Raw genomic sequence first — 121,896 nt, 5'->3', positions numbered from 1 at the left:
CACTCTTTGACATAAACCACAGCAAGATCTTTTTTGACCCACCTCCTATAGTAACGGAAATAAAAACAAATATTAAAAAAAGGGACTTAATTAAACTTAAAAGCTTTTGCACAGCAAAGGAAATCATAAACAAGACACAAAGACAACCCTCAGAATGGGAGAAAATATTTGCAAATGAAACAACAGACAAAGGATTAATCTCCAAAATTTACAAACAGCTCGTGGAACTCAATATCAAAAAAACAAACAATGCGGTTAAAAAATGGGCAGAAGACCTCCATAGACATTTCACCAAGGAAGACATACAGATGGCCAAGAGGCACATGAAAAGATGCTCAACATTGTTAATTATTAGAGAAATGCAAGTCAAAATTACAATGAGATGTCACCTCACGCCAGTCAGAATGGCCATTATCAAAAAATCCAGAAAAAATAAATGCTGGAGAGGGTGTGGTGAAAAGGGAACACTCTTGCACTGCTGGTGGGAATGTGAATTGATACAGCCACTATGGAGAACAGTATGGAGGTTTCTTTAAAAACTAAAAATAGAACTACCATATGAACCAGCAATCCCACTACTGGGCATATACCCTGAGAAAACCATAATTAGAAAAGAGTCATGTACCACAATATTCATTGCAGCACTATTTACAATAGCCAGGAGATGGAAGCAACCTAAGTATCCATCATCGGATGAATGGATAAAGAAGATGTGGCACATATATACAATGGAATATTACTCAACCATAAAAAGCAACAAAACTGAGTTATTTGTAGTGAAGTGGATGGACCCAAAGTCTGTCATACAGAGTGAAGTAAGTCAGAAAGAGAAAAACAAATACCTTATGGTAACGCATATATAGGGAATCTAAAAAAAAAATGGTACTGATGGACCTAGTTGCAGGGCAGGAATAAAGAGGTAGACATAGGGAATGGATTTGAGGACACGGGGTGGGAGGGCGAAGCTGGGGCGAAGTGAGAGTAGCATCGACATATATACACTACGGAATGTAAAATAGTTGGCTGGTGGGAAGCAGCAACATAGCACAGGGAGATCGGCTCGGTGTTTTGTGATGACCTAGAGGGGTGGGATAGGGAGGGTGGGAGGGAGGCTCAAGAGGGAGGGGATATGGGGACATGCGTATGCATATGGCTGATTCACTTTGTTGTGCAACAGAAACTAACACGGTATTGTGAGGCAATTACACTCCAATAAAGATCTATTAAAAATAAATAAATAAAAAGCATTTAAAACAAAACAAAACAAAAATAATAGAGGAAACTGTGTGTGTTGTGGGGACAGGAGTAGGAAGTGAAGGGTATATGGGAACTCTTTGTACTCTCTGCTCAATTTTTCTGTTAACCTAAAACTTGTCTAAAAAATAAAGTCTCCTATTAAAAATAATATTACTAGGAGAATGTAATATTACTAGGAGAGATTCTTTTGGTGCAAGTAACAGAAACCAACTCAAAATAAGCCAAAGACAAAAGTACATGCATGAGGGTGTGGGGGCCGGTTGAGTTAAGAGTTAAATCCAAGGTCATAACAAAGCATCTGAAGTTCTTAGCAGGGCTGTGATGGTACAGAAAGGAAACGTGGAAGGTGTGGATAGGACCCCAAACTGAATCCTCACCATGGTGAGGCTCACAGAGGACATGGATGTGATGGCGGTACTCTGAGAAGACGCTGCTGGTGACAGCAGGGAAGCTGTGAGATCTGATGGCAGACCTACAAGGTGGAAATGGCCTGCAAAATCAACTTCTTGAAGACAAAGAATGGGGCAGACTCGTGGCAGGGCTGCTGAGGCCAAGAGCTAGGATGCCCAGTATGAAATCCTCATCTAGTTTGTCTCTCCACCCATTTTCTTTCTCCAACCCCATCTTCTCTTAGCTTTCTCTACAGTAAACTGAATCCCAAATATATATGCAGGCCTGCATATACAGAAGCAATCTCACTAGTCAGCAAAGGAATCATTGCTGGTTTTATGGAATCATTTATCTGGTTTTCTGGGTTTTCCATTATGTGTCTTGATATTGATTTCTTTTCATTTATTCTGCCTGGGCTTTATTGAGCTTCTTGAATCTGTGGTTTGATGATTTTACTCAGTTCTGGAAAATTCTCAGCCATTGTATCTTCCAATATTCTCTACCCCTTTCTTTCTCTCCTCTCCTTTGGGAATTCAATTTTATGTTATTATACCTTATGGTACTCTTTATGTCTCTAACCCTATGTTTTTCTACTTTTCATATTTTTATCTCTCTGTGCTTCAGTCTTCTGATCTAACTTCCAGTTCACTAATTTTCCCTTCTGTTGTATCCAATCCACTGTCAAATATATCCAGTGAGTTCTTAATTTGGGTTACTGAATTTTTCAGTTCTAGAAGTTCCTTTTGACTTTTTCAAATCCATGATGTAGCTTTTTATAGTTTCCTGGTCATGCAAATGTTTTAAAGTTTGAATTTTATCAGTTTAATCATAGTAATCTTAGGTATTTAATGAATGAAAATTCTTAAAGCTTAAGTCTTTGTGAGTCTTTCTGTTTTCTGTTATTACTTATGGCTCTCAATAAATATTGTTTTTGAAAAAATATTTATAGGAATATTAATAGACATAGGATAGCATCACCTTCCTCCAGAGAGGATTTTCATTTGTTTCAGCCAGGCTCCTGGGTCTAGTCAGGACCATTTTTGTCCCCTTTTAAGGATTGAGGTTCCCTGGAAGGGTCACTCAGATTCAGCCTGCAATTCTAGGTGAGAGTTTACTTCTGGTTTGCTTTTACCTTTAAGAAGAGAAACTTCAGTGTCTCATTTAAAGTGTGGGAGGGTATTGGATTTCTCACCTTGGTTGAGTTCTGTGCCGGACTCTTGTTCCCTTCTTCCCACAGGGCTGCTGAAAGTTCAGCTTAATTTTTAAAGCTGTTATTCAGCTGTTCCTACAGGAGCAGCAAAAACAAACAAACACCCTCAGTGCAAAAGCAGGTTTGTATAAATGACTTATCTTTCTGGCTCCTTCCTACAATTTATCTGGTTCATCCTCATTAGCTTTTTTTGTTTTTGTTTTTGTTTTTGTTTTTGGCTGCACTGCGGCATGAGGGATCTTAGTTCCCTGACCAGGGATTGAACCCATGCCCCTGCAGTGGAAGCGTGGAGTCTTAACCACTGGACTGCCAGGGAAGTCCCTCATTAGCTTTTTTTTTGAATTTTATTTTATTTATTTTTTTATACAGCAGGCTCTTATTAGTTAACCATTTTATACACATCAGTGTATATATGTCAATCCCAATCTCCCAGTTCATCCCACCACCACCACCCCCACCACTTTCCCCCCTTGGTGTCCATACATTTGGTCTCTACAGCTGTGTCTCTATCTCTGCCCTGCAAACCAGTTCATCTATAACATTTTTCTAGGTTCTACGTATATGCTTTAATATACGATATTTGTTTTTCTCTTTCTGACTTACTTCACTCTGTATGACAGTCTCTAGAACCATCCACATCTCTACAAATGACCTAATTTCTTTCCTTTTTATGGCTGAGTAATATTCCATTGTATATATGTTACCACATCTTCTTTATCCATTCATCTGTTGATGGGCATTTAGGTTGCTTCCATGACCTGGCTATTGTAAATAGTGCTGCAATGAATATTGGGGTGCATGTGTCTTTTTGAATTATGGTTTTTCTCTGGGTATATGTCCCATAATGGGATTGCTGGGTCATATGGTAATTCTTTTTTTAGTTTTTTAAGGAACCTCCATAGTGGCTGTATCAATTTACATTCCCACCAACAGTGCAAGAGGGTTAGGGAAGTCCCTCATTAGCTATTTTTAAAATTAATTAATTAATTATTTAAATTTTGGGCTGTGTTGGGTCTTCATTGCTGTGCACAGGCTTTCTCTAGTTGCAGTGAGCAGGGGCTACTCTTCGTTGAGGTGTGCGAGCTTCTCATTGTGGTGGCTTCTTTTGTTGCGGAGCATGGACTCTAGGTGCTCAGGCTTCAGTAGTTGTGGCATATGAGCTCAGTAGTTGTGGCTTGCGGGCTCTAGAGCTCAGGCTCAGTAGTTGTGGTGCACGGGCTTAGTTGCTCTGCGGCATGTGGGATCTTCACGGACCGGGGCTCAAACCCGTGTCCCCTGCATTGGCAGGCAGATTCTTAACCACAGCGCCAACAGGGAAGCCCCCTCAGCTTTTTTTTTTAAATTTATTTCTTTAATTTATTTATTTTTGGCTGTGTTGGGTTTTTGTTGCTGCACATGGGCTTTCTCTAGTTTCGGGGAGCAGGGGCTACTCTTTGTTGCGGTGCTCAGGCTTCTCATTGCGGTGGCTTCTCTTGTTGTGGAGCACAGGCTCTAGGTGCATGGGCTTCAGTAGTTGTGGCTTATGGGCTTAGTTGCTCTGCGGCATTTGGGATCTTCCTGGACCAGGGCTCGAACCCGTGTCCCCTGCATTGGCAGGCGGATTCTTAATCACTGCGCCACCAGGGAAGTCCCCCCTCATTAGCTATTAATGCTCTTAAATTTAAACACCTTCATCCAGATTTTTTTTTTTTGTCCTTAGTGGGAGGATCGTTTGAATAACCTGATCTACTATTACTAGAAGCAAAAGACCTTTTGCTTTTATTTTATTCTATTTTTACCATCTTGTTATGGAACATGTAAAACCTACACAAAAGTAAAGAGAGAAGCAGAATGAACTCTCTTGTACTCATCAATCAGCTTCAACAATGATCAACTTTCTTAATTTCTTGTTTTATTTACTCATCTCTGCTGGCTCTTTCTTTCTTTGTTGAATATTTTAAGTCAAAAGACAGAAAAATATAATTTTAATTGAAAATACTTCGGTGTGAGTGTTTATCTGTTAAGGAGTTTATATATATATATATATATATATATATGTACAATAAAAATACATCTACAATATCTTATCATACCCAACAAAATTAACGATAATTTCTTACCATCATATAGTACCAATCTTATGTTCAGTTTTCCTCAGTTGTCTGCAAAATGTTTTTTTACAGATTGTTCAAACTGGGGTCTAAAGAAGGCTCAAACATTGCATTTGATTGATGAATTTAACTACATTTAGATCTATAACATGCCTTCACTCCTTTTTTTCCCCCCATGGCATTTATTTTTGGAAGAAAGTGGATCATTTGTCCTGTAGACTTTCTCACATTTGGGAGCAGGCTGATTGTATCCTCATGGTGTCATTTAACATGTATCTCTAACTCAGTGGTGCTTACCTGGGGGTGATTTTGCCGCCTAGGGAATATTTGGCAATGTCTGGACATTTTTGGTTGTCATGACTGCAGGGGTGCTACTGATATCTAGTAAGTTTGGGCCAGGGATGTTACTAAATATCCTATAATGCACAGAATAGCTCTACCCAACAAAGGATTATGTGGTTCAAAATGTCAATAGTATGGACATTGAGAAAGTGCCTAATCTTTGATTTTCTCTAAAATGGCAGTTAGATCTAGAGGTTTTATCAGATTTAAGTTCAGTTTTAGGGAGAGGATAGAATTCTTCACGGGTGGACTTGTGTTGTATATCCTAGGATATCATGTAAGAAATCAATAATCTCACATTTTCAGTGATGTGCAGATTGATAAACACATGTAGGTATTGTCAGCCTGATCCATCCATTATAAAGTTTCTATTTAACTTTTCATCTAATAGTTTTATCATGCATTGGTGGCTGCTTAAGCCCATTATTTCTTCAAAGGTTGCAAAAGGGTGACTCTTCTAATTCTGTTATTTGTTCTATTATTAGCTGCAATTCTTCTATACAGAAAAGCATTGCCTTATCAACTATTTACCCTGAAATACAGTCCATACTGGAAAGGCAGGATGAATGCATGATTCTTTCCCTTTCTCAATTCTCAGAATGCCATAGTTGCTTATAAATATGCTTAAAATAGTCTTTATAAGTGTTTTTGGAAAACCCAGCTTGCTACCACCCTCTGAGGAGAGAAACAGGAAAAGAGTGTTACTACACAGACACTGTTACACCAGGCACTTGGTTTTAAATGAATCCACAAGGTGGGTTGGGATGAGACAGGGATCTAGGGCGCAGCAGAGACCACCAGCTGCTGGAGTCAGAACACCTTTGCTTTGATAACCTTTAAAAATTCCTTGCCACTGACGGTTGCTGCTTGCAGCTCTAATTTCAGCTAGATAGAATCTCAGCTGATCTGAGAAACCACATCCCCGCCATGGCTGCAGGGAGGAGCTGGGCTCTCTCTGGACCTCCTGGCCCTTGCTACCTGCTGCGTAAAGAGTCTCACTTCCCACTAGCAACGGGAACCTGTCAGTCCCTGTGGGTGGGGTCTGTCTGTGACAAGAAAGCAGCTTCCACCAAGGTCAACTCCAGCGTTCATTCTGCATGTTTCCAAGCGATCATTTATGTGTCTCTTTAAACGGTGTCAATATGCTATCCTGGAGAAGAGCGTGAGCTTTTAGGTAAGACAAACCTGTTGCCAAGTCCTGGTTCTGCTATTTATGAACTGTGTGATGAAACTCAGCTTCCACATCTGTAAAACGTGGTGGATGAGAGTTGCTGCTGCACAGGGTTGTTGCTGCTGAAACAGAGGATGCTGGAAGTAAAGGGCTCAGTCAGGGCCCTGACGTGCAGGGCAGTGCTGTGCAGTGTGCGCGCGCGAGTGCACAGTAACCGCAAAGGAGCGCCCCTCACCTTCCCCTGGCACAGCCTGTCCCAGCTCCAGGGCTGATGGCTGCGTTCAGCTGGCCCAGGAGCCGGTCACCTCCGGACAAGTGTAGCTTGGTTGAGCGCATAGTGGAGCTGTGCTCTGTGCCCCCCCATGTCCCCTGTGTCCGGTGAGCAAAGGAAGACCTGGGAGAAAAGTGACTTCTCCAATTCACCATGAGGATGGGACAGGGCGGAGGATGGAATCCACTACAGACTCTTGGTCTAGGGCTCTTATTGGCTGCATTTATATTACTATTTTGCCTAGATCCCCCTAGCCCTTCCCTAACCCCTTCTTATGTTGTCTTGGTTTAAGTCATACTTGCAAACCTTTTCAGAGAATTACGCATAAAATAAGAGCCCTCAGGATACATGTGTACCGAAATTCCTATAATTTTACCCATCCTGGGCTTAATTATACTCTGTCTTTTGCTAATCCAAGGATGCAAGATACAAAGCCTGAATATAACTTGTATGTTTAGCTAGTTATTCATTCATCAAACATGTATTGAATATTTGATATGTGCTAGGTACTGGGCCAAAGGAAAGGGGTTTGAGATAATGGGGTGGGGGAAGGGTGAGTGGAGACATAGGGATGAAAAATGCAGTCCCCTGCATGCAAGGAATTTTAACTCTAACGGGAGGAGTGGAGGAAATTCAGAACCAAGAAGCAAACCGATGATTACAATTCAGTGTAATGCACAGGATGGCCTTTACCTTGGGAGCCTTTCTGGAAAATTGATACTTGAATGTAATCTAGAAAGACGGGTCATGGCAAAGCAGGGAGAGAACAGAGTGACTGTCATTTCAGTTAGAGGGAGCATGAGGGGTTGTTAAAGGGCATGGTAGCTTTGGGGGAGTTTCCCATAGCTCTGTATGGAGGAAGCATGGGCAGATAGGGTTGCTGTGGTAATGGGGCTGGGGTAGAAGCCAGGTGGTGAGAGCCACGATGCCAAGGCAAGGAGTTGGGACATCATCTTTAAGGCAAGATGAGGGGCATTGAAATACTTAAAGTAACAATCAGACTGGAGATTGGAGAGATTTGAGAAATTTGGAAGACTATCGCCATGATCCAGGCTAGAAGGGATAAAGGATTGTACTTAAGGGGCTTCCCTGGTGGTCCAGTGGTTAAGACTCTGTGCTCCCAATGCAGGGAGCCCCCCCGTGGTTCGATCCCTGGTCGGGGAACTAAGATCCCACATACTGCAACTAAGCCCACGGACCGCAACCACTGAGCCCGCAGACCCTAGAGCCTGCGTCCTGCAACCTAGAGCCTGCGAGCTGCGGCGAAGACCCAGCGCAACAAAAATAAACAAACAAACAAATTAATTAATTAATTTTAAAGAAAGAATTGTACTTAAGCTGTGGCTGTGGGCATGGAGAAGAAGGAAGTAACTCAAGGGACATTTAGGAGAAAGACTGGATAGGACATATGTTCAAATAGTAACCATGGGAAGGATCTACCTCGACGTTTTGGAATCAACCTTGAGAAATTGCTATGATGTGCCCAAGTTCCCACCTGGTTTTTCACAGGTTCAGCTTGGGGCACTCCTCTAAAGTTTGCTGGAAGTTGGAAGTCTGATAAACACCTATGAAGATTTTTTTTTCTTCCTTTGCCTCCCCTTTGAAAAACCCAGTGGAAAATTCAGTGTTTTCTTTGTCCTAGTGATGGGGATGGGGGGAGATGAGAAACGTGGCTATTTCCAGTGCAGCCTATGGCCTGCAAGGGAAAAATGATTGATGGGCTGTGAGTACCTTCCTTCCAACCAATTTCATGCCAAGCTCTGCTGTGGCACCAGGGTTATAAGATTTGAGGCTCCTTGCACAAAATTCCCAGCCCATAAATATCTCCCCTTCTGCCTGCCATGGGAACATTTTTTCTGTTAATGTCCAAAATTAGATTAATTATAATCCTTGATTTAGGACACAAGCTCATCATTAGTCCATGCATGGTTTTCTTTCATTTCTTGTTCATAGTATAATGAACTCCTTTGTAGCCACCACCCACCTGAGAATGAAAACATTACCTGAAATGTATACCTCTCTTCTGCTCCTCTCCCACCCCATCTCCCTCCTCTTCAAGATGGAAGGAAAAACCCTTCTGATCTTTGTGTTTATCTTTCCTTTTTGGGTGTGTTTTATTTTGTATATTTTTATGTATGGGTTTTTCTCCCCCACATTCAAAAATTGACCCACTAAAATGAGGACATTTGAACTTGGAGAAGAGCAAATACAAAATCCTTCGGAAGAGTCTGACATCTTCGTAAATATATTTCTTTTTTAAAAATAGATTTAGTTATTTATTTATTTTTATTTTTGGCTGCGTTGGGTCTTTGTTGCTGCCCGCGGGCTTTCTCTAGTTGTGGCGAGAGGGGGCTACTCTTCGTTGCGGTGCGTGGGCTTCTCATTGCGGTGGCTTCTCTTGTTGTGGAACACATTCTCTAGGTGCGCGGGCTTCAGTAGTTGTGGCACACGGGCTTAGTTGCTCCGCAGCATGTAGGATCTTTCCGGACCAGGGCTCAAACCTGCATCCCCTGCATTGGCAGATGGATTCCTAACCACTGCGCCACCAGGGAAGCCCTTAAATATGTTTCTTATTAAAAACCTAATTTGCGGGCTTCCCTGGTGGCGCAGTGGTTGAGAGTCCACCTGCTGATGCAGGGGACACGGGTTCGTGCCCCGGTCCGGGAAGATCCCACATGCTGCGAAGCGGCTGGACCCATGAGCCATGGCCGCTGAGCCTGCGCGTCCGGAGCCCGTGCTCCGCGATGGGAGAGGCCACAACAGTGAGAGACCCGCGTACCGCAAAAAAAAAAAACCCAACCCCCCCACCCCCCCCAAAAAACCCCCCTAATTTGCCTTACAAAAAAAAAAATCTTTGAGTGAAATTGAGAGTCCAAAAAAAAGATATGTTTGTGCTCTAGTATGTCACCAAGCACGCTGGAGGGCAGACGGCCCTGGTTAGAGAGGCACTTCTGGCTTCCGTGACTGCTGGCAAAGTGGGCTCTGACAGCCTGAGATCAGTGCCTCTTTCCAACAGAGGGACACAGGGAGGGGCTGCCAGCAGGTGACGCTCATCAGAGCCCAGGTGCACAGAATGGTGACGGGCTCCAAGCGGTATGGACAGAGCGTGGACTTCATGAGTGCAGCAGCTTATCCCTTCAACTGGTCAGTGACATAGGACTCAAGTGGCCTGGCTCCAAAAGGGGAGCTGGGCCAGTTAGATTCTCTCTTGGGAAACTGGACTGAGAAACACAGAAGGAATGATTTGCTAGTTAGTGGTGGGAGTTTCACTTACTTGACAAGTCAAGAGAGAGAGCTGGAGCTGGAGAGGACACGATGGGCCGTGGGAAACTCAGAGTTGTACTGGAGCAAAAATGATGAGCAGTCCAAGGAGGCCAGCTGATAGCCAGACAGAATTAGATGGTTGACCAGAACAGAGGCTTGCTAACAGGAGGGCAGTGGTGGAAGGAGCCACAAGTCCTGATACTGAGGCTGGGGGAGCTACGAGTATCCAACATTCAGCAGAATTCAACTTCTGATTTCAGAAAGCCTGGTACCATCAAGACTCTGGTTCTTAGATTTCCTGTTCTCAGGTGTCCATAACCCTGTTTAATCCAACTTTCCACCTATTCTATGCCTGTACCTGCACCTGTACCTGCACAGCTGAACATGACTGGAATAAAGAATACAATCAAACTGTCGTGGTTTAAAAATATGCCCACAAATTCTTTGATACTCCTCCCTTGAAGAGGTGGAGGCTAATTCCCTCCTTTTACGAGTGGGCTGGACTGAGCTTCCCTGGTGGCGCAGTGGTTAAGAATCCACCTGCCAATGCAAGGGACACGGGTTCGAGCCCTGGTCCAGGAAGATCCCACATGCTGCGGAGCAACTCAGCCCACGTGCCGCACAACTACTGCAGCCCGTGCGCCTAGAGCCCATGCTCCGCAACAAGAGAAGTCACCACAATGAGAAGGCCGCACACCGTGATGAAGGATAGCCCCCGCTCGCCGCAACCAGAGAAAAGCCTGCGTGTAGCAACGAAGACCTGAAGCAGCCAAAAATAAATAAATAAAATAAAATAAATTTATTAAGAAAAAAAGTGGGCTGGACTTAGTAGCCTTGCACCTAATGAGTAGAATAAATCAGGAGCGACAGTGTGCGATTTCAGAAACTAGGTTGTAGAAGGTGCTGCGATTTCCTCTTTGGTCTCTTGGATTGCTCGCTCTGGAGGAAGTCAGCTGCCATGTCATGAGGACACTCAAGCAGCCTATGGAGAGCCCCACAGAGTGAGAAACTGAGGCCTCCTGCCAACGGCCATGTGAGTGCACCATCTTGGAAGTGGATCCCCCCACCCCAGTCAAGCCTTCAGTTGACTGCAGCTCCAGTCAACATCTTAACTGCAGCCTCAAGAAAGACTCTGAGGCCAGAACCACTCAGCTAAGCTATTCTTGACTTCCTTCCCCCCAGAAATGGTAAGATAATAAGTATTTGTTGTTCTAGGCCACTAAGTTTGGGATAATCTGTTAGCAGCAATAGGTAACTAATATACAGGCTGATTTGTCTCACACTCAGTTGATGATCACTGACTCCACTGTGCTGTTAGTGTTGCCTGGCAACCATACTGTTATGTCTCCATCCTTTCATTCTCCCATTCTCTTTCATCCCTTCCCTCTTTCAAATCTCCAACACCTCCACCCCATTCTCACTCTCAGCTAATGTCCTTAATTCCTATTTCCATGAGTAAACATTAAAGCAGTCAGAAGAGAACTTTCCAGGGTCCCACTGTCATATCTACGTTCACATCTGTTCTGCCTTCTCTCCTGTGACTAGGGGTGGACTCTCTGTACTACTAGCTAAGGCCAATGTCTTCCCTTGGGTTCTAGATCTGATCCTTTCTTGTCCACTCAAGGACATCCCTCGTGAAATTCTTCCCCCCTCTCTGTTTCTGGAAGGAAAGAGCATTGATCTGTGACTAATTGCTACTCAGAGGTCAAGTAAGATGAGGACAGAGAAATAACCATTGGTTTTAGCAACATCATGGTCATGAGGTTCATTGCCACAGTGGTTTATCCTGAAAATCTGACTGGAGGGATAGTAAAAGAGCCTGGGAGGGGAGAATTAGGCACAGTGACTGTATATACCACTTTGATGAAATTCTGTTGTAAAAAGAAAGGGAGAAATGGATCAGGGATATGGGTTCAAGAAAGGTTAGAAAGAGGAGAAGTTAAAGGAAGGTTGTATGCGGAAGGAAATGACCTCATAGAGAAGGAGAAAACTGACGATGCAGGTACATCCATGGCTCCCTGGCGGCAGGGCCAGAGGGCAAGGGAGTGTGTGACATAGTGACGTGCCCAAAAGAACGACCTCAAAAACAGTTACTAAGCTCCAGCAATTACCCATGGCACTCTGAAGGCTTGCACGATAAATTTTAGATGTGCACAGTTCCAGCCTTCCATGGCCTTGTTTTCTACAACAGGCTGGGCCAGGACAGTTCTCACCTTTTTTCCAAGCTTTTTTTTTTTTTTCTAGGAAGTAGTTTCCTTTTTGGAGGAAATCACGTTGCCCCTATTTGCTCAAAACATGAGTCCTGAACCATTAGAGCTCTAGGGGTGGGGTGGGAGAGGGTCTCCGTGAGGCCAATGGTATCCTGGCCATGTCCCCTGTCCCACCCAGCCTTCCCGGCCACTCCTGTACATGCAGAGGAGGGATCCTTGACAATTCATCTCGCCACCTGCCCAGACCCACGGCCACTACCTTATTTAGGCCGTCATCCATTCTTGTCTGGTTTAGAGTGACTGCCTCTTAACTGCAGAGAAAAATTCCATGTTCAAAGCCCCTACAAACTGTATCATCTAGTCCATCACCTCATCCCTCACTCCAGCCGCTCTGAAGGATATTAACTGTCCTTCCTGCCTTTACTCTTGCTGCTTCTCTAGTCTCCAATGCCCTTTTCTCACTGCCCTCTTTCAAATCCTAATCATCCTTCAGGTCCCTTAAATCTTCAGGATCCAGCTGGAATGCTACCTCGTCCATGAAGCCTTCCTTATCCTCTGTCACCTCAGAACTGGCCGCTCCTTTCTTTGAGTGTTGTTCTGTCTCTCCTATAGCATTGAAGTTCCTTGTGGGCAGGGGTGGTGTTTACTTGTCTCTTGATCCTTCTACTTGGTGGCTGCCCCCGCCCAGCAGTGTCGTGCAGAGAAGGCTTGTGGGTTGGAGAGCCGAATGGTCAATGGGCTTCTTTCTCTCAGGTATCCTGCCTCATGGCCTATTGCATAGGCCAGGGCTTCCCACTGGTAGGCAGTGTAGGTCCTGTGCCCTGGAAAGAACATGGAATTTAAAACCAGGAGACTTGGGCTTCCCTGGTGGTGCAGTGGTTAAGAATCTGCCTGCCAATGCAGGGGACACGGGTTTGAGCCCTGGTCCGGGAAGATCCCACATGCCGCGGAGCAACTAAGCCTGTGTGCCACAACTACTGAGCCTGCGCTCTAGAGCCCGCGAGCCACAACTACTGAAGCCTGCATGCCTAGAGCCTGTGCTCCGCAAGAGAAGCCACTGCAGTGAGAAGCCCGCGCACTGCAACGAAGAGTAGCCCCTGCTCGCCGCAACTAGAGAAAGCCCATTCACAGCAACGAAGACCCAAGGCAGACAAAAATAAAAATAAATAAATGAATTAATTTAAAAAAATACTGTAAAACAACAACAACAACAAAATAAATAAATAAAATCAGAAGACTTAGGGTCAAGTTTGCCAGGTGAGTAACTTTGGGTTAGTCTGACAGTACAATCTACCCATAGACTTGCTGTGACTCTCTAATGGATCATGGACTTGAAAGTGCTACCTCTATTCAAACGTAAGTTTTTACATTAGTCACACTGGGTCCGCAGGGTCTGGGTTGGCCACTGGGGGGCAGTCTCAGCTAGCCTCCTAGCTGGGCTTGAGTGGATCCACCCTTTCCTGCCAGGGATGAGAGACTGGGGTGGTGTGCGATCCCACAGACCTGGAGAGCGATGAGCCCACACATCTGGCCTTCCCAGCCTTCTGTTTTCTCAGGGCTGGTTAGACACGGATCAGTCTTACAGCTCTGGCACTCTTTGGAGTGATGGGATACTTCCTGTCCCGGGCAGACGGGGAACCCATCTTTTACTTAGAGACGACTCATGAACGCGTGGATCACAGCAGGCCATCTTCTCTGTAATACTATTTTCTTTTATTTAAAAATTTTAATTGAGATATAATTCACATAATCAAAACTCACCATTTTAAAATATACAATTCTGTGATTTTTTTCATTATATTCACTATGTTGTGCAACCATCACTGCTTATCTAATTCCAGAAAATTTCCATCACCCCCGATAAGAAACCTCACCCCTATTTGTAGTCAGTCCCCGTTCCCCTCTCTGCTCAGTTTCCGGCAACCAATAATCTACTCTGTTTCTGTGGACTTGCCGATTCCGAATATTTCATATAACTAGAAGCACACAATTTGTGGCCTTTTGTGACTGGCTTCTTTCACTTAGCATAATATTTTCAAGGGTCATCCATGTTGTAGCCTATGTCAGTACTTCATTCCTTTTTATGGCTGCATAATATTCAGTTGCATGGCTGTACTACATTTTGTTGGTCTATTCACGCGTTGACGGACATTGGGCTGTTTCCACTTTTTGGCTACTGTGAATAATGTCTTACGAGCGTTGGAGTAGAAGTTTTTTTGTGGACTTAAGTTTTCAAGTCTGTTTCAATTCCCTGGAGTGGAATGTTGCTAGAAGTTACTCTGTCACTCTGAGGAACTGCCAAACTCTTTTCCAAAGTGCCTGTATATTTTCCATTCCCACCAGCGATGTACGAGAACTCTGTAATCCTCTTGCCACTGGACTCACCCCATGCTTGCCTTAGAATTCTGAAATGGGAAGGCCCAGGAGAGACACTGAAGTTAAGGTTCTGCATGACAAAGAGCTTTGCAGACTTTGTCTGAAAAGCACACTGGGGCTTTGGGGTGATTTGTCTTCCTTGCTGAGGACACAATGCAGCCTTGTCCTTCTGGCCGAGAGGAGCTGCTGTGGATAAGCTGAGTGCTCTGTCTGAGCTGCATTCACCAACACTGTTTGCCTAGAAGAGTTCTTACTGGTCGGTGCTGGCAGGTGTGTTTCTGCCCGGCCTCATCGGCCTCTGTTGTGGATCCTGGGCTTCCTGGGTGGAGCTGGCAGTGGCTCTTGTGGGGTGTCTGAGGTGTGAGGCTGGGGAGATGTCTGTTCAGGTTGACAGGGCCAGCGGGAGCCCGGCTGGGTAACAGGGAGACATTGGCTGTCAGCTCAGGTGGGGCTGGTGAGCAGAGACGGCTCCTGGCTCGGAAAATGAGGGTTCTCTTCCCAGCAGCTCAGACCTGTCTCCCTAGATGAGGATGAATTTGTTCATGCAGCATCTGGACGTGACAAGGGAGGTGATTTAGGCAGGTGGGTGGGAAAGAGATTGCTAACCCCAAAGGAGACCCTTATGGAGAAGGGAAATCACCAGCTGTGCTTACTCAGTGATTAGATGGAGAAGGGCTTGTTCATTTCAGTCAGTCTAAAGGGAGTGTTCCCGGGAGGCTCGGGGAGAAACCGAAGCAGGGAAAACAATCTCATGAGCTCCCTGCCTGAGGATGCTGGGTCCACTTTACCTGGTATGTATCTATCCAACCACTGGGCATCTTATACCTGTGGGTGTTTATTCATTCACTGCCTTCTCCTTTCTTGTCTGTTGTCAAGTCTCCCTCTGCCTCTGTCTCATGAGGACCCTTGTGATTGCATTTAGGGCTACAATAATCTCCCCATTTCAAGATCGTTAATCACCACTGCCAAGATCGTTTTTCCAAATACGGTATGTACTATTCACAGGTTCCAGAGTTTGGGACTCAGGATCTTTGGAGGACCATTTTTCAGCCACTCCCCCTCCCAGTTTCAAAAATCACTGACGTTCCAGATCCTTAGGGTAAACCAGGCCTCGGAAATTGGAACCCTGAGAAAAGCGATTAATGCAAGGTCCCAGAGCCCATTTCCCTTCTGAGATTAGAACCCACAACTCTTATTCCCCAGGCCTTCTCTTTCTGGTCCTGGTTCCTAGGAATAACAATGACTGGTACTTCCTGAGTGTTTCTTATGTACTATTCTAAGCAAATTCCATGTACTATCTCATCACCCTTCCAAACAACCCTATAAGGTAGAGCCTACGATTACCTTTCCCTTTACAGGTGAGAAAATTAAGGGGGTGAGAGGTTAACTAACTTGCCCAAGGTGACAGAGCTAATTACTGGTGCTGTTGGGCTAGATACCCAGGCAAAGGCCAAAGCCTTCACTTGTAGGAGGGACACCTTTGCTTGGGTTTACTCTGATCCACTCCATGAATCACCCTTCTCTGATATTTTTGTCCTTCTAGCGAATATGGAACTAAACTTTTCTGGAAGGAAAGGAGACCCCTCTAACCCCTTGCCCTCCTGCTGAGAACCAGTTCCTTGGAAAATACTGGCCTCAAGCTGCCCAATAAGCCTTCTCATCTCAGCTGATGGGACCAATGGGAAGTAAGCAGGGTCTTGCAATGAGATGGGGATGGATGGCTGTGATCCTAATGGATTTCTTAGGCTAATGGCCTGGGAGGGGCCCTGGAAGTTTCCCAGCCTCCAAATTGTCTGCTGAAAGCAGAAGGGGAGGGTGGGGCAGATTCATTTGCACCCTGGGTACATATCTGTTCCTGGCTGTGACTCACTTCCCTCTGGAGCAGGGCCTCGGGTGAGATGTTTACCTGTTCCACCTCCCCTTCACACTGCCTTACAGCTCCCCTCCCCATGGGGCGGATCTCTGACAGCACAGAGCAGCTCTGCCCTTCTGTCTACCCCACGGAGCCCTCGACCATGGCAGCGCTGGTGGCTAGACTATCCAAGCAGCAGGCGGCAGCTGAAGGTCTTGGCTCCAACCAGAAAGCCGTGAAGTACTTGGGCCAGGACTTTGAGACCCTGAGGCAGAAGTGCTTGGACTCATGGGTCCTAGTTAAGGATCCAGAGTTCCCAGCATCCCCACCAGCCTTGGACTACGAGGATCTTGGACCATGCTCCCCCCAAACTCAAGGCATTGTTTGGAAGCAGCCCGTGGTAAGGAGATGGGTTTGCTGTTGAGTGGCAGGATGGAGGGCCCTCGCTTCTGGTCAAAAGTAGCTGAGGGAGAAGTTATGGTTCTTGGCCCTCTGTTCCTGTAACCCGTATTTCAGCCTACCCCCACCCCTCCACTTTAAAAAACATCTTTTCAGAGGTGATCATGTATAGAGGGAAGGCATGCACTGGCTTTGGAACCAGACAAGTTAGATTTGAATCCTGCCTCTGCCTGTGTGGTCTTGGACAGATAATTGCTGTGATCCTCAGTTTTTTCATCTGTAAAATGGTGCTACTGGCATCTTATTTTTCAGTGTTGGTACAAGGACTGGAGATAAAGGTCAGAGCACAGTGCTTGGCATATAACAGGCACAGAAGGCATGGTAGCTATTGCCTAGGACCCCTGGGCCAGTGCAAGATGGAAAAAACCAATGCTAGAAGTAATCAGTCCTGGGGTACATTGTGATGTCGTGGCTGAAGTGTGCAGGGTTGTGAATTGTCATTGTTCTATTGAGGCTAGGGAGTGGAGAGGTGGGGCTGGGGGTCTGTGAATACAGATGGGAGTCAGGGACTCTGGGATGCTGTCACTGATTACCCCCGCCCCCAGATCTCAAGGGCAAGGGATGTAGAACCATCCCCCCAAAACCTGGGCCCATGACCTACTGCTCTGTGACCCTTGTCAGTGATTTAACCTCAAGGATAGGAGCCCCCCACACACAGAGTGGTTGTGAGAATTGAGATAATCCTTTGAAGTGCTCTGCTCAGTGCCTGGTCCACAAGTCTCATAAGAGAACACGCTTTGCGACCCTTGGCCAGGGGGCCGTTTGTCTTCTAGACCACGATGGGAAAATCAAGCCATGGTCCTTATTTTCTTGGCAATGGTTGAAGAGGGAAGTTAAGGAGAGAATGACTCCTTGGATGTGGTCAAAATCACCCTTTAACTCCAACTATCTCTACCCCTTCTGTTTTCATCCTATCAATTTTACACAACAGTTACCACCTCTGAGCATAACTCCTTTGCCCTTCTTCCCTCCAGCCCCCCATAGCCATCTTCCACGCCCCTCTGGAACCTATGTGGGTGCTCTGGGACGTTGGCAAAATCAAGGTTGGGAACCATGGTTTTATATTCTAGTGTCAAGAATTGGCAGCCACATTTCATTTCAACAGACAGTTTTTTTAGGCCTCTGTTTTGGGCCAGGCATTGGCTATGCCCTGTTTAGAAAGGTGGTCGGGGAGAAACTGAGCTGGGATCTCGGCTCTGAGGGAGACTGTGAGGAGGCAGACACATGAATAAAGGACCGACATCCTGGGCAGAATGAAGGAAGTGCTAACAGAGGCATCAATCACGGGCATGGCAATGTGGGATGTTAGGACTGAATGATGGAAAGACTTAGGGGAGGAGAATACATTCGAGTGGAACTGAAGGACCCCAAGGAGCTTGGGGGAGGGGAGATGGATATGGGGGGAGGGGAGAAGATTTCACTCTGTGACCAAAATCAGGTATCTTTAACCTTTGCCTAGTTTTTCTCTTTCATTTGAAATTCTTAAAGCCCTCACCTCCTCAACCACATTTCACATTCTCCCCTAAACTGTGTCTTTACCTGGTCTCACTGTCCACGTAAATATGATAAATTCAGACTGGAATGCTGATTTGTGCCTGTCAACAAAATGCTATAAAAGCCAGACCATGAGGTAGTAGAACCTGATTAATGTGGAACTGAAGTACTCCCATTATTGGGAGTTTTCAGATGAATAAATAAAAGCTTGTCGGAATGTACCCTCTCCATCCCCAGTCATCAGTGAAGGATTCTCACTCAGCTGCTTTGACCAGGCTGTGCTCACATATCACAGGATATATTACAGGACCCAGTTTTATCCTCTAAGATCTTACAGATTATTGAATAGACTCTTGAGTTTGTAATGACCCTGATTCTATCTCTATTGGGAAGGTGCCTTGGAATCTGGGAAAACAGCCTGTTCCTAAATACTTCATTTCTTTCTTCCCTTGAAGTCTCTCAGGGGCCTGCAGGAAGGTTGGGTGTCCAGAAATGAGGTGCACCAATGAGTTCATTTGCTCTTCTTTCCTCCCCTTCCCTCCCCTCCCCCTCCCTTCCCACTTCCTCCCTCCCTCCCCCTTCCCCCCTCCCTCCCTCCCTTCCTTCCATCCTCCCTCCCTCCCTCCCTTCCTTCCTTCCTCCCTCTCTTTCTTCCTTAAATTGTGGTAAAATACACACAACATATAATTTACCATCTTAACCTTTTTTTTTTTTTTTTTTGCAGTACGCGGGCCTCTCACCGTTGTGGCCTCTCCCGTTGCGGAGCACAGGCTCCAGACGTGCAGGCTCAGCAGCCATGGCTCACGGGCCCAGCCGCTCCGCAGCATGTGGGATCTTCCCGGACCGGGACACGAACCCGTGTCCCCTGCATCGGCAGGTGGACTCTTAACCACTGTGCCACCAGGGAAGCCCTGTTAGATTTTTTTTTACCCATATGCACATATTTTTTTTAATAGAAAACAAGTTAATGATTTTTTTTAATATTTGGAAGAAAAAAAAAAAGCCAGTCCAAAGGCACTGTCTTGGCCCATTTAGGTAGGAGCTAGCAGCTTTATACAAGGCTGTAGGGCTGCCACTTTGAGGTAGGTGAGCAGGGAAAGCGTAGGTCAGATGTGGGAATGGAGCTGAGTTCTCCTCTCTGTATAGGACACTTCCTGACGCCTCAGTGTTTCCATCAGCACACGGGGTCATCATTGAGTCAAGTATTTAATGAGCGTCTACAGGGTGCAGGGCATTTTGTTACAGTGTTACACATTAGCCTCATCCTCTCCCTGTAAATAGGGGTGTTGTCTGAATGGGTGAGATCATAGTTCCTCATGTCATTATCTCAGCCTTTGCCTTTCTCCTACCCTCCCCCCTACCCGCTTTCACACCCACACACCCACACAGTATGTATAGCGATACAGAGCTGGCCGTGGGCACCAGCTCCTGCTCTGCCACCCCTGGCTGTGTGACTGTGGGTAGCTCTCCTGCCTTCTCTGGGCTTCAGCATCCTCAGCAATAAAAGGCGGTATGTGCAGGAGATGTTCTCCTAGGTTTCTTCCATGAATTTTTATCAAGTTCTTTCACTCTTGCTGTCACCATCACTGGGCATCTGGTGACTTGTGTTTTGCAATTGCTTTCCCAATTGGTTTCAGGAATTGTGTCCCAGCCCTCAGTTTATCGTTGGTGGAGCCACGCGTACAGACGTTTGCCAGGGTGTGCTAGGTGAGTAACTGGGGAGAGTCCTATTTGATTTGGGAGACGGCAGGTGTGTACGTGTAGTGAGTAACGTCAGATTACGCTGTTAGAGTTGACCGACTACATTATGTCTGTGACTTATCCGTATGCGTTTGTGTTTTGAGACCGTACTCTCCATTCTGTGTCTGGAATGCTGGAACTACATTTGGTTCCTCCTAACAAGAGATTTTCCATAGGCTCATTTAACCCCTTTTAGTGCTAGAGTCACGAGCCAGAATTATAGGCATGCAGTAGATAACCACGCTGTGCTGTGTTTTGATAGTAGTGACCTTTAAGTGGATGTAATTTGCCCTGTGGAATGGCCATGTCTATATAATTATGGGCTGTCATAATAGATGCTCTTAGCATGAGTAAGAAAAGAAGAATCCCAGCTTTCCAGCCAAGCTTCTTTCCAGCCCGGAATCCTGGGATTAAGAACCTTCACTTCCCAACCTTTCATATTCCCTCCAAATCAGGCTCAGTTAAGTTGAGGAAATAATTTATTTTGTACGTTCTAGCCTTAAGTGTTGGAAACCGAGGTTCTCCTTGATAGCAGATCAGCACTGTTGATCTCATAAGCCCTCCTGATCCCGCGGAGCGGCTGGGCCCGTGAGCCATGGCTGCTGAGCCTGCGTGTCTGGAGCCTGTGCTCCGCAATGGGAGAGGCCACAATGGTGAGAGGCCCGCGTACCGCAAAAAAAAAAAAAAAGGTTAAGATGGTGCACAGTTTCTTCATTGAGTGGGACAACACTGACGTTTCAGGGACAACACGGCTCTGAATTGAATTCGCTGGGCTTCCAAACGGCCAGCCAGTGACAGCTTCAGGAAATAGACCTGGAAACGAAGGCAGGAGGAGACAAATCCTATTTGCTGAAAATTAGCCAAACAAACAAAATCTCAGCATCCACGTGGCCCCGATCACCCTTTATCCTTCAGGAGATTTCCCCTCCATCCTTTTTCTCCTTGTTCCTCCTGTTCTCTTGAGCCTGTGGGAAACTTTTATGATTTTGAATCACCGGCATTTATTTTAAATGCTTCCAATGTTCTCTCCTTTGACGAGTATAGCCGATATCCCCTTAGCCAGAGCTCATGGTGCGTGAGCACAAAGCAGTGAGAGCGATTCGGGTACCACACAGACGCGAGCCCTGTGCCCTGAAAGCCACAGTCTCCTAAGCCTTTGTGTGAGGGCTCACACAGGGGTAGCGTTCTGACCTTTTATTGCTCTGGATGACTGTGCTGTGCCTTTTTACTTCCAGCTAAATATTTAACCTAATTTAGCACGTGTCTCAGGGAAACACAGCTTCTAATCTATGCTTTTAACAGCTTCTTGTTGTAGATGTTTTGACTTTGGCAAAGGTATTTAATAAGTGTCTTTTAATTGATCAACTTGGATAGATCTTCCTTTGAATAGTTTTAAGCTCAGAGAAAAGAAGCGTTCCCAAAAGAGCCGAGCGTTACCATGGTGAGCGTGCGCTGCTGATGGAGCCTGCAGCTAGAGGAGCAGTAAATGAACCTGATTCTCCGAATCCGACTCACGTCAAAGTGAGGGGGCCACGCCGTGGAGGCTGCTCCGGGTTAGCCCTGCTGCAGTGGTGGTTTTTAATGAGCAGAGCGGAAAGTGGGTGTTGAGTCCAATTTCCTGAAGGATGCTGGGTACGGGGCTGGAGGGCCTGTGGACCAGATGGAGCCTCAACGTGTATCGAAGTGGGTGCCTGCACGCCAGGCCTGCAACTCAGCACCAGGGTGGTTGCCAGGAGCTGAGTGACAACAACCTGTGTGGCCTGTGAGACTTGAGCTCGGTGGCGTTAACGATGGGGTGGATCCTGGCGAGATTAAGAAGAAAACTTCCTGATCAGAGAACCAGGGCGTGTCAAGCTGCATCTGTTGAATCAGGGTGTGACAGGGATTCATGTTTGTTCAGTGCCTTTCAGGCTTGACACAGTCCAGCACAGTGCAGTGGGGTCTGTTCCAGGTTTAAAACATCTTTGTTATTATTTTTTATTTATTATTATCTTAAAAATTTATTTATTTATTTTTGGCTGCGTTGGGTCTTCATTGCTGCACGCGGGCTTTCGCTAGTTGCGGTGAGCGGGGGCTACTCTTCATTGCGGTGCGCGGGCTTCTCATTGCTGTGGCCTCTCGTTGCGGAGCACAGGCTCTAGGCGCGCGGGCTTCAGTAGTTGCAGCACATGGGCTCAGTAGTTGTGGCTCACGGACTCTAGAGCGCAGGTTCAGTAGTTGTGGCACATGGGCTTAGTTGCTCCGCGGCATGTGGGATCTTCCCGGACCAGGGCTCGAACCCGTGTCCCCTGCATTGGCAGGCGGATTCTTAACCAGTGCGCCACCAGGGAAGTCCTGTTATTATTTTTTAGCAGTTGATCTATATAATGAAAATGATGTCCTTTATACAGTTTTGTGTTACCGTGATTTTATTATTATTTTGAATACACACTGTTCAAAAATGAAAACAACTGAAAGGTCCACCGTGAAGATTCAGCTTCCTGTCTGTCTCCATCTATTCCACTGCTTGCTGTCCTGGAACTTTTTTTTTTCCTTATCCTTTCACTGTTTCTTTATGCAAATTCAAGCAAGTCTAAATACGTATTCTAATTTGTATCCCCTTCTTGCCTTGAAAGCAGCATACTGTAAACACTGTTTAGCACCTTTCCATTATTTGTTATTATTTTACTAAATAAAATGTCTTGGAGCTCTTTCCATGTCAGCGTATGAAGGGCTTCATTCCTTTGTAACCACTCAGAATATTGCAGTCCATTGTGCGAAGTACCAGTTGATTTAGCCTGTCTCCTACTGATGGACACGAGTTATTTTCTCTCTTCAGCTATTATACAAAATGGTGCAGTGAATGTCCTTCTCCGCGGTAGTGTGTGTGTGAGGGTTTTTGTCAGCAGGTTTGAAGTGTGGCTGCTTCAGTCACCATGGAATATCTTTCCCTTCTATTTGATTCCCAGTGCTTAGTGACCTCATATTCAGTCCCACTATCACCACTGTCTTATCTACTCTGAGGAAAGGGCCCAGGACAATCATTTACACTTTAGTGTGAATTTGAGTCAGTGGGCTACCAGAGGATTTGTATATTGAACATTATCTCCAGAGCATGAAAGAATTGTACCGTTACATCTTTAGTTACACCAACTCTCACTAACTTATTTCTTTTTGGTATGAATGCAGACAATGAAGCACAGTAATAGAAATCATGGCTTATATTCATATTACATTACAATTGTTGCAAATAATTCAAAATACCACATATTCATCATTACCTCAGAATTATGGTGCTTATTAGTCGCCACTCCAAAACTTTTATATAGAATGTTAATAAAGAAGTACGAACCTTACCATATTCTAATGTTAAAAACATATTTTGATAACTATTTCAATGTAATTATATTATATATATACAATGTATTTCTCGCCAAGCCAGGCTTCATCCTCGCCATGTGAGCCCCTTGCCTCCCACCAGAGTCTGTGCTCATGTAAAGTCCAGGAGCTAACTTTCTTTGGAGACATTATTATAGGAAGAAAGACTGGGAAGTCTGCAATGCTAAAGATTCAATTGCTCCAGGTAATTCTTACTGTGTAATATGACTTTCTGTTGGGTGACTCAGTCTCTGCCTGAGGGCGGTGTGGTTTGCCTCCACACCAGTAATCAAATGCGTATCTGTTGATGAAATAGCCCCCAGACAAAATCCCTCCCTGGATCCCCAGGCCTGGAGTTCTTCACCCGGACACACACCGAGGAGGGCTTCCCTGCAGCTGCAGCCTTACCACGCTTGGTCTTCCTGGCAGAGCCCCCGCTCACCAGATCTAGCAAGGGCCACACACACAGCATCCCTCCAGTGTGAGGAGATCTCAGGGCCACACCATAGTGAGAGGGAATAAGTTGTTAAGTGTGGGATTATGCCCTGTCGGGCGCGTCTGCGGTGCCCACTTCCAGCGAAGGCTCATGGTTGGCGCATCACACAGGGAACTGCGGGCACCTCGTTTGTCCCTCTGCTGCCTGTCCCAGCACCGTCTGTCTCTCCTTTGCATGTTGGACCATGAATGTCCCTCTGAGGCCTCTGTGTCCACAGAAATAGATTCTGTCCCACCACGAAGTACATGCTTCTGGCTTCTTTCACCCGACGCGGTAAGTCATGACTCTGGACTGGCCAGGACTCCTTTAGTCATTGGCTTCAGAAGTTCAACCCAACCAGCTTAAAGAAAAAGGAGAAGTTATTGGCTCATCCAACTAGACCGTGGAAAGGGAAGGGCAGTGCTGGCCTCGAGAAGCCTGGATCTAGGGATCTAGGTGTTCCTGGAGCTCTCTCTGTCTGTCCTGTCTCCACTCCACCCTCTTCCATGCCAGGCAGGCTTCACGCAGAAGGAGAGATGACCACTAGGGTTCCAGACTTCAACTTGGTAGTATCGCAAACCACCTTTGATTTTACAGATCTCAGAAAAAGTCTCTGATCTGGTGGTTGGGATCTTTGCCCACTCCTTGGGTTCAGCCAGAGGGGTGAGGTGCTGTTTGACTGGCTCAGCTTGGGTCATGGGCTTTGCTCTTCTGACTGCCAGGCTCCCCCCAAACCACAGGGGGTTCTCCAAAAGAAGGGGGTGGTGTGCAGTGGGCTGACAGAACGGAGAAAGTGTATCTCAATATGCCAGTGGGGTGGCGGGGACCAGGTCTGGCCAGACTGTGCTCTCCCCGCCCCAGGTCACCTTGGTCCTGCCATCTTCTCCCTGCCCCTGAATCCACCACCCTGCAGTGCTCCGGGACATGTCCCTCCCTGAAGGCTGCTCTCTTTCTCTGGATCTGTGCTACCAGCAGTGCCTAATTCAGCACCCCGGGTGCAAAGAGCCCCCCAGGGAGACCTGGGTCTTCATGGTCTGCCTGTGGCTTCACCACCTCAGTTTGCACAGCTGTACAGTGGGCTTGTAATCAAACCCAGCCTGCCGGGTGGTTTTGATGAGTAGAGAATTGACACGGCTCCTCGTCCGCCCGGAAGTGGGCACTGCGATGGGCAGAAGGGGTTGTAATAACCCTGGGAGCCCTGCCTGTGTGTTCCATGGGACTGACTCTCTTCTGCATCTCTGTAATCCACCGTGCCTGGGGTGTAGCAGGGCTCCGTGAATGTTTACTGGACTTCTGATCTGTTACCTAAGCCCTTTGCCTTGTATCACTATTAAATCATGAAGACAGGGGTATCTTACGTCAGAGGCTACTTGTGTTTTTTCTTCCTTCTTTGCCAATATCACTCTTGGCCATCAGGCTGGATCAGGTATTTCGAATAAAGAAATCCCAACCTGGGGACTCCCCTGGTGGTCCAGTGGTTAGGACTCGGCACTTTCACTGCAGGGGGCCTGGGTTCGATCCCCAGTTGGGGAACTACGATCCCGCAAGCTGGGAGGCACCGCCAAAGGAAAAAAAAGAAAAAATAAAATCCCCATCCTGAAGGTGACTACATGTCTTTATTATTATTTATTTATTTATTTATTTATTTATTTATTTATTTATTTATTTTTGCGGCACGCGGGCCTCTCACTGTCGTGGCCTCTCCTGTTGTGGAGCACAGGCTCCGGACGCGCAGGCTCAGCAGCCATGGCTCATGGGCCCAGCCGCTCCGCGGCATGTGGGATCTTCCCGGACCGGGGCACGAACCCGTGTCCCCTGCATCGGCAGGTGGACTCTCAACCACTGCGCTACCAGGGAAACCCTCCCCTGTATTTTTGATTGTTTTGTGTTGGGTGGTAATTGCTAATAATAGGAGCCTTATTGAAGGCTTTTCTCTGCAGCCGGCACCAAGCTAAGCACTTTCATAGATTATCTCCTTTTTATCTTTATAACAACTCCAAGAAGTAGCAACTGTATCATGCCATTGCCCTGTAAGTAGCTGCTACTAGATGAGGTAGGTCAGAAGGTGAACCAAATGTTAATGAGGGGTGGGGGAGGAGTAGTGAAGGCAGATGCAAAGCAGGGATTTGAGGAGAGGCTAAGGAGAAGCTGTGTGTGGTCTCAGGGGAGGAGAGAAGGCTCCTGAAACTTCATGATCGTCTTGCCCAGGAGTCTAGGGCGCAGTATTTCATATAGGGGGATAATCCCATTTGCTTCGGCTTCCGAGGGCTCTGCAGGGTGTGGAAAGGCAGGAAGCTAGTCATCCTGCTGCACTAGACCTGGCTCGGACACTGACTGACCTTGAGACGTCCCGTAGCTGCTCCGGGCCTCAGCTGTACAGATCTGGAAAGTGGGGATTAAATGCCCCCTTCACCCGGTGCAGAGCCTGAGAGGTTCAAATGTAGGAAGGCACTCTCCTTTTTGGGGGGATGCTGACGAAGGGGGGGCCTTATGTGATTTCAGGGGAATTCTTGGAGAGTGAAGGGCTGAGCTTCGGGTGCCTTTTTGTTCTCATCTCCATTTTGAAAGAACGCACCCGGCCCAGAAACCGTTGGATTAACCTACTTCAGGATTTGGCAGGATTTTTCAGGGGCCAGGCACGCATGGTCCATTAGCCCAGAGTACATCTGCAGCTCCAAGAAGGTGCAGACAACAGGCACTTTACACGTAACTCAGAGCGGGAGGTGGTAGTGCTGAATGGACGTGAGCAGAGCAGGGTCCATTGTGACCTGTGAGTGTGACTGGTTCCCAGACGCATTGAGGGAAAGAGACCACTGCAGACAGAGCCCGAGAGCCACCACCTACTAGCCCAGGAGACACTGAGGCCCCTGTTTAGCCCTGGATACGGGAAGGCCACTGGAGTTGTCCCTTCTGAGCAGAAGTGTCGCTTATCGTGGGAGGCTTTCTGAAAGCTCATCTCAGACAGCGCCTCTGGAGTCCCTGTGATCTAAAACCGCTTTCACCTTCCCCAGGAGCCCTGCCTAGGGAAGTGGGGAACTAACTAAATTTAGTCCAGCTCAACTTAAAACTTTGTCCAAACCAGTAGTTGAAACAGTCTTTTCTGGCGTAACTCGGTCCCTTTTGGGAAGGGAAGACTCTTTAGTCCTCCAGATTCTTCTCCTCTGTCCTCTCCTCCCCAAGATGGCCAGATGGGGCCTCCTGTGCACTGGCCATGTCTGCTGGAGGGGTGGTTGGTCTGCTTCCTGCCCTGCCTTCTGGTGGCATCACACTGGTGGCCTCTGTCCCTTATTTGCTGAGGCCACAGGGGAGCTCAGGGGGTTTCCTGAGTGTCAGGCAGGCACCTCTGTCCATCACGGCTCACCACGCTCTTCATTCTGTGGGGGCTGCCCATGCCTTCTCTGGTGCAGAACTTCTCCCCACAATGGTTTTCTCTCTGAGTCCCACCTGGGGAGGGAGTCCTCTGGGCTCACCTCACCCCCTTTGGGCCCCTCCTCCTTGCTCTGGACTTTTGAAGCCCACCTCTTCCTGCCCATCTCTCTCTGCCGTCCCTGAAGCTGTATTGGCAAGTGGGGTCAGGGTAGAGGGAAGCTGGCTTACCCACTGGGGACCATTAATCAAGATACTCAAGAGGCCCCCTAAAGATATGTCTGCTGTTACATGTACATCCATGTGCATCTTTTATATTTTTTATGTCCTGATGTCCTCTCTTCCAACTGGAGGTTGATATTTATGTGTATTCTTAAACATCTCTCTTGTTGCAAGTAAGTCCTTTGTGCTTAAATGATCCTATACAATAAACTGTGAGGTACAATCCCATTTTACAGATTAGAAAACAGGATCGTAAGAGTTAAGGGTTGGCTACAGGTCACTCAGCAGACAAGTCAGGGCCTGAGGATTTAAACCCGGGCTTTCTGAGGGCAAAGGCCATGTTATTTTGACTTTTCTAAGCTTGTGGTTCCCCAAGGGCAGGGACCACGCCTTTTACATCTCTCTTGTCCCAGTGTCCTACATGAGCAATGATTGCTAAATGCTGGTGAGTGATGATGACATAGAAGAACTACTTCCAAATCCTGAAAGAAGGGAACCTCTCAAACATATGTTTTCCAAGGAGGGTTGGAGGCTGGTACGAGATAGGGGAGATTTACAAATGATTCAAAGAGGACACGAATGTGAATGGAGTGTTCTGCTAGGCTGTAGGGGGTGTGAACATGGCTGATTCACTCACTCCCCTCGCCCTGTGCACAGCCCGGCCAGCCTGGGTAGGCACTGCTCCAGGGAGTGATGTGGCTTGGGGGAGCAGGTAACAATAATCTCAGAGTAAACAGGGGCCCTGAGGATTTCAAAAGGCCACTGCAGAGCTGGAGCCCGATGTCTATCTGTGCTCCAGGGCTAAGCCTGGGGAGAGGGCAGAGGGGTGTCTGGGATGGAGGCTGGCTGCAGGAAGGGGGCTGGGGGGTTCCAGTGGAAATGATGTCGTCCAGTTTCAGAAATGTCTAGCTTTGCCTCTGCTTGCGGAGGTGAGGGCTGGCATCTCTATGATTTGCAGGGAAAGAGGAATGGCGGAATGATATAGCTCAGAGGGGTGCGCAGGGGGTCAAATGGTCACTCTTCCAAATCCAGGTGGGTGGGCCTGAGTCTTATCATGCTACACCCGAGGTCTTGAGACGAGCACATGTTGGAAGCTGGGTAAGATGACACCCTACTCTGGCTTGGGTGCCTGCCGACCTTGATGAGCGAGTCAGAGCCTTCCTCTGGCTGTTATAATTTTCTTTAACCAGGGCAGACAGGAGCGAGAGAGGGAAGGGGGAAACAGAAAGTGGTTCCCAGAAGACTCTAGGAGTAATAGACTAAAGAAACATCATTATCATTCTCATCACTGACGTTTCCATACTGCGCAGTTGTTGAAAACCGGAGACTTATGCAAAGCCGTTTTGTCCAACCTCCCTCCCGTGCAGACTTTCCTCAACCCCTGATTTTACTGTGGTCGTTCTGGCTCATGAGGTCTCGATGCGGGGGAAATGATCCTCCATCCCCCAACCCAGAGGATGTTTGGCAGTGTCTGCCATCATTTTAGGCTGTCACACTGGGAGGCAGGTGCTACTGGCATCTAGTGGGTAGAGGCCAGGGATGCTTTTGAACATCTGTAGTGCACAGGAGAGCCCACAGCACAGAATTATCCAGACCAAAGTGTCAGCAGTGCTCAGTTAGAGAAACCTGCTCCGGCTGGATACACTATGTTATAGGAGCTTTGTAATTTAATTTCTTGTTCAGTTTTAATATTTTTTCCTCTTTTAATTGAAGTATAGTTGATTTACAATGTTGTGTTGTTTTCGGCTGTCCAGCAAAGTGAGTCAGTTTTATATATATATATACTCTTTTTCAGATTCTTTTCCGTTATGGGTTATTACAAGATATTGAATAGAGTTCCCTGTGCTATACGGTAGGTCCTTGTTGTCTAACTATTTTATAAATAGTAGTGTGTATCTGCTAATCCCAAACTTACGGGAACTTTATTAACTAAGATAGTCTCTAAATTCTCAGTCTGGTTCTAGTCTTTAAAAAATTTTTAATGTCACATTTCTTTTTTAAAAAATTAATTAATTAATTAATTTTTGGCTGCTTTGGGTTTTCGTTGCTGTGCGAGGGCTTTCTCGAGCGGGGGCTACTCTTCGCTGTGGTGCGCAGGCTTCTCATTGTGGTGGCTTCTCTTGTTGTGGAGCACGGGCTCTAGGTGCACAGGCTTCAGTAGCTGTAGCACGCAGGCTCAGTAGTTGTGGCTCGCAGGCTCTAGAGCGCAGGCTCAGTAGTTGTGGCGCACGGGCTTAGTTGCTCTGCGGCATGTGGGATCTTCCCGGACCAGGGCTCGAACCCGTGTCCCCTGCATTGGCAGGTGGATTCTTAACCACTGTACCACCAGGGAAGCCCCTGGTTCTAACCTTATACAGTATTCATGTATGCTGTTTTATCTCTCCCTGCTCGAGATATCAACCGCAAAATGGGCTAAGCCATGAGACTTTCTTGCTGGTAATTAGGATATGAATTGTCAGATCCCATCCGACACTTTGCTACCTACATGACTTCGTTCAAGGAAGCGTTTTGTGCCGGGGCCTTCAGTCAGCTCTCGATCTAGCCTGAGAGATGGGCATTGTCAACAAAGCCAGCACGGCCGCAAGGGTGTGTGTATGTGTTTTAATGTCGCCAAAAAGGCAGGAACTGAATGCCGAGGACTGGAAAAGGCAGGTTCACCCACGGGAGGGAGGGGAGGAGGGAGGCTCTGGTGATTGCTTTGCTTGGCACTAATGTGCAGAGCGAAGACAGCAGCCTGAGTGTGAAACACTGCAGCCGCCTTACCGCGAAGAGGGGACATGGAGGCCTCAGCTGGGGCAGAACATTAAAGATGGATTTTTGGAGAACAAGCGCACATTAGCAGGTCAGAATCTCTGCGTTACATTCAGATGTGCAATCATCATGGCATTCTTTACCTTCCTCGACTGCTCTCAAGGAAGCCCTAGTTTGCACTGACCATGAGTTGGGGGGAAACGTCAACTAGCCAATAAAAGGTATTTTCTGCCTCTGCCTGTTTCGGGCTCTTGTCTCTTTCGGATAAATATTCCTCCTTCAGCCACTCTGTTTGGGGGCTTTCTTGCTTCTTCAAGGCTGGCCCCTCTCTGGCCTCCCCGGGACAGTGCCTGCATGGAAGGAAAGGCTGAACGTCCCCCAGCCTATGGGAGAAGAGTGGCTGGCCCTTGGGTGCCCGCTGCTGTCCTCTGGGTCCCACTGGTCTCCTGGGACTAGCGTGTGGTGTGGTCTGTTCTGCTGGTGCTGTCGGGGTCCAGTGGACCTTCCCTGGCTGACCGAGGCCCGACTCGGTGCGCTGTCACGCCTCGGGCCTGGCCCTGAGCCACGCGGTCGCCATGGCCTCTGTGGTGGGATTGACGTGCCTTCTCCCTGCGCTCAGCTCAGTCACTATCTGACGGCAGAGGGAGACTTGGGGGTGCCCTTTACCACCTTCTCTCACCTCCTCTCCACCTGAGCACTCCGTGTTACCATTTTTATTCTGCTCCCACGTGCCCCGTGGGAAGCAGGGCGTAAATGCTCTCTGCTTCAGCTTCTCTTTAATCTCTCTGTGGTTTTTCTATTGTACCTGCTCCGGCCATTGTTCAACCTCAAGGTGGAAGAGGGGCGATGCAAGCAGTTCCAATGTCTGACCTTTTCTCCTTTTTCCCGTCTTCTCTCCTGCTTGTAGTCCAGAAGCATCTCCACTTCCCCCCTGATGTCTGGAAAATTCTCTTAAGTCATAGCCCAAGTTCTTGCTACCTAGGGTTTGTCATAACACTAGGTGTTTAGATCATCAAGCTTTGATAACATGTAAATGGAATTTTTGAATTTAGAGTTGTTTTTTTTTTAAGAAAACCTGACTCAGGATTATTATTTCTTTATTTTTATTTTTATTTTTTTTGCGGTACGCGGGCCTCTCACTGTTGTGGCCTCTCCCGTTGCGGAGCACAGGCTCCAGACGCGCAGGCTCAGCGGCCATGGCTCATGGGCCCAGCCGCTCCGCGGCATGTGGCATCTTCCCGGACCGGGGCACGAACCCGTGTCCCCTGCATCGGCAGGCGGACTCTCAACCACTGCGCCACCAGGGAAGCCCCAGGATTATTATTTCTTGATTGGCTTAAAATGCGTTTTTGACAGAGCAGAGCAAAGACTTCATTGTAGGGGCTGGGGTCTGCCTGCTGTTTACTAGAAGGCCTGAAGCCTGCTGATGCAGTGGGTGGGGAGATCGAGGGGAGCATTATTTCAGTGGAGTAAAAAAATAAATCAGTTTATTACTTTAATAAATATTAAACCCATTACGTATATAACCTGAAGAAGGAGTAGGAAGAAGAAAGCTCAGCTGGTCGCAGACCCCCGGTAAGGTCAGTGACGCAAAACCCTGCCCCTCCAGCTCCCTGGTCAGCCAACACTCTAACCAGGACCCGCCCTTGCTGGAAAGTGGCTGGAGAGGCAGGCGTTGTCCATCAAGACTCTTTCCCAGCTTTTTCTGTCCACCCTATTCACCACCAACCTTAGATCCAAAAGCCTCTCAGTTGCCTTTGGAAATTAAACTTATGCTCAGGGTCCAAGCCGTGTGTCCATGGAGGAGAACGTGATGAATGTGTACAAGCATCCAGGCAGATCCCCAAACACGTTTCTGAAATGTTTTGAGCGACGGCATAAATGTCTGTCTTCCCGAGAGAGCTCTCAGAAGAGGAACACGCTCACTGGATCTGTGCCTGAGAGAAAGCATCTTTGTGATGACAGCGCGTGCACACCTTACGGAGTCCCTGGCAGGCATCCCAAAGCCCGTGTACGCACTGCATCTCCTTGCAGCTCTGTGTTGGCCCTGAGAGCCAGGTGGACCCCGGGAAATGGCAACAGTGAGGCAGATGAAGAGAAAGTTAAACTCTCTTCCAGCTGGGCAGCCCCTTTTGATGTCAGCAACTGAGGGGCACTTTGTGTCCGTGCTGTGAATTGTAATGACTACGGGATGTTCCAGGTGGGCTGTTGGAAGCAGCTGTATGGGAGCAAGAATGTCAGTATCAGAAGAGAGCCAGGATTGCACCTCATCATGAGGGCAGGTGCTGCTCTGACCTCTGTGAGAGGCCACCTGGCACAGGGAGGGCTGCAGCCCAGTCATCTGCCCCTCCCCAGAGGCCTGCGCCTCCGCCATGGTCTTCCCTTATCTCCCTCTACCCCCGAGCTCTAGAGGCAGGGGCCCCTGATGCTGGCTTAGGTGGCCCCTGTCAGATTCAACGCATGTCCTCATTGGGCTCCACCTCTCCAGACACCAGGGAGATTCAGGTGCAAACATGTAGGTGCTGTTGGGGATTTGCACAGGAACAAAATATGAGTCATTGATTCATTTGGTCACATATTTACTTAAAAAACAATTTTAAGGGACTTCCCTGGTGGCTCAGTGGTTACGAATCCACCTGCCAATTCAGGGAACACAGGTTCAAGCCCTGGTCCGGGAAGATCCCACATGCTGCGGAGCAACTAAGCCTGCGATCCACAACTACTGAGCCTGTGCTCTAGAGCCCGCAAGCCACGACTACTGAAGCCTGTGCACCTAGAGCCCGTGCTCCGCAACAAGAGAAGCCACCGCAATGAGAAGCCCGCGCACCGCAGTGAAGAGTAGCCCCCACTTGACACGACTAGAGGAAGCCTGTGCGCAGCAATGAAGACCCAACGCAGCCAAAAATAAATAAATAAATGAATAATTTTTTTAAAAGATGATGAAAAAATAAATAAATAATTTTTTAAAGTCTTTTTCATTTTTCATTAAAGTATAGTTGATTTACAATATTTGTGTACAGCAAAGTGATTCAGTTTTATATATATATATATATTTTTTTCTCATATTCTTTTCTATCATGGTTTATTACAAGATATCGAATATCTTGTCCTACCTGTGCTATATGGTAGGACCTTATTGTTTATCTGTTTGATACAGAGTAGTTTGTATCTGCTAACCCCAAACTCCTAATTTATCCCTCCCCCCTTTCCCCTTTGGTGACCATAAATTTGTTTTCTGTGTCTGTGAGTCTGTTTCTGTTTGGTAAATAAGTTCATTTGTATGCTATTTTAGATTCCACATATAAGTGATATAGATCATATGATATTTGTCTTTCTCTGCACATCTTTATTTTTATTCATCAGACGGTCATTGAGCCCCTACTCTGTGTCAGCCACCCGCTGGGGATGCCAGGATGGGGAATCCACATTCCTGTCCTGCAGGAAGAGATTGCAGAGACAGTCTTGTTCAAGTCACCCAAGAAGGTGCTGGGGGCTCTGAGGAGGGAGCACACGGGACGCCAAAGTGGGTCAGGGATTGGATTGGGAAGCAGCTTGGGCACAGGGAAGTATAAACAAGGTCTTTAGGAAACACAAAGAAAAAGAGGTGACCTGCGGCTGGAGAATGAGAAGCATCAGGGAAGGCTTCGTGGAGGCGGGGAAAGGGGGTGGTGCTGCCTGCAGCAAGGACTCTACAAGCCGAGGGGATGGATGAGTGAAAGCGTGTGCCGGAAAAGACCAGGGCATGGTGTGTGCAGATCCGAGTTCGACTGGAGAGCAGACTCATGGTGGGAGGACAGTGGGAAGCAGGCTGGGGAAGTAGGGTGGAGGCGTATTGTGAAGGGTCTTGAGGCCCTGTTAGTTTTTATCTTGTTCTTAAGCAATGGAGGAAGTTGAAGATTTCTGAGCAGAGGAAAGAGGTGGTCACAGGTGTTGACAGGAAGAAGGCTGGAGTGAGAGGAGAAAACCTGTTATTTTATCCGCTCTTTGGAAGTTGCCTTTGAATGAGGTACTGCCCCCCTTGGGTCTTCTTTAGTGAGAAGCCACAGTCCCACAATTCTTATCTCCTCCAGCTACCGGCTCTGGTCCCACCTGGGGGCCCACTGCCATCGGGGGGAGGGCGTTTGTCAGGAGCAGGGCTGGCTTCTGGGTCAGAAAAGCTCTTCAAAAAGTAACTGTGTGTGAGAGACGGAGAGAGAGAGAGACTATATGAGGCTGGTCGGGGAAAGGAAGAGGGAAAGGAATTCATTTGGGACTAAATCATGAGCCTCTCTGTTGAGAGAGATGAGGGCAGATAGAGCAAAGGGTTTTCTAGGATAACCTGGTGACGGAGCCGTACTGAGCAGATGACGGGTCCTCAGAGGTGGGTTCCTGTGTCACAGTTTCCTGACTACTTACTTGCTCAGGCAGCCCACGTCTGAGAGAACTGTGGTGTGTTCATCCTGGACTATGTGTGCAGCGTGGGTCACAGCGTGGGCCACAGCGTGGAAAGAACACAGAGAGTTAGACGAGGTCCTCAGAGGGTCTCTGGATGGTTGAAGGGACTTTTATCTGAAGGTATGGTGAAGAGCTTCAGATTTTTTTTGTGGGCAAAGTGAAGGCTGAGACACACAGGCTAGATTTTGGAGCCATTTGATGGGGATAGGAATGGGAGAAACTTGTCTCCAAGCCCTAAACTCCTAGAGGTAGGGCCCTGGAGTGAAACTGGGAAGAGGCAGCTGTCGGGCCAGTAAGATGAAATATTCCTTCACACGATGAGCAGCATACGTAAGAACACTGAGACCTCAGAGACTGTTGTAGAAGAAGCCTATAAATGAGATGGGAGACAAATTTACATCAGTTCCAGGATGATAGATCCACCACAGGATGTTAAGGTCAGTAAAGGGTGTCTGGGGCTGTGCTTAATCTTTTGAAGTCGACACCACAGGGGATAATGGTGCCTTCCGTGGAGGTACTGCTCAGGGGCACGGGTCTGGAGGGTCCCGACTTGTACAGAAAGCAGTTTTCTGTTTTCTTCTGCACTTACTTGGATCTCCAAAGTGACCAACACTGAGCCCTAACATTTTTAACCTCTCTTGATTTTTATTTCTTCTGACTAAAAGTATGATCTTTTCATGCTAATCAATATCTCAGAAGTCTTATCAGCTGCCATGGTGAGCTCTGAAACATAAAAGGGCAGTCCTCCAACAGAAACGACGAGACAACTCTCCGTTATCCAAGGTCAAGCGGAGCAAGGAACACACACACACACACACACACACACACACACACATCCTGAGCTGGCCAAATAGCTTCAGTGTTTCCTCCAACCAAATGTTTTCTTAAAGTTGTTATTAAGCAATCAAAGAGGATGATTTTTTTTAAACATCTTTATTGGGGTATAATTGCTTTACAATGGTGTGTTAGTTTCTGCTTTATAACAAAGTGAATCAGTTATACATACACATATGTTCCCATGTCTCTTCCCTCTTGCGTCTCCCTCCCTACCACCCTCCCTATCCCACCCCTCTAGGTGGTCACAAAGCACCGAGCTGATCTCCCTGTGCTATGTGGCTGCTTCCCACTAGCTATCTACCTTACGTTTGGTAGTGTATATATGTCCATGCCACCCTCTCACTTTGTCACAGCCCACCCTTGCCCCTCCCCATATCAAAGAGGATGATTTTTGCTTCTTCCTTTCTTTCTTTGCACTTTCTACTCCACTGATTGAGAGCTTAGGACATGTGGAATGGTCAGCCTGTGGCAGGTGGGGGGAAGGGAGAAGCTCAGAACTTCCAAGGAGGCAGCAGGACCTTCAGACACTGGAGGCAAAGAGTCCCAGACTATCTGACCCAGAAGGGAGTCGTGTGACTCTGGATTGAATGGACCAGTGAGGGTCAGAGAAAGCAGGGACCCTGCATGCCTGGCCTGACTAGTGCGTGTCCCCCATGACATGGTGCAGGTGACTGCTGGCTTCTGGCGGCCGTTGCCTCCCTCACCTTGAATGAAGAGCTGCTTTACCGCGTGGACCCCAGGGACCAGAACTTCCAGGAGAACTACGGGGGAATCTTTCATTTTCAGGTATCCTGGCTTGCTCACAGCCCTTGACACTACTTTCCATAGTCTTGGGACCCATGCCGAGAATCAGAAATCTGGGTTTGGGGCCCAGTAGCCTAGGTTTTAATAATCCCTCCAGGGGATTCTGATGCGTGTTTCAGTTTGAGAAACTTTGCTTTAACATGTCCATCCAAGCATCCACACATCCATCCCCTCCTGTCTCCCCCAGGCCATGTGACCTTGAGGAAGGCGCCTTGTTTTTGTTTTTGTTTTTGCGGTACGCGGGCCTCTCACTGTTGTGGCCTCTCCCGTTGCAGAGCACAGGCTCCGGATGCGCAGGCTCAGCAGCCATGGCTCACGGGCCCAGTCGCTCCACGGCACGTGGGATCTTCCCGGACCGGGGCACGAACCCGTGTGCCCTGCATCGGCAGGCGGACTCTCAACCACTGCGCCACCAGGGAAGCCCGAGGAAGGCACCTTGGAGTGAGGGTCAGGAGATGTGAGCCCGAGTGGCATCACGCGGCATCACTGTTGCCACTGCGTGATGCAAGTTTTCTTATCCACAAACTCAGCCACTGGACTCGTTGTTTCCTGCTTTTGCTGGCGTCTCCTATGGGCACGGATAAGTAAGACACAGATCCTGCTCTTAAGGAGTTCATTAAATGTCCAAGGCTGGAACCTTGATCAGCACAGACGCTCCTCCTGAGGTCCACTGAGAACACTGACTCTACCTCTCAGCTCATTCCTGTGAACGGGCGCTGTGTTTCCTCCCACGGTTCTGGCAGGGAGGGTGGGTGGAGGTGGTGGTGGATGACAGGCTGCCCACCAAGCACGGGGAGCTGCTCTTCCTGCGCTCCGAGGAAGGCAGTGAGCTCTGGAGTGCACTGCTGGAGAAGGCCTACACCAAGTAAGTGGGTCAGGGAGGAGCTAGGAGGCTCTGCCGTCTCCTTGGAGGATTTTACCTGCCCCTCCCCAGACTCTGGGTGCCATGCCCATCGTTCCCAGCCCCTGCACCCCATGTAAAGTACCCCTCCGTAACTAAGAGAAACAGAAATTTGGGCTATGAGTTAAAAGCTCAGCTCTGTCCCACATGAATGAGTGAACTGGGACCACCACTTAGCTTCTTGGTGTCTCAGCTTTGTCCTCTTTCAAACCCCCGGGTCAGTTCTTAGGTCAATGTGAATTTTTATTTTATTTATTTATTATTATTATTTTTTGCGGTACGCGGGCCTCTCGCTGTTGTGGCCTCTCCCGCTGTGGAGCACAGACTCCGGATGCACAGGCTCAGCGGCCATGGCTCACGGGCCCAGCCGCTCTGCGGCATGTGGGATCTTCCCAGACCGGGGCACGAACCCGTGTCCCCTGCATCAGCAGGCGGACTCTCAACCACTGCGCCACCAGGGAAGCCCCAATGTGAATTTTTAAAAGAATGACAAAGAAGAATAAAGCAAATGTACTTAGATCCCAAACTCATCAAAGTCTCTACCCTTTGCTTGGGAGTCATGCTCCTTCTCACTGGCATTCAATGTTCAAAGTCTTCTCTGGGGTTCTTTGAATTAGTTTCATTGACTGGTACCCTTTTGTGCAACCCCTGTTCCTTCCCAGCCCTATTCCCAAAGCAAACCCCAAGGGATGCCTCTCAGCTTTGAGGGAGGGTCCCCATCATCCCTACCCATGCCCCCAACCCCCAGAAACCCAAGAAGCCAGGGTCAGCTCTGGAAAGGTTGCACTTTGGTTTTTAATAGAGCACATGGCTTGGTGAGAGGTGATCTGAGATTTGCTCCTGGAAAAGTGCTGAATTGGCCACGTGAAAGTGTGCCTAAGCCCCTCCCTGGCCCACAGACAAAATTGGCAAAGGCCCTCCTGTCCCTTCCAGACCACACCATGTCCTGCCTACCCCATCCCATGTGGTCCCCTCGCTGGGGTTGCTAATGGCTCTGAATGATGCACGTGTTCTTTTTTTTTTCCAACAGGCTCAACAGTTCTTATGAGGCTCTCGCTGGAGGGTTTTGAGGATTTCACAGGTGGCATCTCTGAGTTTTATGAGCTGAAGAAGCCACCAGCCAGTCTGTTTCAGATCATCCGGAAGGCCCTTCGAGCAGGGTCTCTGCTGGCCTGCTCCATTGATGTGAGCCGGGACGGTTTCTCTTTGCTGCCCCTCCCCATGTGTGGTAGGGAAGGAACAGGACAGGGGCTAGAGGCTGGGAAGGCTTTGGGCCAGAGTAGAGTCTAGGACTTACAGAGTAAGTCCTGTGACATATTTGTTCCTAGCACGTGGGAGCCGGTGGGAAGACCTAATTAATGCGTAGGAACTGGAGTTGGTCTCATAAACTCAGAAACCATAGGAGCTCTAAGTGTTAAGCCCCGTTAGTACTGCAGGAATTGCCCTAAGAATGCAGCCTTGATCTCTGGATCCTGGGCCCTACCTTTGCTACCCCCTCTTGCTAAGTAATCTTGGGATTTTGGAAAACAAATATGGTGATTGACAATACATGATGGGCTTTGAGAACACTGAAGAAAAGGGAAGAGGTTCTGAACCAGGCGTGGTGCCCTGTCTGGGGGCTGGCTGTATGCGGTTCCAAGGTAGTGTGTAGACCAGAGCCTGGAGGCCACCAGCCACGTGGTCTTCTGTCACCTGCCCCTCCACCTGCTCTTTCTCCTTCTCTCGACCCTTACCTTTTGACTTCACACACGTGAATGACAAAGCAAGAGCAGTCCCCCTTTCTCCTCTCTATAAAAACCCCAGCAGGATATGTGTATTTTTGGTGGAGAAGTGACGTGGGGTCTGGGGAGAGGGAGGGGCTGTTGAGGAGGGACCCTGAGGACACCCACCGCCACTGGTGAACCAGGGCCAGTCCAGACAACTGTCATGGATAATTAGTCTTCTGCAGGCAGCGCGGGGTCCTTCCTGGAGAATAAATGGCTTCCCACTTCCTGTGTCATTTCAAAGGCTGGTAAGTCATACTCCAGGACTGGCAGGCAGGCCTGATCAAAGAGGGTTTGGATGGAGAGAGCTCTATTTACCTGAGGTTAATTGCTGCACCTTCCCCCGCCCCCCCTCCCCAGCCCTGCACCGGGGCCCTGTGGCTGTGTAGCAGGTCCTTGGAAAGCATTGTAGGACTGGCCCCAACAAGGTCAGGGGCAGCCACTCTGAGTGGACTTTACTCTCAACTCAGGTCTCCAGTGCAGCTGCAGCAGAAGCCATCACCAGACTGAAGCTGGTTAAGAGTCACGCGTCCTCTGTCACTGGAGTGGAAGAGGTAAACTTGGGCATGGGGAGACGGAAGGGCAATGCGTAATGATACTACCATAAATCCCTGGCATCCTTGAGAGAAAGAGAGGGAATCACCACCTAGCCCTTCCCTGCCCTGCTGAGGTGCAGCATCTCTGGTGGCAGAGCCCCTGGCACCGGCCCACACTCAGCTCTTGCTTATTACAAGGGCCCTCCTACCTCTTACCCACTCAGAGATGGATAATGTAACCTCTTTGAGCTTCAACTCTATGGGTTCTAACTAAATGCAGGCTATCCTCTGAGATGTGGCCAGGAAGAGGGACGAAGTTTTGGAGGAAAGTGGTAGAAATTATCAGTTAGATCTACACTCATTCTAAGAAGGGTGTTTGGGCTTCCCCAGTGGTGCAGTGGTTAAGAATCCACCTGCCAATGCAGGGGACACGGGTTCGAGTCCTAGTCCGGGAAGATCCCACATGCCGCGGAGCAACTAAGCCCATGCGCTACAACTACTGAGCCTGAGCTCTAGAGCCCGTGCTCTGCAAAAAGAGAAGCCACCGCAATGAGAAGCCCGCACACCGCAACGAAGAGTAGCCCCTGCTCTCCGCAACTAGAGAAAGCCCGCGCACAGCTTCCAAGACCCAGTGCAGCCAAAAATAAATAAATAAAATGAAAAAAAAGAAAAGCATTTAAAAAGTATATCTTACTGTATGTCATATGGCAAAAAAAAAAAAAAAAAAAGTATGTTTGTACAGGTAAAGCAGTGGAAACCCATAGGATCTCCAAAGAGAAAAAGGCAGTAAAACCTGCCCCAACTTTCAAGGTGGGGTGCGCTGGTGGGAAGGAAAGCAAGTATTCCTTACGTTCCAACCCAAGGAGAAAGCATGGGCTGAACTTTTCATTATTTCTATTTACCATAGTCTGCCTACCTCCAAAAAGGATGTGCAGTGGTTTACAATGAAAAACATAGACACAATAAAACCATACAACAAAGATAAAATACACCAGACACTCTAGGCTAAAGACAGCACTCCAGTTGAGAAATTAACTTTGTTTTGGGTTTCCTGATGGCCAAGGCAAAAAAGGAAACGTAGTGGTTGTCTCAGTTTTTGTTATTTATTAAAAAGGCATGAATGTTCATTACGTGTGTTTGTGTTTCACAAATACGCTCTTTAATGAAGTCAATTCCCAAATATGAATTGAGCATGTATATGTAAACACTGGGTGAGAGCATGACGGAGGATACAAAGGAAGGTCAGACACTGAAGACAGAACGGTCCATCATGTTTGCACCTGTATGCAAAGGCACACGTGGGGGCTCCTGGTGAGTGTTCCGTAGACAATAGGAGAAGGTGGATGTATGGATTTCCCACTATGGGCTTTGAGAGAGACTGCCTGGGTGCCTGTCCTCCATCTACTACTTACTAACTAGGTAATCTTGCATAACTCAACCCCTCTGGCTGGGTCTCAGAGGTTTTTTTGTTTGCTTGTTTGTTTTTTAAAACTTTTATTGGAGTACAGTTGATTTACGATGTTGTGTTAGTTTCAGGTGTACACCAAAGTGAATCAGTTATACATATACATATATCTACTCTCTCTGGGTCTCAGAGTTATGAGAGAGATGAAAATGAAGATAAAACAGCACCCAGTTTATAGGATTGTGGTGAGGTTTAAATGAGGTGCTAATGCATCCGAGCTGCCCAGCTCCATGCCTAGCTCATACTACCCGCTCAGAAAATGCTAATGGCTCTGTTCTTAGTATCTGTTGGAGGGCATTGATTGGCAATAGGTCTCATATATTAAGAACTGAGTCAGTCAACTATCAAATTTTAATCCAAGTTACAGCAGATAGACACTTGTTTTTATGCTGGACTTACTATTTATTCAACCAGATTGTGGAAAATAGAGTAGTCAGCTAAGGCTTGAAAACATGTGTTAAAAGCAAATATAAGTGGTTGTTTAGGGGCATTTGAGGAATTGAATGCAGGTCCGCTCAGGCGAGGACATGAACGCAGGGCAGCAGGGGTATGCGCGGCGATTCAGTTGCCTTTGTCTGTGGCCCTTGCAGGTGGATTTCCGGGGCCATCCAGAGAAGCTGATGAGACTGCGGAACCCGTGGGGCGAAGTGGAATGGATGGGGGCCTGGAGCGATGAGTAGGTTCTTTCCTCCCTCCGGCCGTGCTCACCTCCCTCTGTGGGCAGGCATCACGCAAAACACGCAGTGATCGTGAGACCCACAGTGGAGTACGCTCGGCAGTGCTTTCCGTCCACAAAGCACACAGCCTGTTCGGAAAGGAGTGTTAGGTGGTTCCAGGTGGGGAAAAGCCAAACAAAAACCACTCAGCTGTAGTCTTCGATTCCTTGCTCTGCTTTGGCATTTGCAAGTTTGGCAGCTCAGTGGAATTTTGCTGAGCGCCGGAGGGTTGGCTTGTTTTCTACCTACCACCGCGGTCATCCAAAGGTGAGACCCGTCACTCTCCGTCGGATTCTTTCCACTCCACAAAGCCTGGTCACTCGGACAAAGGCCAAACCCCTCAGCATCAAGAAGAAACGTGCCTAGAAATAGGAACTGGATCCCAGGAGCCACTGGCCGCCAGAGGCAGTGAGGATGAGTGGGAGTGGCGCCGGCTCCCCCAGAGCTCATTACGGGCGGGCGTAATGATCTCTCCCAACAAAGCCATTAATGAACGGAGGGGCCCAGACCTCTCACAGTGGAGAGTGGCAGCCAGTCAGAGGTGGTGCCTGGACACAGAGGCCTCCTGCGGTGTCCTGGGACAGCTGTGCCCTGGAATCGATGCCACCGTGGTACCGGAGGATGGAGAGAGCATGGCCCAGTTTCCGTCCTAGTTAGCACCGCTGGCATGGCGGAAGCAGGCTGGCGCTGGGGAAGGATGGGGAATTGGCCAGTGTCACTGATGAAGAGCCACCACAAGTGGGAATGGTCATAATAACAACTCACCCCCCCCAGCACATCCTTAAGCCTCGTATGTACCTCATACGTGCTGTCCACACTGCATGATGCCACCAGGGCTTTGGAAGGGAACTTTATTACATTTATGAACTAATCACACATCATTAGTGCTCGTAGCTGGTACTTCCCTTGAGGTTTGCGTCATGAAGAAACACATCCCCAGGGCCACGGATCACCTCTCATATTAAAGATTTTTCATTCTCCTGCCTATGATGGAGCAAAACCCAAAACCTTAGTTCTGCCAACTGCCCCAAAAGGATGTCATGGCTGAATGAAACTGAAACCCCAGTTTCGGCCATTTTAAGCAGCAGCTGCTTCCCAAGCTGCTTACGGGGCTTATAGGACTTTATCTCCTTTCCCCAAAGATGCTCGGTCCCTAACAGGCGGGGATAGGTCCAAGGGTGTGAGGTGATGACAGGCAAGCCCGCAGGCTCCATGTGGAGACGCAGCCAGGGGTATTTATACATGGCTGCTGGGGGAGGAGGGTGCTGCATCTCTGAGGTAACATCCCTAGTCTCAGCCCAATGTCTTTAAATTAGAACTTTTTTTTTTTAAGTTTCAGAAAATTAACTGGGAGAGTTAGGTCAGATCTCATATTCTCCAGCTAGTCCCCTAATCTTTGTTTATAACAAGCACATTCTGAGGTTTGGCTCTTTTTTAAAAAAATGCATTTATTTATTTTATTTATTTATTTTCAGCTGTGTTGGGTCTTCGGTGCTGCGCGCGGGCTTTCTCTAGTTGTGGCGAGCGGGGGCTACTCTTCATTGCATGTGCGGGCTTCTCATTGCCGTGGCTTCTCTCGTTGTGGAGCATGGGCTCTAGGTGCGCGGGCTTCAGTAGTTGTGGCACGTGCGCTCAGTAGTTGTGGCTTGCAGACTCTAGAGCACAGGCTCAGTAGTTGTGGCGCACGGGCTTAGTTGCTCTGCAGCATGTGGGATCTTCCTGGACCAGGGATCGAACCCATGTCCCCTGCATTGGCAGGTGGATTCTCAACCACTGCACCACCAGGGAAGCCCAGGGAAGCCCCTCAGGTTTGGTCTGATCCAATGACTATTTCCATGAACTAAATAGGCCCTGGGTGCTCCCATCTCTGATGCCTAGGGGTCCTGAGAGCCCCCCTGGAGGAAGAGGCTGGGCTTGGGTATGCCCCAGCTTTTATGCAGCGACGGGGAGGTCTTCACGTTTTGCTGAAAGCAATCAGGGAGGGGATTTTTTAAAGATGGATCTGGATACTGCTCAGTTATTTAGCGTTGCATACATATTTAAGGAAAACCTAACTCCTTAAAGGTCAGGTAGCTGGAAATGGCATTTCAGCAAATTATGTGGGTATTGCTATGGAAAGGCCGCCAGCAGGAGGCCTCACAGGGTGACATTACTTCACGGAAATTGGCACAAAACTGGGCCTGATGGTCATTTTGCAGGCTCAGGAAGGGGACCATGTTCATGTGCCCAGAGATGCTCAGACCCTCTCACAGTATCTTCACTTCAGACTGATAGATAAGCCAGAAGGACGTCTCACCAATTGAGAAGCAGTGGAGTGGCCTGTGGCGGCCATTCTCGCAGCTCCTGCCTTGGACTTGCCCAGGCCTGTGATCAGGGCCTGGGGGGCTGAATCAGACATGAATGTAAAACTTGCCTGGAGAGTGAACTTAGAGCAAAGCCATGGCGCAGTGTTCCTGCTGCATGCCTGGGGTCACCCTGTTAGGGCCCGTGGAGCCCCGTCCCTTCCCCAGGCTACACCCCCCTCCCACCCCTGGCTATCATTTCGGTATTCCCCATTTCTCAGGGGGAAGTTGGGCTGCAGTAAATAGCTTGCACTGCAGCAAACCCTTCAGGAATGATCACCTCTGCTTCCTTTTAAAAAAACTTTAAATGTTATTCTTTCTTTCCCAGTGCACTAGAGTGGAATTACATAGATCCCAGGCAGAAAGAAAAGCTGGACAAGAAAGCTGAGGATGGAGAGTTCTGGTGAGAGTCACCTGCGGGAGTGCTGTCCCCTTAGTTGTGGGTCCATTCCTGGTTCACAGGTGGGCAGCTGTCTCTAGGTGTTCCAGGAATTCCACATGGTTCCCAGCCAGGAGGGCTTGTTTCTCCTCCCGCTTTTACCCCAGAGTAGTTCTACCTCCGTACCAGTACGTCTGAAGCATTGAAACCAAGATATCTGGGCTTCAACACGGATTAGCTATCAGCTTGTCTTCCTCCGTTTCCATAACTTTCCAGTGAAATAGGAGCACTGTTCCTATCTCTTTAAGTCCAAGATTTAGCATAGCAGCAAAATAAGATAACTTGGGCTTCCCTGGTGGCGCAGTGGTTGAGAGTCCGCCTGCCGATGCAGGGGACACGGGTTCGTGCCCCGGTCCGGGAAGATCCCACATGCCACGGAGTGGCTGGGTCCGTGAGCCATGGCCGCTGAGCCTGCATGTCCGGAGCCTGTGCTCCGCAACGGGAGAGGCCGCGACTGTGAGAGGCCCGTGTACTGCAAAAAAAAAAAAAAAAGATAACTTCCTTCACTCATGGGCTAAGGAAGATAATAGGGACACCGCTAAGAATATGACGTGGTTTAGGGGCCATCTCTAGGCTCCGACTTGAACACCAGTTAGATGTAAACAGGAGGGAACTTGGAGATGGTGGTTTGGTTCAATTTACCTGCCAGGGTCTCTCCAGTTGATGGTTTCGTCTCTTTGCGGGGTTGGTTAGATATGAGTGGGGGTTCTCTAAGAAAAATGGAGATGCTAACAGTAGTGAGGAATGTGGTCAATGACCCCTGCATATTTGTACAGTGGGCTGCAGAAAAGACTCGAGCTAGCCCACGGCCTTTGGTCCATCCTGTGCCCAGGGGGCACGCGTTCCATCACTTTTCCAGCCCAGCTCTCTCGACTGAGAGCCCAACTGTCCCTCTGCCCCCAGGATGTCTTTTTCGGATTTCTTGAGGCAGTTCTCTCGGCTAGAGATCTGCAACCTGTCCCTGGACTCCCTGAGCAGCGAGGAGGTGCACAAGTGGAACCTGATTCTATTCAATGGGTACTGGATACGGGGCTCCACTGCCGGCGGCTGCCAGCACTCCGCAGGTGAGGCGGGAGCTGCCGTGCTCACCTTCTTCTGGCTTGTCCTCCCAGGGCTGGGCATCCTTATATGTTAATCTTGGGACAGTGCCTTTGCACTCTGTTCTCTGGCTCCTGGCACCCCTTAGTGGCCCAGCTTCTTTCTGGGGCTTGGAGGCCAGGGCAGCAGTGGTGGGTGGCGGCTCTGCAGCCATTCACCCGGGGCCTGATCTCAGGTAACATCATTCTTCAGCGTCTGTGTGTTCAGACTATCTCTGCTTCACCCACCTGCCCCCTGCCCGCCAAGGCCGTTCTTCTTCGTACTAACCATGCTCTTGTCACCCTGCACCAAGGCCTCTTGTTTTTCTCTGAGGCTTCCTCCATCCCCATGTGGCCCGGCTGGCTGGCAACCGGCCCACTGCGCCCTGGGACAGAGGCTAACGGTGCGCTAGAGGGACGCGGGTTGGGCATCACTGTATCAGCAGACCGCATCTATCCGAGCGGCCATTCTGCTTTGTTTGCACCCGAGTCAGACCGCCTGGGTCAGGGGTGGTCACACACAGGGTGTGCTAATGGCCACTGTCCACTCCCCTGGTCGTCATCAGAACTCCCTCCCTGGTGGGGATAGCCTGGCGCAAACCGCTGCCTCTGCACTAACCCGGGCCCTCATCTTATTAAAGGTGGGAAGGCTTCCCTGTTCGCGGGAGACCACTAGTATCTACACATAGAGGCTCCTCCTAGGTTGAATCAGCTGAGGCAACACCAGAGGAAGAAACTCCGAAAAACAACCCCACATCTCTAAGGAGAAATGAAAGAAAGCAAAACCCACGCTCTCCACTGCCCACCTCCCCAGGCCCGGTCCTGGTCTGACGTTGACATTGTTAACCGACTTCGACTTGTAAGCATTGGGCCTTGTTCTCACAGCAGAGCTCATTGCAGGCCTGTGCTCAGGGCGTGGAAGCAGCATTAGAATAAAATCCCATGTGGGTGCAGTCCTGGGTCCTGACCGGGTCTCTTGTTCATTATCCCCATCCAACCCGAGCTCCCATTTCTGACGGCAGAGATGGAAGGAGGGTGGTCCTTTCCTGCCACTGTCGCTCGGATGCCCGGTGCAACAGCTCTGGGACCCTGGGAGGGTCGTCTCCCTGGTCTGAGCTTCAATTTCCCAATCGTCAAAGTGGAGGGATAATACCCACCTTCGGAAGCGCTTTGTAAATGGTGTAGCGTTATACAAATGGGATGTGTTATCTTTATGGCCCATTTTCTTCTTCCAGCTCTGTTAAGGAGTCAACAAAAAATGTAGGGATTGCAGTGATGTTGCATTTGGGAGAAATTAAAATATGCTCACCATTAGCAAGCTCTTAGAAAAAGTGTAGGAAATTTGCATGGATCATTTTGGGAGCTCGGAATTGTAGGGGTGCCTAAGGTATCTGTCTGCACGAAATCGCTACCCCATCTGTGCCGCCAGCTAGCTGTCGGGACAGATGGACTGTTCCTGCCCTTTGGTAATGATGTAAGTTTAGAAGATTACAGAATTGTCTCTGGCTCCTCTGGAATCGACAGATATTTGTTTTAAAATCTACACACTTGTAGGGGTATCCCTGGTGGCGCAGTGGTTGAGAGTCTGCCTGCCGATGCAGGGGACACGGCTTTGTGCCCTGGTCCGGGAAGATCCCACATGCCGCGGAGCGGCTGGGTCCGTGAGCCATGGCCGCTGAGCCTGCGCGTCCGGAGCCTGTGCTCCGCAATGGGAGAGGCCACAACAGTGAGAGGCCCGCGTACCGCAAAAAAAAAAAAAAAAAAAATCTACACACTTGTGCCTTAGATAAAAGAAAAAAATCTGGAAGTTCTGGGAAGGTGGAATTGAATAAGTAATTTTATTGTTAAGAAAATATAATAACCAGTGGCTCTTGGTCACCTGTGAATGCCCTGTTATTGTATCATGTTGGACCCTTACCTAGAAGATCTAAGCACTCTCTCCATCCCCCACCCCTTTCTTCCCCCAGGGCACATCGTTATTGAAATTACTGAGGCCCTGGCATGGAGATGGCTGCCAAGCCTATCTTCCTCAATCATACTCTGCCACTTGAGTCAGTCATAGAATTGCTGTGTGTCCCTGGATGACCCATTTGCCCTCTCTGTGCCTTGGCTTGTACAGTCACTATTTGGAGAGATTTTTTTGTTTTAAGGTCATATTTGAAATGAAGCAGTGTTTTAAAATATCCATAGGTGGTACAGCAGGCGTGCTTCTTAATTGCCAATTATTATTCCTTGGGCATTATTAAATGACGTACTCTTGAGGGAGCGTCCTTCATCTCTGGCTGCCACGCTGAGCCATCTAGTGGGGCCCCTGGATCAATGGACAGAGGATCAGCAATCATGGCTGTTTTGGGCTGTGATCTGAAGCGGGGGCCCGTCAGACAGGCTTCCCAGGGGGCAAGAGTGGTTGGTCATCTTCTTATAGTCTGTCAGGAGAGGCCTCCTTGGTAGCTAGATTTTGCTAGAATTGTCCTCATCTGTTTCAGGGACCTGCTTTTCCCCCCAGAGACCTCCTTCCTCCAGGAGATGGGTTCATCTTCACAGGTCAGTTCTTCACAGGCTGAGAACAAGGAGATGTTAATCATTTCCCCAGAAGACTTGGAGTTTCCTTCCCAGGGGGACCCAGTGTAGCCCTGGGACCACGGGACCTTGAATATCCCGTCAAGTATATCTGGGCCCTGGTTGATCAAATGGACAAGTGTAAAGTTTCCACGTGCTGTGGGGTGTGTGTGCTGGTATGTGGGTGGGGTAGGGAGATAGGAGGAAATACTGACCACCTTGTAAAGCAAACTTGCTAAGCCCTGCTTACCCGGCACAGTTTGGCCAGAGTTATGTTTCCTTGAGATGATCAAAATTCCTCCCTTTCGTTCTATTTTTCCCGATCTCCTCACACCCCCTGGGGGGAACCACCATCTCCTGGGTGACTTCTAGCCGCTTACTGGACCAATCCCCAGTTCAAAATCTCTTTGGACGAGGTGGGCGACCACCAGGAGGAGAGCATTGGTGAACCCGGCTGCACGGTGCTGCTGGGGCCGCTGCAGAAGAATCGCAGGCGACAGAAGAGGATGGGACAGGGCATGCTCAGCATAGCCGATGCTGTCTACAAGGTACTCTGGAGCTGGGGTCAGCCGTCACGGCACGCCTGATGTCCTTGGTCAGAATATTTTGCCCAGCAATTGAAGCGAATCTTTCTTATTGTTTGGATGTCCCTAATCAAGCATTTTCCTTGCTCCCCAAAATGCCTCCCCCAGTGGCCTTACTGAGGCCTGAATTCCACAATTAGAGATTCATTCCTCTGGCTTAAATCTCTACTGTTAACACTGAGACGTGTAATCCATTAAGCTTTGTCTGTCATTGAGGGTTCAGTGTAACTACACTTATTAGACTCTCTCCGGGTATAGGCTTCTCAGGGGACAGGAGCCAAGAAGGTGACACAAGGAGTATGAGGACATCACAGAGTGGGAGAAGGGAGCCAAAGACAAATCCTCTTTCTCCCTGGGCAACCTTGAAACACTTGTTGGGACACACAAGGCGTGGGCTGGGGTGAAAGGAGCCCCAGGTCATTTTCAGTTCTAGTGTCTCTGGATGGAAGGTCACAGCTGGCTCTGGGCTCAGGCTGCAGTGCGTGTCTCAATACCCCAGTTTGCCCTGTAACCACCCCTCTATAGATTTCACAGCCTAACAGGTAGGTTAAAGCAAGACCTCTGGGTCTTGACAAGTCTAGCCAGGATCGAATTGGAATCCACTTATTTTACGTAGGCAAAGACTTTTTATAACGAATTCCGGAGGGATTCGTGGTGGTTGTTTTTATAGAATTTTGTTAAAAGTGAATTTCTTGGGAAAAATATAATTCTAATCAGAAACACCAAGAGCTGGCTGGAAGCCCAACATCTCAGTATACATAAATGCATGGGAAAGAAGTACTGTAATAAGAAACCAGTAAGGAAAAGTGCAATTGTCAAGCTCACGTGACCTCCAGCCCCTTTCTTTCACTTATTTTGGAACTTAGAGCTTTAGAGTTTTGTGTGTGTGTGTGTGTGTGTGTGTGTGTGTGTGTGTGTGTGTGTGTGTGTGTATGTATGAGTATTTTGTGTTGGAGGAATGGGAGTTGGACAATAATTGCTGCTTGATGGCTGGAGAAAAGTATTTCAAATAAATAAGCTCCAATTCTACTCCAGCGTATCCCTTCCATCCCCACCTAGAATGTAAGTAGGACCAAAACAGATGTTTTGCTTATAGGGATAAAAAACCAAGAAAGCACTTACCCTATGCATATCAATTCAACACTTCTTTAGTGCGTATCTGCCGCGTGCCAGGTGCCGTGCTGAAAGCTGAGATCCAGAGGAAGAGCAGAAGGTTATCGACCTCAGGGTGCTCACAGTCTAGAGGGAGAACCACACACACACTCCACTAGCTACAGGGCAGGGCAGATCTGCTATGACGGGGACCAGCACGGTGAGCTGAGGTCTCCTCAGAGAGGGATAGCTTCGTGGAGGAGAAGAATTTGATCAGGGTGTCAAAAAATGCAGGTAGGGCTTCCCTGGTGGCGCAGTGGTTGACAGTCCGCCTGCCGATGCAGGGGACGCGGGTTTGTGCTCCGGTCCAGGAAGATCCCACATGCCGCGGAGCGGCTGGGCCCGTGAGCCATGGCCGCTGAGCCTGCGTGTCCGGAGCCTGTGCTTCGCAACGGGAGAGGCCACAACAGTGAGAGGCCAGTGTATTGGGAAAAAAAAAAAAAAGAGCTGGATTTCAAAGGTGGACAAGGGAGAACATTCCAGCCATAGGGGACATCATGTGCTTCTTGACAGCTGGAGAGGAAGTGACAGTTTGGGAGAGCAGGCAGGAGGTGGGCGTGGCCAAAGGGTGGGCTGAATGGGGACTGTGGCCACCAGCTCTTCATCCACCAGCTCTACCTTCTATAACCGGATCAACAAAGCGTTCTTTCATAGGTACGTGAGCTAACACACGGAAATAGCTTTGTGGGCATGGCATTTGCTCTCGTAAATAATATATACGGCATGTCAATTTTTCAGACATTAGTTTACAGCTGCTTATAAAATAACCCCATGTATGTGATCCGTGGACCTTCCTCTTAGAGCCAGAGGCATATAAATTAGAGCATGACGTCTGTGAACACAGCCCCTTTAACGTCAGGGTGAGGAAGGTGTACAGCCCTGTAGGGAGTGTCTGTGCCTGGGCTTGTAGAAAGTACCTGGTGTTGGAGAGAGGCCATGTAGGGATTGCAGGGGGTACCATTCTCTGACCCCTGGAACTGCTTCTTCTGGCTTTAACTGTCTGCAAACTGGAGTCTGGTTTGAGGTGGGAAACTGACAGTGACTGAGGAACAGCCAGAAACCCCCAAAGGCTAAAAAGCCCTGCTGTGACAACAGGCTCCTGCCACACAGGCCTGTCATTTGCATCCAGGATATCTTGCATTTCAAAGGTGACTGTCCCTTGCCATCCATCAGTGGGCAAGGCTGGCCTGCGCTCCTGTCTGGACGCTGTGGCTGGGGACTTGTGCCACCTGAGGCCTGGCTGGCTGGCTCAGTTCCTGCCTGGGGCCTCTTGGCAGTGGAATCAGAGCATATCGCCTGCGGCGGTGGGCGGGGTGAATGCAAAGACAGCCGAAGTGGTTGAGAGTCCCTGCCCAGGGGGTGAAGGCTGTTGGGAGGCAGATCCCCCGAGGACCTCTGCTCTCCCAGACAGCCGGGACCTCTGCATGCGGGATTTTAGCTTTAGATGCAAACTTAGAGGAGTGACTGCAGACTTTTCTACCTCTGCTGCCAATCATAAACAGGGGCTTCGGAGTGAGGATGTCAGCTGACCCAAATTTTCCCTAATTTTTTTCCCTCAGAGTTGGCAGCTGCCCACAGACCTAAGCCACAAACAATGCCCTTGCTACTCTTCTGGTCAAAAGAGCCTGCTTGGGAGGGGCAAAGGTGGGAAAAGGACCAGGGGGGATTGAACCCTCTTCAGAGCCTTCTCTGGCATGGGAGGACTCCCACTCTGCATCTGAGATCTCCTGTGGGCATCACCATTTCCATTTGCAAATAATTGGACTTAACTCTACCTAGACTAGTGAAAAAGGAATTTACCAGCTCCTGTCACCAAACCCAGGGAAGGACAGGGATGCTTAGGACTGGGGACGTGCCTGCTCTCAGGACCCTTTCTCTTCACATCTCCCCTCTGGTGTCAATGCCATCTTCCTGGTCCGGCTTTCTGCACAGTCTCTCTAATATCACCCACATAAAACAAGGGGGCCCCTTCCCTTAGTTCCAATGTGAAAATCCTAGAGGAGTCTGTGATGGACTCAGCCTGGGTCACGTGCCTATTCCTGGACCAATCCCTGTAGCCAGTGGTGATTAAATTATGTCTCGAGTTGAGTGAGACCCCTTTCTGGCCAAGCCCTTGATCTGGAGGCCAGGTCTCTAGGTCTGTAAGATGGTAGTTCTCCTTTAACCCCCAAGGTTAGTCCTCCTCAAACATTTGGGGTCCTGGTAGATTATACAATATGAAAATAAAGGAGAACTTTTTTCTCCTTTCGGTTTTCTAGGGTTCAGTAGTCCACAGATGGCCTTGAAAATTCACCAATGACTTTCCAGTTTCAGAAATGCTAATGTCTCTCACTTTAGCACAGAATTCCTACCAGTGGCCCAGGACTGCACAGTCTGTGGGCCAGATGTGGGGAGGGACACAAAGGCACAAAGGGAGGCCCACGGCACCCTCAGGTGACATGCTCTTGTCTCCTGCCCTGTAGGTCCCCAAAAAGGTATGTGAACACTGACGGAGATGTCCTCCTTGGTAAGGAACAGCTGGGCTGCCTTCGTGATGGGCACCCAGTGGCATGTGCTTCCTCTGATGGAAGCCGGTTCTCCCACAAACCGACCCCCACAGGATCCGGTGAGCTGCTAACCCTGAGAGAGCTGGTAAAGACACTTGCGTCCCACCCGCCAGGAAGGGGACAGTGGTGACCTGTGCCCCTTGTGTGCCTGGTGGTCTGATACAAACAAGATGACTGTAGCTCACTTAGGCTCCTGTTTATCTAGCCGACAGAAATAAAGGCCCAGAGAAGGAAGCACCACCTTGATCTTTTTGGCTCCCAGCTTTTCCTGCATCTCCCCAGTGATTTACAGCTGGGTTAGAGAGGCATGTCATCAGGGTCGTACTTACATCTGGGGTTTCCTGCTACGGTCCCAGGCCTCGCCCAGCTATCCCAGTGGCCTCGTGGGCAGGGGCTGGTGGGGTGCTGTGAGACTGCCTCATCCATGCAGCTGGTACACAGTCAGGCCCCAGCTCGGCCCAGCCCAGCGAGCCTCTTCTCGGCTGCCGCCAGGGACACCTGGGAGCTCTTAGACGTCTCCACGCCCAGACCAATTATGGCAGAATCTCTGGGATGATTCCAACGTGCGGCCAAGGTTAGGAACCACTTGTTCTGTCTGGGGCTACCCCAGCCGGAGTCTATTACTCGAATGATGTAGGGGTACATTTGCCCTGCTGTGCTAATCCCTGCTCCCCCGGGGTTCTCAGCCTTGGCCACCTGGTAGCATGTGCCAATGAGGTCCACGTTCACAGGTTCCAGCCTATGCCTTCTTCCAAGGCTGCCGATCGCTGGTCTACCCTGCCTGATGGCTCCCAGATGCATATTATTGGTTATGGAGGCAACAGACAAGAGTGAATGGATGATTTAGGGCATGCCCCTCTTCACTACTCAAAAGTCATTAAATTCAAACGTGCACTAAGTCTGATGGGTGGTGGCCCCCATCAGAAGCGGCCCGTCTATGAGAGCGAGGTCCTCTGCACACACAGTGGGGCCTCCAGGAGCATCTCCCGGTGCTCTCCGTGCGTCGCTGTGGAGCCTGTGCTCTGCAGGTGCCGGTGGCTCTTTGGTCAGCGGTTTCAAGGCCTGCGGGGCTTGTGAAAGCACAGGCTGCTGGGCCCCAGCCCCAGAGTCTCTGATTCCGCAGGTCTGGCTTGGGGCCCGAGGACCTGCACTTTCAACAAGCCCCCCAGGGGTGCTCACGCTGACCCTGGGCCCACACACTCATGGCTGGGCCAGGCCACGGGGAGGTGCGAGGGCCAGGGCCCTGGTGGCACATGCCTGTGTGGAGTCCCCAGTAGGACAGAGGGGCCCCAGCTCCTGCCTCCGTGCTCTCCACCTCTCACTCTGGCCTCCCAGGTGAGGCGTCTGCAATCTGTCCCGCCCCTGGGTTCCTGCTAGAACTCAGTTTGCCCCGTTCCCTTCCCACCTCCCATCCCACACTTCTCCTTCTCCCCTGCTGGTTTCCTGTTTCCTCCCCTCGCAGTCATCAGGGAGGGCAAGAATGACATTTAGCCCCTTAACACTTGCACTCGGCCAAGGCCTTGCTGGCCATGCCCCAGCATTCTGCCCAGAGTAGAAAACTTCTGGTGGGTGGGGGGGGGATCCCAAGGCTGTGGCTGCTCTGGTGCCCAGGTCAGCAGGGGCAGGCTGGGGGGTCCCGCTGTGCCAAAGAGGGTCGGGTGACCACGAATAGGCACTGTCTACCCTGGGGTGGGCAGTCCAGCTCTGGGTCACACAGAAGTCACAGCCCTTGCAGTTCACCAGCACCTGCGCTGTCACAGGCATCTTGATGAAGACTGGGCATGAAGATACAGTGCCATGGGGAGGCTTCATCACAGCAGCAATAACACCGGCAACAGCGTTTTCAAAGCACTCTATAGCCACTAATTAGCCCGTGGCCTACGACCACAACCTCCCTCTCCCTCCAGCAAACAGATGGGTCTTGGGGAGCATCTTCTGCCTCCCAGGAGGGCCAGGCCTCCCTCGGGGTGGCCAGCCCCTCTGTCTGCCTCCCTGCCCCGCCCCTCCCCCAAATCTGATCACTCTGGTTACCTCACAGAGCAATTTTCCAAGCCAGGCCAAGGTGAGCAGGCCCTCCTGGCTGCTGTTGCTTGGGAACCAGTATTTAAGCCACAGGCCTGTATTGGGGAGCTCAGCGCCACACCCCCAGGTACAGCTGCAGAGTGAGAGTCTGTTGGATTCAATGAGGGATGATTCATGAGGACAGATATCCAGAGAGAAGCTGAGCACACACACTGAGCACACTTGCTGTCCAATCCTTCATTTACGCAGGAAGAGGGAAAGGGGTCTGGCCAAGGTCAGTGCCTCAACCTGGGCCGGGCACCCAGAGGTGCTCTGAACACATTTGATGATGGACACACGGTGAGCTCACGACAGAATCCAAGGCTTCCTGATTCTCAGCCCAGGGTTAAAAATCAACCGTCCCTAAATTAGTGCGATAAAACCCAACTCTGGGGCCTTCATCTTCCAGGATTTCACAAGACATTGACCCTGACTGTTGCTTTGCACAGCTGGAGAGCCACAGGGATGAGCACCTGGGCCGGGTCTCCTTCCTGGGCCGCAAGCCTTCCGCCCGCTCCAGCACCTACGTCAACCTGCACCAGGTCTCGGCACGTGTGCAGCTGTCCCCCAGGGAGTACGTGGTGGTGCCGTCCACCTTTGGGCCCTTCAAGGACGGCGACGTCTGCCTGAGGGTGTTCTTGGAGAAGAAGGCCAAGGCCCTGGGCGTGTCCTTTCCCTCCGGGGTGGCGGGGGTGACAGGGGGACCTGGCTCCGCGCAGGTGCAGGCCCTGTCGCTGTGCGGGACCTACCCCCGGCTCCCAGAAGAAATTTGTAGAACACCATAGATCTCAAGGGTCCTTCACTAGGTGTCCCGCTACTGCCCCTACACGTTGGTCTGTAGGACATGGGGGAGTTTTCCTTAAAAAAGGTCAAGGCTAGAGAGAAAGGGCACCAGTAACAGCCTGATTAGAGCGTTTTCCTTGCAGTGGGGATGGGCACCTCATAGAGGAGGATCTAGATGAGAGCACCGCCTCTTCCCTTACACACACCACACACACACACACACCACAGACATACACACACACAACACAGACGTATACCATACACATCCACAACACATACATACACACACAGACACACACCACATATACCACACACACACACACACCACACTGCACCACGTAAACCATGTGCGTGTGTGCATGGACACGTGGGCTGTGGGCTTGGTGGCTTACTCCTCAGACACCATTTCAACAGGGATTCACATAGCTGGGTTACTAGGGGAAGATGAGAATAGTAACTGGGGCAAGGTGGGGAGAGAATTCCCCAGAAGAGTGATCCACCAGGGGGAACATTCTAGATTCCATGGGGTGCCCACTGAACTTGGCAGTTCTTGTCTCTGGTGAAAAACTCAGGGTGGGGGGGCGGTTGGGGAGGTGAAGGAAGGGGTCCTGGTTCAGTTTATGCAGTTTGGTGCTAGTAGGAACTGAAGGTCTTGCGTAGGAATCCAATCCCTCAGCAGAGCTAAAAACTTCCTAAAAGAACCTAGCCATTAGCTGTATGTTTGACTTACTCATATTTGTTTTTTTCTTTCTTTGTGTTTTAGGGAAATTGGGGATGTAGTAGCTGGAAGCCCACATGAGGTATGCCGCATTTTAGTATGCCAAGCTCTGACACTGATGCATAGCAGTCATTTGGGATTTCTTATTGATTCATAACTGCTCTTTATATACTGAGGACGATAACTTTATTCATCAGGGCCACAACATTTTCTAGGTCCTGACTCTTCCTGATGAAGATGAGATAGACGCAGCACCCGGAACCCAGGCTTTGTAACACATTCCTACCCCGTAGGGGGAGTCTGAGTGTCCCCCACATTCAGGCAGGTGGATCCTCAGAGCACTTGCTGTGAGCTTGAGCACTTCTGGGTGGGATGGAGAAGGCGATGGGAGAAAGAGATCTAGTCCCTGCTCTTAGACAGACCTCCATCCAGTCTTTTAGACAAATGACAGAAGCATAAGGAAAAAGATGAAGGGCAGCTCACGTCAGCAATGGAACTAAGCCTGTGTGAATGTAGTCTGAGGGTGCTGGAGTGAGCACCTCCTTTGGGAGACTCCGTGGGGGAGGTCATTTCAGAGCAGACTTTGGAGGAAGAAATGCACAGAGTTTGTGGGTTCACCTGCTTCACTCCCTCGACCCCTCCCTCCCTGCCCTGTTTCTCAGATGCGGTGCACAGGGGCAGCACGTTGAGTGTGGCTGTTTTGTGAGGGGTAGTGGTATTATCTGGCATATATCAAATCTTTAAGCTCTTATTTCTGCAGATGCATGAGGAGATGCCAAAGATGGACCTATCTTGCCCTGGGGGCGGGGCAGTTATGCTGTGAGTCTATTAGATAGAAAACATGTGCCCCATTGTCTGTTCCTTCTCATTCCCATTAGTCTCTGAACTGGACTTCGTGCCCAGTAGTTAAGCTAATGGTCAGTAGCGGCCCCTGCCTTGAGTCAGCTGCAGTCCTGGCACCAGAGGCCCTTTCTGTGCTTCTGCCTCTGGGTGGTCCCAGCTGGTCAGAGCTCTCCCTCCTGCCCCCTTCCCCTTCCGCACTGCAGGTAGATGCCAGCTCAGCCTCTTCCCTGCCCCCCAGGCCTTGTCTCTCACAGTAGCTGCTCCTCCTAGTGGTCCCAAGTGTGTTAGAAAGGCCAGTGTGCCAATTGTGGATCTGAGTCCACAATTCAGGTGGGAAGAACTATCCTTCCCCCACTCCCCCTTTTTTTTCCCTGCTAAATCAACTTAAAACTGACTCTACCATCATCAAAAATTCTACAAATAATAAATGCTGGAGAGGGCGTGGAGAAAAGAGAACCCTCCTACACTGTTGGTGGGAATGTAAATTGGTACAGCTACTATGGAGAAGAGTATGGAGGTTCCTTAAAAAAACTAGAAATAGAGCTATCACATGACCCAGCAATCCCACTCCCGGCCACATATCCAGAGAAAACCTTAATTCGAAAAGACACGTGCAACCACAATGTTCATAGCAGCACTATTTACAATAGCCCCGACATGGAAGCAACTCAAGTCTCCATCAACAGATGAGTAGATAAAGAAGATGTGGTATATATGATGATGAAATATTACTCAACCATAAAAAAGAATGAAATAATGCCATTTGCAGAAACATGGATGGACCTAGAGAATATCACACTAAGTGAAGTAAGTCAGACAAAGACAAATATAATATGACATCACTTATATGTAGAATCTAAAAAAATGATACAAATGAACTTATTTACAAAATAGAAACAGACTCACAGACATAGAAAACAAATATATGGTTACCAAAGGAGAAAAGAGGGGGAAGGATAAATTAGGAGTTTGGGATTAACAGATACACACTACAATATATAAAATAGGTAAACAGCAAAGACCTAGTATAACTATACTCAATATCTTGTAATAAACCATAATGGAAAGAATATGAGAAAGAAAATATATACATATATTCTTTCTCATACTCTGAAAGTATATATTTGAATCACTTTTCTGTACACCGGAAACTAACACAATATTGTAAATCAACTACACTTTAATAAAAAAAACTTACTGGGCTTCCCTGGTGGCACAGTGGTTGAGAGTCCGCCTGCCGATGCAGGGGACACGGGTTCGTGCCCCGGTCCGGGAAGATCCCACATGTCGCAGAGCGGCTGGGCCCGTGAGCCATGGCTGCTGAGCCTGTGCTCCGCAACGGGAGAGGCCACAACAGTGAGAGGCCCGCGTACCGCAAAAACAACAACAACAACAACAAAAAGCCCCCAAAACTTACTAAAGCCCCATTTCAGGAGTTCAATATCAGTCATTGTCGGGGTGCACCGTCTCCACCTCCCATGGTCTTGGGGTTTTCTGAAACACCAGGAAGTCTGTACCAGTCACGGGTCCTCACTGTTCTCCCTTGAGATGCCCACTGTCTCAGCTCAGCTCCTTCATGTCTGGCAGCTCTTGGGCTTCTGTACTAGGTCTGCGGCTTAGAATCTTTGGTAAACTAGGAGTCGCCAGGCCTAGGGGACAACCGTCCCTTGAGGTCCCCAGAGCATATGTATGGAGCCATACAAGGGTTCCCATATTTCAGGGCCCTGGGAACGGCCAACATCTTCTTGGTCTCAGGGAAACTTGGCCTTTTCTCTTTAAGGTACCCCTCCCCCTGACACACACACACACACACACACACACACACACACACACACACACACACACACGCCACAGGGATAATATATTCAGGGGACTTAAGACTTTACAGGAGACAGGAAGAGCCATTGCCCTTGCCTTCAAGAACTTCTGTTTTCCTCCCTCCAGAAATCTCCAAGACTTGGACAGCTGGACATTTAAAGGGCCTGCTTGGAATGGGGGAGGGAAAAAAGAAAGCAATTGAACAAACACACTAGAGAAGGGTTGCAAAGATGCTGTCAACATGTAATATGACAACAGTAAAATAATACCTGTTTTTGCCAGGTTGCCTTACCATTTCCAAAGCGTTTTCATGTATATTTTCTCAGAGCAACAGATAATTCCACTACGTTAAGGTCCTTGAGAGCAAGGACCATGTCTTGTTCACCACTACATCTCAGACACAGATACAGAACAGTTCCCAACATGTGCCGGGTGTCCAGTAAATATTTTTTTGAAGGAGTGAACGAACTGAAGTACCGTTTGCCAGACCATGTATGCCATCATTTAAAAGCATCTTTCTCCCTGGTATCCAGAAACTCCCATGTGCAATGACATCCCCTAGTGGTGAAGTACCTGCTATGCACCCGTTTGTGCCTGTGTCCATTTTTTCTTTCACTTTTTTAAAATAAATTTTTATTGGAGTATAGCTGCTTTACAATGTTGTGTTAGTTTCTGCTGCACAGCAAAGAGAATCAACAATACATATACATATAACCCCTCTTTTTTGTATTTCCTTCCATTTAGGTCACCACAGAGCACTGAGTAAAGTTCCCTGTGCTATGCAGTAGGTTCTCATTCATTACCTATTTTATACATAGTAGTGTACAAATGTCAATAGCGATCTCCCAATTCATCCCGCCGCCCCCCCTTCCAAGGGGGACTTGAACTTTTAATATGCTTTGATATTGCACGTTTTCATGTATAACTTGTGTAATTTTTATAAGTACAGTATTTGAATGTCTGCATGATTCCTAGGTAAGAAGGCCATACAGTTGCTTTAATAGAATCCTCCCTATTACTGCAGTTGACTTCTATAGCCAGGACCTTCCCAGTCCCTGAGGGAGAACAGTAGAACTGGAAGGCAGGAATAGTAAGGCCGGTGCTGTAGAGCTGGAGAAGGTGGGTCTGAGCAGCCAGCCCAACCGCAGCGCTGAGATTTATCCTTATTGAAATGTATAGCTCTAGTCTATTTCTTCCTTTTTTTAGAGGTTTTTTTTTTTGATGTGGACCATTTTTAAAGTCTTTATTGAATTTGTTACAATACTGCTTCTGTTTTATGTTTTGGTTTTTTGGTCACGAGGCATGTGGGATCTTAGCTCCCTGACCAGGGATCAAACCTCCACCCCCTGCATTGGAAGGTGAAGCCTTAATCACTGGACCGCCAGGGAAGTCCCTCTCTCTCTCTCTTTCTTGCCCCCTCCCCCCCTCCTTCCCTTCCTTCCTTCCTTTCTTTCCAGTTCATACTCATTTTCCCCCAGAATAATAGAATATTACTGTATGTTCAGAATCTGTAGACTTCACACTAGATTCAGGTTATCGTATATTTTATTACATGGACGATATAAAGCTTTTATTCTACAAGACCACTTTAAAATCATACATGTGTGATGAGAAGTATTTATCATTTCTTCTAAAAACTTTAGATGTATTTTTGGATTTACTCCTCATAAATGTAAACAGTATGATAGGCATTAAATCCCCTGTGTTATCGACGAGGAAGCAGAGCCCTGGCGAGGTTGAGTTGCAGTAGGATGCTGAGAGCAGCTGCTCTGGGGATCAGACTGGTGGCTGGTGAAACAGTGCACAAGCTTGACTTTGAATCCTGCCTCCACCATGTACCAGCTGTGTAATCTTGGCCTGCTACTTAACACTTTTAAACCTCAGTTTCTCCATCTGTGAAATGTGGATAGCAATGAGACCAATCTCATAGAGTACTCATGAGTATTAAATGAACCAATCTATGTATAGTACCTGACAGGTAGTAAGTGCTCAACAAAGGTAAGTACTATTACTACCGCTGCTACTCTTTTTTTTTTTTTTTGTGGTACGCGGGCCTCTCACTGTTTTGGCCTCTCCGTATGCGGAGCACAGGCTCCAGACGCGCAGGCTCCGCGGCATGTGGGATCTTCCCGGACCGGGGCACGAACCCGCGTCCCCTGCATCGGCAGGCGGACTCTCAACCACTGCGCCACCAGGGAAGCCCCGCTGCTACTCTTAATAGTACAGTATCATTGGGCCAGATCAGGCCTTTTGTACTTTCCTGAGGGATGGTTTTGGAAGAAATTGACTTGGTTTTCTGAAACTCTTCAAGACATCTGGGAAACTTGTGACTTTTCTGTCTGGTGATGACAGTTGAGGAGTTTCATTCCATTTTGCAAAGAGCCCATGGTCATATCAGAAAGTCTCTGGACAGTCATTCATATAATGATTAGCAATTTTCGAAGGACTTTGACACACATTAGTTCTCATTTGATTCTCAAATGACCCCATGTAACAAGCCTAGTTAATTTAATACTGGACTTGAGGAAATGGATGTCAGAGCCCTGAGATGGAGTTTCGTAATTGGTCAGTGCGGTGTTTGAACTCCTGTCTTCTGGCTTCCAGTTCTGCTGTTTCCACTAGGCTGTGATTTTAACTCCTTTTTAATCATGTTGCTATTTCAGAATCTGGTGAAAGCTAAGAAAACACATGTTAACGTTACTCCCAATTTTCATGCAATACCTGAAGTTCACAGACCCCTTGAAGGTCATCAGTGAATCTCTTTTAGGAGCCCACAGACCCAGACCGAGATTCTCTGCTGTCAGTGTTGCCACCGATCTCTGAAAGCGATTCAGGGTTGAAATCAGAAATTCAGGGTTGGTGGGGATCACTTCCTCACATCGCTGATAGAGGAAGCCCCTAGACCCCTGGACCTTGCTGGATGGAGAGCTCCTGGGGCCAGGACCTTGGACCGCTCCTGTTTACTGTCATGTACCCCCATCCACCCAGTGTCTGACACACGACAGATATGCGACAGATGTAGTGAGTGACGAGCGAATGAATTTTAAATCTTTGTCTTTCATTCTCCTCAACGAGTCCCATCTTAACTTTGCAATTGCCCTGCCTTTTAGCCACACCCCAATGAGGTGGACAAGAAGACGGCCAGCTCTGGAGCCTGTTTGAGAAGCTTGCAGGGAAGGTGAGTACAGGGCATAGACAGGCTCCCAGATAGGCAGGAGAGTGTTCTGGAAAGCTCAGCTCACCTGAGTCTTTCCCCTCGCATCTCCGTGAGTATAAACGATGAGGCCGCAGGTCTCCGGTCCCCCAACTCTGTCTGTTGCCACTTTCCTGTCTTAAACCTGAGAGGCCTTTCCTGCACTGCTGGGGAGAGGAATCTTGGGACCAAGGCCATTTTTCTTGCTGTGTTGACTGCTTTTTGAGAAAACAGAAAATCCGAATCTCTAGATCCTACCAAAAGCCTTTCTGTGTGTAAACTGGCCCTGTTGGATCAGAGCCCTGACTTTATAAAAAGCGGGGAGGCAAAACTTCCCTATATCAATATCCTTCAGAGATGAGAGGAATCGCTCAGCCCAGGTGGCAGGCGGCTCAGTTAACCTGGCCTGGGATTAGTGTTCACCGGCCCGCCGCCCTGCCTGCCCTCAGGGACACCAGCGGAGCTTGGGCTGCGGAATTCAAGTTGGCCCAGGTGCCGGCACCGCTCAGGGGCACATGGAGCCAGGGGAAGACGCTGGTGTGCCCCCTGCTTCTTCCCTCCCTGTCCTGCTGACTTAGCTTATTGTGATTCCAGTCCTGTGAGGCCATAAGTCAGAGCAGACTCAGGACTGCAAGTGTCACAACTGGCCCCATAGATACAGTGAATGCACTGCTCTTTGAAGGATAATAAGGTTTGCCAAAGGACCTTGGAAGGCATCCGTCATCTTGGGCGGCCATAACAATGTACTGCAGACTGGGAAGCGTATGAAACAGAATAAACAGAAATTTATTTCTCACAGTTCTGGAGGCTGGAAGTCTGAGATCAGGCATGGTTGGATTCTGGGGAGGGCCTTCCTCTAGCTTGCAGACTGTTGAAGTCTCACTGTGTCCTCACAAGGTGGAAAGAGGGTGAGGGATCTGTCTGGGGTTCCTTTTATAAGGGCATTAATCCCACTCAAAAGGGCTTCACCCTTGAGCTTCCCTGGTGGTACAGTGGTTGAGAGTCGGCCTGCTGATGCAGGGGACACGGGTTCGTGCCCCAGTCTGGGAAGATCCCACATGCCGCGGAGCGGCTGGGCCCGTGGGCCATGGCCACAACGGGAGAGGCCACAACAGTGAGAGGCCCGCATACCACAAAAAAAAAAGAAAGAAAAAAAAAAGGGCTTCACCCTCATGACCTAGTCACCTCCCAAAAGTCTCTCCTCCTAATACTATGACATTGGGGATTGGATTTCAACATATGAATTTTTGGGGACGCAAACATTCAGTCCATAACAGAAGGTAAAAACAATGCTCTCCACCCTGCAGGGAAGCTCAGAGCCACTTTCTAGATTTAAGGATAGCGTAGAAGAAAATACATCAGAATCCTTGCAGAAGATAAAACCTGGGAACAAAATTCCTTTATATAGCCATTAAAAAAGCTTTTCAAAAATGAGTCAATCTGTGTTTTAGATGGGCGCTCAGACCAGTGTTTTTGCTAACAAAACCTTGTTGCCTTAGCTGCCAAGGGACCATATTTTATTTAGAACATCAAGACTGATAACAAAGTAGAAGTTCCTATTTGTATAGTTCTTCACGTACCTTATCTTTTCTGTCCGGCCTGGTGGGACAGTATCGGTCACTGTCCCTGCTCTGCGGGTGAAGGGTCAGGCACAGAGAGTTAAGGAGCTTGCTGGGGCACAAGGCCCGGTGAGGGACAGGCCAAGATCTCAACATCCCATTCTTGGCCTGGAGGCTTTTCAGAGGGTCCCCAGGTCTTGTTATTGGGACTGACCGTGCCGTGCTTGAATGAGGCCAGCTGTGCTCACAGGCAAGGCTGCCCTGTGCAGCTCCAACCTCCCTGGTTTCTAGTAGAATAGCCTGGGCCTGGCTGGTGGAGGCGGGGAGAAGTGGGGCCCCATGGGGACAAGTGATAAGACCACACCTCACCAGAGGAAGTGACTTGGCTAAGGTCGCATGGAGAGTAAGGGACGGAGTCACGACTGGAACCCAGATCTCAGTCCAGCATCCCTTCTCTGAGCCTCATTCATCGTCCTGCCCGAGGTCTGCCCTCCAGCTCAGAGTTAAGGGACGAACCGTCCTACGGGCTCAGTGTTTATCCCAAATGCACGTGGGAAATCCTACTCCCCTAAATCTCTACTTCCAGTTTGAGATGGGCTATGCGTGAAATAGCAACTCCCATAGGTGCAGTGGGGAAAGCGGGCACTTTGGGGTGAGACAGTCTTAGGTTTCTGCCACTGGTGGCTGTGAACCCCCAGCAGTTACCTCACATGGAAATGACAATTACATGGTGAATGTATATGGTGTTTAGCAATCACAGTTTCCTTAACTCTCACATGGGTGCAGAGCTGTTGGGAGGGTTTGCGGATGTCCCACATCCGGCGTGTGGCCCGTCAGCACTGCCTCCTGTTATTGCTTCTTGCCATGTCTTGGTCTTGGGTTAGGCAAGCCCGGAGAAAGGTAGCAGGCACCGTGTGCAGCCTTCTGCAGAAGGTGCACCCCGCTCACGCCATTAATATACACTTGCCACCCGGCTATGGGGGCCCCAGAAAAACTGTGAATTGGAGTTTTTTAAAGATGTCGCAGCCTTTTAAAATCATAGAGTCAGTGGACCTGGTGTCTGACTCTACATGAATTTAATGTCTTGAAACGCTTGTCAGGGCCTGACGTGATTTGCATTTGGGTTCCTCTTTCTAGGATTCTGAGATCAGTGTCAATGAACTCAAGACGGCTCTGAATGAGGTGTTTTCCAAACGTAAGTTCTTCCTTGGGGCTTTTCAGGAAGTCTGGGAGCCTAAGACAGATGCTGGGGTGGGGGTGGGGTAAGGATGGGTGCAGGCACTGGGCCAGGGGCACTGCAGATGGGGACAAGGGGCCTTTGGCCTCTGGCCCGGGGCCCTGTTTCCCTCTGGGCTGATAGAGCGTCCAGCAGGTGGGAGAGGCTGGAGCGGGAGGGGTGCTGGGCCGGATGAAGGCGGGGCTTGTGCTGGGGCCAACCGGCCCCGCAGGAAGGAGTCCTGAGTCTTGGGAGGAAAGAAGTTGGGCTGAGAGTAAGTGAAATTTTCCCGCCGAATTTATAACTTTGATACAGTGGGAAACTGCGCAGATCGAAGATCTTGTTCTGTAGCGCATCCCTGGGGAAAGCGTGTGGAGGGGAGGATTCTGACTGTCCTAGGTCGTGACAGTTCTCCGTCTTTAGACTTTAGCAAGCCGCGGGGGCTGTCAGAGGATCACGCTGCACCCAGGTTGAGGAAAGCCTTGCTCCTTCCCTCTGAACCGCAGGCCCATGTAAGCTGGCACGGAACCGGCTTCTTGTTGGGCCCAGGGCTGGGCCAGGGTCAGGCTTCCGCCTGGTCGAGGGATGGGCATGTTCACCCATGGCAACAGGACAGGGGGTGAGCATGCAGGATGCAGGGGCAAGGCCGGGTGTGAGCCCACCTGGGGCCGAGCAGCTCCCCAGGGCTCAGAGCCCAGGCGCAGGCTCAGAGACACCCCGCCCTGCTCCAGCTCTCCCTCCTGCCTTGCAGAGAAAGAGCCCAGGGAGGAAGAGAGGATTTGCAGCGCCTTTGGTTCCTTCCTGCCTTGGGTCTCAGGTGTGGGCAAGGTGAGTATGGAGCCAGGGATGGCTGTAGCTCCCAGGAGATACCTGCAATTTAGCAGTAAGGATAACAGGTGCCGTGTGAGAGGCTGTGTGTCATGGTTGAAAGCTTGGGCTATGGAGACGGGTGGCCTGCGTTTAAATCCCAGCTCTGCCTGGGTCGTGTGATCTTGAGCAAATTATTTAACCTCTCTGGGCCTCAGTTTCCTTATCTATAAAATAGGGATGAAAGTATCTACCACATGGGGTTATTTGGAGGAGTAGAAGTACAGTGCTTAGAACGATACCTAGCCAATAAAAAGTTAGCTGGTTTGTTAAGAACTTGCTATATACCAAGCACTGTGCTAAGAAGTTCACTTCCATTATCTCATTTTAGCCCCAATTAGCTTTGGGGGCAAGTACTGTTCTTATTGATGGAGAAAGAAACCAAAGCTCAGAGATATGAGTTTGCTGAAGTCCCGGTGGCTTGTGAGTAGCAGAGCTGAGGTTCAGACACTGGACCCCGATGCCAGTGCCCACCTGTGCCACCCCCAGGGGGCCCCGCCCAGGAGCCCGCCGCCATGCTCTCTCCTTTCTGTGGCGCTCACATCTGGCTCCGTACTCTGGCTGGCGTCCTCAGTGGCTTCCTACCAGGGAGATTATTTCCCCTGCCTTCAAATGATCCTGATTCCCTCCCTTCTTTTCTATTTAAATATTTAGGAACAGACATCAAATTCGATGGATTCAACATCAACACTTGCAGGGAGATGATCAGCCTGATGGATGCATCCTTTAAATGTCACATTATTTTTACTCTGATCCTGATTTTCAGGACTCCTCCACCTCTCCCAGTGAGATGGAGGCAAGGGAAAGAGGGAGAAGGGAACCAGCATTTTCTGAGCATATGGCAGGTACTTGCTTGAGCTGTAAAGGAAAATGTCATCTCATTTTTGCTCCTCAGTAAGCGCGAGATGATCCATTTTACAGGTGAAGAAACTGAGGTGTGCCCTGTTGAAGTGACTTGTTTAAAATCCTTTAATTCAAAGACAGCAACTATGTGGCATTTGTGACCCTCCTCCTGTTCATCACAGTATTCCTCCCACGAGGCTCCTCCCACGAGGCCCCTCCCTCCTCCTTCTCCCCGGCTGTTTCTATCCCCGTCTGTCTTTGTCTCTCAGTATTGACACGGCCACCACCAGTAGTTGAGAAACATCACACAGGATAAAACCTGTTTGTCACTCTGACCCAGTTTAACCCTCGCTGTGTATTGAAGAATGAGTAAGAGACTTGGGGAGGAATGGGGAAGGTGAGGGCATCCTAGGTGGAAGGAACGGCTTAAATGAAGCGCAGAGTGGGGAAGTGTGGAACATCACGTACTTGAAACTTGGCCTCAGGTGGGTCCAGGTTACCGTTCTCCATGGTGCTGCTGGTGAAGGTGATTTCTTGGAAAACTGGAGCCTAGGAGGGTGCCCCTCAGTTCTGAGGGCTTCATCCGTGATAAGATCTGATGACCTTTGGGGCGGTGGGAATGAACTGTACTTACACGGTAGTCATGCAGAGGAGTCCTGGTTAGGCAGCACGCGTGTGCTGCCCTCTGGTGGGGGTGTCAACCACGGAGAGCGGGTGCTATCCTTGTGGTCCCAGAGCTTCAGACGCTGGGACTCTCCAGCCCTGTGTCCTTCTGTGAGGTCGGCATGGTCCACAGTTTAATTCGTGAGCCACAAAGAACTGTTAAGCGTCGATTCATTTTTCTACAAATATTTCTTTGATTTCTGAATCATTCTTCTCAAACTTGCCTATCGACTTTAACTTAGATTTGAGGGTGACCTTGTAGTCACTCACTCATTGTTCCCAGGGGTATTTGCATTTTCATGGCTCCAGGAGGACCGTGACTCAGTCATTCTTCAAGAGGGTCTGTTCCACGATTTGGATGCTTTGGGGCAGAGGTTCTGAACCCGGATATGCAGCAGAGCTGCCCATGGAGCCTTGTGTAAATATAACAGCTTTATTTAGATATAATTCACATACCACCCAATGTACCCATTTACAGGGTACAGTTCAATGGTTTTTAGTATATTCACAGAGTTGTATAAACATCAACCACCCATTTTAGAGCATTTTTATCACCCCCAAAAGAGACCCTGCACCCATATTAGCAGTCACTCACCTTTTCCTCTCAACAACCTGAAACCCTCTGCCCTACAACAACTTTGTCTATAGATTTGCCTGTTCCGGATATTTTCATGTAAATGGAATCATATAACATGTGGTCCACTATAGCATGTATCAGCACTTAAAAACCATGAGGTTTTAACAATCCAGTTGCCTGAGTCTCACTCCTGGAGATGCTGATTCATTAAGTCTGGGATGGGGCCCGGGAGTCTGTAGGCAATTCCATCTGGGATTGAGGATACATTGGTGCTCTGGGACAAGGGCTTTGGAACAGACAGGAGTCCAAGTTCTGGCTCCACCACAGTTATTGAATGCTCTGAACCTCAGTTTCTTCTCCCGGAAAATGGAATAACAATATGTAGCTTGTGAGGATGAAATGAGATACAAGTATGCATGGGACGAGCTAGACCAGAGCGTTAGCCCTCCTTGTAGACCACTCTTCTCAGGTATGTTGGTTGAAGTATTAGGACTTGAAGGCTGTGGTGCATCCAACACTCAGCGTGGATCGTGGAAATAAGGACACAGACTTTCTTAAAGGGTGAGGTTTATACTCTTGGATGTAAATGTGACTTTTTGTTTAGCTAGTTGAAGGAGGTGGGAATGATGTTCTGTTTCAGAATTTTAACATCTGAGCTGTAACACACTGGTGTCTAGCGATTAGTTGGGATGGCTGAGAAAAGGGTAGAGTTTCAAAGAGACTGAACTTCATGAGGGTAGGGACAGTTCAAAACCAGCCCCCCAGGTCGAGCCCAGTGCTTATCAATATTGCTGGACACAGAGAATTGCACACAACCCCTGGCCTGTTTGGGTTGAACAGTGGCCTATGAGCCAGCTGTGCTCCTGGGACCATGTCCCAGGGTCCCAGGAATCAGTGTTGAGAAGCTCAGAGCTCCTGCAGGACACCAGACAAACATCTGTAGACCGTGTGGCAGAGAATCCCAATCCCGTGCTCCTGAGGACTCTTCTGATAACATTTTTTTAAAAAAAATATTTATTTATTTGGCTGCGCTGGGTCTTAGTTGTGGCATGCACGATCTTCGTTGCCGTGTGTGGGATCTTTATTGCGGCATGCAGGATCTTTAGTTGCGGCATGCGGGATCTTTAGTTGCGGCATGTGAACTCTTAGTTGTGGCATGTGGGATCTAGTTCCCTGACCAGGGATCGAACCCAGGCTCCCTGCATTAGGAGCACAGAGTCTTAGCCACTGGACCACGAGGAAAGTCCCTCTGATAACATTTTGACATCAACTATCAATGACATCAATATCAACCAGACATTTAAATCTGGAAGGGAATTTACAACAGACCATAGAGCTCAACCCCTCAATGACCCAGGATGACGAGGGTGCTGGATGCTAATGAACGGAGGGCGTTAGGCTCCTGACTTGCCCTTTGCTCCTATCTCTGTACCTGACCTCAAAGGAGGGCCTTGGTGAGTGTTTGACTCTTTAATCTTTATTTGAATTTGTCTCCCACCAACATTTCCCAACGTGACCCCAGGGCCCTGCTTACTACAGACACGGATGTTCACTGAGGTCTTCAGACACTCACTGTGCAAGGTCACAAGAGAACGAAATCCATAGAGCATGTGGAATCTGGGCTTGATCATGTTGGCCTTTAACCTGCTTAGAGCAATGGGACGGGCACCTTGGGGCTGGTGGAATTCAAGATGCTCTGGTTGAAGATTCAGAAGTAGCTGGTAACCCCTCTCCCTGTTGTGCATACTCTGGGCTCTTGTCACCGTCCTCTGTTCTGTTTCTAGACCCTCGCCTTCCATGACACCCATTCCTGATTCTATTTGCTGCCCTGGTCTGACCAGATCCTTCATCATGGTCAAAGGCAACACCAAACCTGGACATACTGTTCAGGAAGGACTAAGGAGTCAATGAGAGATTGCCAGTTCTGTCAACGGAAGTGCTGTCAATGTGCCTGTGCTGTCACAGGAAGTTCCCCTGTTCACAGGGCAAAAGGACTAGCACCGGCCCTCAGCCCAAGCGCTTAATTTTGTTCTGGAAACTTCTTGGGACGAATCAGTGAAGCCTTCTCTGAGGGTGTCCCTGTTCTGAGGAAGTGGTGGGGTGGAGGGAGATGGTTCTGCAGGGGCCACAGAAAGCTGTTTTCTACGTGGAAATTTTCTTCTACTTTACGAGATCTATCGGGAAACCGATTACAACCACTCGGGGACCATGGATGCCCACGAGATGAGGACAGCCCTGAAGAAGGCAGGTGAGGACACATCCTGTAGACAAGGTCTTGAGACCCAGATGTGCTCACTTTATTTTAATTTAATTTTTAAAAACTTTTATTTATTTATATATTTTTAACATTTTTATTGAAGTATAATGGCTTTACAATGGTGGGTTAGCTTCTGTTTTATAACAAAGTGAATCAGTTATACATATACATATATCACCATATCTCCTCCCTCTTGCGTCTCCCTCCCAGACTCCCTATCCCACCCCTCTAGGTGGTCACAAAGCACTGAGCTGATCTCCCTGTGCTATGCAGCTGCTTCCCACTAGCTGTCTGTTTTACATTTGGTAGTGTATATATGTCCATATATACACTACCACGCTCTCACTTTGTCCCAACTTACCCTTCCCCATCTCCGTGTCCTCAAGTCCATTCTCTAGTAGGTCTGCATCTTTATTACCGTCTTACCCCTTGGTTCTTCATGCCTTTTTTTTTTTTTTTTTACTTTCCATATATATGTGTTAGCATACAGTATTTGTTTTTCTCTTTCTGACATACTTCACTCTGTATGACAGACTCTATGTCAATCCACCTCACTACGAATAACTCAATTTCATTTCTTTTTATGGCTGAGTAATATTCCATTGTATACATGTGCCACATCTTCTTTATCCATTCACCTGTCAGTGGACACTTAGCTTGCTTCCATGTCCTGGCTATTGTAAATAGAGCTGTGATGAGCATTGTGGTACATGACTCTTCTTGAATTATGGTTTTCTCAGGGTATATGCCCAGTAGTGGGATTAGTGGGTCGTATGGTAGTTCTGTTTGTAGTTTTTTAAGGAACCTCCATACTGTTCTCCATAGTGGCTGTACCAATTCACATTCCCACCAACAGAGCAAGAGGGTTCCCTTTTCTCCACACCCTCTCCAGCATTTATTGTTTGTAGAGTTTTGATGATGGCCATTTGGACCGGTGTGAGATGATATCGCATTGCAGTTTTGATTTGCATTTCTCTAATGATTAATGAAGTTGAGCATTCTTTCATGTGTATGTTGGAAATCTGTATATCTTCTTTGGAGAAATGACTATTTAGGTCTTCTGCCCATGTTTGGATTGGGTTGTTTGTTTTTTTGATATTGAGCTGCATGAGCTGCTTGTAAATTTTGGAGTTGCTTCATCTGCTTCATTTGCAAATATTTTCTCCCATTCTGAGGGTTGTCTTTTCATCTTTTTTATGGTTTCCTTTGCTGTGCAAAAGCCTTTAAGTTTGATTAGGTTCCATTTGTTGATTTTTGTTTTTATTTCCCTTTCTCTAGGAGGTGGGTCAGAAAGGATCTTGCTGTGACTTATGTCATAGAGTGTTCTGCCTATGTTTTCCTCTAAGAGTTTTATAGTGCCTGGTGTTACAGTTAGGTCTTTAATCCATTGTGAGTTTATCTTTGTATATGGTGTTAGGGAGTGTTCTAATTTCATTCTTTTACATACAGCTGTCCAGTTTTCCCAGCACCACTTATTGAAGAGGCTGTCTTTTCTCTATTGTACATTCCTGCCTCCTTTATCAAAGATAAGGTGACCGTATGTGCGTGGGTATATCTCTGGGCTTTCTATCCTGTTCCATTGATCTATATTCCTGTTTCTGTGCCAGTACCATACTGTCTTGATTACTGTAGCTTTGTAGTATAGTCTGAAGTCATGGAGCCTATTCCTCCAGCTCCGTTTTTCGTTCTCAAGATTGCTTTGTCTATTCAGGGTCTTTTGTGTTTCCATACAAATTGTGAAATGTTTTGTTCTAGTTCTGTGAAAAATGCCAGTGGTAGTTTGATAGGGATTGCATTGAATCTGTAGATTGCTTTGGGTAGTAGAGTCATTTTCACAATGTTGATTCTTCCAATCCAAGAACATGGTATATCTCTCCATCTATTTTTATCACCTTTAATTTCTTTCATCAGTGTCTTATAATTTTCTGCATACAGGTCTTTTGTCTCCTTAGGTAGGTTTATTCCTAGATATTTTATTCTTTTTGTTGCAGTGGTAAATGGGAGTGTTTTCTTGATTTCACTTTCAGATTTTTCATCATTAGAGTATAGGAATGCCAGAGATTTCTGTGCATTAATTTTGTATCCTGCTACTTTACCAAATTCATTGATTAGCTCTACTACTTTTCTGGTAGCATCTTTAAGATTCTCTATGTATAGTATCATGTCATCTGCAAACAGTGACAGCTTTACTTCCTCTTTTCCGATTTGGATTCCTTTTATTTCCTTTTCTTCTTTGATTGCTGTGGCTAAAGCTCCCAAAACTATGTTGAAGAAGAGTGGTGTGAGTGGGCAACCTTGTCTTGTTCCTGATCTTAGTGGAAATGGTTTCAGTTTTTCACCATTGAGGATGATATTGGCTGTGGGTTTGTCATATATGGCCTTTATTATGTTGAAGAAAGTTCCCTCTATGCCTACTTTCTAGAGGGTTTTTATCATAAATGGGTGTTGAATTTTGTCGAAAGCTTTCTCTGCATCTATTGAGATGACCATATGGTTTTTCTCCTTCAATTTGTTAATATGGTGTATCACATTGACTGATTCGCGTATATTGAAGAATCCTTGCATTCCTGGAATAAACCCCACTTGATCGTGGTGTATGATCCTTTTAATATGCTGTTGGATTCTGTTTGGTAGTATTTTGTTGAGGATTTTTGCATCTATGTTCATCAGTGATATTGGCCTGTAGTTTTCTTTCTTTGTGACATCCTTGTCTGGTTTTGGTATCAGGGTGATGGTGGCCTTGTAGAATGAGTTTGGGAGTGTTCCTCCCTCTGCTGTATTTTGGAAGAGTTTGAGAAGGATAGGTGTTAGCTCTTCTCTAAATGTTTGATAGAATTCACCTGTGAATCCATCTGGTCCTGGGCTTTTGTTTGTTGGAAGATTTTTTTTTTTTTTTTTATGCAGGCCTCTCACTGTTGTGGCCTCTCCCGTTGCGGAGCACAGGCTCTGGACACGCAGGCTCAGTGGCCGTTGCTCACGGGCCCAGCCGCTCCGCGGCATGTGGGATCTTCCCGGACCAGGGCACGAACCTGTGTCCCCTGCATCAGCAGGCGGACTCTCAACCACTGCGCCACCAGGGAAGCCCTGTTGGAAGATTTTTAATCACAGTTTCAATTTCCGTGCTTGTGATTGGTCTGTTCATATTTTCTATTTCTTCCTGATTCAGTCTTGGCAGATTGTGCATTTCTAAGAATTTGTCCATTTCTTCCAGGTTGTCCATTTTATTGGCATAGAGCTGCTTGTAGTAATCTCTCATGATCTTTTGTATTTCTGCAGTGTCATTTGTTACTTCTCCTTTTTCATTTCGAATTCTATTGATGTGAGTCTTCTCCCTTTTTTTCTTGATGAGTCTGGCTAATGGTTTATCAATTTTGTTTATCTTCTCAAAGAACCAGCTTTTAGTTTTATTGATCTTTGCTATTGTTTTCTTTGTTTCTATTTCATTTATTTCTGTTCTGTTCTTTATGATTTCTTTCCTTCTGCTAACGTTGGGGTTTTTTTGTTCTTCTTTCTCTAATTGATTTAAGTGTAAGGTTAGGTTGTTTATTTGAGATTTTTCTTGTTTCCTGAGGTAGGATTGTATTGCTATAAACTTCCCTCTTAGAACTGTTTTTGCTGCATCCCATAGATTTTGGGTCGTCGTGTCTCCATTGTCATTTGTTTCTAGGTAGATTTTGATTTCCTCTTTGATTTCTTCAGTCATCACTTCATTATTAAGTAGTGTATTGTTTAGCCTCCATGTGTTTGTATTTTTTACAGATAATTTCCTGTAATTGATATCTAGTCTCACAGCGTTGCGGTCGGAAAAGATACTTGATACAATTTCAATTTTCTTAAATTTACCAAGGCTTGATTTGTGACCCAAGATATGATCTATCCTGGAGAATATTCCATGAGCACTTGAGAAAAATGTGTATTCTATTGTTTTTGGATGGAATATCCTATAAATATCAATTAAGTCCATCTTGTTTAATGTATCATTTAAAGCTTGTTTCCTTATTTATTTTCATTTTGGATGATCTGTCCATTGGTGAAAGTGGGGTGTTAAAGTCCCCTACTATGATTGTGTTACTGTCGATTTCCCCTTTTATGGCTGTTAGTATTTGCCTTACATATTGAGGTGCTCCTATGTTGGGTGCATAAATATTTACAATTGTTATATCTTCTTCTTGGATCGATCCCTTGATCATTATGTAGTGTCCTTCTTTGTCTCTTCTAATAGGCTTTGTTTTAAAGTCTATTTTGTCTGATATGAGAATTGCTACTCCAGCTTTCTTTTGGTTCCCATTTGCATGGAATATCTTTTTCCATCCTCTTATTTCAGTCTGTATGTGTCTCTAGGTCTGAAGTGGGTCTCTTGTAGACAGCATATATATGGGTCTTGTTTTTGTATCCATTCAGCGAATCTGTGTCTTTTGGTGGGAGCATTTAGTCCATTTACATTTAAGGTAATTATTGATATGTATGTTCCTATTCCCATTTTCTAAATTGTTTTGGGTTCGTTATTATAGCTCTTTTCCTTCTCTTGTGTTTCTTGCCTAGAGAAGTTCCTTTAGCATTTGTTGTAGAGCTGGTTTGGTGGTGCTGAACTCTCTCAGCTTTTGCTTGTCTGTAAAGGTTTTAATTTCTCCATCAAATCTGAATGAGATCCTTGCTGGGTAGAGTAATCTTGGTTGCAGGTTTTTCTCCTTCATCACTTTCAGTATGTCCTGCCACTCCCTTCTGGCTTGCAGAGTTTCTGCTGAGAGATCAGTTAACCTTATGGGAATTCCCTTGTGTGTTATTTGTTGTTTTTCCCTTGCTGCTTTTAATATGCTTTCTTTGTATTTAATTTTTGACAGTTTGATTAACATGTGTCTTGGCGTATTTCTCCTTGGATTTATCCTGTATGGGACAAAAACAAAACAAAACAAAACAAAAACCTACTACCAGTTTGTGACTGAGCTATTCCAATTTTATGAATTAATCTTTAAAAAAATCCATCAATCAAATCAACACCAGATTATAAAGAATTTTTACTGAAATTAGTTTTTTAACACCTCCAAAAGAAAAACAATCCAAATGTCTAAGAAAATGTTAATAATAACATATTTTCACATATTCAGCTATGTAATACAATTAGGAATAAAAATGATGCTTTCAAAAAAAAAAAACCTGGACAGACAGAACCCTGGGATAAATGGTAAAAGCAAAACTATACAGACAAGATCACACACAGAAGCATATGCATACACACTCACAAAAAGAAAAAAAAGGGGAAAAAAATCGTTGCTCCCAAAGTCCACCTCCTCAATTTGGGATGATTCATTGTTTATTCAGGTATTCCACAGATGCAGGATACATCAAGTTGATTGTGGAGATTTAATCTGCTGCTCCTGAGGCTGCTGGGAGAGATTTCCCTTTCTCTTCTTTGTTCTCACAGCTCCCAGGGCCTCAGTTTTGGATTTGGCCCCGCCTCTGCGTGTAGGTCGCCGGAGGGCGTCTGTTCTTCGCTCAGACAGGACGGGGTTAAAGGAGCCGCTGATTGGAGGACTCTGGCTCACTCAGGCAGGCGGAGGGAGGGGCACGCAATGTGGGGCGGGCCTGCGGCGGCAGACGCCGGCGTGACGTTGCACCAGCCTGAGGCGCGCCGTGCGTTCTCCCGGGGAAGTTGTCCCTGGATCCCGGGACCCAGGCGATGGCGGGCTGCAGTCTCCCGGGACGGGACGGTGGATAGTGACCTGTGCTCGCACACAGGCTTCTTGGTGGCGGAAGCAGCAGCCTTAGCGTCTCATGCCCGTCTCTGGGGTCCGCGCTTTTACCCGCGGCTCGCGCCCATCTGTGGAGCTCCTTTAAGCAGCGCTCTTAATCCCCTCCCCTCGCGCACCAGGAAACAAAGAGGCAAGAAAAAGTCTCTTGTCTGTTCGGCAGCTCCAGACTTTTTCCGGACTCCCTCCCGGCTAGCCGTGGCGCACTAACCCCCTGCAGGCTGTGTTCACGCCGCCAACCCCAGTCCTCTCCCTGAGCTCCGACCGAAGCCCGAGCCTCAGCTCCCAGCCCTGCCGGCTCCGGCGGGTGAGCAGACAAGCCTCTCGGGCTGGTGAGTGCCGGTCGGCCCTGATCCTCTGTGCGGGAATCTCTCCGCTTTGCCCTCCGCACCCCTGTCTGGGGCTGTGCTCTCCTCCGCGTTTCCGCAGCTTCCCCTTCTCCCACCCTAAGTCTCCGCCCGCGAAGGGGCTTCTAGTGTGTGGAAACCTTTCCTCCTTCACAGCTCCCTCCCACTGGTGCAGGTCCCGTCCCTATCCTTTTGTCTGTGTTTATTCTTTTTTCTTTGGCCCTACCCAGGTACGTGGGGCGTTCCTGGCCTTTTGGGAGGTCTGAGGTCTTCTGCCAGCGTTTAGTAGGTGTTCTGTAGGAGTTGTTCCACATGTAGATGTGTATCTGATGTATTTGTGGGGAGGAAGGTGATCTCTGAGTCTTACTCTTCCGCCATCTTGAAGTTGACCGTGTCGGGTCTTGGTTGCGGCTTGCGGGATCTTTTGTTGTGGTGTGTGGGCTGTGTAGTTGCAGCATGCGGGCTCTGTAGTTGTGGTGTGAGAGCTTAGCAGTTGCAGCACATGGGCTTAGTTGCCCCATGGCATGTGGGATCTTAGTTCCCCAACCAGGGATCAAACCTGCGTCCTCTGCATTGGAAGGCGGATTCTTAACCAATGGACCACCAGGGAAGTCCCCTAGATGTGCTCATTTTATTTAGTTTTAATTATTTTAAAAATATTTCTTTCTTTATTTGGCCGGACCGGGTCTTAGTTGCAGCATGAAGGATCCTTAGTTGCAGCATGGGGAATCTAGTTCCCCGACCACGGATTGTATCCGGGCCCCCTGCTTTGGGAGCAACCACTGGACCACCAGGGGAGTCCCAAGATGTGCTCATTTTAAACTCTTAATATGATGGTTGCTAATGACCATCAGTGGCAGTTACCTTACGTTGGATGTCAGTGTGACAACAAATATTTGTTGAGCACCTTCCTTATCTGGGGAGGAGGGAATGTTGCTGGATTCTTTAGACTTTTTCTAAGGACTTTGCCTGTTACTGGGAAGGTGACAGCAATCACAGGGACGGGGCTGTGAAGGGCATGGTCAGGAGAGACCATCCCCTCACCTTCCCTGTTTTTTTTTGCTGTAGCCAATGTGATGCACAGCTGAGTTAGTACTGGAGCTACAGGCCTTATTCTTGGATCAGGGAGGAGGCTTATCCTGTTGAGGATTATCTAAAAGGAGACTGATTGGATGACTAGACCCTTCTGGTATCTTCTGAAGGGGGCAGCGTCAGGCCTGAGTCAGCCCTGATTTCTGCTGTAGACAGGGCCGAGCCCCCCACTCCACCTATAACCTTGGCCCCCTTCTGCCCGTAGGTTTCACCCTTAGCAACCAGGTACAGCAGACCATTTCCATGCGGTATGCATGCAGCAAACTTGGCATCGACTTTGACAGCTTCCTTGCCTGTATGATCTGCCTGGAGACCCTCTTCAGTGAGTCACTCTCTCCTTTAACCCTATCTCATTTCTCCTGAGGTGCGGAGAGGGGCAGGGGGCAGGGCCAGCAAGCAGAACCAGACAGGCTTCAGAAACTGTGGCATCCTTGGGGGAGGGGAAGCAGAAACTAAAGCGGCCGAGGAAGCCCAATCTGGCCACGCCCAAAGTGCTGCCTTCTCTGGGAGATTTAAAAAGATTGTTGTGGGCTTCCCTGGTGGCGCAGTGGTTGAGAGTCCGCCTGCCGATGCAGGGGACACGGGTTCGTGCCCCGGTCTGGGAAGATCCCACATGCCACGGAGCGGCTGGGCCTGTGAGCCATGGCTGCTGAGCCTGCGCGTCCGGAGCCTGTGCTCTGCAACGGGAAAGATGTTGTGCACCTACTACATGCAGTCATTGGGCCAAATGAATGAGTCCCAGCAACGGTCCTTAAATGGCTTTTAACATCTGTGCCTCCATGGGGATCATACTGAGAGTGTGTGTCACTTCCCAGGGAGGGAATAGGGGTCTCCTTCTGGAAGCCTTTAGATGGTCTAGTGCCCCCTTGGGCTCATGCTAAGGTATCATATTAAGGGAGGGAATTTTCCTTCCAGTGAGGGCTGGGAAGTGGTAAATTCTAATGGGGAAAGGTCAGTGACTGGATTACCCACAAATGGGGAAACCACCTCTGTTCCACGACCCCATCGCCAACCCCTGTTGAAAGAATTGCAAGTTTCTAGAGCTTCTGCGGGTGGAGATGGCAAAAGGACCTTCTCTGCTCACATCTGGAGGTTTGTCTAATTGGGCAAGGGGACATCTGCTGTCTAAAACCCTCACCCTGGGCACTGGATCCAGATCTAGCTTTTTAGGGTCCCTGAAGCTGAGTGGGAGCTGGGAAGGGTGCAGGGGCCGGGGGAAGGTACCAGGTGGGGTGGACAGAGACAGCTCTCTTTGGCTGTTCCAAAGTCCAGGAACATCCCCATCTGATTTCATTCGTTCTCTGTCATTCTAGAACTGTTCAGCCTTCCGAACAAGGACCAGAATGGCATTGTCCGACTCTCTCTGGCAGAGGTAAGTGGTTTTGATAAACTGCTTGGTGATGATACTTAAACATTCTTGGATGGTATTGCTGCCGAGCGCTGTTAATTCACACTGACTTGTCTTATTTCCACGTGGATACAGCACATGTTCTATGGCAGGCATTGCCGGGGGAGTGTGATTGTCATCAATCTTTCAAATATTATTTATTATTATTATTATTGTTGTTGTTTTAAAGATAAAGCTACAGTTACATATCAGATCATTTCAAGGATGCAAGCTCTTGTTAATTTGGATGGAATGGTGGTTGGTAGGTATAATTTAAAGTGCCTAACTTTTAGGACCAGGCATCTTTGATTGACGTATAGAAGGATGTCAGAAACAAAGAATTAAATTGCAACAAGGTAGAGTGCAGATGCAAAATAGATGGGTGTAAATTACTGTGTACAAAGCCCATAATGTCTTACGCTGACAACGTCGTGCCCTTCCCCTGTGGAGGGCTGCAGCCTATGCAGCAGGGCCTTTATTGGCCTGTGGGGATGCAGGTGTGGGTATGTGCTGAGGGGCCAGGCCAGGAGGCATTGCCCTAGATCTGTTTCTCAGGCAGAGGAACTAGAGCACCAGGTTATTCCTGGCCCTGCCTAGTTGTCTGGGTACAACCACTTCTTTTCTTCTCTAGAATGGGAATGTCATTGACCCCTTTCAGTGATCTAGGGAAGGCCTTCCTGGAAGCATGTCTGTGGATGTCTACAAACACCCGCTCAATGGTGTTGGACCTGAAACTTTTGGAAGTCCCTTTGGGGCTAAGCTTTTCCTAAGTCACTTTTCCATGGGGCTCTGGCTCAGGGGGTAGTGACCTAGTTAAGGGCTTCCTTGCTTCCTCCTGTTGAGCAAGGCACTTACTGGAGGACACAGCTAGAACAAGTCATACCACGTGAGGCAGGAGAGCGCCTCTGGCGCAGTCACACCAGCTCCTGAGGACCCCTGAGCTCACCCCGATCTCCTTATTTTGCAGTGGCTGTGCTGTATGTTGGTCTGACCCAGGGTTGTGGACATTGGTGATGCTCCCTGCCAGCCTGCCTGCCTGCCTCTTTTCTCCCTTTCTTTACAGTTTTGTGAACATTTATCCTCAAGGGGGCATTCACTGGTTATTCATCTCTTCCTTGCCGTTTCTTGTTCCCTGAGATCCTGGCCTGTCCCACTGGAGCAGTCTGGGGAGCCCGAGATCTCTTTCAGCAGCATTTAAGCTGATCCCAGAGCACAATGGAGAGACAGAAATTAATTAAAGTTGTGGGTCAAAATGGTTTCTGCCTTCGTCTAGCGATATGTAATCTGGGGGGTGCCCTGGGGTGTTCCTGCTTTAGAAAAGACGTTCTTGAGCAATGACGCAGCCCAAAGCTGCTGAAAGATGTGAAATGTGGGTGAATTTCTTGGAGGAAAGGCCTGCTATAGATTAAACTGCCTCTGGGGACTGCCTTCAGGAAAGGAGCTGCCCCCACCCTTCCGAGGAGGGTGCAGGGAGGGGCTGCTAGGGGGAGAGGCCTTTCTTCCTCACTTGCAGATGGGAGAAATTGCTATACTGCAGGTCAGCATGGGCTAAAGGAAAGGAAAGGATAGGAAAATTCTTGCTGAGGGGAATTCTTACCTGACAAATAGCTTGAGGGGAAATGCAGTTCAGGTTAGTTTTGCTCATGGTGGAACACAACGATCTTTGTTGTTGGTAAGAAAATAGGTACCATAGCCTAGGGTCCTAATGGGTAGCTGGGGCAGAGCTGACTCTCATACGTGGATGTTGGAAATGAAGTGTACAGGAAGATGAGTGTCTTAGTCAGTTTGGGCTGTCTGAGCAAATACCAGAGACCAGGTGGCTTATAAAAAAACAGACACATTTTCTCACAGTTGTGGAGGCTAGAAGTCCGAGATAGGAGCAGCATAGTTGGGTTCTGGAGATCTCTCTCAGACTGTAGACTTTTCATTGTGTCCTCACAGGGTGGAGAGCAGAGGGGAAGCAAGCTCTGTCATGATTCTTGGAAGAACACTAATCCCATTCATGAGGGCCCCACCCTCATGACCTTATCCAACCCTAATTAGCCCTCCAGGTCCCACCTCCTGATACCACCACATTGGGGGGTGTAGTTTCAACGTATGAATTTGAAGGGGATACAACCATTCAGCCCATAGCTGTGACCTACTGGAGAGAAAACACACATTTATGCCTTGGCCTCTGTATTAGTCTGATTAAAGATTAATTTTTAACCTCCAGAAGTAGAGCTGGATGAACGTTCCTTATAGGAACATGATTTATAAGTATGGTATAACACCCGTCAGCTTGTTTTTTTTTTTTTTTTGAAGTATAGTTGATTTACAATATTGTGTTAGTTTCATGTGTAGAGCAAAGTGATTTAGTTATATATATATATTTTTCAGATTATTTTCCATTATAGGTTATTACAAGATATTGAATATAGTTCCCTGTGCTAAACAGTAGGACCTTGTTCTTTATCCATTCTATATATAACAGTTTGCATCTGCTAACTTCAATCTCCCAATCCATCCCTCCCCCTCCTCCCCCTTAGCAACCTCAAGTCTGTTCTCTATGTCTGGGAGTCTGTATCTGTTTTGTAAATAGGTTCATTTGGGTCATATTTTAGATTCCAAATGTAAGTGATACCATATGGTATTTGTCTTTCTCTTTCTGACTTACTTCACTCAGTTTGATAATCTCTGATTGCATCCATGTGGCTGCAAATGGCATTATTTCGTTCTTTTTATGGCTGAGTAGTATTCCATTGTGTGTGTGTGTGTGTGTGTGTGTGTGTGTGTGTGTGTGTGTGTGTGTATACATATAAACCACATCTTCTTTATCCATTCCTCTGTTCATGGACACTTAGTTTGTTTCCATGTCTTGGCTATTGTAAATAGTGCTGCTATGAACATTGGGGTGCATGTATCTTTTTGAATTAGGGTTTTCTTTTTTTTCCTGGATATATATCCAGGAGTGGGGTTGCTGGATCGTATGGTAGCTCTGTTTTTAGTTTTTAAAGGCTCTTTCCATAGTGGCTGCACCAATTTACATTCCCAGTGTAAGAAGATTCCCTTTTCTCCACACTCTCTCTAGCATTTATTATTTGTAGACTTTTTGTTGATGACCATTCTGACTGAACACCAGTCCACTTTAATGCTGTCTTCAACTCTCCCAAGGCCCAGCGGGGAGAAGGGGTAGGCCCTTAACTGAAGGGGGCTGTGGGAGCTCTGGGATCCCACACCTCAGGGAGAGGCTCTGGGACGGCGCCCCTGCAGGGAAGGCTCACTCACCGGAGGGTGGAGAAGGAGCTGTATTTGTTTGGCAGTCTGTGGGTCGCAGAAGAAAAGAGGTCCTTCCACGTGTAGTCAGAAGTATGAGGGAGCATTCATCACTTGGGTCATCTGCAGGACCCAGCAGGTGTATGTCCAGCTGCCCTCAGGCTGCCTGGGGATACCACCCAGCCTGCCCCTGTCGGCCCAGGTGGTGTTAGCTACAAGTCCCTAACCCACCCCGTTGTTTAAAAATAAAGTACTACAAAGCAGTTCTCCTTTACATTTCGAATATAGCATGGCTGCCTAAGTTGAAAGGACTGTGTTATAATTGGCGGGCAGCAGGTAGGTTTATTTTTCAGGCCTACAAGCTACTTCAGGGAATAGTCTGGTAAGCAAAAAACCCAAACCAAACAGAAAAACCCAAAAAACAGTTTAGTTACAAAATAGATTTGCTTTGGGGGTCCCAGTCCCAGGGAAGTGTTGTGCTGGGGACTTCTTACCAGTACAGCCTGTGAGGCAAGCTAAGGATCTTCACACTGCATAGCTTTCCTCTTAAACACCCGAGAGTTTGCTGTCTGCTCCTCTCTGCCCCCTGAATTAAGGCAGCAGAGGTGCTGCTTTTTGGTGTGGCCTCTTCGTCGCCCCTCTGTGTGGCTGCATCTCAGGAAAGATCAGCCCCTGCTGGATGGTGGCTCCTCAGCGTGGATTCCCCAGGGAGGCTCCTGTGCTTCCCCGGCCGAGGCCTCCCCCACGTTATTGCGTTCACGTGTTTCACGTCTTCTCTGTTCCTGTGGACAGTCTGTGAATGCAGAGTGTTCCTAATTCCTCCAGAGCCTAGAACAGTGCCTGGCACAGAGTAGGCGCTCGGTGAATGAAACCCGTGTCCTTTCCTTTGCACATGAGGAAGTTCTGCAGCACTTGGGCCCCACTTTGTTTTCCCAGTAGAGAGGATGGGTTTGCACTGGTCCCTCACAGCAATTTCCTGCAGCCCCAGAGGGGAACTGCTGATGTTTGGATGCGTTACAGCCAGCCTCCGTGGGCGGGTGAAGGGCTGGAGGGGGGGATGGCGAGAAGAAGAAGATGTGTCCCCTGCAGGGTCCCCAGGCTCCTTCCCACCCCATGCCAGCAGCCGAGGCAGCCATTGCCTCCCACGTCGGCGGGTCTTTGATTTGTGCAGAGAACCCTTGGAGGCTCTCGGCTTCCCCGCTTTCTGGAAGGAGAGGGAAGCAGCTCGGCAGGAGGCTTGAGGCAGCTATGGGGGTCAGGGTGAGCCTCCTTCTCTTCCTCTCCATCCTCCCTCGCCTGCAGAGCCCCGTCACTTCTCTTAAAGGCCGAGCTTGTTTCCTCATTAGTAAACGTGAGGACACACATGCTACCATGCCACCCCCAGACGCAACTGAGGCCTCCGGGGGCGTGGAACCTGACACTGGCGGGAGGCGGTCAGGGTGTATGGACTATGCCGGGTAATTCCACACCAGCAAGGCCACCTCTAGCCAGTCCCCTTTCCCGTGAGAGCTTCGAGTCACGCAGTATTAGCTTTCTGCTCACGTCGCCGGCCCCAGCAGGGCTTTCGGTAATTATGCACAGTCGCAGAAGCCTCGTTGATCAGGGCTGGGAGAAGCCGGTGGCCCTGCCACACGCAGCAGGGGGCTCTTCCCGCCAAGGTCCCGACGGCATCCTGTGCGTCCTGCCCGGGGCACAGCTGGTGGAGGCCCCCGCCCTGCTCGGGGCTCCCCTCCGTTCCTCACCGTCTCCCTAAAGCCAGCTGCTCCTCCGGGCTGGGGCAGCGGGGCACACAGCAAATTCCTGCATCAGCTGTTCTCGCTCTGCCACCTAGGCTGACTTCTTGCCTCTCACTCCAAGCCTCACGCTGCGCAGCCTCTCAGATGCCCAGCATCTTTTTTTTTTTTTTTATGCGGTACGCAGGCCTCTCACTGCTGTGGCCTCTCCTGTTGCGGAGCACAGGCTCCGGACACGCAGGCTCAGCGGCCATGGCTCACGGGCCCAGCCGCTCCGCGGGATCTTCCCGAACCGGGGCACGAACCCGCGTCCCCTGCATCGGCAGGCGGACTCTCAACCACTGCGCCACCAGGGAAGCCCCAGATGCCCAGCATCTTTTCACCTTTAGATGTTCCAGTTTCCCACAAGCCCTGATCCTGTCATTGCTTCCGCCGTGGCTCCAGGACACGGCCAAACCCCATCTCCCCAGCCCACGCTTCTGTGCTCTCCTTCCACGGGGGATCCCATCCCCCCGGTCGACATCTCCCTTCATACATGAACCCTTCCTTTTTTTTTTTGGACCCTTCCCTTTGATTGATGGGCTGGGTTGACCTCGAGAGTTCACGTAATTGGACAGTGGACAACCAAGACACCCCCCCCACCCCCAACCTCTCTCTGCACTTCAGAACGGTGTCAGGAAGGACCTAGTGCGGGGACACCTACCTGCCACCTTTGCTCTGCTCCGCGGCTCCATGTTATAGATAGGGTGACTGTGGAGCCCATCTGTGTGATACAGACAAGGATAGAGAGAAGCACCCTGAATCCCATCTGCCTTCAATCCTATCTGATGCGTACCTGTCATACCTGAGCTGCAGTCTTTGGGAAGGATAGCAGTGGTCACTTACTAGTGGCAGCTCGTGGGGGAAAGGGTGACGATTTGGAGTTTGCAAGCTGTAAATACACACGTTGACTCCTTACAGTTTTGGGAGGCCTGTGTTTGCTTCACCCGTTGATTAACATAGGGCTTTATGGGGGATGGAGATGAGGCAGGGGATATGGTCCCAGCCACTGAGTTATGAAGGTCTTGTGAAGGCTGATGGTGCCTCTCCCAGCTCCCTGCTGTGGAGCAGAGCCAGGAGTGCAGGCGTGTGGAGACCCAGCAATCTACTGCCATCTGCTGAAACTTGCTTTTTCTTTTGTAATATTTGCTATATTTACATTCTTATACTTTATAAATTTATTTCTGTTAAAATGATTGTATATATTTATTGTTATAAATTTATATGTTCATGTACATATTTACATATTTATACATAATCGATATATAAATATCAAGATATATAATAATAGTATATAAAATCAGTATATATATCAATAAATATCAACAACATATAAATCAAAGGACTGTATACTGAAGTCCCATGTATTATCCATTACAGTGAATGATTTTAAATATTTTACCGTATCTGTTTTATCATTTTTGCTGATGAATTTTACTGAAGAAGTTTTTGTGAAAGTAAATTGCAGATATCATGACATTTCACCCTATATTGTGCATCTCCAGCAAAGGGCATTTTATTACACAGCCAGAAAACTATTATCCAACTTAACAAAATTAGCAATAATTCTTTAATCACATCTAATAACCAGTCTATATTCAAATCTCCTTGATGGACTTAAAAATATACTTTTACAGTTGGTTTATTTGACTGAGGATTCAACTGGGGTCCTCATTTTTCTGGTTTTAATCTACAGCAGTCTTCCATTTTTGGGGGATATTGAATGACTGATGCATAATTGCAGCTTTAAGAAAGAATATTGGTGATATGAATCTGCTCTATCTGCTTCTCAGTCTAATTAAATCTCACGCAGAGCGCCCGTCCCCTCCGGCTTCCTCCTTCTCACCACGACCAGGCAGGATGGTCTGTAGGGACTGGAATCTGGGAAAAGGGCATCTAGGTTTCCCTCCACTGTGGTTTCCATCCAAGCCCGCCTGTCCTTGCCGGTGGCATCTCCTGCTGGTGGCCTGTTGGCTCCAGAGCCATCTGAGCTGGAGCCTCCCCTTCTGGGCCACACCTGGTTTTTGTTCAGGTCACCTTGTTCTCTGACCCTGAGGTTCATGGCTCCTTTCAGCCAGTGGGGCGGGGCAGTACTCATCCTAACCCTGAGGACGCCAGGCCCCCGGGGAGGCCTGCAGACCAGCGATCTGCCTCTGAGTATTCGCTGAGGGGAACGGCCCAGTTAGTAAAAACAGAGGAAAGCACATGGGAATTCTCTGGGATTTAGAAGGTATTGTGGTTCTGTGCATAGTGTAAGCCTTCAATTTCGGCTTGTTGCATTGGATTGAACTCAGCAAGGAAGAGAAGATTAGGAGATGAGAGACATTATCTGGTGATGAAATTCAAGCCCAAATGTTCCTGTAGTCACAGTTATTCTACTTATGCTCTGGGAGGGATTGGCAGGGAGCCCGTTCCAGAACCTCACAGACACTCATGTGTGGATTTGCACACTGGGCTTACCCAGTGGGCATGAGGGGCTTCTGTCTGGCCCCTAGGCTACTCCTGGAGACCTGGAGTGGAATCCCCTCAGCCTCCTGACGGCAGTGGGGTGGGTTCTCAGGGCGTGGAGCCACGCTCTTCAATTCTACTCAGTAATTTGATCAGTAAACGTCTTAAGCACCAACTACAAGCCAGGCTCAGTGCTCACCCTGGGAGTTGTAGGGGGGGTGAGGTGGGATGGTGGGATGGTGGGTGGCGCAAGGATGAATAACTGAGGTCTCTGCCTCCCAGAACCTTCCAGGCGAATGGGGGAGACAGACTCCTACACAAGTAACACGATTTGAAACAGTGTAACATCAGTGCTGGAAGAGGTGCAGAAAAGACAGGCCACAAGAAGAGAGAGAGGTTAATGCTGTCTCAGGAAAGGGAGCAGGTTTCCTGCAAGATGGGTAGGAATTGGGCAGCTGGGACTTCATTCAGTCATTTGGTAAATATTAATTATGCATCAGCTATATTCTAGGTATTGTGCGGGCACCAGTAAATGAGAGGGAAAGGTGTTCCAGATGGAGGGAACAGCATGAGAGGAGGGAAGAGCATAGGAAAAGACAGAGCCTGTTTGGAAAAGCCTGGGCTGTGACTTTGAGGCCGTTGCTGCATCCCCCAGGACCTGCTGGACCAGGAAGCAGCCACCTTCCTTCCTTGCTTCTTCCTGTCTGCTGTGCCATGATCCTGCCTGGGGTGCTTTGCCTTTCTATATCAGAGGGAAAGAATTTCAGGCTATTCCCCAGAGAGGGCAGTATCCTTGGCCTCCTGAGGTTCAGGTTGCTGGGTAACATCCACTTCCTCCACTCCCTGGGCTGGAAGCACCCCCAGAGCTCTTTGGGCAGCTGAGAGCCACCTTCTGGGGCTGTTGCCCAGCACTGGGTCAAAGCACCTTGATGTGCAGCCAGCTGTAGCTTCTGCAGCTGTGTCCTCACCACCCAGGGTGAAGAAGAAAAGGCCAACTCTCAGAAAGCCCCTGGGAGAGGCCAGAAACATTCCCCTGGAGCTGAAAGCAATCCAGATGATTGGCGGAGGAAGTGCAGCTGGCCTCCCCCTTCCACCTGCATTCTTGAAACCTTTACTACTAATTAATTTCTGAATTACACAACAATGCACTTTCTAGTTACACAGGCGAAACACTAGCAGCTATAAAGGGGGCCTTACGTATTTCACAAGTGATTCTTTTTTTTTTTTTTTTTTTTTTTGCGGTACGGACGCTCAGGCTCAGCGGCCATGGCTCACGGGCACAGCCGCTCCGCGGCATGTGGGATCTTCCCGGACCGGGGCACGAACCCGTATCCCCTGCATTGGCAGGCGGACTCTCTACCACTGCGCCACCAGGGAAGCCCACACAAGTGATTTTAATAGCTGCTCTCCCAGAAATGAGAGGGACGGAGGGGCGGGGGGAGGAGGAAGGAGAGAGAGAGGGAGAGAGAGAGGGAGATTTTGGATCGATTGAGACAGAAGATAAGCCTGTCTGGCACGTCCTCCTGGTCTCAGAGGCTGGTGTCGTCTGGAGGAGCTCAGATGTTTGGGGACCTCAGCAACCCTTCCAGGAGATATGCAGCCGTCTCTGGCCTCAGAAGGAAAGCTTCCTCGGGAACCCTGCCAACTGTACAAACACCAGCCAACACGGAAATGTAAATAATAACACGCAGACACGATGCAAACATAATTATAGCCGAACATTATGAGGAGAGAGACTCACTGGAGACTGGCCACGTTTTCCTGTCTGTAGGTCCCATTTTGCATTGCGGTGATTAAAGCAGACTGATTTTTTTTCTCTCTCTCTTTTCTGTTTTGTTTTTACTGCCACATAGAATTTTTTTTTTGTGTGTGTATTTATAGTAGATTGGATAGCACATGAAAACAAGGAAGTGGCTTCCACATCATGTTGGAGTATCGGATTATCAAATGTTTATTAGGCTCATCAGACTTACTGAGCTCCTACTGTGTGCAGGGAGGTATGCTGGTCAGTGGGCTACATGAATAAGGTAGGATCCCTCCTGTGGGTGTGTCTCTGAGGAGAGAGACGTGTGTAAAAATAAGTGGCTTCAGCATGTGGTGGAGACAGGCACAGGGAGCCATGAGGGCAGTAGCTGCATCTTGGAGTTCAGGCAAATCTGTGGAACAGAAGAGAGTGTGAACAAGGACTTTCCTCCGCTCTTACCTAGGTCATGAGGGCTGGAGCCCTTCCCAACTCTCAGCACTTGATTTACAGGTCGAAGGCCAGGTATGAAGGCTGTAGGCTACGGGTGGTTCTCCTGAGGGGTGAGTTGTATCTGCCACAGTCCCCCGGGGGACAGAAACCATAACAGTTATTTGAACAGAAAGAATTAAACGCAGCAAATTGTTATCTAGGTAAAAAGTTATAACTAGTAATTGAATGGATAAAAAGAGTACTTGAAGGTACCGTGGAGGTAGCAGCTGTGGGAAGCAACTGCGTCGGGCTGAGTGAACAAAGCGAAGAGGTTGGAATTATTAAAACACAGAAGTTTAGAGAGACCCCATCAAGCTGAAACTCAGACCTCTGAGAAGCTGGTGTCTCTGGAAGGGGAGGCTGTACCACAAGGGGGCAGGTTTTATGATTGTAGGAGTGATTGCGGAGCGGGTTCACCTGCTGGGGGCGCCCCCTGTTGGCAGAGCTGAATATAGAGACAGTGGACAGAGATTCAGAAGGTGGGGTGGGTGGCCCCGTAAGCTGGAGATTCATTCATTCCGCCTAGATTTTTGAGTACCTGCAAAATATCAGGCATTTTGTGGCTTGGACCAGCCTTGCAGCCGTGGAGGTGGTGAGGAGAGCTTATAGGATCTGCTGTCGGGTTAGGTATGGGGTATGACTGGGAGGGAAGAGTCGAGAATGATTACAGTATTTTTGGCTGGAGCCTCTGAAGGATGGAGCTGACGGTAACTGCGGGTTTTAAAAAATATTTACGCCATCGATGATTATAAAGTTATGAAAAGATTGCATTTGAATTCACTGAGTGAATTAATCTGAAGAATGCAGTCTTAATAACCTGAGATGTATAAACCATTTTGAATAATCCAGGATATTTGCATGTTTCCTGTTCACTACTCTTTATGAAATTATTATTTTCCCAGACAGGCCCTGGGAGTGGGAGTGGCCTTGTACACTCTGGGCCTTTACTTTCTCACAAAAAATCTTCTAGAGTTCTTTTGTTTTTGCCTTTTTGACTCCTGCTACCTACCCATAGGTCCCCCCCACTCCTCCCCATTGCTAGCTACTGAGGATGTGTCTGTCCTCACCTTTACCTGCTCAGAATTCTTCAGGGTTTCCTTCTCAATTTCTCCTGTTTTCCTTCTCAGTCTCCTTCTCTGGCTCCTTTATTGAGGTCAACCTCCAGATCTCCATCCTTTCTCCAGCCCAACTACCTCTACTTTGGTCTTGAGTTTCCAACTGCCTTCTGGGGATCTCCACAAGGTTTTCCTGAAGACACCTGAGGTTCTCCACGTTGCCAAATGAACTCATTCTTCTCCCTTTATACCTAATTCGCACCCGCTCCTCCCAAATCCTTGATGTCACTTAATGTCATCGCCTAGCCATGCTGGCTTCAAGCCCAGTCATCTTTGGCGCCTTCCTCTCACTCATCCTCATAGCTGATCCATCACTGATTCCTGTCAGTTCTCTTTTCACTCCCTCCTTGTTTCCCACTTTCCTTCCCACTGCCTGAATTCAGCCTGTTCTCTTGTCTTGCCGGGCCTGTCCCGGTGCAGAGGCCTCCTAATTAATTCTTCTCCTTTCAAGCTCTTACCTCTCTGTCCCCTGCATCGGGAATTGCTTCCTAAAGCATCAGTGCACCACTCTGTCTCCTTCTCAAAGCTCTCAGTGGTGTCCTGTTGCCAGCCAGACTTCACCCCAGTTTCATCACTCTCTTTTTTTTTTTAAATGTTGAGCCTTCTTTTAATTTATTTTTATTTTTATTTTTGGCTGTGTTGGGTCTTCGTTTCTATGCAAGGGCTTTCTCTAGTTGTGGCAAGCAGAGGCCACTCTGCATTGCGGTGCGCGGGCCTCTCACCGTCGCGGCCTCTCTTGTTGCGGAGCACAGGCTCCAGACGTGCAGGCTCAGCAGTTGTGGCTCATGGGCCTAGTTGCTCCGTGGCATGTGGGATCTTCCCAGACCAGGGCTCGAACCCGTGTCCCCTGCACCAGCAGGCAGATTCTCAACCACTGCACCACCAGGGAAGCCCCATCACTGTGTTTTAATCATGCAGGATGGCTTGATATTAACTACAGTCACCAAGCATGCTACCTTTGCTGGGGCTCTTCCTTCCACCTGTGCTTTCCTTTTGTCCCTCCCCGGCCTACAAATGCCCCACCGACCCTGCCCACTTCCTTCCACCCCCCCATGAAGGTGAAGTAGAGGACAGTTTCTTTACTTTTTTCCAACATGCCTAAACTCAAATTAGAGCCCATTCAGTTCTAGCCTCCCAGCCAGGCAGAGAGAGAAGTCCAGAGCCATGGACCAGAGAGGAAGGGTCTGCAGAAACCTGAACTTGAGCCCCTGAAGGCCCATCTGCTCACCCCAGGCACAATTTCAGTTCAGTCCAGAAGATGGTTTTCCACGATGTCTCTCACCGTCTCTGGAGAAGAAGGTGCTTCCCTGCAGTCTGTGATGGGCAGGGCCTTGCATGAATTAATCAGCAAATTCCCTGTATTTAGCCAAGTGTCTGCAAGGAAAACCACTGCAGACTGAAGGGGTGTCTTCCCGGCTGTCTCTGGGCTTTTACTCTCACTGAGTTCCTGGCGCCCCAGGGTCCTCAGACCAGTCTCTCTTTAACTGGATCTCTCAGAACTCCCTTCCTGAGACCCATCCAGCATCTGGAGCTGTCCTCCACCCAGCCTCATGCTAATCTCTCACCCCTGGGCTCTAGAGGAGAGAGCTGGGCATTCCTGGGTCAGTCCTGCTTGTTCTTTTCCAGCAGGGTGGTGACTGCTTCCTTGGCTTCTCTTTTTTCCCACGTGGGCTCCGGTGGGTGCTTTTATTTCTCTCCCTCCCTTGGCCTACCTCCCGACCACACCCTCAGGCCAAGCAGACCAGCATTGGGGCCCGCCTGTTCCAGGGATGTGCCCCTGGGGACGACCCAGGGTGTGTCCATACAGCCCAGCACTTACCTGTCCTTGGGCTCATCTGCTCGTGGCCTCTGGATTTTTCCAAGGGGACAGTTCCTTGGGGGGACAGCTCTGAGCCAACAGGGGATTAGAGGCTCCCCGTCGTCAGCCAGAGAAGGAAGAGATTGCACTTCAGAAAGGCCTCCTGGCAGCTTCACCCGGAAGGTGGCCGTCATTATGGGGCTTGGAGTCCTTGTCTTAGCTCTGTCATAAGCTGTCCATTGATCTTAGGGAAGTCGCTTCGCCTCTTGGGGCCCCATGAAGGCTGTATGGAGAGACTTGTGTCCTGCATCTGTGTCCCAGTTGTGGTGGGCTGTCCTGGAGATGTCTCATGGCTCCTTGGAGCAGCTCCTGGGTTGTCCTGGGCACTAGGTGACGCTCTCTGTTCTGCATTTCAAGTATGTCGAGTTGATTATTACGTTTGAATTCAGTATCCATAAATTCTTTTATTTTGTTTCACATGCTGAATCTCTGGAGCCCAATATGCAAATTTATGGAAAACAATATGCAAATAAGAGCATAGGACATCAAGTCTGCCGGTAGAGGAACTGTCAGGGGAGCCAGGCCCCTGCCGCCTCCACTCTGTGACTTTTCCAGGCCTCAGTTTCCTCATCTGTAATGTGGGGGAGCTGGGCTGGAGGGTCACTCAGTTCCTTCCCAGCTCCCCAAACCCAACATTCTGTGTTCGGAAAAATTACTACAGTGTCTACGGAGGGAACAGCTTCTGAAATGGGCTCCTGTCTGCTGGGAGGTGGGCTACAGTGGCAAGCTAGGAACCCAGGGTCATAGGGTCCCTTCCAGTGGAATTTCCCGTTTGGCCTTTCCTCTCCATCCCACTAAATGTGCAAAATTAACAGCAATAACAGCTAACAGTAGTTGAGTTTTTCTGTATGCCAGAATTTCTATGAAATGTTTTATGCTTTATCTCATTTAATTGACGAGGCATAGTGGCTAAGAGCAAGGGGCGTGGAGGTGACCATCTAGCTCCAGAGCCCAGCTCTGCCACTCGCTGGCTGTGTGGCCTTGGGCCACCTGGTTATTATTTACCTTTCTGATCCTAATTTTCTCATCTGACAGTGAGAATAATTATGGTACCTACCTCATAAGGTTGTGATCATGGTTAAATGAATTTGTCTATGTGTTCAGAACAGTATCCAGCATGTGGTAAATACTGCATTAAAATCTAGCTATTAACACTACAAATGACAGCCTTCCCAACACTCCTACCAGAGGGTACTGTTATTCCCACTGACTGCTGAGGAAATTGAGGCTTAGAGAGGCTAAGGGTAGGTGGCAGCCTTGGTCCATTTGAGCTGCTGTAACAAAGTACCATAGACTGGGTGAAACAACAAACATTTACATCTTACAGTTTTGGAGGCTGGGAGTCTGAGACCAGAGTGTCAGCGTGGGTGGTGCTGGGGAGGTCCCTCTTGCAGGTTGCAGACTGCCATCTTCTTGTTGTGTCTTCACGTGATGGAAAGAGGGTGAGGGAGCTCTCTGGGGGGTCCCTTCTATAAGGGCACTAATCCCATTCATGAGGGCTGCACCCTCATGACCTAATTATCTCCAGAGGCCCCACCTCTGAACACCATCACATTGAGGATGAGGTTTCACATAAATGTTGGGGGGACATGAACATCCATCCATTGCAGTGGCCAAGGAGGAACTCCAGCCCGTGACTGTCCACATGCATCCACTGCACAGCACCCGGTGCTCCTGGACTGGTCCTCCCTAGCTTGCTCCTCAGCACAGGGTCCAGGCTCCCCTTCCCTCAGGGCACTGTCTCCAGCTGCTCTTTGAGAACTCTCAAATTGAGAGGAAAGTGGTTAAGTCAATTCACAGATTTTCTCCTGGAACCAAAAGGAGAGGCAAAGGGCAAAGCAACCAGTGAGGAGGCGTTTCCCATCCTGATGCAGCTCTCAGGGCTAATGGCTGTGGCCCAGGAGCGGTCACAGGCAGACCCAAAGCCATGTTGCCAGCCACAGACTTGAGCTTTCCTAATGCACCCAGGCTCCTGGCACCAGCCCATGTGAGCTTGTCTCTACCCAGTGCACCCACAAACACTCTGGTTTATCTACAGGACTAATGAATTCTGCCAATGCCATAATCAGCAGGAATGGAAGAGTCAACTAGAGCTAATTTTTTTTTTTTTTTTGCGGTGTGTGGGCCTCTCACTGTTGTGGCCTCTCCCATTGCAGAGCACAGGCTCTGGACGCGCAGGCTCAGCGGCCATGGCTCACGGGCCCAGCCGCTCCGCGGCATGTGGGATCTTCCCGGACCGGGGCACGAAGCCATGTCCCCTGCATCAGCAGGCGGACTCTCAACCACTGCGCCACCAGGGAAGCCCTAGAGCTAATTCTTTCTAGGGTTCAATGTAATTACTTTAAAATGACTTATTTAGTGAAATGGTAATGACGAGGCTAATGTTATCTCCCCAGATGACGAGGCTATTCGTTGTATGCTGCTTCGGGGGGGAAGCAGGGAAGCAGGGCTGTCACCCAGAAGTGGAGGCCGTCCGTCAGGGCTGCAGCTTGATTGCTTCTGCTTCTCCTACAGAGCAGTGGTAGGAGGCCACTTCCCTCAGTGCCGTGGCCCCTGGGGACAAGCCCACTGCAGCCAGGTGGCCTTTTCTCTAATCGTCCAGGTGTTACCACTGTGGCTGAGAGAGGCTGATGGACGCTTCCTGTTCGAGAGGAAGTCCGGGGGTCTTATAGACTTAGGAAGCGTCTTCTGTTTGGGCAGGCCTGGATTTAAATCTCATCGCCACCTTTCGACCAGCCGGCCATGTGACCTTGGCTGACTCACTTAACCTGTTGGTCAGTTTCCTCACCTGTCAATGGGAAATGGCAATACCTGCCTTAGCTACCGCTCATGTCCTCTTATTGGCTGCAGGGGATATTGGAGGCGAAGCTATGGCCCACGCCGAGCGCAGACTTTATGGACACACTTGGCTCTTCAATCTTGGTTTATGTGCCCTGTTACTACTCTTTCTTCTTTTGCGTCTGCTGTTAATCCATGCTAGTTGGCCTTTTATGTAGTCTCATAAGGCTTCTTACCCCATTTCTGGAGCAAAGTGGAGGATAAATTACAAGTAGCGGGCAAAGGCATGAGCATTAAGTGACAATTACAAAGTGTCTAGCACTTTACGTCTTTCCCTCCCTCTCCCCCTAATGGGATTCTGTCGTCTGCTTCTCACTGGGGCAGGGTAGGGGTGGGGGGACATGGACCCTGAGCGGGGGGTGGGGTGTGGGCAGGGACAGGCAAGGAGCCAACACTGGAAGCAGAGTCTCAGGGGGCCGAGGTCTGAGCTGAATGGATGGTCCAGAACTAGGTCACCACAGAGTCAGATACAAAAGGCCGAGCCAGGGAATGAAGTGAGGTGCCAGTGAGTTTAGGGGTTGCTGCTGATGAGGAGGGTCCAGGTGGGTGGTGTGGGTTCTTGAGCTGAGGTAGTTACAATGGCGGCAGGTGTTTATGGGGTGGGTAGGGTACTTTCAAGGAGTCAGAGTAGGGGAGCCAGTTGGGAGCCCATTTGGTAACTATGGGGCACAGATAATCTGGGAGGGTTCTGTGTGTCCAGGAGGGATGAGAGAGGGGTATTCTGGGGGTGGGGGAGGGGGGACTGATTGACCCCGCAGGGACAGTGCAAGTGCTGTAGGCCAGTGGGCAAAGTCTAGGGGACCAGCCTAATTGAGGTGCAGCGAGCTCTTCTCAACAGCCCCAATGGCCAAACAAAACTGTTGGAGTAGGCATCTCAGGGGAGCATACCTGGAGGACTGGGTGCTACCAGGCCTTCAATCTCAAACGGTCCAGCAGCATCAGCATGCCGGGCTCTGACTCACCTTGGTAGAGAAACTGTCTTCTGGAATTTGCCCTCTGCACCAAGAAATAAGTGAGCATCTAAATGGATAGAACATAGAAGTTTAGTTTTCTTAAAGCCTGACAAAAATTAAGTATTAGAAGCAGTAGAAATAGAGAAGGTTTAGACAAGATTGCAGAAAAAAGTCAGGATATGTTTGACTCAAAACTCAGGCTCTGAGTCAGATTAACTCGGAATCCCCATTTCCTAGCCGTGTGACCCTGGATGAGTTACTGTCGTCTGAAAAAAAAAATGCGTAACCTAGAAGTTGAGAGTATGTTTTATTCGATGGACATTTTTAGGACTTCAAGCCCAGGAGCCAGCATCTCAAATAACTCTGAGAGACTGCTGTGAGGAGATGAGGTGGGTAGCCGGGGTATATAGGAGTTTTTGCAACAAAGAGCAGGTAGTCGGAATGTGAAAAGATTATTGTTAATTAAAGAAAACCAGATATCACAAGTTAAGGAGTTTAGTGCTTTTCTATGTATGGGAAGATGCAACAGTCTGGGCTCACTGAATTCATTCCTTTGATATGCACCTCAGCTCTCTGGGGCCGGGATCCTGTGTTTTCTCATCCTGAGTTCCCTCAGGGCTCACCGTCTGGGCAACTGTAATGTGATGGCTTGATGGCTGCAACATCCTTTGTTTACTTGATATGGCAGGCAGTATTTTAGTCCTCATTACTTAACCTCACCGAGCCTCAGTTTCTTCATCTGTAAAATGGGGCCATAGTGTCTCCGACTGGCCTGGGTTGCTCTTAGGGTTAGACGGGTTAATGTATGTTCAGCTCTGGGTTCAGGAGTGGGCCCCGATCAGACACTCCATCAATGTTACCACTTCTCATTAGTAAAAGCAAAAATCCCATTAAGAAAATTTGGAAATGTTTTTCTCCTTTAAAAATACATTTATTTATTTATTTATTTTGCGGTACACGGGCCTCTCACTGTTGTGGCCTCTCCCGTTGTGGAGCACAGGCTCTGGACGCGCAGGCTCCGGACGCGCAGGCTCAGCGGCCATGGCTCACGGGCCCAGCCACTCCGCGGCGTGTGGGATCTTCCCGGACCGGGACACAAACCTGAGTCCCCTGCAGCGGCAGGCGGACTCTCAACCACTGCGCCACCAGGGAAGCCCCAGGATGGGACTCTTTTTGTTTGTTTCAAGCTCAGAGCTAGGACACCAAAGTTGTCCCACTAAAGGATTGTGTGCTGACTTTTACGCAGTTGTGTTCTATTTCTGAGAATATTTTCACACTGAGAATGAAGCTGACTCAACACTGTCCAGTTAACCATGGAGGGAATATGTGGGGCTGGGGAAGTTTGGCCTTGAGCTGTACTTGTACGTGACATCTAACTAATGCTAAACACCATGCTACTGGGGGAAAGAAAACTCCCCTTCACAGGCTCCATGGCGCTCAGAGAATAAAGAATTAGCGACCACAGATAGGATGTCCAAATAATGGTTATGTTTGATCATCTCGCTCTTTGCAGAGAATTAAAAGCAATCATAGGTAGAATCAATGCCACTCTAAGTTTCCCAGATCAGGGCTGGTTTAATATTTTAAGTGGATTTTACTGCTGGTGATTTTTAAAACACATACACGCGTCTCCTGCTGACTGCTGTGGCAACCGGGAAATGAAGACGAGGGACAGGGTCCCTGCTGACATTTAATTCTCAGGGCACTGCAGGTGCCTTACTCCCAGAGACCTGCTTTCCTGACACGAATGTGTGTGTCTCTGCCTCTGGTGATAATCTTTTCCCCACCGTCTCTAGCATTTTATATATATGACAGTCACTTACAGGGCGAGTTATTTACGTGACACCTTGCAAAGGGCTTTAAGAATACAACTGCTGTTCAGTTATTCCTTACAACTCCCTTGTGATGGAGATCATGTCTACACATCAAGCTTCAAAGGATCCGGAGGCTTAATGCTTCTTGCTTGAGTCCTATAAGAAGTCACAAGCAGGGACCCTGGCTGCCACCCCAGGGTTGCCCGGGGGCTCTGGGTATCTCTGTTTGTGCTGGAAGTTTCCTCTGAAGGAGATAGTTCCAATTCAAATGGGAGACTTGTGGGGATCAGAGGATGGTGAAAGCAGGGTAGCTGGTGTTTGGCCAGGGCATGGTGCTCGGGATAGCCAAGGACACTCATCCAGGAGCCCAGGAGCTTTGGAGCAGAAGAGCTCATCTCTATAGACAGTGACTTCCCTGAGGACACTCTTCCGGATTGGTCCACGTGGGCTCTTGTTCTCACTTAGATCAGCACTGACTCTGCAGCATAACTGGGACATGGGCGGGTCCTGTCCAGGTACTCCCAGGGCAAGGTGGGAGGGAGGCGGGGCTGGTGTCCTTAGTCTCTGAAGGCCAAAGCTGCTCCCACCAGGTGGTTGAAGCTGGGGGTCGGGACAGCAGCCCCCATGAGGGCAGGCCCGGGGAGGGTGGTTTGGAAAGAAGGGGCAGGAGGAAGGAGCCGGGACCTCACAGCAGCAGCTGTGCCTCTTTGTGGGGGTAAAGAAGAGATGGCTCCCAGCCATTGGGGTGAGCAGGGCTGCATCTGTGATTCCTCCAAGGAACCGTCCAGACTTTGGCTAATGCTCCGAGTGGGGGGACTCATGGGTGGGGTCCCCTGCCTGCCTCATCCCCCCTCAACTGGCAGGCTCAGAGCTGTGTTGGGGAGAGAAGAACATCTGTGCTGTGATGATGTATAGCCTCCGGCTGCCCCCAAGAGCCCCAAGGCGGAGTAGGGAGAGGGGTAGGAAGGGGGACGGTCACGGAGATGTCATGGTCCAGGAAGATCTGCCCCCGACCCGGCTCATCTCATTTGGTCCTCATGGCAGCTCTTTGCAGTCGACATAATTAACTTCATTTTACAGATGAAGAAACCAATATTCAAAGTAGTTATGCGGCTTGTCCAATATTGTACAACTAATTAGGAGCGGAGAGTGGGCTCATTAGCCTCTCCAGTGAGCCAAAGTACCTGTGTGTCTCTCTCCAGGGCTTCTGTTCCCTTAGGTATAAGATGCATGCCTTTCCCTCCTTCTGCCTCGATGGTCTGCACCCTCTGCACTGCTCCAGCTCTCGCCCCAGGGTCAGCTTCTGCCTCAATGGTCTGCGCCCTCTGCGCTGCTCCAGCTCTCGCCACAGGGTCAGCTTCTGCCTCGATGGTCTGCGCCCTCTGTGCTGCTCCAGCTCTCGCCACAGGGTCAGCTGGGGCTAAATCCATGTCCAAGCTCCTCACTTGCCACGATCTTTGGTGAAGTCTCACTTTCCTCTGGTTTCCTGGAGGAAGCTGAGTGGACACAGAGAGAATGCCGGTAAGAGGCCACAGAGCTACTGAGATCAATGCAATTTTGTCACCATGGCAAGTGGAAGAGGCTGCGACATTTCAGTTCGCCCCCATCTGCATCTTGAGGAAAGAGAGAGCGTCCACAGGTCCCCGCTAGGGATGGGGACCTCTGCAGTCTGACACCTTTTGCCTCTGAACTACGGTTCTCTTCTCTTGAAAGCCATTTGGTTTTAGCTCCTCTAAGGGGCCCTGCGTGACGCATTTATTTTAACTCAAGAGTGCTGTCCTCAATTTCCCTGGGAATGTGAACAAGGCCCTTCTATTTCCTGATCTGAAGGCAGGCCTCCCTGAGGTCAAGCCTGGGACTGGCTCTCTCATCTTCACGGGGACAATCGTGCTCCTGTCAGCAGCTCTTCTCCTGCGGGGTCTCTGGGCTTCCACTGCCTGGGCGCATAGTCTCTTGCAGGAGATGGGAGAGCACGATAGTGGCCAAACACAGAATGGGTTCTTTTACTTGTTTCCTTACCAGCCGCTTCCAGGACAGGAGGAAGGAAAATGGGGTGCTTGGTGCCTGTGAGGGAGGCTACTGAGCCTGGACATTGAGATTGAGTGAGTGAGCACCGGTCCCAGCTGGCTCTTGGATATTTGATTTCTTAGCTTGTGTCTACTGAGCACCTACTATGTGCAGAGCCTTGAGCTATGGCTTCAGGAAAGAGCAGAGTTGGCTATTGGTTGCTGAACCAATAACATTTCCCAACCTCCTCCTTCCTTTCTGGTCAAGCATACCACACATGAGACACAGACTTGATTACGGAGCCAGCAGGAAAGTCTTCTAGGGAAAGATTGTCTCTCTGACAAAAAGAGAAATGGAAAGAGAGGTTGTCCTCCTTTCTGATGTGATTGCATTAGGATGGGTGGCTGGCAGCCATCTTGCCACCTTGAGGGGACCGAGCAAACACTGAGGATGGCAGAGTGGAAACGCGGAAGTCAATAAGTCATTGATGACTTCATTACACTGAATTAACCAACCCTAGACCTGGGAATATTCCCAGACTTCCTGATGTGTGAAATAATCAATGTCCTTATTGTTTCAGTTATTTTGACTGGGATATTCTGTTTCTTGCAGCTGAAAGCATTCTAACCGATAAACACAGACAACAGAATCTTTCCCTTTAGGAGATTAGCATCCAAGGGAGATGGGAAATGCACCCATGAGGCCTCTGGAAAGCACTTACCAGCCCATGCCATACGCATAATGCATAGTTGGGTCTTTTTTTATAAAGAAGATGCGTTCATAAAAACAATGTGTTACACAAATTCTCCAGTGATTTCATAACTGCTTCTGAGATACTTCACCTAATTAATAATTGGTATTTAACTCACAATAGCTCTTAATACTGTAGAGTTTCTTTCCTCTGTTTTGACAAGTAGTAAATATCTGGAAATCCCTATTATTCAGGTGAAGTGTTTTATAAACAAGTTATCCTTTACCAAATGAGTATTAATTCTTTAATTTATCTCCTTTAATTGCAGATATTGGAAATAAGGGTCCTAAAGAGAAGGGTCTCACCTGAATATCAGGCTGTATGATCACATCTCTTATTCCCAAACAGAAGACTGGGGTAAAACATGGAATGATGTTCATACCTTCATTATTCCAAGTGTTTATTGTATCCTAATTGATACATGTGTAATGAGATGTTAAAAGGGTGCTTGTGGCTGAAGCTCGTGGACCATACATGCATCATTCAAAGGAGTGGTGAGGGCTTCCCTGGTGGCGCAGTGGTTGAGAGTCCGCCTGCCGATGCAGGGGACGCGGGTTCGTGCCCCGGTCCGGGAAGATCCCACATGCTGCGGAGCGGCTGGGCCCGTGAGCCATGGCCGCTGAGCCTGCGCGTCCGGAGCCTGTGCTCCGCAACGGGAGAGGCCACAACAGTGAGAGGCCCGCGTACCGCAAAAAAAAAAAAAGAGTGGTGAGACTGTTTGCAGGATTTGCCGTGGAGCTCTCCAAAATTCAGTCACATGAGTCTCAAACCCCTCATTCTTAGTGAGGGCATCAAAGATTGGTGATGGAAAATTAGGAAGTGGATTCCAAGTGAGAACTCCTGCTGAGCCCAAGGCGGGGAGTCATTCACCCGGCTCTAGCTCTCTTCTCTTTAGGAGTCTAGAGGCCGGTTCCCAAACTTGCTTGTTTGCAGAGTGGTTTAATTCTACCAATGAGATGCCCTGTAGCTAGATTTGGAAGCCAGAGTAGCAGGCAGAGCCGTTCTTTCTCCTCCAGCATGGCGGCAGGTGCGTGTGCTCTGGCCAACACGAGTTTTCCCAGTGGATTCTCTGTTTGCCAGCCAGTCTCCTGCCTCAGGGCTATTGAGAAGATGTGAACAACAGCAGTGGTTTCCATAATTTTCAGACTCCAGGTAGCACAACAACTTCCTGATCTTTGGGATCACTGCCATGGTGATAAATCTGAAATTCTGTGGTGGGCTAGAGAGGCACTCCTGAATCTCTCTCCTCTGGCCCTTCCAAGAATTTGACCCGCACCTGATTTCTGCAAAAGTTAGCCAACTGGGAAGTTAGAGAGGACAGTCTATCAGACTGCTCCCACTTCTGACACCAATTATAAGTTCAGGAGGTTCCAAAACCACCCTCAATTTTGATAATTGACTAGAAGTACTCACAGAAACTCACATTCTTTTATTCACAAATGTGGTTTATTACAGGAAAAGGATATAGATTAAAATCATTCAAGGGAAGAGATGCATGCAGCAGAGCCCAGGAAATTTCCAAGTGTGGACTCTTCATTTTCTTCTCCCCATGGAGTCAGGATGCATTACCCTCCTGGCATGTGTGATAACACACACAGAGTATTGCCAACAAGGGAAGTTTCACTCTTTCACCCTTTTTTCACTAAAATAACAAGTGGTTTCTATTTTCTTATCTGAAAACCATGACCAATAGAGGGCATGGAAACTATATCCTCCTTCACCTCAAGTCAAGATGGAAGAGTTTTAAATACGTCACCCAGAAAGGTCAATATGGATCTCCTTTAGTTTGGGGGACAGAGCGGTCCATGGTCTGAGTCCCCCTGAAAAATCTAGAAGGCGAGAGACAGGCTCACCAGCAGCTTTGTGAGGGGAGGCGCAAGGCAGAAGTTTCTGCCACACCGGGATTGGCCTGTTCTCCTGACATCTGTCAGGTCAGAGGGTGCAGGGTGATGCCCATGGACCACTTTGGACCATGTGTGAGAGAGGGCTAGTGTGGGCCATCTTAGGACCTTTCCTAGAGGGTCACCTGGAGGGCCAGACAGACACAGCTGAAAGGAGCTGGAGGGATCACTGATAGCTTAGAGACTGAGGAAAGAGTAAGGAACCACCATGAATAGAGGTACTTTGACACAGGTCAAGGGAACTGATGGCAAGAGAGCCCCAGTTTTGAGGGTGTCTCCAGATGTGCCCTCATAAATGCACATGAGACAAGACTCTTCCCTCACTTAAGAGGAAGTTGGTGCTAGATCACCCAGCAGTGCCCGTCAAGGGAGAACTTTCTGCTCTCCACTCCTTGTTTCTCTTTCCCCCACCTCAGTCCAGTTCCAGTGGGCCTAAAGCTGGACGGGAGGAGTAGAAGCCCATGGTAGGGGGGCTAGAGAGGACCGTGACCACATCCACCCAGCCAGCCTCGCTGCCTCCAAGGCGTGAGATCTGGGAGTGGAGGGAGGGGTCTCCAGCTTGGATCAAGAGCGGAGTCTTGACTATTCCTCTGGGCTGGAATTTTAATTATTAAACCAAGACTTGTGATTGTGAGGACTGGAGAACTCTTGTATTATGCAGGAGTGACCAGGAGAGCCATGGGGCCTGCCATGGGAAAATGGGCTTCCAGGAATACGTTTGCATAAAACTGGGAGATAAAAATAGAATTGCTCACTCCATGTAATGGTTATACAGATTTGCTCTCTCCTCTAAATGGTTACTTGACTGTGGGTGGAGGGTGTGTGTGTGTGTGTGTGTGTGTGTGTGTGTGTGTGTGTGTGTGTGTGTGTGTGTGTGTGTGTGTGTGTGTGTGTGTGTGTGTGTGTGTGTGTGTGTGTGTGTGTGTGTGTGTGTGTGTGTGTGTGTGTGTGTTTCATTTCCAAACCCCCAGAAGTTGTGCCTGGTACATTATAGCCATTCAATAAGTGTCTGGGGGGTGAGTGACAGTTTCTCTGGGTTGCGAGGTACTATATCAACCAGCTATTGCCACAGTGACTCTGCTTAACAAAATACCCCAAGCTTACTGGCCCCAAACAAGGAGTATTTATTTCTCGCTTATGGGTCTACAGGTTGGATGCGTTCAGCTGATCTCGGGTGCGTTTAGCTGGGCGTGACTACAGACAGTGAGGTGGGTCCAGGTCTGCTTTATGTGTCTCTCCTCTTCCTTGAGACAGGGGCCACGCAGGCCGTGTTCTTCCCGTGGTGACAGGCAGGTGTGCCAGAGGGCAAGCCCAGCTGTTCCCATCGACCAAAGCAAGTAACATGGACGTGCCGCAAGTCAAGGGGCAGTGAGGTGCACCCAGCTTACTGCGGAGGTCAATACGGCGGCGGGGGCGGGGGTGGTGGCAGGGAGTGCGGGCAGGGGCGGTGAGAGATTAGGGCCAGTAATTCAATCGGCTGCAGGTACCATCTACATTTTTTTGTCCACACTTAATCAAAGATAAGGGATGGCCTTGAGTCATTCACTTCTTGCGCTGCAGGAGGGAGCGCTCGGGGCCCCTACCGGGAACTGACGGTCATTGAGGACAGTTGGCCTGGCCTTGGGAGCTCTGAGCTCTCGGCCTCGCCCTGCTGAGTGATCCAGAAGAGGAGCGACATGAGGCCCCCGAATTCTCTGGGCAGAGACTCTTGATTACAAAATAAGAGGGCCTTGGTCCCTTCGGCTGAAACTAGTCCCGGTCAGGTCCCACGGGCATGACTCCTGTGCCCTAAGGAAGGTCCATAATTGGTGCAACCCTCTGCTGTCGCCATCTTGAAATACTGAATCATTTTTGGACAAGGGGCCCTACCTTTTCATTTTGCACTGGACCCCGCAATTTATATAGCTGGACCCGCCCATGGGGATGCAGGTTTCCTGAAGATTTACTGATGTAATTCCATCCTTGGAGGGACTGCAGCTCACTCTGTGCTCATTTATTCAGCAATAATGACAAAGAGTACGGCCACCAATTCATCCAGTGTCCTGAAGCACCAGGCGCTATGCTAATAAGGGTTTTACGAACATCGTTCCAAACCTCATAGCAGACTTTCAAGCTTTTCACGAAAATGAATGTCATTGTAACGTATAACTCATCCAAGATCATACGGCTGGGACTTGAGTCTAACTTCGTTTCTCTCCCATGCCTTTCGGCCAGATGATTTTGCTGTTATGTTCCACAAACTGGATGGAGATCTGGGGATGCAGAGTACACTCCCTACCCTCAAGGGGTTAAACATCTTATTAACGATAATTGCAAACACCTACTTGGAACTTGCTGTGTGCAGGCAATGTTCTGAGCAATTTATACATATCAAGTCATTTAATCTGTACAAAAGCAATCCATGGTTTTTAGCCCCATTTTATAGAGGGGAACACTGAGGTATAGAGGAGGTGAGTACCTCACCCATGGTCACATGGCTGGAAGGTGGCAGGGCCAGGTTTCAGGCTTAACCCCTTGCTATACCTCCTCTCAACGTGGTGCAGCCAGGCTCCTCTCTGCTTTGGTGACGAGGGGAAAAACATAGATGAACTCTTCCTACCCTGGGTCAGATTCTGTGGATACAGTTGAGAACGTTGTGGGAGTGGAAGGGAGACAGGCCCTGGGCCCTGAGACCTGGGACCCTTTACCAGAGCGCTTGCACCTGGACAAACGTCTCCTCCAGCAACAAAATACAAGGAAACTAAAAATAACTGCAGGTGTGCGCAGCTGGGGCAACTGTAAGCAATAAGATACAAAAAGGCCACAAACCAACTGTCGCTTCCTGAGTGCTGGGAGCAAAAGCAGGGGACCGTGTATGGTCCCTGCACACAGCACCACCAAGGGGGTGGGCAGACCACCTAAGCTCTGCCCCCCGCCCAACCCAGGGACCTGCATCTGTCGTAACTCCGCTTAAGGAGCCAGCTGGCACCCTCCTCAGGGAGCGGGCAAGGGCACCTGTTACTTGCTTTTGCTCCCAGTACCGCCTTACCTGGATTTCTCGACTGGACTCTTACCGATTTCTAGTGATTGAAGAGTCCAAGGACCTGGGTCGGTAACAGAAGGGAGATGGGAGGCAGGTGAGCACAGAGGCTGGGACCCCGGTGTGACATGATGGGGGCTGTAAGGGGATGGCCGTGGGACATAGGTGTTACCGGTTCACCAGACGCAAGGAAGCGGGCCTTGCACACGCAGCGGGAGGGAAGCTACCCCGTGACTGGGATTCAGAGCTGTCTGTTCCATGCACACCGACTGCTTGTTCTGTGTTTGCATCCGGGGGGATTTCTTTTCTCACCTCTCTTCTCAGCATATGGTCCGATTAGCCTGCTCCCTTTTGAAGGGAAATGTGTCCATCCACCCATCCCGGGTCTGTTGATGCCATTTTTGCCTCCCCAGTAAAGCTAGACGTGAGGAAAGGCTTAGCCAGGCAGAGCCGTCTCCAGACCTGCCCGCCGCTGTGGCACTTCATGGGGGGACTGGCGTGTGTCACTGCAACCCTATTCATTCCCACAGAGCACCCACCTCACGCCAGGGACCGTTCTCACGGAACGAGGTTCATTTGAATAGCAGCTAACAGAGGCGTGACTGGGACTAGAGCTTATGAAACCATCCTCCCACGTTCCAGATGTGGTTTGGGGGTAGTTGCACTGCCTCTGGTCACCCTGAAGTAACTGAGGAGTGATGGGTGAATCTTTACTATTGTCTCGGCGATTACGGTCTACTGCGAGTGTGAAACAGAACTTTGAGGAGAGCCCGCAGGGTGAGTGAGAGCAGGTGAGGGAGGAAAGGGAAGCAGAGGCCAGGTGACAGAAAGGAGGAGCAGGGGAGAGAAGAGGGGAGGGTGGGAGAGACGGGAGTGCAAGGACCATGCTGTGGCTCCCTGCAGAGTTTGGGGGCTGGACCGTGATGCCCAGAGAATGGGTGGGGTTCGCTTCCACGGGGCTTTTTGAGAAAGGTTACACCCTGCGGTAAATATCTAGAGCAGTTCTGTGTTGCTGTGCAGCGCCAAGACCCAGAGAGGCTGCTGGTTGTTGTTTCCATCAGGGCTGGGAGCTGGCCCTCCTGGATGGGCAGAAGCCCTCTCTTCCCCCGAATCTCTGACCACCCCTTGTCCTGGGTACCATCTCCAGGCACCTTCATCTTGAGAAAGGGTGCCCAGTGTCACATGGGCTCTTCCCTGCCACCTGTGCAGGTCCCCAGTTCCCCTGATGGATGAGGGCTGTGCCTCTCCTTCCAGGTTGGCTGTCTCTCAGCCCGGAGCGTGGAGTGGGGCAGCCTCAGAGCGGAAGGGCAGAGAGACGCAATTGAAGTCATTTTCCCTCTGCTTCTGTATCTCTTTTTTTTCCTTTGGGTAAAGATTGAGGCAAAGTCAATTAAATGGAAAAGTCAATAGGCTTGGGTTGAGAAATTAAACAGAAAATCAGACTGTGTAAGCATTACAGTTCTACAGGAATATTAATTCAACTTAATGGTGGAGTTTGGGCTGTGTCACGGGTCTAGTAATTTGGAGGCCTGCAAGAGGACTGTATATTCATAATGCAATTTTCATCGTTTCGTGTCGAAGGCATTCCTAATACAGTTTTATGAGCCTCCTTGCCCAGGTCACTATCGTAAATGAGAAGTTATTCCCAGAGGATCTTATTTGGGACAACAAATGGATAAAAGTATTGAGTTTATTAACATCTAAATTAAAAAGTCTGAAAAATGGAGTTTTAATTAATCAGCTTGCAAACAGCTACCCCCAAGGATAAGATAACAGAGCTAGTGATTGGAGACATATTATTTTTCAAAACAATAATGATATTTCCACAGCAGCTCCTATCTTAGGAGTTCAAAGCCATCCCGTAATCGTTAATTATTTAAAGACTTTCTAAAACGGAAGCAGATAATTGATGCTTTTTCGGGCTTTCTAATGTGGAAATGGGGCTAAGAGGGGAGGGTGAGTGCCTTTGTCTAGCTGTGGTGCTGGCTGTCAGAAAATCAGGAAGGTCAGGAGGTGGGTGCAGTTCTCTGAGCTTGCTCTGCCTCTGGCCTCACGCCCTCTGGCTTTCTGGTTCCTGCTCTGCACTTTGGGCCCAATCTCCTTCCCATCCAGCCACCCACCCCGTCCACCATCCTGTTCAACAGCCCCCAAGCGTGGCCCTGTCTTCACACCTGGGCCATCGTAGGTGTTCATCAGCCTCCCAGGACCTGTCCCTGGACCCCAGCTTCCCCAGGGGCCGCAGCACCAGGTGAGACACATGCTCTGATCAGAGGCTCCCTTCCACCGCGGGCTGCTGGGAAGCTCAGCCTCCAGCCATCTCTGGTAGGGGCGCTGGTCTTTAGAGAGGCTTTCCCTTCTGCTCCCGTCTGGTTCATGGACTCTGCACTCTGACATCTGGTCTTCTGGGCTGCCTTCCTGGGGCCTAGTCCTTCCCCGAAGGGCACGGAGGTGGTCGTCCCCTTTCCTGAGCTTTACTTGGAGCTAGAGGTAACTCACTTGCCATCAGGCAGTCGGGAGTGTAAGATGTCAGAGGCCTCACTGACCTGTCTGCTTTGGAGCCAACTGGCAAAATCATCACGCTGGGTCCTAAGTCACTGACACAAGCCACGGGAGGCCAGCGAGTGCTGGGAAATCAACGTCGCACTTTCCCCAGGAGAATGATGGGGGGAAGCTGTGTGCCATAGAGATATAGGTCACAGAATGTCTTCATATTTGATACCTCATCTCACTGGCACCCAACCCCTGTAAGGTAGGGAGAGGCAGACAAGACTAGTTCTATTTTATAGATAGGGAAGGAAGCTAGTAATTTTTGAGTAAGATTGTTTTGGACAATTGGGCAATTTATATATGTTATCCTATTATGTTAGGTAAGGTGGTTTATTTTTCTTTTATATTATTTATTTATTTAAAGAAAAGTGATGGGACTTCCCTGGTGGTCCAGTGGTTAAGACTCCAAGCTTCCTATGCAAGGGCCGTGGGTTCGATTCCTGGTCGGGAAGCTAAGATCCCACCTGCTTTCTTAGTGCCCATTTGTCTCCTTCATTCGTTCAGTTGCTGTGTGAACTTGCTGCATCACTTAGCTCTTTCTTGGTTTCCTTATCTTCGAAGTGGCCACCTCATAGTGTTGGTATGGGGTTAAATGGGATAATGTGTTTGTACCATTTAGACAATGCCTGACACATATTCAGTGCTCAGTGAGCGTCAGCAATCATTGACATTATTATTATCATCGGTATTATTCACAACTTCCCTGAACCTCTATTTTCTCAGCCGTCAGATGTGCATGAACATACTCAGGGATGTCGAGGGAGTCAGAGAGAATATGAATAAGGTACTTAGAACAGCATTTGGCCAAAATTGAGGACGGCCGACCCTCTGTATCTGCAGGTTCTCCACTGGCAGGTTCAACCAACGGCGGATCGAAAATCCTGGAGAGAAAAAAAATTCCAGAAAGTTCAAAAAGCAAAACTTGAATTTGCTGCTTGGATCATCTATTTATGTAGCATTTATGTTGTATTAGGTATTATGAGTAATCTAGAGATGATTTAAAGTATGCGGGAGGATGTGTAGGTTTTATGCAGATGCCATACCATTTTATATAAGGGACTTGAGCATCCGGGGATTTTGGTATCTGTGGGGTTCCTGGAGCCAGTCCCCCGCAGGTACCGAGGAGTGACAAATAGGAGACACAGGGCCCTGGTGAGCTGCCTGTAGTGGGTGATGGAAGGGAAAGGAAAGGGAGTTCGGGTCCTCATTCATTCATTCGTTCACTCACTCATTCGTTCAAAAGCTGAGTGTTGAGGACCAATATGCTTCAATCTCTCTAGAGTCCCTTGGGCCAGCCAGTGTCTCTCTAGAGGTTCCAGGCATGAGAAACAAAGCTGGCACCTGAATTTGCCAATGGAAAGGACTAGGCAGGCAGAAAATCCAGTTCAGGGGCTGACATTTCCATCCACCCCCTCGGGGAACTGGATACCCCACGCCCCTTGATTTACTTACTTTCCACCAGAAAAGGAGCCGTGGTAGACTTTTCACATAAAAAAGAGAGCGATGTAATGACCCATTATATTCCACCCCCCCGAAGTATCAACCCATAGATCAAGTCAGGATCATGCAGGGCAGGGTGATGGGAAAGGGGGGCAGTCTGGGGACAAATGTGGTGCTGAGAGGACAGAGGCCTAATGGGCTCCCACCTCGACCTTCCCTCTGGCTTCCCCACAGGTCCCTCTCCTCTTTGCCTCCCTAAATACTGCCCTTTCCCCCCAGTTCACCTCCTCCCTCTCCTGTGATGACTTCTTGGACTTACCTCGCCCACACTTGATCTTTCCTTTCTTTGGAATGTTATTTCAGTTGGACTTAGAGCCACATCTTCTAAGGCAATGGCTCCAATGGTTCAATGCCTACCAATCTTATTTCCCCAATTAGGTTATAAGCTCCACGTGGGCCTGGGACTGTGTCCTAAACCCCTTGGTACACTCACAGCATTGGCCCAAGGAGAAATCACCGTGGTCTCTGGAATCTCATCTTTATTCCACTGCCCACATCAGGCACCTGGTTATCCAGTCCCACAAGCCCAAACGAGCCAGGACACTGGCACCTCTCTGTTCCAGATCATTCTTGTTCTTCCTGTAGTTGACCTAGAAAAATCCTACCCATCCTTGAAGGCTGAGCACAAATGTCACATGGTCATTTCAGAGAGTAAGCTCCAGGCAGAGCTAATTCCTTCCTTCACGTTGATTCCATAGCACATCTTCTGTTCTTAAAATGACACACTTCCTGGCTTGTTGGAGGAGTTAGATGCAGGTGGCTACGAAGCCTCATATGCCAGGCCCAGTGGGTATTCTCATGGAGCCCCGGCACCTCCCTGCTTTGGTACAGAACACTGTGTACGTTCTTTAATAGCTCTTGTTTCTTGTTTCACTATTTCTGTCAAGCCTTCACCTTACAGAGATGCTGTGAAATGAGATATACAAATGAGATAATAGGTAACAGTGCCTTAAGCACCAGAAGATGGATATATTATTACAGCTGGAAAGCTCTCTACTGGGGAAATCAAACTTGAGGAGGGTGAATAGGGAAGGGAGGGAGGGATAGAAATAGAGAGAGAGAAAGACAGAGATGGAGAGATACAGGGAGAAGGAGGCACAGAGAGAGAGAGAGACAGAGAGCGGACACACAGACTAGCGTGTCTACTGGACTGGGAGACCAGGAGGGATGTCTTCAAGGCAGCGGGGTGTTATGTTTACTGAAAAACGAAACACCCCCTAAACCATTTGAATGTGGTTTCTGCTAGGTGTTCACAGAAAGTCCATCCCTGTCTCAGGGGACCGTATATTTTAGCGAGTTAAGAGCTTTGAATTCAGCTAGACCTGAGCAGGGCCCTGCCCCCGACTTCCTAGCGGTGAGGATGTGGTCAGGGGACGCCCTGCGTGTGGGTTTCCTCGCAGTCAGCAACAAGGGTGCACAGCCCCAGCCTCCAGGGTGGTGTGAGGACGAGGGAGCGTGTGCAGTGCTCACAGATGTGCAATAAATGCACAACTGCCTCACCCCTTATTTCTCCACCCCCGCTCCCCTTCCCCCCACTGTCCCTAGGGTTGGACTCGTAGCCAGAGGAGTCAGGCTAAAGTCAGCAGTTTCAGAAGGAGAGATCACATCCTTCCCCCGTGGTCCTGAAAGTCACACACCAGGACCCCCCGGGAAAGGAAGATACACAACAGGTGCCATGAGGAAGGTTCCAGGGCGTCAGGGTGTAACCCTTCTCTCTTCCCTGCCTAACTTAAGAACCAGCCGAGAGATGGTCGAGAGAGACAGAGAGACAGAGCAGGGCCTAGGACGTGACGCAGGGCAGGAGGCTCCTCGTCTCCAGAAGCGTCCATTGCTATCCTTTGGATGTCCGGGTCAGAGCATCACTTGAAATCCCCATGGGGACACAATTATGGATATAAGTAGTTGAGGCCTCCGTCGCAGGAGGGCTCGGAGGATACGTCCTGTTCTCAAGCTGTGTGGGTGGGTGTTTTCCTGTAGGCAGTGACCCTGGTCTCCCTGGAAACCACATACCGCAGAAACAAAGGCACACTGCTGGGCGTCGTTCACGGCCACCCTCAGTCCCTGTCTCATGGCGGAGGGGGTGTGAGGGTGGAGGGCACCGAGGACACGTTCTGCTTCTTTGTTGTGGGAATTTGTCCCCCATGCCCACCTGGCCCCCAGAGAGCTTTCATTTTCTTGCCAAGTCGGTCTTAGTAATAATGTGGCGAATTCTTAAGGGGGCAACCATGTGGACCATCAAGGCCTCAGTCTATCTTTCTCTTAGCTTGTAGTCTGTCAGCAGGACCCCAGACAAATGAGGAGCGGGGTGGAGAGAACGTGAGAGGTCTGCGTGGATTATTCTCTGACCTGGGAGCCTACTCCCTGGCCCCCAATTCCCTTCAAATACTCTCCCCAACTCCTTCGACACACCCCTACCCTGAATGGGTCCCTCACCCGAATCCCCACCACACAGGGCTGTACCTGCCCATTCACCTGTCAGGCTTCCCGCTGGGATCCAGGGCAGGACAGAGGCTCTCACTCATCTTTGCATCCCCAGTGCCCTGGTGCAGCCCCAGAAATGCTTGTTCATTGATTGACTATCAGAGCCCGCCTGGCCCGGACCTACCCACGGGTGCCACGCTCAGTGGTCCTTGCAGAGAACCAGGAAGCCGAGCCCCCAGAGCCTCTCCTTTTCACTCCGCATCTGCCTTGTTTCATCTGAAACGTGGGAGGGGTGGAAGGGTTTCCCGATGCTCTCTGGGAGCGCAGGGCTTGTTTTCCCCTCCCCACTTGTTGCTCTGTCCCGGCCCCCCACCCTGCGCTGCACACGCCCTGGGAAGGCAGGCCTGGCCCAGCACCTGGTTCAGGTGCTGCCTCTGAAGGCCTTTGGGAGCTTGGGGCCAGGCCCCTTCAACCTTTTCAGCACAGTGAGCATCAAAGCTACTTTTGTCTTTGGCTGATTGTAGTGCGTTGTTTTTTTTTTTAAATTGTGGAAAAACATACATAACCTAAAATTTATTATCTTAACCAATTTTTTTTTTTTTTTTTTTGCGGTACGCGGGCCTCTCACTGTTGTGGCCTCTCCCGTTGCAGAGCACAAGCTCCGGACGCGCAGGCTCAGTGGCCATGGCTCACGGGCCCAGCCGCTCCGCGGCATGTGGGATCCTCCCGGACCGGGGCACGAACCCGCGTCCCCTGCATCGGCAGGCGGACTCTCAACCACTGCGCCACCAGGGAAGCCCTATCTTAACCATTTTTAAGGGTACAGTTCAGTGGCATTAAATGCATTCACATCGTTGTACAACTATCACCACCATCCATCCGCAGAACTCTTTCACGTCCCAAACTGCAACCCTGTACCCATTAAACGACGCCTCACTCTCCCCTCACCCAGCCCCATGCAGCTACAATTCTATTTTCTGTGTCTATGAACTTGGCAGTTGATCGTTTTCATGGGACAAAAGCACCGACCGCCTGGCACCACCTGGAGACTTCTGATACCCAGTCGTGCTCTGCTTAAGACGTAGGCTTGAATTTGACACTTCTTCTCTTGTGGGTCACAGACCCCAAAGTCCATTTGACTCTAAACCTGTGCTCAAAACTCTAAGGAATGCATTTGGAATGGGGGCATTTCAGGAACCTTGGCTGGGGAGGGCAGGGGCTTTGGGACAAGCTGTGAGTTTAGAAAGTTGAGATTTTTGGCGTCTCTCAGATCATACTTGGTTGCCTGTTCATAAGATCAGCTTTGTCCCCGGTCATCCAGGTTTCCAGATTTTCTGTTCCTTCTTGCTGACAGCTTATTTATTACAAAGGAATGTTCCTGGTTACTTGGAACAATCAGAGCTCTATATTCACAAGAGAGCTGCCTTGGGTAGTATTTCACCGACCCCTCGCACTGGGGGCTGTGAACTGTGTACAAACTCAGCTTCTCTGCTTGAATTCCCTCCTCTGGGCCTGGTGGGGTGAGCTCAGCGCAGGGCAGGCGGTGCATCTTAGTGGCGTCATAGCCTGAGGCCGTGGCTCCGTGGCTGTGGGCTGGACTGGCCCTACCAGCACTGGCTCTGGCAGGAATAGTAATCACGCTCGCTCCCTTCTCATAAGATCCTGCCATATACCAGGCACTGTTTGACTCGCATAATCTCATTTAATCCTCGCAACTGTTTTAGAGAGGGTTGGCCAGAAGCAGATTTGAGATGAGGATTCTTAGGCAGGTGATTTAATGAGTGGGCGCTATCGTAGACGTGAGGGAAGCAAGGATGGGGCAGGGGAAGAGGGGAAGCCAGGGGACGGTCTTGATGGAGCATAACCGCAGCCTGATACCACAGGAGCTCTGACATCGCAGAGTTGCCGCTTTGAGGCAAGGGCTTTGTTCTCCTCAATCTCTTGTTCAAATTGACTCTCCCCGAGCCCGGGTTGGGAGTAGGGGTATAACCTCGAAGGAATCTCTGGGTGAGGAGGTGGCTGAAGGGGGACAGAGAAGGGTACAGCTGGGAGCTGTTAGCAGCCCAGCTTCGGAAGGAGGGACAGGGTGAGTCTCCAACAGCATCCTCTAGAACAACCTTCTGAGGTGTGTACTAAGATGAATCCCCATGTTACAGAGGAAAACTGAGGCCCAGAGAGGGCAAGCGACTGGCCCAAGCACATCCTTGCAGTAAATGGTAGAGGCAGGACCTGGACCAGGTATTCCCACCCCAGAGTCACCCACCCACTGGCTCTTATGCAGACTCTGATTCCTTCCAGGAGCTGTGGCTGATCCCACGAGCACTTATGTCTGCGCCTGGCTCTGGCTTTCCCACTGCATGAATGGTAGATAAGCCCCAGATCTCGGGGACTCAGCACAAAAGGAGTTTCTGTTTTGCTCACATGAAGTGCAGCTGGCAGTGGCGGCAGGGGGAGTAGAGTCCCATTCAGGGCCTGGGCTGAGGGTAACACTGCCATCCTGCAAGGACAGCTCCCAGGAAGCCCCAAGGAAGTGGAGAATCCTGCAGGAGGCTGGTAGGGGCCAGGCCTGGAAGCCGTGAACCCCACTTCGACCACATTCACATTGTTGTACAACTATCACCACCACATTCAGTGGCTGGTCAGAACCCAGCCACAGGCCCCTCCAAGATGCTCGGGAGACTGGGAAAGGTAGACCCCGCCTACACAGATGCTTCCCAGCCTCGACTCCTCAGAGTGGAGTAGTACTTATGACCCACCAATAGGGGTCACAGCCTCTGACACGGCCACCTGGGCCACTTCCTTGGTCCTAGGGGTCAGCTCAGGCCCCTAGGACCAAGGGGCCTGAGCCTTGTTTTTTTTTTTTTCTTTTGTGTGAAGAAAAGAACCATCCAGAATTTATTCTCCAGCAGACAGATAGCATCAGCAGATAAAAACTACAAGGGTTTCTCCGTAGATCATACATTCACAAGGCATTATTAGCTTAACAAGTGAGAAAGCCTCTGGTGTATTTTCTGTAACAATATCCACTTCACAGTGTAAACAGGTACTATTACTGTGTTCACTTACAATTCCAGAAGGAAAGGCACAACTTGGCAAAACAGAAAAACAATTTTGGGGGGGTCCTAAAGTCAGGTGCAATTACTGAGAGACAGACTTGAGAACCGTCGCAATCCACGTTTCCGCATAGAGGGGCAAAGACTTCACCCAGAAATGTGGGTCTTTCTTTCTCCTTCCTTGTTAAATCCTCAAGACTAACGCCTCATCATCTGCTTAATATCACGTATACAAAAGGGGGATTAAGAAAAAAAGAATCACAACAACGTCTTGAACTTCCAGCTGCTCCCACCAATATGTTAACTCTTAGGTTTACGACAGGGCCTAGGAACACTTCAGCTTCAGCTGTCATCAAATGAGCAAACAGAGACTATAGCTACAAAAATAACACATGAATGAGGTAGATAAATGAAAGCTTTCACATCCAGGACTTGCCTGTTCCAACTTGGTAGCCTTCTTGCAATACGCAGAAAAAAAAAATCTTCATAATTACTTGGCATAAGTCACAATCAAGGAACTTCTGGTACAAATTAGTAAAAGAAGTTATTAGTATATAATAAGAAAACATGCCCTTCCAGTGAGTTTGTTTCTTCAAGAACGGACACCCAGCTCTTCAGAGTAGGCACCGACGAACTAAATTAAGTCACCTGAGATTCCCTGCTCAGGTGCTCACCTCTTCTGGTTTTAGGAAGAAGAAGGGCATCTGGAAAGCATAGGGAGGACCTTGGCACTCTTGGGGCTTCAACTGAACTGTATTTAAATAAGCAGCAACACACATACTGACTCTCTAAGGACTAAAATCTGTCCACTTGAGGGCATTCTACTTCAGGTGCCAAGGTTGAAAAAAAAAGTTGGAATTCTACAACCTTGGTTTAAAAAAAAAAAAAAAGTACATTCAAAAAAGAAAAGAAAAATGGGTGTAGCTTTGGGAGAATACAAAACAGGTCCCTAAACAGACGACAGACCTTGTCCATATACCCACATACAGTCACTGCAGAAGTAAGTATACACTACCCACCCATCCCTGCCCCCAACCCCCAAACAGGCAAAACAGTTGTATTCTATCCCTTGTCTCTGTCCCCTCCTCCAGGAGGCTGGATGCCCCTTAACTAGCAGATGCCTGGGACGTATCTTCAGGACTGTTTCTCAGGTGGCACCTGGTTCTGCCTTTGTGTACCATTTCACCCCTGGAGGTGGGTGGGTGTGGGTGGAGGCAGGCATGAGGATGACGCAGCTGGGAGCTAGGGAGCCTGGCTGGAATCAGCATGGGCACTTTTTCAAAGAAGCCAAGTTTAGAGCCAGACAGAGTGAAGATAACAGACTTGGAGAAGGAATTCTAAAATCCTATCCTAAACAGAGTCTGCATCTCAGGAATCCAACGGAAGTCCTTGGACCTATTCACTCCCTCAAAAACTGTATCCTAAGCTAGAGCCAGGTAATATGGAGATTAGACCTCAGTCCTGTGTCCCATGGAACTCAGAGTGCAGTGGGAGGGACAGAGGATCGGCACACAGGAATATCCCAGGAGAAGCAGCTTCATGATGAGAGGAGGCACCTGGGGCTTTGGGAGCCCCTGATTGAGACTGGGGGACTCTGGGAAGGCTTCCCAGAAGAGGTGAGGCTGAGTTTAATCTTGAGGGGTGACTAGGAGTCATCCGCAGGGTTTTGAGGGGTGGTGGGCTGGAGCTGGGTGCCATGCCCAGCCCTGGGAACAGCATGCCTGCTCAGAAAGAATCAGGTGACCCATGAGGGCCCTGAAGGTGCCAGGGGTTTGGGCTTGACCCTGAAGGCCCTGGGGGATCACTAAAAGGTGACTTGGAGGAGAATCGTAACCAGGTGTGTGTGTTCTGCATGCCAGGTGGAGAATGGGGAGGAGGGCATTGCATTCATCCAAGTGAGAAATAAAGACCTGAATGGAGGCAGTGGCTATAGGGACAGAGTGTCAGGGTTGGGCTGCAGAGATATTTAAGGTAGAATGGTGGGTTGGAGGTGACTGGAGGGGAGGAATCAGGATGGCATCCAGTTTTCTGGGGTTAGGAGCTGGAGAATGGGACCATTCACTGAGAGGTGCTGAGGCCATAGACCTTGGTGTTCCAACAGGATCTTAGAAGCCAAGTGTATGTATTACTTGCTCGGGATGCTGTAGCGAAATGCCATGGACTGGATGGCTTAAACAGCAGACATTTATTTCTCACAGTCTGGAGGCTGGAAGTCCAAAATCAAGGTGCCAGCATGGTCAGCTTCTGGTGAGAGCCCTCTCCTTGGGTTGCAGATGGCCGCCATCCTGCTGTGTGCTCATATGACCTCTTCCCTGTGTGTGTGAGCATGAACATGGGGGGAGAGAGCGAAAACAAGCTCTCTGGTACCTTCTCTTATAAGGGCACGAATCCCATCATGAGGACCCCATCCTCATGAGCTCATCTAAATGTAATACCTTCCAAAGACCCATGTCCAAATACCTAACATTGGAGGGTAGGTCTTCCTCGTATGAATTTGAGGGAAGGGGACACAGACATTCAATCCCTAACACGAAGTGACCTTAGGCAAGCCATTAAGCTTCCAATGCTTCAGTTACTCATCTGCCAGGTGCCTTCCTCCAGGGTAATGTGAGGATCAAATAAAGAATGCGTGTGAAAGTGTTTTGAAAATCACAAGGAGTTTTGCAAATTTAAGGCGTTAATTCAAGGAGAAGGGGCCACAGGAGAGACCATGCAGTGACCTGCCAAGAAGTCGCTGGAGATGCCTGGCTGGGGGTGCTATCTGGCTATTCTGGAGCCAGTCCTGGTCTCAGAGCTCCCCAAAGAAACTTCTACCCTGCTGGGGCCTGAACTCGGAGGCCCCACTGGGGTGTGGATCGTTTGAACTGTTCCGGCACTGTGGGCACATCCCACTGAATGCTTCTGGGTGGAAGGTGCGATGACCATTTTTTCTTTTTCTTTTTTTTTTAATAAATTGGAAACTGTTTTCTCCCCTTTTCTTTTTCTTTTTTCTCTTTTGGCCATGCCACATAGCATGCGAGATCTTAGTTCCCCGACCAGTGATCAAACCCATGCCCCCTGCAGTGGAAGCATGGAGTCTTTTTTAAAAAATTAATTAATTTGGCTGCATTGGGTCTTTGTTGCTGCGTGCGGGCTTTCTCTAGTTGCAGTTCGCGGGGGCTACCCTTGGTTGCGGTACGTGGGCTTCTCATTGCGGTGGCTTCTCTTGTTGTGGAGCACGGGCTCTAGGTGCAGGGACTTCAGTAGTTGTGGCACATGGGCCCAGTAGTTGTGGCTTGCGGCTCAATAGTTGTGGTACATGGGCTTAGCTGCTCCACAGCATGTGGGATCTTCCTGGACCAGGGATCGAACCCATGTCCCCTGCATTCGCAGGTGGATTCTTAACCACTGCGCCACCAGGGAAGTCCAGAAGCATGGAGTCTTAAGTACTGGACCTCCAGGGAATGACTTTTTTCTCATAACCTCCGTGGCCTTCATGGGCCCCAGAGACTGGTCAGTGACTGGGCTCTAAAGGCAGCCATATTATGGCCTTGGCAAAGAGCTGCAGCCCTCGGACTGCCAGGAGAACCTCCCAGGGCTCACGGACCCTCTCACCTCAGCATTGCCTTAGGTATTTTCCTCCCTTGCCTTTGGGAAGCAGCTGTTTGCAGAGGCCCTTGGAGCTTTCTCCTTTGCTCTGCAAAAAATGTTAAGCAAACATTTAAGGAATAAGGGCTTTATAATGATGAAAGTAAACACTGAGGAATACCAGCTATTATGGAATGTAAGTGTTTAAAAAAAAGAGGAAAGGAAAAATAAATGACAAAGTGCTGCTTGTCTCAAACAGCCCTCCTACTGACTTGCAGCTGTGTGAGGCAGGGTGGGGGACCAGCCTTTCCCATGCTTCACATTTCAGGCTGCAGCTCCCCGCAGACGGCTCCTAAGAGGCTCAATGCCCAAGTGTGTTCAGGTAAAACGGGCATTTCCTCCTCCTGGAGAAAGGAGGAGAGCAGAACAGATGGGGTGCCGAGGCCAGAGGACCAGCTCAGCTGTGCTCTGAACTGTGGGGCACCCCCGCCCCCCCCGCCCTGAGAAAAAGATGGACAGGAGGAGGCCAAGGAAAGGGAGGCTGGGCAGCCCTGGGGATGGCAGCAGAGACTTTACCACCAAATGGAAAGCCCAGGCAGGTGCCAAGGGCTGTCCCAGGTCTGGGGGCTCCCATTCCTCCCCACATCTCCAACCCACTCCCATGCCACTCACCCCACGCCTGTTAAGCCTAAAGGAAGGCCTTTTTCTGAGTTCCCAACTGGGGGATCATTCACTTCTTCTCTGAGAAGCAATGCCTCAGCCTCTCTCTGGGGGCATAACATAGTGGTTGGACAGCAAGGGTCAAACCCTAGTCCTGACACTTGTTGGCTATTGGCTTCAGTTACCTTCCCTGAGCCTTGGCTTCCCAATCGGTAAAATGGGCAAATAAAGAGCCTACCTCAGGGCTTCCCTGGTGGCACAGTGGTTGAGAGTCCGCCTGCCGATGCAGGGGACACGGGTTCGTGCCCCGGTCCGGGAAGATCCCACATGCCGCGGAGCGGCTGGGCCCGTGAGCCATGGCTGCTGAGCCTGCGTGTCCGGAGCCTGTGCTCCACAACGGGAGAGGCCACAACAATGAGAGGCCCGCGTACCACAAAAAAAAAAAAAAAAAAAAAAAGAACCTACCTCATTGGGGACTTCCCTGGTGGTGCAGAGGTTAAGGATCCGCCTGCCAATGCAGGGGACACAGGTTCGAGCCCTGGTCTGGGAAGATCTCATATGCCGCGGAGCAGCTAAGCCCGTGCGTCACAACTACTGAGCCTGTGAGCCGTGACTAGTGAGCCCACTCGCCTAGAGCCCGTGCTCTGCAACAAGAGAAGACACCGCAATGAGAAGCCCGCGCACCGCAACGAAGAGTAGCCCCCGCTCGCCGTATCTAAAGAAAGCCTGCATGCAGCAACAAAGACCCAGCACAGCCAAAAATAAATAATAAATAAATCAATTAAAAAAAAATAAAGAACCTACCTCGTCATGTTGTTGTGAGGACTGGATGAGGTGGAGCTTGGACAGGGCTGGGCCTGGAGTGCAGAACATGCTGAGAGACTGTCACCACTCTTATCCCTGTCTCCTCTCCCCTCCCAAGCTGGGATCCGGCAGTGGCCTTGGTGACAGCTGAGGTACACATTCTTAGAGAGTCGACTTGCCAGGCTCACCCCAAAGTAATCCTCCCTGGGTCCGCAGTTGGGTTTGGTCTCCTTCCAAACTGCCTGCCTAGCACACCCTAAGACGTGGGAAGATTAATGGCTTCCAGAGGGTCTCTTTACCTCCCACTGGAAGCCACTATCTCTTTCTAGAATGGCTTTAGAAAAGATGCATCTCATTAAATTCAGACCTTTGGAAACCATTTGCTGTACCCCAGGCCTCTCCAGATGGACCAGGCAGCCAGCGAATGAGCTGGGGAGTGAGGACCCACATTAGGAAAACACAGAGGATGCTGTGTCTGACACTGCTTACAGTTCAAGAAGGTCTGGTGAACTTCTTGCTCTGAATGAGCTAAAGGTGTCGGGAATTCCAGGGCCTTTGATTCTCAGTGGGTTCTTTGAAGGAGTTGAGCCTGGGGGGCTTAACTTGGGAGGTGGGGGGTCATGGTGGAACTTATTGAGGCGATTTTTCAAAACCTACATCTTCTCCCAGCCCCCACCAGGGCATCTGGGAATCTATCGGGCAGGGGCTGTGTTGATAAAGCCCGTACACATCCTGCCTCTGGCTGAGGACCACACGTGTGGACTCAGGAATAGAGAATAAGCAGCATGTGGTAGTGACCTCCCAGTGTGGCTGTTAGACCACGAAGCTAGAAAGTGGACCCTACCTTTGTGTAATTTCTTTCTTTCTTTCACTCAATGAATGTGTTTGAGTTTCTGCTATGTACAGGGTAGTTACCAGGCTCAAAGAATACAAAGATATGTAAAGCATAAAATGTCCTTATCTTCATTGAACTTACGTTCTCTTTTTCTTTAATTGAGGTATGATGTACAATATTATGTAAGTTTCAGGTATATAACAAAGTGATTCACAATTTTTAAAAGTTATAGTCCATTTATATTATTGTAAAATATTGGCTATATTCCCTGTGTTGCGCCATATATCCTTGTCGCTTACTTACTTTATACATAGTAGTTTGTACCTCATAATCCCCTACCCCTACCTTGTCCCTCCCCGCTTCCCTCTCCCCACCAATAACCACTAGTTTCTTGTCTGTTTCTTTTTTGTTACATTCACTAGTTTGTTTTATATGTGTAATTTATTTATTTATTCCGTTTTCACATTTTTATTGGGGGCCACTGAGGATGGGGTGCTCATACTTCCTCCTTCCACTCCAAGCTGGGCCTTGGTGTCCTGGGGGTAACTGGGCACATTCCCATCATCTCGGAGGTGGCTGTAGGGTGTGGCCTGGTTGACCAAGACATTGTACATGGTGTAGGGGCCGAGTGTGGGCAGAATTATAGCAAGGCCCAAATGGTGAAGGATGGGGCAGTTCCAGCTCCTTGGCACAGGCATTCTTTTTTTTTTTTTTGCGGTACGCAGGCCTCTCACTGTTGTGGCCTCTCCCGTTGTGGAGCACAGGCTCCGGACGCGCAGGCTCAGCGGCCATGGCTCAGGGGCCCAGCCGCTCCGCGGCATGTGGGATCTTCCTGGACCAGGGCACGAACCCGTGTCCCCTGCATCGGCAGGTGGACTGTCAACCACTGCGCCACCAGGGAAGCCCGGCCCAGGCATTCTTGATGAAGGCAGTGAGTTTCACAGCCATCTCGGTCTCCACATTTGTGTAATTCATACCTGACAGATGCCTTCACAGACATCGCCTCACTTGACATCCAAGGTTACACTCTGATAGTCAAGGCTGCCATAGCTCCATTTTACGAATGAGAAAGTTGAGGCCCAGGTAGGACAGGTGCACACAGCAAAGAAAGGATACGCCAGAGTAAGAATCCAGCTCTTCTGACCCACATAGCTGTGGTCATCCCAGTCTAGATCATGCTGAGGGTGACCAGTCGAGCTGGGCCAGCATCCAAGTGTAGGTGGGACACTTTTTTTTTTTTTGACCACGCCATGCAGTATATGGTATGTGGGATCTTAGTTCCCTGACCAGGGACAGAAACTGTGCGCCCTGCAGTGGAAGCATGGAGTCATAACCATTGGACCGCCAGGGAATTCCCTAGGTGGGACACTTTAAATGTGCATCTCAAAAGCATTTCTTCTATCCCTTTGTCAAACAGACCTTGAAAGGACACCGGTTGCTTTGTGTGCCATCATTTTGGGCTGCGTTGTCATGATTCTCTTAGTATGGCTCTGGAATTACGTAGCAAAATCCCTCAGAGTTCCCCTGCTTGGCACGAGTGGGTACTTTTCAACTGTCAAGAAATGAGAGGAAGCTTCTCGACTCTCCTGGAAAGTTCTGGACAGAAATATAAATGTTCAGACACATCCTAAGAGTCTCATGGGAAGAACTTAAAGCCAGCTCATAATCAGGGTTCAGACATAGAGAGCGATCTGATGCAATGGGTTCCCCAAAGTTGGGTGACTTGGAAGATGGAGTGAGCCTTCCGTCACAGTGGCCGTAGCAAAGGTCCAGCAGCGTGGATCAGCCTTGGCGGCAGGGCCCGAGATGTGTGTACACATTCCAGATATGGCCTGAGGCTGGCCTGACCACGCCCCCCCCCCCCCCCCCCCCCGCCACTACCACCGAGAGCCTGGGATCCGGGAAGGTGACCGGCTGGGGCATCAGTGAGAGAGCTGTCACTTGAAACCCAGCAACCCTTCTGCAGAAGCTGGTCAGGAGAAGGGCAAGGATGGAAATTTCCTGCTGGCCAGCGGTGGGGTGGAAGGGGGTGAGATGGTCAGAAGTGGCCCAGGCATTGGGCATGAGTAGGCATGGCTAGAAGCCCATGGGCAGCTCAGTAAGAGACTGCACAGAACAGAAGG

At 49.0% G+C, this 121,896-nt stretch overlaps 1 protein-coding gene across 1 annotated transcript; it reads left to right on the top strand.

Moving 5' to 3' along the window:
* The first annotated feature begins 16,596 nt into the window (after window positions 1-16,596).
* Window positions 16,597-79,413, top strand: CAPN8 (calpain 8). Its single transcript, XM_060142053.1, is given in 23 exon segments — window positions 16,597-16,833; window positions 20,024-20,093; window positions 36,236-36,353; window positions 37,106-37,237; window positions 38,304-38,333; window positions 38,335-38,458; window positions 39,507-39,590; window positions 41,628-41,713; window positions 44,424-44,498; window positions 45,438-45,598; window positions 48,542-48,717; window positions 52,368-52,379; window positions 54,962-55,179; window positions 56,059-56,095; window positions 61,785-61,803; window positions 61,806-61,852; window positions 64,564-64,621; window positions 66,164-66,228; window positions 69,245-69,309; window positions 69,758-69,840; window positions 77,241-77,357; window positions 78,349-78,407; window positions 79,390-79,413. Coding segments are annotated over 23 exon segments (2,097 nt in total).
* Window positions 79,414-121,896: the final 42,483 nt, after the last annotated feature.

The sequence above is a fragment of the Lagenorhynchus albirostris genome, chromosome 2 (assembly GCF_949774975.1).
Source record: "Lagenorhynchus albirostris chromosome 2, mLagAlb1.1, whole genome shotgun sequence".
Taxonomy (NCBI): domain Eukaryota; kingdom Metazoa; phylum Chordata; class Mammalia; order Artiodactyla; family Delphinidae; genus Lagenorhynchus; species Lagenorhynchus albirostris.
The sequence above is the reverse complement of the archived record's forward strand: the minus strand, read 5'-3'. Positions and strand labels throughout refer to the sequence as shown.